General features: G+C 40.1%; 3 protein-coding genes, 1 non-coding gene and 1 pseudogene across 15 annotated transcripts; 2 read left to right on the top strand and 3 right to left on the bottom strand.

Moving 5' to 3' along the window:
* The first annotated feature begins 2770 nt into the window (after positions 1–2770).
* On the top strand, positions 2771–2898 carry LOC140521892 (U6atac minor spliceosomal RNA). Its single transcript, XR_011973169.1, has one exon. It is a non-coding gene; the product is annotated as a U6atac minor spliceosomal RNA (small nuclear RNA).
* A 10100-nt stretch (positions 2899–12998) lies between these two features.
* WDR5 (WD repeat domain 5) lies at positions 12999–35894 on the bottom strand. 2 transcript variants are annotated; one of them, XM_072632890.1, is made up of 14 exons: positions 35766–35894; positions 32605–32783; positions 32016–32124; positions 29951–30024; positions 29450–29539; positions 29006–29095; positions 28745–28828; positions 25287–25342; positions 23393–23439; positions 18183–18258; positions 17314–17347; positions 15908–15982; positions 15282–15369; positions 12999–13928 (listed from the first exon to the last, which is right to left on the bottom strand). In XM_072632890.1, exons 2-14 carry the CDS (start codon positions 32683–32685, stop codon positions 13828–13830), a joined length of 1005 nt encoding a protein of 334 aa, XP_072488991.1. In that variant the 5' UTR covers positions 32686–32783; positions 35766–35894; the 3' UTR covers positions 12999–13827. The 2 variants fall into 2 exon arrangements, with proteins under 2 accessions (XP_072488991.1, XP_072488992.1); XM_072632891.1 differs by having other exon boundaries at positions 35771–35872.
* A 7755-nt stretch (positions 35895–43649) lies between these two features.
* Positions 43650–132857, top strand: BRD3 (bromodomain containing 3). Of its 11 annotated transcripts, none has more exons than XM_072632896.1 (13): positions 43650–43810; positions 88156–88323; positions 103937–104251; positions 105473–105610; positions 106174–106321; positions 107851–108065; positions 112346–112717; positions 118999–119127; positions 121691–121882; positions 124928–125169; positions 128775–129067; positions 130608–130736; positions 131724–132857. In XM_072632896.1, exons 3-13 carry the CDS (start codon positions 104051–104053, stop codon positions 131837–131839), a joined length of 2175 nt encoding a protein of 724 aa, XP_072488997.1. In that variant the 5' UTR covers positions 43650–43810; positions 88156–88323; positions 103937–104050; the 3' UTR covers positions 131840–132857. The 11 variants fall into 11 exon arrangements, with proteins under 11 accessions (XP_072488997.1, XP_072488998.1, XP_072488996.1 ...); XM_072632897.1 differs by lacking the exon at positions 43650–43810 and adding an exon at positions 82604–82827 and having other exon boundaries at positions 88201–88323; XM_072632895.1 differs by lacking the exon at positions 43650–43810 and adding an exon at positions 82604–82827.
* A 3565-nt stretch (positions 132858–136422) lies between these two features.
* LOC140518521 (large ribosomal subunit protein eL43-like) lies at positions 136423–139835 on the bottom strand (annotated as a pseudogene).
* A 302-nt stretch (positions 139836–140137) lies between these two features.
* BRD3OS (BRD3 opposite strand) lies at positions 140138–140676 on the bottom strand. Its single transcript, XM_072632903.1, has one exon. The coding sequence runs from the start codon at positions 140538–140540 to the stop codon at positions 140286–140288; it is 255 nt and encodes an 84-aa protein (XP_072489004.1). The 5' UTR covers positions 140541–140676; the 3' UTR covers positions 140138–140285.
* Between the last annotated feature and the right edge of the window lie 3503 nt (positions 140677–144179).

Raw genomic sequence — 144179 nt, 5'->3', positions numbered from 1 at the left:
TGGTATAGCAGGCAAAGAGAGTCTGAATTAGCAAAGTAACCACAAAAGTGAATAGAAAAAGGGATAGAATTAACAAGATTTAACAACCAATGGAAGGTAGGAGAGAAAAAAATCAAGGATAGTCTGAGGGCATGGACTGAAAGGATGAATGTCCCCTCAACAGGAATAGGGAGATACAGAGGAAAGACATGTTTAAGAGGCATATAATGAGTTTGTTCCATTTGGGTCATGATGAGTTTGGGACGACAATAAGACATCCAGGTGGAAACGGTTAAAAGAGAGTTAGAGACATAGTACTGGGGAGATATCAGGACAACATAGACAATTTGTGTTGTAGTACTGTGTAGATATCTACAATATCTACACAGAAATAGTAATTGAACCCGTAGAAGATGATGAAATGACCAAAAAAGAGCATAGGGAGAAAACAATAAGGCCTAAGACTGAATCTCTGAGGACATCCATATTTAGGGGGCCAATTCATTGAAGTAAAAGTAACATTTTTAATCTGACTTTTTAAATTTAAAAATTTATTGGGGTCTTTTGTTTTTATATCATGGCAGCTAGGAAACATAGTGTATAGAGTCCTGGGCCTGAGTCAATAAGACATTTGGCCTCAAACACTTATTAGTTATGTGACCCTGAGCAAGACTTAACTCTGTTTGCCTCAGTTTCCTCATCTGTAAAATGAGCTGTAAAAAGAAGTGGCAAACAATATCTCTGCTAAGAAAACTCCAGATGAGATCATGAAGAGTCAGACGTGACTGAACAACAATAAATTTGTTTTTACATATTCCTCTTCTCTGCTCCGCACCAGCCATACCTTATAACAAAGAATTTTAAAAAGAAGAAAAAAAATTTAGCAAATCTAACCATCACATCAAATAAGATTAACATTTTATGTAGTTCTCCACATCCATAGGCTTCTACCTCTGTAAAGTGGAAAGGAAAGTATCTTGTGGTGATTAGAATTTAGCGGCATTTGGTTTGGGTTGTTTTGTTCTGATACTTTCCATTTACAATGTTGCAGTATTTTGTATATTGTTTTCCTGGTTCTGTTTAGTTAACTTTACCAGTCAATATGTTTTTCCATGTTATTCTGACTTTTTGTAAACATGTTTTTAAAGCTAGAAAATTTCTCTTTATAGAATAGGAAATATTTCTTTAATTAACAAATTGAAACAACTACTGTATATTATAGTGAAGGATGAAAGCCCTCAGGCGGATGCTAATAGCTAATTACAAAGGGGACCCAGGCTGATTCCAAGTCTTGCCCTGACACCTGGCCTGTGGCACCTGAGCAGCTTTCTTTCACCCTTATGTCAGTTTCCGTTGCTTTGATTCTTGGGTTGAGCTGACAGTTACAATCTCATCTTGGGATCTGTCAACTTTGGGGGTTCTGGTAAGCCCCTGGAAATCACTAGGTCAGGTGGTGAATGGAGGAGGGGATTAAAACACAAGGCCTACTAATTAAGGTATTGAATCCAGGCTCAAGGAGCCTGTCATTCAAAACTGCCTCCAACACGTGTTGGCTGTGGGCAAGTTTATTTAATGTCTCCGTGCCTCAGTTTCTTCATCTGTAAAACGAGAGGGGTTGGACTCCATGACCTTAGGATCCTTCCAGCTGTAAATCTGCTTTACAATGAACTCCACATGTGCCACCCAGAAACAGAAGGATGTCCTTTTTGAGATCTTTTCCCAACCCCAGTGTTCTAAGAAGTCAGAGGATGAAGCTGTAAAATAACATAACATCAATAAAAATACTAATAATTAATTAAAAATAGATAGCTAATTAATCATTAACTAATGATTAATTAATAATAAAGTGACAAATCTTTAATACCTAACCCTTAATGTGGAAAGATGTTCCAATACTTCCAAATAAATTAAATGTCTGTCAATTAAATTAAAACTTTTTTTCTATTCTTTATTTTTCTAAAAAAATAAACATCAGTAACCCGCAGAAATGCTTTCAGAGCAGCTTGGTGACGTGGGAAGACAAGGGCTTAAATGCCCCCCTGATCCTTGTTACATGGGAGGCTTATAGCAAGTGGCTCAGTATCTCCGAGCCTCAGTTTCCCTATCTGTAAAGTGGGAATAACAATGTTACTATCTACCACACGGAGTGGTTGCTCAAAGGAGACATTATATACGTGCAAGCTCTTAGCGAGCCTAACAGCGCTTTGTAAGTGACAATGACAGTGATACTTTTTAGCACGGACTCTTTCAAAGCTTTTCTCCAAGCAGTGACCTCGAGCGCCCCCAGGCGTCCAGCCTCGGGAACGCAGGCTATATTCGTCCTGCGCTAGCTCCCCGATGTTAACTTCCTAGTTCGTATCCGCAGATTCGTCCCTATGCGTTTTCCATTTCGACACAAAACCATCAAATATTTAAGCAATCAAATATTATGTCTTCATGTCTTCATTGACATGAATTAATTTAACAATTGTGGATTTTTTTAACTATTCTTTTTTTAAAAATCCTATTCACTGTGATTCTTACTGTAGTTTCGGCATTTCCTGTGACGTTTTATTAGCTTGTCTGTGATTGGGTAGTTATATGAATAAATTATAGACCCAAATTAAAAGTTTTATTTCATAATAACGTCGTTCACAGAAGTCTGTTTTAATTTTATTTATGGGGTGTTGCGTCAAAAAATTTTCAGTTATTTCTCTAGCTATATTTTTAAGACAAACAAAAATTTTCACCCTAATGAAAAAGTTACCTCTGTTTTGAGGCTCTATATAACCAAGTTTGGGAGGGTCTTGCCGTGTTGTATGAAAGGAGAGAAGGTTAGCACTCCCCTTGATAAGGATGGAAGAGGTCCTAGCGGCCTTTACAACACATATACGGTTAAGGCATTGCCACCTACTCTGTGGCATCTAACCATGTTTTTCGAGAGGGGCTCCTAATTCTGTCGATTTCAATTTGCATAAATTAGCTTAATTCACGGAATTTCAGAATTAGAAAGGGCTGCCAGGATCATGTAGGGGCCACGGGTACTTGAACGGAAGTCTTCTACTTAACATTCTCTGCCCTAAGTAACCAGGGCTGTAGCACCCAAGGCAGCCCAACGTCTTTACCAGGGACAATTTTAATTGTTAGAAATCACAAAACAAAAAATTCTTCCTCCAGTTGGGCTCATAGAGCCAGAGGGCTTCCCCTAGTGTCAAGGAGAGCCAGTTCAAATCTAGCCTCAGACGCTTACTGTGTCTGGACAAGCCACTTTCCCTACCCTGGGTTTTCTGGCCTATGAAATGGGGACAATAAAACCGGCTAAAGAGATGGTGGTGGGGAACAAATGGAGAGGTCTTTTCCAGTCTTAGAGTGCTATGTAAATGCTAGTCATTATTATGCTGGGATCCAGATTCTAGCGTCTTTGGGCTCAAAACCATCTGACTGTGTACATGCTGACACAACAGAGGCGGTAAGGGTGGTGGGATGGAGAAACCTCTATGGATTTTACCTCTGCCACTGCCCCCAACTTTAGGGTCACTTGAAGGTGACCTAGAGAAAGGCATCTGATAAACATTAACTGAGCATTTGGCAAGTTCTTTATCTTGGCATTCATTCTCTCCATAATCTGGCTGCTACTACTTTATGCACATAGAGAATACTCAGAAGTGGAAAGACCTCCCAGCTCATGCCCAGCAGGAAGGCCCAGCAAAGTCATCCAGCCTTCCTGGGAAGACCTGAATAACTGAGAACCTCTCACCTTCTGAGGCAGCCTGGCCTCCAGGCACCACTCCGGTTAGCAGAAGTTTCCAGTGACAGGCAGCAAAAAAAAAATCTAACTTTCTGCAGCAAACTAATCACATCCTCTGGGCCAGAGTCTAACTACCATGAAAACCTTGGAGAATACTTGATGACAGCTAGAATATGCCTCCCACTCTTTTCTTCGCCTAGTTAACCATCCCCAGGGCCTCTGCGATCCTGCTGCCCTTTCTCCTAGCAGTTAGCATCCATCCCACTTCACTCTATACCCACTGGAAATTATTTTGTATGTTCTTTTGCATCTATATTTATTTATATGTATTTTCTCTAAAAAAAGAAAGACTTGTTATTTTATGGTGCAAACACTCGAGTTTTTCTGTATGACTGAAACTATTCGCAGTGGACTTGGGGTACACACGGACAATCATGACAGAGGGGGATGATGCAAAGTGCTCCTCTTGCCAACACAGTGCATTGCTTGTTAACGCCCCACTTATTCCATTTCTTGCAGGGACTTCAGTCTTCCTGGATGCTGAAGAGTCTGTCTGCTTCAAGGAGATCTTCATGCTCCTCTCTGTCCTTAATGTTCTTCCTTACTAGAGGCATCTGGTTAAAGTTGCTCCACAGCAAAATCCCCACCACAACTTTATCCCTAAGATAAAAGATGACCCCTTTGCCAAGTCTCCCCCCCTTAGGGGGCTCGGTGGGTCTTGGCATTGCTGGCAGGGATGTTGATGGGCTTCAGACTCTGGGAGCCTCCAGGAGCTCCCCTGGAATCTTCCCACTTAATCTGGCCTTTCTTACTCTAATCTTCCAATTTGTTCCAGCAGTCTCAGGAAGCCCAAGGGCTTTTCATTATCATTCTACTCAGGTCTCTGTTGCACGCTACACCCTTGATCCCATCAAAACCCCATTTCCCCAGGCTGACGACCACTCCCATCACAATCTGTATCCATTCCCATACTGCCCCTATCAAGATCTCTGGATTGCCCCACCTGCTTCCCACCCAAACCCTCCATTGTCTGATATCTCCTGATAGCCTCCAGCTGTTTCCAGCCTTTGACCCTCCTTGGATTTCCTCCTAGGACTTCTCCTCAAGACCCTTCCTAAACCCCTCCTCCCGTCACCCTGGACTACTGGACCACCCCCCAGATTCCTCCTATACTCTTTTCTGTATTTAAGTTCCATCTTGCATCCATGAAGGTGCTCAGATTCAATCCAGCTCAGACTCTGTCTAGCTGAGATTCTATCTGGCCCGCTTGTGAATACAAGCATCACAAATGCTTAGGCTCCTTAAGAGGCAACCCAATTTGGCGAATCTTTAATAAACTTTGTTTTCTTTGGCTTTAAGAAGGCTTGAGTCAAATTCATTCGAGCACGACCCGGACTGTCGGTATTTAGGGGTCCCCCTTCACCCCGTAACCTCGTCAATGTCACTGTCAGGCACCTCCACTCTGTAGCACTCTCTGGACTGCAGTCCCCCAATTGTTCACTTGCAGATTTAAGGGTGTCTTTTGCAGTAGCTTTTTACAGTCAATGCAACATTTGGAAGGTGATTACCTCCAATAAAATGGAAGTTTCTTGAGCAAGGTGTTTCAGTTTTGTCTTTGTATTCCTAATGCCAAGCACAGAGACCCAAGGATATTCCTAATGCTACATCACATCCCTGCTCAATAAACTCCAGTGGTTCCCTACTGAGAGAAATGATTATTTTTCTAGGATTAATAACTGATTATTAGGTTAGTTATTAGTAGGGCTTTTTCTCCTTTTACCCACTCAATTCAGGGACAAGCCCTTGAAGGTCAGACAGTGTCTGAAGGACAGGGCTGGTAAAGAAAGTGAGCTAACCCTCCAGGAACATACTCCTCAATCTTGAGCGGGACCGCACCCAACTGGGAGAGTTCATTTCTGTTTAAAGTGTAAAGAGAATCTAATCTGGGTGAATTTGAGTCCTAAAAAACATTAGGCTCACACCCTGGAACCCTCCCACCCTCAACCTCCATTATTCAACTTCAGTGAGTCTTTTGTCCTGATAGCTGGAGGCCTGTTGATTCTCAGTCTAACCACCTTCTCCTCAAGAGGAGATGAAAGTTGCCAGCTCCTTGTCCACCCCCTCATTGATTGTTCAGCCATCAGACTTGATCTCCACCTGTCAGAGATACCCACTTTTCCAAGGCACTTGGTTTGTCTTTGATTACCTAGAGTAACCGCTGACCATCAACTTATTATTTACTAATCTAATAAACTGATTAATTACCCAGAAAGTGTCTCTCAGATTTTTCCTTCATGTCACTATTATCTCTACAATCCAATACATACTTCTATTGGGCATTTAAAGCCTTTTACAAAGGGATCACAAACTTCTATTATAAATTGGTCTTCTGGATCTGCTTACTGTCTGTGAAATCAGTTCAGAATTCCTTCCATGTCTTTTTGAAATCATCTCTTTCATTTCTAACAGCACAACAGTACCCATCACATTCACATATTCCAATTTATTCAGGTATTCCTTGATTGATAGCCACCACCTTTTTATAGTTTTCATCACGACAAAAGGAGCGGCTGATGAATATTTTTGTACATAAAAGATCTTTTTATCTTTTGTGTATAGACCTAGCAATGGTATAGCTGAGAAAAAAAGAACATCCTGTTTAGTAAATTTTTGTGTATAATTCCAAATTGCTTTCTAGAATGGTTGTATCCATTTACAAATTCATCAACAATTGCATCCATGTGTCTCTGTTTTCTCACAGCAACTCTAATTTTTTTTTTATTTTTCCTTTTTGTCATCTTTGCCATTTTGATGGGGTGAGGTAGAATTTTAGAATTACTTCAACTTGCATTTCTTTAATTAATAATAATGATAGCTAGCTCTATATAGTACCCTAACAATGGCACAACTCTTTACAAATCTCATTTGACCCCACAACAGCCCTAAGAGGTGTACTATTACTATTCTAATTTAACAGATAAGGCACAGATCAAGTGACTTGCCCAAGGTCAATGTCTGAGGCTGAATTTGAAGTTATATCTGAGACTCCGGGCCCAGGGCACTATCCACTGCACCACCCAGTAACTAGTAGTGATTTGGACTATTTTTCTCATAAGGCTATAGATAATTTGGGATTTCTTCCCTTGAGAACGCCTTAGACCATTTATCAATTGGGAAATTGCTACCCCTCCCCAACCTCAAACATTTGAATCAGTTCTTTATCAATCTTGGAAATGAGACTTTCAACAGAAAAACTTACTGCAAAGATTTCCCCCCAGTTGTCTCTATTTTAATCTTAGTTTTATTGGATTATTTGTGCAAAACCTTCTGAATTTTATGTAATCAAATGACCTGTTTCTCTTGTTATGCTCTATACATTGTTCAGTTATGAACTTTTCCCATACCCATAGATCTGATTGCTCCCTCCCCACCCCTCAACCCATGTTTCTCTAGTTTATGATGTGATCTTTTATAGCGAAGTCATGTACATTTGGAGTTTATCATAGGTGGGAAGTTTTATTTATCTGGGAAGTACTGGTCTAAATTCAATTTCTTCTACACCACTGTCTAATATTTCCAGCAGTTTTTGTCAAATACTTTTATTGCAGTAGTTGGGAATCTTTGTGTTTATCAAATACTAAAGTATACTAGATATATCTGCCTTTGTAAGTCATGTACCTAATTCGTTCCACTGATCAAACTCTATTTTTTAACTAGCACCAAATTCTTTTGATAATTACTTCTCTGTTGTATAGTTTGATCTGGTAATATTAAGCCCCTTTTATTCCTATTTCTAGTCATTATTTTCTTGAGATTTCTGATGCCCCCCATTTAAATTTCATTACTATTTTTTCTTGTCCAAGAAAGTAATCTTTTGGTAATTTTGATTGCTATGACATTGAATAAACTAATTTAGGTAGTATTGTTATTTTATTACATTGGCTCACCCAACGATGAGCAATTAATGTTTTTCTAGTATTCTAATCTGTATTTCTGTAAACAGTTATTTGTAGTAGTATTTATATAGTGCACGTGTGTATCCTGGAAGGGAAATGCTCATGTATTTAATACATTCTGTAGAATTTTAAATGGAATTTCTCTAACTCTACCTCCTTGACAATACTGTTAATATAAAGACATGCTAATGATGTGCGTGGGTTTATTTTATGTATTGGATGTTTACTGAAGTTATTTCAATTAATTTTTTAGTTGACTCTTTAGGGGTAAGTACACCATAAAATCTGCGATAAAAAAGGTAATTTTACTTAGTTACAATTACTCTCTAAATTTCTTTTTCATGTCTTTGCATTCCTAGTATTATCAAGTAAAAGTGGTAACAATGGACATTTTTGTTTCTCCTGTGAATTTATTGAAAAGGATTCTATTTTATCTCCATTACATAAAATGATAGCTCTCAATTTTAGATACAGCCTGTTTATCATTTTAAGGAAAAGATTCATTTATTCCTGTTTTGTTTTTTAAAGTAGAAATGGTTGTATTTTGTCAGTTTTTTCTGCCATCTTTTTCTTTGGAAGTTCATTTACAGCCTGCTCAATTTTTTCCTTAGATTGTGTAAATTCTCTATTTCTCATTCTGTTAATTTGAGTATTTCATATTTTTGTAAACATTTTGTGTGTGGCATGTAGTTGGGCAAAATAGATCTAACATTCTTTTTTTCTTCATTTGTTTTGAATTTTTTTTGATACTGGTAACTTGGTTTTTCTCTTTCTGCTTTTTAATCCAATTAACTAATGGTTTATCCATTTTATTGTTGTCCCCTCTCCAAGAAGCTACTACTTTTATTAACTCAATGAGATTTTTTTTTCCAGTTTTGTTAATTTCTACTTTAATTTTCAGGATTTCTAATTTTGGTGCTTAACTGGGATTTAAAATTTTTTTTGGTTTTTTTGGTATTTTAGTTGTATTCTCAATTTATTACATTTTTTAAAAATTATTATTAATAAAAGTGTTTAGAGATGTTTTCCTATCAATCAAAACGCCCCCTAGGAATTGCTTTAGGTATGTGGAATTGCTTTAGTTTTGTTGTTGTCAGTATGTCAGTATCTTTAAAGAAATTATCAATTCTATGATGTGCTCTTTGTTAGTTTCTGGTTGATTTTTAGGACTTTTTTCAGTAAGCATTTGATATAATTTCTATCACACTGTAATCAATAAAAGATTTGTACGATACTTCTGCTTTTCTGGATTTGTGAGGATTTTGTCTTTTGTACACACTTTTCTTATTTCCATTCAATGATTGTTAGAAGTCTGTTCTAATTTTTCTAAATGTCTCTTCAGTTCCTTAACTTGCTTATTTTTTGGCTTATAGGGATAAACTGAGGTCTTCCCACTATTAGTTTATTTCTTGTAACTAATTCAGGTTTGCTCTTTAAAAACATACAAGCTACGTAACTGAGTGTATATGTTAAGTACTGATAACAAATCACTGTTACCTTTCAGCAAAACGTAATTTATCTCTTTTAACTAAGTCAATTTTTGCTGTCTCATCTGAAATCATGACTACCCGTTTTTTTACATTCATCTGAGGCAAAATATTGTTTGTTTGTCTTACTCAGGTGAACTCTAGGCTTAACGTTTCAAGTGTGTTTGTTGTAAACACCATATTGTTGGGGATTTTGTAATGGATTCTATTAGTAGCCTCTTCTCTTTGATGAATAAATTAATCCCATTCAGTTAGTATCATTATTTCTTTCCATTCTATTCTCTTAGACTTTTTCTTTTCCATACTCCATTTACTTCAAGTTATTTACTCTTTTCTTCACTATCTCCTTTCCAAGTTTAGGGTTTGTTTTGCTTATGACTAATCTCTCCCTGAATGCAGTCTCCTTTATATTCCCTTTTCCCCTCTTCCTGTTCCTATCTGTATCCTGGATGAACTGAATATATTTCTACACCAAACTGTGCATTCAGCTTTCCTGATACCCACCGCTTCGTCCTTCCATGACTCTATTAATGAAGCCTACCTAAGTTACATTACGCTCCTTCGTTACTTGCCACTCACCCACTGATTTTGCAGACTCTATGTCATAGTCAAACTGTGTGTTCATTACTTCTGGCCCCCTTGCCTGCATCTCCTTCACCTAAGCATCCAGGCTCTTCCAATGCCTAACACTTAAATAAAATTAAACATCTTCTGAGAAGTCTTTGTCAATCCTCCCAGAGTAGAAATGATCACCACTTGATGAACCATAAAGGCACTGTCTGAAAGTTCACATTCACCTAAATTCAAACCATGTGTATTATTCCCCAATGCCCATCCCAAGTACTGCCAATTCCTTAAGAACAGGGATTATCATATTCTAGCTTTGTAACTTCCCCAGAACCTAGCAAACAGTAAGCAAAGTCCGTTGTTCAGTCATTTCAGTTGTCTGACTTTTTATGACCCCATCTGGGGTTTTCTTGACAAAGACACAGAAGTAGTTTGCCATTTCCTTCTCCAGCTCATTTTACAGATGAGGAAACGGAGGTAAACAGGGTTAAATAATGTGCCTGGGTCACAAAGTTAGTAAGTGTCTGAAGTGTCTGAGGCCAGATTTGAACTCAAGAAGAACTTCCTCACTTAATCTTCATTAAATTCAAATTCAATTGACTATTACCTAGCATAATACAAGGAGCTCAGTCGGCTTAAGAAAAATGAGCCACTGACACAAACTAATACGAAGCTAAATATAAGATATGGCAAAAGATATCTGAGGAAGTTGACAGGAGGGACCTATTACTTATCAGCCAGGAGTGGGAAGGAAAGGAGAGAGAGTAGAAGAAAATAAGGAAATGGTTACTGGAAGTGGCATTTGACCTGGGCTTTAAAGAGTCAAGGTTAGAACAAAATAAACGCAATCTAAGAAAGGATTACAAATGTTACTTGTAAATGCATTTCATTTTGAAGGTAAGACACTCTATGAAACCCGTCAAGTTTTTCTAAACCCAAATAGATTTTCCTATTGAAGCATCTCTATATGCTATTTGATTATACTGAGCAAAAAAAGATAGGTTGTCCCATACCACTTTCTCTCAAGAGTAAAACAGTAAAATGAGCTTTTTTAAAAGCAGTGGAAGTGCAAGTCACTTTAGCCCCATAGTAGAGGGGTAAATGGAGGTTCAGAAGTTGTAACTAATACCAGATCCAGTAATCAAATTCAGGCCTTTGACTTAATTCCCATCTCCAACAAGCTGTAAAGCAAAGCTGTCTTAATGGTGCAAAGAGTTCTACATACGTTCCTTAAGATAAGGATTGTCTTTTGTCCTTCTTTGTATTCTTAATGCTTAGCACAGTGCCTGGTACACAGTAAGTACTTAATAAATGCTGACTGACTTCCATTTAATTCCTCTCAAAAGTTCTTTCACCTCTGGTGAGTTTTGAATTGCAGAAGGTTTCAGCCAGGACACAAGTAGAAAACAGGAGAAATGCACTGTTACAAATATAAACAGACCAAGTACAACTGGGAATGTCAAATACGATAAGAAATGGATCAATTTGTGACACATTGTAGACATGGAAATCTTTATTCTTTAAAAAAAAAAAGGCATGTGCTTTTACATAAATCTACAAAGAATAATCCAAATGTAGAAAAAATAAACTATACGCAATGGCAGGAGCTTTGTAAACAGCTCACCTCATTCCTGCAAGGAGTAACTTATGGCAGGAGAGCACACTTGAAAAAAATATCCAGATACACCTATGAAAACCAAACCTGACATAGTTTTGGTTCAAGTTAAAGGTGACTCACAAACATTGAGACTTTTTTTTTGCATTTCAATTATCTGTATTAAATTTATATACAATTTTTTTTCTAACTCTCAAGCTGGAGAAGTCTTTATGAATAAGCCAACCTAATACACGTGTGCTGTTAGCAGTACCCATAGAACATGGACACACGAGTCAGAAATGGAAAGAAAACTGTCAGAAGCTTATTTCCAAGTGCCTTACATGACTGTTCTACTCTGTAACTGCAGCCAACTATTGGAAGATGTTTTAGAAAACTGTTGTAGTTTACAGTCGATCCTGTTGCTCAGTTATCAGCGAGCACTACATTCAGAAAGCCTCCACAGGAGAGGCTACAACTGCTTCATCCAATCAAGTCACAGCTTGTAGTCTTAGCACCAATTCCAAACGAGCTTACGGTGTCGTTCTGGCAGTTTTAACAGAAACAGAACGTTGACTTTTCCCAAAGGAGACAAGGATCAGTCTCTTCAGCAGCATGCAATCACACTAACACTGTCTACAGAGGTGCATATCAATAAAATGGCTTGTGGCATTCCATGGGAGTAATACATCTCATTCAGGTTTCAAACAAGGTGGAAAGCAAGACACTGACTAAAAAACCTCATCTACTCATCTAGTTCTAAAAGGTTCTCACTCCCTGCCCATCCCACCCTCCCCTTAGGATTCAAAAAAAATTTGAATGAACAACAGGAAGATTGTCAGTAGTTTGTTACAAGTGCTACAAAATCCAATTCTTAAAATGTGTTCCCTCTACCTTAGTTTCTCCTAAGTAACCACTTCAGATTCTCTCCCCCACAGGAATCATTAACTAGTTCTGAAGTTCAACAGATAATGACTTAGAAAGATTTCCAGACTCACAAAGGTAAAAGAAGTTAAAATCCAACTTGGGCTATAAAAGCTCATTAAATAGCCACATTATTCAGAGTTCCAACTGCATGTTCCTATCACAGAAATGAGAAGTCTAGGTCTGATACTTTGCACCTTCCTGAAAGTTTGTCTCATCACTGAACAAAGTGAATGCTAGAGAAGTGCCCAAACAAGGAAAACTGGGCACTTCAGATTGAAAAGTATATTATCTCTTCAAGATAAATTAGTGGACCTACCAAGACCTTCATTTAAGCTTTTTTTTAAATTAGGAAAGGTATACTGATAGGTTAATTGAGTGTGACAGGACAGGCAATGCATTTAATTGTAGCTGTGCCTGTCACCCTCAACTCCACATCTGACCACTAATTTGACCTTCAGTGGGAGCCATTTCAGCAATTAATATGCTGTTGCTTCTCACATTTGAGGTGTGGCTTCTTTTCCTGTCTATTCCACTGAGATGTAGTATGGTGTTTATTATTTTACAAGTACAAAATATAGCTTGAAACATACCCTTTGGAGACAAGTTTATGGCTACGTGTCACTTAAATGCAAAGTGATAAGGAAGACTGAATAAACCACTAGGGAAATTAGGTTTTGTCAAGAGTTTTTTTCTGCCACCTGTGAATGTAAGGAACTAAATAGACACAAACACTGCATATCAGAAGACAGCTGCCACGCATGTACACAAAATCCCACCTTTTTATTACAGCACATGGTACTGTCAGATGTGTAAACAAGAGTGTGACAAACGGGAAAATATTGAGGCTGAAGTATACAGTCATGCCATTAACAGTTTTGTATTATGAACTTTAAAGATACAAAATTGTCTTTACATCGAAAAACTTTACAATGTTGTGAATTTTGTTTTGTTTTCCCCAGAAAGACTTCAAAATGTGCTGTGAACTTCTATACAAGCAGGAATTAATGGTTTGGGAGGAAAAAGTAGACAACTTGTGATATAATAATATCTATTAAACATACATAGCAAGAGGTAAAACTATACAGAAGATTAAAAGATATTTCACTACAAGATCAGTGAAACTGGGGAAGAAAGCCAAAAACTTACATGGTTGTATTTGGTCACAGAGTTAGAAGTGGGTGATATCTTTTAAAAAATTACAGAACATTGAGGGGAGGAAAAACTCATAATGAAATGAAATCTATCCCCCTGTAATAAAAAATTAAAAATTCAGGTTTTTGCTCGATTTATACACAATATAGATTGAAACTCTTCCTTTGACAGCATCAGGAGAGTTGGCAAGAAGCATCACCAAAATCTTTTGGGACCTTCTAATAATATAAGCAAATTTTTTCCCCTTAAAACAAAAAAATAAGAAAAGGATCCATTTGTCAAATAAGGCAGATGCTGCCTCTTCTCACCAGGCTATCCATTCCAGGGAAGAAAAAAGGGGATTTCCCTTTAGGCAAAGAAACCATTTTCAAATATCTTAGTTTCTTGCCTCACAGGATCTACTTCTTGATATAGTCTCTAACATGATATTAAAAGGCCTTAACAGTCACTCTTCCAGAGTTTAATTGTTTTGTCATTTTCTAATGCAGCTGATGCAATGATGTTTTCTGTAGGGTGACAAGCTGTTGAAATCACAACATCTGGAAAAAAAAAAAAAAGACAACCCCATTGTGTGCAAGCTATTCATATACGGTCCTCAACTGGCAGATGTCTCTAAGTTGTCCCCTAGCAATTGATGGGGGCCTGTACCCTTTAGTCTACACTCTTGTTCCATTCTCCCTCAGAACCAAAGGATACACTTTTTAAAAGCTGGCACTCAGATCTTTGGTACTTTGGCCCTAATGAAATTATCTGATTTTTGAGAGAAGACTGGAGGGGGTGGAGAGAGCAGAAGAGAAAGGGAAGACATAAGCAGTCACTTGAACCAAATACTATCCTCATTTCAAGAGCATTATATTCTAAGTAAAGTTAAAAGTGGACAATGACATATTCATTTTGATCTTATAAGTCAGCAATTTTTTCAGTCAAATCAAAGAGTTTAAAAAAATTTTTTTAGAAGGGGTTTAGCTATTATTTCCCTATGCTTAAAAGAAATCAAGACCTATTTCAAAGTAAATCTTTTTGTTCCAGTCTCTCCATAAATACAAGAAATGAACACATCATGTGAGTTGTCAGGACATGAGGAAAGCAATCAGTTACATGGCCTCTGTAAATAAAGGCCATGAAGGATGAAGGATGAAGGAATAAAATATCAAAAACTTAAATATAATGGTCAGATGAGTAATTACCAACTGAATATCAAAGATAAAAGCAGTAAGCTTTCTAAGTCCTGAACCTGAATCCCAACTTGTTTTGTGAACTTAAACTTGCCTGTCAATTAATTGAGTAAACTGAGTAAACTATGCTATCGGTAGTGGAATACAAAGAAGACATGATTCCTTACAGAGTAAACAGTTTCAACAGAGACAAAAACATATACCAGAAAGAATCAGGTGTGTGATACAACTGTGTGATAATAACAGGGTATAGAAGGAACTGAGAGAAGAAATTGGCATGGGCTAGAGTGGTCAGAGAATGTTATTTGCGGGAGTGGAATTCGACTTTACAGAAAGATGAAAGAGAAAGATATCTGACGGAGAAGGGAATATTATAACTGAGACAAAGAACAAAGTCTATGAAAGGATTGACTCAAGAGATAGAGATATTGTGAGATGAAGCATTAAGCTAATTTTAGTCCAGAATAGATTTTTATACACACACACAAACTTGAGAACACTGAAAATGGCCTGGCCAAAGCCAGAGGGCGGAAAATGCTTGTTTGATGCCTTGAAGGGTGCAGAAAGAGCAAAAAGGGAAACGATGGACAAGAAAGCATCAGTTGTTTAACAAGGTGGGTGCACAGCTGTCACACAGTTTGAAACAAGTAAACAAAATGCAGATTAGATAGTTTAGGAAACTTTCATTGGCTTAAAAAAAAAGAGCTTTGTTCTCACCTGTATGGCCTTGTAATTTCTGTACGATCTCTTTTGTCTGAAGGTTCCAAATGTAAACCAGGTTATCTTCTGACCCAGACACTATCCACTGTGTTAGGATGTAGGGGTAGAAAGATTAAGGTGGAGAGAAGTTACATTTCCCCAAATTTAAGTAGTAAATTATTAAGCCCATCTGTGAAGACTCATTTCATGTTATTTGCAATATATCAAGTCCGAAAATTGGATTCTTCTATCAGACTTACGGTGTATAATTAACTGACAGTTACTGCTAAATTCAAAACTCTCTGGGCAGACTTTAGATATATATGCCTTCTTCTACATTATTCAGTTCTTATACAGGAGAAAATAGTTTCCCCTTTCATTTTCATATGCTTATATGTGTACATATCTCCTACTAGAGTAAGCTCCTTGAAAGCAAGGATTTTTTTGTTTGTTTTTGTCTGTCTGGGGCCAGGTCCGCAGCACTTCATCTGCTACAGAACAGGTATCTTGCATAAACGGAGTTGTACGTCTTACCAAGAAAGGTATCCACTGTCATCTAAACTTTATACCATCACTTACATTTTTTTATCTCTCAATCACCTTTCAAACACCCAAGATCATAAAAATAGCCACATAAAACATACCTTTCCACCAGTGACTGAAAAATTAGCAAAAATGCAGTATTTTTCATTCTTGTGACCAGTGTATGTCTTCAGGCACTGAAATAAAAGCAAGTTATTCTAAGGTTTACCTTAGACTTAAGGAAAAAGTAGTAATTTGCCCCAGAAACTACTTAAGTCTATCATTTTATTCTAAATTTCATTTGGATTGGTCAATCCCGGACACAGAGTACAAAGGCAATGATCATTAATCATCACCATAGTTTCATCTGTCTAAAAGAATCAGGCCGTCTGGTTTATCTTAGCGATTTCTTGATGTTCCAGTTAATTCCGCAGGATCCAAGCTATGTCAGACAGTCTATCCATGTTAATGGACTTCTCTTCTTTCCTATGTGAATCACCTATTAAAGTCAACAAACATTTATCAAGTGCCTACTACATGGCAGGAATTGGGCTAAGTGCTGGAGACAGACACCTGAGGAGTCTGTCTTCATGTGATGAACTGACAGGAGGACATCTGCTATCCCTAACCTTCAGAAAGGCTTCTTAAAAATAACAGCAGCTGAGGGAGGGGGGAGGGGAGGGGGGAAAAGAGAGAAAGAGAAAGGGAGAGGGAGAGGGATGAGGGGTGGGGAAGTGAGAAAACTACAGGCAGAAAAACAGAGCTGGGTAATTCTTCATCTTTGTGGGCATTTAAACTTTGGTCAGTATTGCACTGATGTGACTGGAACCAATTCAAGTCATTTTGCATCTCCTGGTGCATTCTTCATGCCTAGTTTTATCCTGCTCTAATGGACCACTCAATTAGCCTAGTCCTAGTAAAGTTTCAACAGCCAAGCCTTCTGTAAGCATAGATATGCATCAACTTTTTTACTACTTACTCCTAACCCTGAGACTTTTTATTGAATTACCATGTAAATGTATACTCCACCAAAATCCTCAGATGTAAGAGATGACCTTTAGTTCTTAAAAGTTATGCCAGATAGTGCACAAATTAACAAGACTTTGAACACTGGAAAGATGACAGATTATCTTATTTAAGATAAGTCCTAAAATCAGAAAAGCTCATCACCAGGTTATCCACAAGATGGCAAATTTTTTAGCCAGAGCAACTATCAAAAATCATCTAAGTCAGAAGGGTTCCAATAAACAATTGTGGAGAATACTCACACAAACGAAACTACAGATCCTTGAAATATTTTATTGTGTAGATATGTTTGTTATCTCTCACAACTTTTATATTTAAGTGTCAATCTGTGAAATTAAAATTTGTGGCAATGTCACTAACTCTACGAGGTACCTAGCTCTCCCTAAGATTTCTCCTTCTAACCTTGTGGCAATTACTACCATATAACACCCAAAGTAGGAAACCTGATGGAATGATAGTTTATTATGTCTTTATAATTCATCCAGTTTAAACAACTGCTTACCTTCCCTTTGCTGTAGTCCCATAGTTTAAGAGTGCTAGAGATTAAGAGAAAGTAATAAATCAATTTTGATTTGTTTCTCCATTAAATTGGCTTCTTGTGCAGGCCTATTCAAAAGAAGACTTTCCACTAAAATAATAGTACTTACATATGAGTTTTACATTTTGCTTTATAATTGGAACTCTACAATTACAAACAAGGGTGGAGAACCTGTTTTGATCATATAACCCATTTTTGTCAAAATGAGTAACTCAAACCTGCCCCCAAACTTAAAAATAAACACTTATGCTAAAGGGCTTAGATAGTGAATTAGCTATCTCAGAGGAGTTTCCTGATATTATGAAGAAAGTAACTTCCCATAATCATGATTACCATTCTGCACACAGCCTCAGTGATTCTAGAAACGTGGGGAAAAAAATTCAAGTTGCCAGAGAACACATTTCATAGCAAACTTATTACAGACCCTAATCAAGCCTGCCCTGTAGCAGGACACAGAACAAAATAAAATTCCTACCTTAGAAGTACTGGCCAACTTTCAACTCCCAGTCAATGTGATTCTGCTATACTCTTTACCTTATCCTACTCATTCAAGTGTAATTGAGAAATTACAAATGCTAAAAGCTATTTCAAAGATTAAAGTGACTTTTTACAGTCAGTCTTCCCAATCTGTAAAATGAAGGTGCTGAACTAGTGCTAAGGTTTCTCCTAACTCTGATATCCTAGATTGTAAGTGCTTACACTCATTTTGAAATAATTTATTCTCATCTATATGTCTGATTAATATGTCTACTGTAAGAATCTTAATACTGGTGGAAAGGAAGTTCTTTTTGTAAATTTTTCTTATAAACAAAAAAAATGCATAAGATACTCACTTGTCCAAAGTTGCAGCAAGAATATATTTACCATTTGGAGAGAATTTCACAAAAGACACAGGAGGATTATCATCATCTGTATTAAAAATGAAAATCTTAAGATACAGTTCAAATGTTTGGTCCAATTTCTATTAAATTATGCCACTATCTAAATAAAACAAGAAATTTTGTACAAGATGTCACTACTAGTATTGAACCTTATGGTTTTGTGGCTCTTTTCAAAAAGAGAGTTTGAACTTACTTTGCCTAGGAATACAAAAAAATGGGGAAAGGTTATATTTATTTCAGTTATTTCCTCAATCCATTAGATAAGCCATTTATCATGAGCAGAAAAAATAGTCCTCAAGTTTCCTACTTATATATTCCTTTAGAAACTAATCCTATTTGTCTTAGAACAAATTATTATTTATAGATTCTTCTGGAAACATTTTAATTTCAAAAGTGCAAAAGCTTAAGATACTGATCAGAAGCCTATTTCAAATATTCACCTCCTCCTCCCTGCATTCTGCTTTACTGCAGCCTGTAAGATGATGGACCAAACTCAAGCTGAATACTTTTTATAGCTAAGTAAGAAGGAGCTGATGCTTGGGGGAAAATAGTAACTTTTCACTCAAGTTCTGTAGATCATTTTCCTATTGGGTATTAAATCCAAATTACCCCATCTTTGTCTCAAATATTCTGGGTGTACTGAACACTTTACCACCAAATGACTGAAGCAGTATGGGGACAATGGATAGGTTAGGAAGACCTCAGTAAATTCAACCTCTGACTCTTATTATGTGACCCTGGCACCCTTAATTCCAGTCTCCAAAACTGGGGGGAGGGAGGCAAGGAAGGAGGGAGTGAAGAGGGAGAGGGAGGGACGGACGGATGGACAGACAAACAAACAGACAGACAGACACAGACACACACACCACACACAACACACACACACACACACACACACACACACACACACACACACACACACACACACACACACACACACTCTCTCTCTCTCTCTCTCTCTCTCTCTCTCTCTCTCTCTCTCTCTCTCTCTCTCTCTCTCTCACTCAATATCCTCTTAAGGTCCACCTCTAAAATGATCCTGAGGGAAGGATACAAGTATTGCCTTATATGCTCAAATAGCAAAAAACTGTTAATTAAGAAATGGTTGATCTTTAAATATTAGAGTTTTTTTGTTTTTGTTTTGGTGGGAATGAAAGAGCGATGGTTAAGACCTGTGATTCTACTGTTGAGGCAAACTTCCAAGGCGAATTCCCTCTATAAGAGATTAACAACTTCAGTCACATTTGCCTTTCAGAGTTTCAACGATTTGCCCACCACCACACAGCTAATACATGTCAGAGGTAGGATTTGAAAAATGTTTCTGACTTCCAAGTGACCTTCTTGCTGCTTCATCATCCTGATTTTCTGTATGATCCAAATGTCACAATATTATTTAATCCTCTAATTCTCTGAACTGAAACATTCAAGTTTTTTCCTCATGAAAACTGGGATCTAGACCCTACTGTATTCAATATTCGATCATCAGACCCCTAACTCTCATAGTTGATGACTAATTTTACCCTTTCACTTACAATCTAATTTGAAAGTGAGAAAGTTTTCCCAGACTGCTCACGTACCATAAATGCTCACCCTCAAAAAACAGTGAAACATTTTTTTTTACCCAATTTTCTGGTAGGTTTAACATGCTAATCAATCTTCAGAACTGAGGGATACACTGTAAAAGGTGTGAAGAATTCAAATACGTGCCCTATGAAAGATGTTCATTTAATCCTTTTTATTCTATTTCATATTGCTCAGCACAAATGTCAATTATAGTAAATTAGTAAAATTACAGTAAAATTTCTACAACTGGAGCTAAGAACAAGAACAAAATATATCTAATTCTTCAGAAACTTTCAAATCCAACAACAAAATACATAAGAAAGATTAAAGGCTAGACTTGGTTTTAATGATTTTTCAAATCCATGTTCAACTGTCAATAGGGCCTATCTATTTCACCTATGAAAATCAGTACTATAAAAAGATTTTCTTTTACAGGCACTTCTCAAAGGAAGAAACTCAAGCTATCTATAGCCATGTGGAAAAATGTTCCAAATCACAAATAATTAGAGAAATGCAAATTAAAGCAATTATAAGGTTTTATCTCATACCTGGATTTGCAAAGTTAACTTAAAAAACCAAAAATATAACAGGAACTAATATTTACGCAGTACTCAAAGGTTTGCAAAGCATTTTATTTAGCTAACTGGAACCTCCCAACCATCCTATGAGGGAGGTGCTGTCATCCCCATTTTACAGACAGCAAAGAGAGGTTAAATGACTTGCCTAAGGTCACATAGCTATGTGAATGAAGCTGGATTTGAACTCAAATTTTCCTGACACCAAATCCAATAATCTATTCACAACTAGGTGGCTCACAAGCCACTAGGAGCCTAAAATGACCAATACTGGAGGGACTGTAGTAAAACCAGCACAATGGTAGAGATATAAATTAGCATGGCCATCACAGAAAGTAATCTGGACCTGAGTCCAAAAAGTTACTACATGATCCAGCAATATTTCTACTAGGTCTATATCCCAAAGAAATCAAAGAAAGAGGAAAAGGTCAAATATGTAGAAAAACATTTATAGCAATTCTTTTTGTAATGGCAAAGGGCTAGAAACTGAAGGAGTTTTCATTCATTCATCAACTGATGAATGACCGAAGAAATTATGGTAGATAAGTGTAATGGAATAGTATTGTGTTGTAAGAAATGAAGAGAAAGTTTCAGAAGAAACTTGGGAAGACTTAGATGAACTGATGCAGAATGAAATGAGACCCAGGAGAACAATTTAAAAATCATAATATCAGCACTGTACAAACAATTTAGAAAGACTTAGAAAGTGATCAACACAATGATTAATCATAATTTCAGAAGAATGATGAGGAATGTTATCGACTTCCTGGTAAAGAAATGATGGACTAATATATGGAAAAAGATATATTCTGGGATGTGACCAACATGGGGATTTGTTTGCTTAAATATAGTTATTTGGTGCAAAGTTTTGTATTTCGAGGGGAAGGAAGATAAATGAGACAGAAGGGAAGAAAAAAACGCTTGATAATTTTTAAAAAATGAAATTTAAATCTTTGACTATAAAAATGTTAAAACAGATCTTTACTGAAACCTGAACAAATCAAAACACCAGGACTAAGCTGAGGAAGCCAGATTCGCCAAAGAGTCTGAGATAGTAAAAAGCATTTTAACTGTTATGTTAATGATATCATCTGGGATTCACATAAGAGAATATCTACCAAAACATCCTTTGAGACCCACCTGCCCAACAGCAACAGTTCACAAAACAATAATGCAAGTTTCTCTTCTTCCCCACCCCAAATGTCCAAATTCTCCAGTCAAGATTTATGAGGTTTCCATATGGCACAGCACTTGATGTTTCAATTCAAGTTAGTTAACTTTATAAAAGTTAACAGTTAAAAAATTAACAAAGATAAAGGTGAATTAATTTAATAAAAGAATAATGACTAGCACGTAGAACTGCATCAGGAGCTAAGTAAGGTAGAACCTGGCTCCCATTTTCTACCTAGGAACGAGACACAGGACTTAGAATGACTACATTTACTCAATCATCAAGTTTATTCACAGAAAGACTGCATTCCAGACCTCTGAACCCTAGTTCAGTAGGGCTTTTCAGAATCCTTTTGTTTTTGTAATCCCCTGAAACCAAGCTCATGTGAAATTATTGCAGTAGGCAGTTTCTTTCAGCTCTCCCTTATCCCAACTCTTAACATCCTACCAAAGGTATTAGCTGACAAAGACTTTAATAGAGTTGGGATAGGGAGAGGGAGAAAGAAACAGAATGAATACTACAGAAGCCTTGAAAGGGATTTTAGGCAATAGGTAATATAGTGCATCAATGTATGTTTTGTTATTCTTTTTTCATAAAGGAACTACATGAAACTATTAATGATCATTATTATAATAAGTATGGAGGAGAGAAGAGTGGGAAAATAGAGATTAAGGGACTGACATAGAGCACTGAGTGGGTGCTCATCCAAGAATGGACCAAAATATTTAATAAAGAATTCAATATGGAAAAAGGATAAACAACGTTTTGTTAAGGCTGGCTAAGTGGAAAGAGAGAGGAGACTTCAAAAGGATATGGTCTGCTCAATTTCAAATGTGTATTTTCATTTTTCAAGATCAGTTTTTACACAAATGTAAAGGCAAAGAAAAGGAAAGATTAAGTCAGGACTGAGACTTAGGAAGATATACAGATGATACCAGAAAACAAGCAATGTTAGAATAGCCCCAGGAACTACTAACAATTAATGGTATGGGAAGAGGAAAAGAGAAGAACAAAGGCAACAAGAACAGTGTTATCACGGCATCACAGGTAAGCAGGATTAAGGAGTAACAAAGGGTAAGGGGGAGAAGAGACCATTAAGTTCAGAAAAGAGGTAAGAGCTAGTGATCTCAGAAAACATACTAATCTATTAGGAAAAATAAGTGAAGAATAAAAACTGCCTTTCAAAAGGTAAGCGAGATGTCAGTGGCACAGTCAGAATTGTTAATGCAACACATCAAGGTCAGAGATGTACAGGGACTCAAGAGAAGAGGGAAGAAGCTCAAGGACAGATTCTATGGCCCTGCCAGGTCTCAGAGGGTCTCTCACCTTTGTATCCCTTGACCCTAGCAGAGCATTTGCACATAAATGTCATTTGATGAACTATAAGCTATGTTCAAGATACGGTGGTCAGAAGGATGGCTGCTAGAGAGAGAAACTAATGAGAACTTTCTCAGGTAACACAGTAAGAAATTGGGATAATTTGAAATAAAAATTAATTTTCTTTTCTTTAACCTAAAGATCCAATTAATCCCTAGGGAAAGGAATGGGAAAGTAGAGTGAAGATACCAAAAAAAAAAACAACACCAATTTTAAATCTGACTTGATTTAGAAGAGAGATCCATCAAAATCAAGATCCAAGAAACATCAGTGAAGGAAGAGTTAGGAAGAGTTGAGAAGTCAAAATCAAGTTCTCTATTCGCATTCAAGCCGCTATGCCAAGAATAGTTATTACCTTAAGATTTCTTTAACTAACTTAATCCTTTAGAAGAGAAGTGTAATGAAGAGGTAGACTAGGACAAGAAAAAATTTCACAGAGAATCACGAATCATCAAAAGTAAACTTTGTTTACTTACCAATAAGTGTTTTTAAACATTGACCTGATGCTGTATCCCAGATTCGGCTTTTTAGAAAAAAATGAACAACCAGTGTGTTAATATAAGTTAAAAAACTGATATGTTTTTTAATTTTAAGGATTAAAATACAAGCCAAAAAAACCCACAAACCCTAAATTATTTGTTTTTAGTGCATTAAATGAATAACTATTAAAAAACAAGTAATCAAATATAAAATTTGCTCTGTTCCTTTTTCGTTATGAAGTCCTGCCATGTTTGGCTTTGACAATTATTTAATAAGTATGCATACATGCGGTTCTGGCTGATCTCTTTACAAAAATCTTTTTTTTTCAAATGCTTTATTTTTAAAATTGCTCTAACCTGTTTTGTGATACAATCTAACGTAATCAGCCATTCTTGATTTTTATTGAACAGTCTGATTCTATTTTTCTGCCGTTACAAATACTGCAGCTGTCAACATTTTCATAAAAATCCTTTTCCCCTTGCTTGTTGCCTTGTTTTATACACTTGTCAATTCTTAACTCCCCACCCTCCTGCAATCGAATTTTATTAGAACAATAATAGCTAGCATTTATAAAGCAATTTAAGATTTGCAAAGAGCTTTACAAATAACTCACTTTATTCTCACAACCACCCCTGGTGGTAGATGCTACTCTTACCCCCATTTTACAGATGAGAAAAGTGAGGCTGATGTTAACTGACTTGCTCCAGATCACATTTACACTGCTTGTGACTCAAGCTGCATCTGAACTCAGATCTGCCTGACTACATGCAGGTCCAGCACTCTAACCAGTACACCAACCGAGCTGCCCCCAGCAAAAGAAAAAACACTTGGTCAAAGTCAATTAACACAGAAATCCTATCTAGCAATGGATTCTCCACAGTGCCCCTCAGTGGAAAGAATGCTCTCCTCACCTATTCTGCTTGGATTCATTAATTTGTTTCAGTATCGTAGCAATTTTGTAAATTCTCTTCTTAGTTTTTTTTCTTTACTCTCTATCACTTTGTACAAGTGTTCCAAAGTTTCCCTGAATTCATTTATCATTGTTTATAGTATTATATTCACATATTACTATGTGTTCAGTCAACCCTGGCTATTTTCTTGCTATCATAGAGAATGCGACAAATACTTTATTAAATCCAGGATCTATCATTTGCCTTCATGGAGTACATGCTCAATAGTGAGTCTGCTGGAATAAAAGATAGGACCCATTTAGTTTCTTTTTCTCATTTGACTCCAAATTATTTCTCAGAGTGTTTAGAACAATGCACAGCTCCCCAATCAGAGTGACTCCTCACATGGATTGTTGCTCTGTTTATTGTCATTGTCAATTTTATAAGATTTTAAGGAAGAAGTGCTACATGACAGAATTCATGGTGTTGAAATGTATTCATTATGACTTGTCCCATTTAATGTTAGCATTAATCAAAAAATCCCACAAATGTAGAGCACTTGTCATAAAACTGGTTTCACTTTGGGGTCATTTTTTGTGGTGGTTGTTAGGGGATATCTTAAGGTTGTCTTGATTTGCTTTCCACTGGTTACTAAGGAATTTGAGTAATTATTTGTTAACAGCTTACATTTCCACCTTTAAATACTTTTATCCTCTTATAATTGGTCACTGGGGGAATTTTTTTATTCTCATATTTAACAGTCTATTGTATTCTCAATCGTGGATTTAAGACTTTGAAGGGATCTCAGAAGTATAATGCAACTTTCTCTCATAGATGAGGAAATCAAGAGTCAGGGAGGTGAATGACTTGCCCAAGGTCATACAAGAAGTAGGATGTCACTTGTCAAACCTGTATTTTTCAATGCCATTTTAAGTACCACCTATTGATTTGTGCAAAGAAACTGTGTTAAGGCGGAGGCTAATAAAAAGTGTACACTCACCAGAGACCATCATAACTACTTGACACTATCAAGGATCCATCACGATTAAAATGAACCTATCATTGAGGAAGAGAAACAACAAACACTTAAAAACAAATCCATCCATTTATGGACAATTGAATAACAAAAGAGTTCTTAAGGGTTATAATTCTCAGATACCTGAACAACACTTATGTGCAAAGTGAGATTAGAACCCTAATTCAGGTAATAGTTTTAAAAATAGAAATCATGGCCTCATGATTTATTTTACTGTATAGTTCTCCAGATCAACTGCTAAATCCAATGAATATTACTCATTGCCTAACCTTTCCAATTTTTCCACAGTTCTGGATACTGCTGAAGAACATGCTGTCAAAAAACCAGCCCTGGGTCCCTTCCAGATGCTTTTTCCTCCCTTAGCTTTCAAGACAGTTGTCTCTCTTAACTTCTGGTTCTTTTTTAGACTAGTCCTCTTTGGTCTCCTCTGCTAAATCATCCTTCTCCTCAGGCCTTCTCAAGATGTCCCACAAGGTTCTTTCGCTTCACTTTCTTGTTAAACCTTATCAGCTACCATGAATTCAACTATCATCTTTAGGCAGATGACTCCTACATTTATACATCCAGTCTCCATCTCTTGAACTCTACTATCACATAACTCCTTAAAGGATATTTTCACCTAGAGAACCAACAGGAAACTCAAACTCATGGCCAAAACTTAACCCGTTCTCCCCAGTCCCAACCCAAAGTCTTCCATTCTTCTACTTTTGTTCTAACACCACCATCTTTCTAGTCACCAAGATTTACAGCCTTGGTCATCTTCAAGTCTATACTCTTCTTCAATCTTCATATTTATTTAGTTGCCAAGTCATTTGACCCTAACTCTACATGGAGTGTCTATCATCCCCTCTTGTGGACTGGGAGCCTTCACCCTAGTTCAGGGCATCAAAGCTCTTACCTGAACTACTTAACAACCTAATTCATCTTCCTGTATCTAGTCTCTTCATCTACCCTCCACATAGCTACAAGTTAATACTGCTAAGAGATCTAGCCCTACCTTCCCCTATTCCAAAAGCCTCCAACAGCCCTCTACTTCCTCTAAAATAAAATACAAGTCCATAGACTAGTATTCAAAGCTCTCTATAACCTAGCTCTCACCTACCTTTCCAGATTTATTTCATATTACTCCCCTTCCCACATATTCCATCTCCCTTCTCTGTGATTTTGCGTAAGTAGGTTCCCCATGCATGAAATGCACTTTCCTCTTCTCCAAGTCAAAGAATCCCAAGATTCCTTCAATGCACAGTTCAGGTGCCACCTCTTACATGAAGCATTTCCTAATAATAATAATAGTAGCAGTGCTAGATACTAGCTAAGCACTTTTAAAATATTATTTTGATCCTTAACAACAACCTTAGAAGGTTGGTGCTTTTATGATCCCCATTTCGAGGCAAACAGAGGTTAAGTGACTTGCCCATAATCACACAGCTAGTAAATGTCTGAGGCTGGATTTGAATTCAGGACTTCATGCCCAGCATTCTATCCACTGTACCACCTAGCTGCCTCAATTATAATCCTGCCCTCCTCTTTCCCCTCACCAGTTATTAATGCTCTTGTCCCCTTGATATCATTTTTGTATTAATTTACTTTGAAACATGCTGCCTTTAGTAGAATTTAAGCTTCTTCCTTATAAATAGAGACTGTTAACTTTGTCTTTGTATTGTCAGTGTCTTTACACACAGTTGTTAGTGTTTGTTAACTGAATTTAACTTCATGCATAAACAGATAGTATGCCTGTTATGTTTCAGGATGGATAGCACACATTGATAAACAAATATAACAGAATCATTTATTGATATACCTAATTCAGTCTAGGATTTAGTAAATATTTACTGAGGAAATCTAAAGGCAGTCCCAACTCTTATCATCTACCAGGGAAGACAGATATGTATACAAATAACTCTATTACATCACCCTCCCATTTGATATTTTCCCAGTGGGGTGCTAGTCACATCAGAGTAAGACTATTCAGGGGTGTTCTGAAGGACTAGACCAAACCATCTGATTACCCATTCAATTTGGAATTTAAAGAAAAAAAAGAATGCTTGTTTTTGCTTTAGTCTCTCCATTTTAAGGCACTGAAATTGATTTGTACTTCTCTTTGGAAATTAAAAACCTAGTACTTTGTCAAAGATAACTAGGTCTCATGTCACAGATATCAAGAGCGTATATCCCTGAGGTCCAAGAGCATTGCTAAGGCTCCTTAGGCAAAATTTTTTGGCACTCACCTAGGTTTATGTATCCCACCCAAAGTGGACATTATTCCCAACACCATGCTGTGCTCATGTCCTTCTCTCTACGAAGCTTACACTTGTCAGATCTAGATAAAATTCCATTATGTTCTGAAGTCCTTCCTACATCACCCTAGCGTACTGACTAGCTAATAACACAACCTACTCTCTTATATTTCAAAGCACTTTGAAAATTTACTAATTACCTAGGCCAGGGGTTCTTAATCTAGTTTGGAAATTTTTTTTTTTTTAACATTTTGATAATTGTATTTCAATGTAATTGAGTATAATAGGTTTCCTTAGTAACCCTATGGGTTTTATGTTTAAAAAACTCTGAAAAAAGATCTGTAAGTTTCATCAGACTGTTAAAAAGGGTCCATGACACAAGCAAAGTTAAGAACCCCTTGTGGTCTAGATGCTTTCCTGCCCATGCTGATATTTCACTTTCTCCAAATGCTGTAAATGGAGTTCTGGTTGTTCCTATTTTGTAGACAGGCAAACCAAGGCATAAAAGAACTGGTCAATGCTCACATAAATAAATTTGAATTACACAGTTTAATGTTCAGTTCTTAGTTTTGTGGGTTTCGTCTTTATTATTATAGCTGTTTAGCTGTTTTTCAGCTGCATCCAGCTCTTCATGACCCCACTTGAGGTTTTCTTAGCAAAGACCCTGCAGTGGTTTGCATGTTCTTCCTCCAGCTTATTTTACAGGTGAGGGAACTGAGGCAAACAGAGTTAAGTGACTTGCCCAGGATTACAATGCTAATAAGTATCTGAGACTGCATTTGAATTTCTGAAGATGAGTTTTCCTATGCTCTACCCACTATACTACTTAGCTGATCCTGATTTTATCTTCAAGTAAATAAAAATTATTTGCCTATTGAGTTCATAAATTACCTTTCTTCTCATTTTAAAAAAAAAACAAACCTATGATTTCATCCACATAAGGAACTCTCAATGAGGAAACTCCCTATTGCCAATGAAGATGAGTAGCTTATAACTACAGTTTTAGAAAGTTCTTAGGAAACTGAGAGGCGAATTGTTTTGTCCAGGTTCACAAAGGCAATATGATATAAAAAAGATAGTATCTGAATCCAGGTCTTCCTGCTTTTAGGGTCAACTTTCTATCCATTATGCCATATGTAATGTGGTGTAATAACTTAAACTTGAAATGCATGTAAGGGAACTTACAGCTGAAACTGGGTCAGAATGAGCAGGTAAAGTCTTGAGGCACTTTCCTGTTTTCACATCCCATATCCTTACACTTTCATCAAACTGTAGAAGAAAAACAAACATTAAACAGTCAAGATGGAGATTTCTGCAATATTGGCAACCTCTTGAATGCCTTAGACAGCAAAAGGCAACACTAATTCCCTGAAGATACCCTGTTTCTCCCTATTATCTTTAACACACGTTCAATATACAAGTTAGCTGCCACAATTAAAAACTTACAGATCCTGAAACGATGAGGTTGGACTGGGGATTGAAGTTGCAGCAAAAGACATAATTACTGTGACCCTTCAGTGTTTTAAGACACTTCCCCTAAAAAAATAAAAGTATCAAGGTTATTTTTTTCCCCAAAATAGTACCATTTACCTAAAAAAAAATTACTATTCAAACTAAACTTATCAGAAGGTCAAAAAAACACCATATTCTAGAATCTCTTGAAATTCACACTTCATCCTACATGCAGGTTATATAAAATATTCACACAGCATCACAGAACTGAACTAATTGACCTAAGGTCCCTTTGGAAATTTCTCATTTAATTTAGCCAAAAAGAGAGAAGGAATGTGCCCTAAAGCATGCTGTTTACAAATATTAAATCCTTTGTCCATCTCTCAATTATACATAGTCAATAAATGTCTGGGGTGAAGGGGGAATCTGACTACTTACAGAGCTAACATCCCATATCTTAAGCGTTTTATCGTCAGAAGCTGATACAAGAAGATTGGAATCTGAGGACCAGGCAACATCTGAGATTCCCTTTAAAAAAAGAAAAGGAAGGAAAAAAGTAGATTAATTCCCAGGTGAAACAGGCAAGAGATATTAAAAAAAAAAAAAAAAAGCACTAGCCACTTAATTGCCAGAAAAAGGCTTAGCTAATGCATTAATAATACATAAGAAGTTATATTCTTAGAAATATGAAGCACTGCCAAGACACCCAATTTAGCTGCTTTGTTGAAAGTTAGCAACTACTGATGAAACAGGCATGAAATGACCTGCCATTTGCAAGAAATGACAAACAAAAAGTACAGCAATGCCTTAGTTTATTCCCAAATCTGAAGCCAATGAGCCACACCTTTAAAATGCTCTTATCCCCTCAGCTTCCACTATACAACATTAATTTATATTTTATAATAAACTCCAAAGAGGTATTTTTTTTAAAAGGCCTACCAGTTTGTGCCCAGATATTGTTTTCTCAAATTTTCCATCATATGCTCCCCAAATTTTAATGAGTTTATCTGCAGCTAAAAGACAAAAATTCATTGTTAGTCTATTAGAGATGGGTAATAACTTCGGCTTTCACATGGTCTCTATTTGATGCTAAGAACTACCTTGTGAGGTAAGCAATTGGTTATTCTCCCCACCTCCAACTTCTGGTGAAAAGTCCATACTCAAGTAGGATAAAAGATCTGACTACAGCAAAAAGTTTGCTTTGTCATTACATTTATCCCTTTATTAGACTGAGGAGACCTTTTCTAACTGCACCTGAAGTACCAAGGTTAAGAACAAAACTGTGGCATTTCTCAGTGTGAATACATAATACCACGTCATGAGGTAGGTGTGTCCCTGGGAGTTTTCTGACTACAGACTGTGGGGAAAACTGATGGATACAATGCTCTGATTTAGTTCTTCATTTCACACAATGTGAAGAAAGCTTTTGCTTTACACCTCCAGTATGAAATGAATCAAAAAGGACTTAAATGCCTATCTGTCTCCATTGCCTTATGTAACTAAGACTTAATTTGATGATTTTTTTTAGGGGTAACTTTAAAAACACCCTTGTTAACCAGAGTGATCTAGTTAACAAGAGGAGTCAAGAACAACCAAACTTAAAAGAGTTGCTCTTACTAGGTTAAAGTAAACCTGGAGGGAGATCTCTAAATGGAATTCCCCAGTGCACTGTTCAACATTTTTATCAATGAATGAGGATGACATGCCTGTCAAGGGTTTGAGGCTGGGAGTGATAGTTAATATACTGAACGACAGATTCAGGCTGCAAAAAGATCTGACAAAATAGAACTGTCTAAATCTATTAAAGTTAAATTTAATTGTAATTAGTTGTATACTTGAGTGAAAAAAAAAACAGAACTACAAAACTAAAGGATGAAGATATGGCTATGCAAAAATTCATTTCAGAGATAGGGGAATTTTGGGGGGACTAAGTTTTACTTACATGAGCCAGTAAAATATAGCAATTGAAAAAGGTTAATTCAATCTTACTTTGGGGAGCTAAAATTTCGTTGATCTGGGCACTGATCCAAGGCAAACAGAAATCATTCTTTGCTTTACTGGATGGTACTCATGAGTTGCTATGGCTAAATCACCTAGTGGTCAGCCTTCTGGCCTTAGCTAAGTTGATTCTCAGATAGGCCTTAAGGACTATATTTAAAATTTTCCCAACTAACTGGGTCAGGCCTGCCAAAGTGTAAGCTCTTCTGATAGTTTCAAGAAGACAGTTACTTTCACATACTGAAGCATTACCTGGGTCTAAATTTAGAATGCCATCTTAGCCTGGACACTACGCTGCTTTAATGCATAAAACAAAGGAAGAAACCAGAAGTAAAACATAAGAAGACTCTATATGAAGCTCTGTATCCACATCTGTATACATTTTTTCTTAAATGCACCTTAAATTATGTCACTGGAGTAACTGAATTCAACTTAAGATGCTCAACTTAAGACCTGGAGGGTGATGTATAACTTTGACATTACTTATGACCTTGTACAAGTCTCTGTCCCATAAGGACTTGGATTATATGGCCTACAAGATCCCTGGAAAGCTCCAGATATAGTATCCTAAGATGATTTAAGAATTATCATATGAAAGAGATCAAAACTTGTTCTCTTTGGTTCCATAGGGTAGAACTAGAGACAAGAGTTCAGAGTTTCAGAAAAACAAACTTACTCTCTATATAAAGAACAAATTTCCTAACAACTGGAGCTAGCCAAAAGAGGAGAGAATTTTCTCAGAACAAAGTGGATTCTCCCTCACAAAGGTTATTTTAAATGGGAGCTAGATGAACAATAACTATAGCTATTTTATAGAGTTCCTATTCAGATATGAGTAGGTCAAATTAACCTGAGGTTCCTTCAACTCAACTGTCAGCAATACTGACAAGAACAATTTAATATGGAAGGGTTGCTAAATCAGCAGTATCTCAAGGACTGAAACCCCAGCCTCAATTTTCTCAACAACCAAATTAGGTAGTGACATTACATATTTGAGATTACTTACAAGAACTTGCTAACCATTCTCCATTTGGACTAAATTTTACCGAAGATACAGCTTTAGTGTGTCCTGCTAGTGTGAACTTTAATGCGTAGTTTGGCTTTACAGGTGCGGGCTAGAAAGAATAAAATTAAATATCAGAAAGTGATCACAGTCATCCTACTCAGATCTTTACAAAGTTAGAATGGGTGAAAAAGTATTATTGATAGCATTTTACTTAGGTGGAAAAAGAGAAACAACAATTTTCAACAATATAGTAAGGGGCCAAGAGATCAACCCCACTGTGCTGGTAAATGTTTAATAACCTGCTCTCTGAGAAAAAAATGTGTACATGACACACTTTTAAGTTTAGTCTCTATTATTAACATTTTCCCTATCACTTTGTCTATATAATCAACAAAACAATTACAGTAAGCCCAGATTTATAGCATTAACCAGATTTCCAAGGTATAAACGCTCACATGAAAATGTAGCAGTTGGCTCAGCTGCTCAGAGTTTAGCTCTAACACACCCACCTTTGGATTAACCTTACTTCAATATAAGTCTTTACATGCTTAATTTCACCTAAAAGGACATCAGATCTTTTAGAACACACCTTGCTCTGATTGGTTGATGAGGAAGGTGTAGATTGTGTTTTGGTGGCTTCTGCCTCTGGTTTCTTTTCTTCAGTTGCCATGGTTCTGAAACTAGCAAGTCAGATTGAGGGTGCTTGAAGGGATGATCAACCAGAATGCTTCAATAATGAAAAGAAAACCTGTGTTCAGTAATTTGAACCTGTAAGGGGAACAGGAAGTAGAGGGACAACCATTATTAAAAGGATATCTCATTTAACATAGCAATATCCAGAAAAAGTTAATAATAAACATTTAGCCATAATACTGAAGCCTATCACACAAAAACTTCTCAGGTTGAGGATAAATTTATAACTGAAATAAATTTAGAGAAAGAATATAGTAATCCTAAACTTCCGGTTCCTACCTTTTAGTTTATTGTTCATAACCAAGCTACCTTTGAACTATCTTTGCATTCCATATACAGTAATATTCCAAATTATGGAGGCATTTTCCATTGTTATTCAAAATCCTAAAAATGCTGTTGGGAATAGCCAAGATCTAGTTATTTCTTTAAAGATTATTTTTAAAGAATTTTTTGTTTTGTTTTTAAATTCATAAGACTGACAGGAAAACTAAATCCCAGCAGGATACAGCAGTTTCAGAAGTTACCCAGATTCCAAGACACAAATCATGTGGAACACATTAAGCAGATACACTAAAATACAAGCCCAGGGTACTTTTGAAGCCTTATGGTTGTTATGGACTGCTACAGTTTCCATACTATAGGCATAAGGATGTTTTCTGTTTCCCTAGTGAGCTGAGAAGCTCATTTGCTTATGAGACAACCAGGAAACAGAGCCGAAAAGTGCAAGCCAAAGTCAGCTTTGTGTTGGAATTTCAACTGCCTTGCCTTCTGTAGCAAAGCTTGAAATGCTGCACTGATACTCTGCAACCAAGACTCATACTGCAGATGAAAAAAAATCTCTACTGCAGCTCAATTAGATTTCAGCTTGACAATGGGAAGTATTGAAAATCTGTACTGTAAGTAATTATTTCACCTGCCTCTTAGATCAGTAGTTCTGGATGTAGCCTCAACACTAACTTCCATTACTTGCCTTACATCAAGCACGTACCAGTTGAATGAGAAGAGGTAAATGTCTATTTTTGAAACTTCCTATTTTTTCCATCAGAAAACCTTAAAAATCACTAGACTAGACATTGTAATTTCTTCATTTAATTTAGGGAGAATTCTAATTTAATTTAAAATGTCTTACCAGAACTTCTGGTTGCTCTAAGGGGAAACAAGTCATTATAAATAATACTAACATTGGCCAAAGAATCATTGAAAAGAGAAGGATGGAGGTGGGAGAGAGGGATTACATCATAAGCACTCACTTTACAAGTCTTCTGGCAGACCAAAAAACACACAGGTATCAGGCCTGTTTTTTTTCCCTCATACAAATCCCAGGTTTTAATTAGCAACCCTAACCCCTAGTATATATCTAGGAAAGGTTTAGGGGATCTGGTGGTCAGGACCCGGCAAAGTTTAAGTCTTTTGAAATCAGAAGGAAAGGAAAAGAGAATGGCATCAAAGAAATGAAAAGCAAGAAAATAACATTTAGTAGATGGCCTAACCACTTCAAAAAAATAGTGAAATATTTGAGTAGGGAGAAGACCAAGCCAGGAACTCTGACCAGGAACACACCAGAGGACTACTGGCTGAAGAAATGAGAAGAGCTCTCCCTCTGCCCCCAAATGCATGAGCTAAGCTCAGGTGAAAGGCTCTGGGTAAAGACAAAAACCTACCTCCTTCAGTGAAAGATATAGCCCCAGCCCCAGGGAGAGAAGGGGTCATTCCGAGGATGTGGCTAAGAGAAAAGTGTGATTGGCTGGACAAGGAAAATGTGCAATTAGAAAGGCGGAGATCCCTGAAAATAGGAGAAGCCCATCCTACAGTCTGACTCAAAATTAAGGGTTTTGAGTCAGGGGATGAGGGGCAGGGAAGTGGGCCATGGCTGATACCATGAGGGGATCACTGAAGAAAAGGAAATCCTGTTCTCTATTCACAACTAATGGTTCAGAGTTTTTAGGGGAGAGGAAGCAGAATGAGTTAGGCTAAGGCCAGGCTGTGTGAGTAAAAGAGTGGAATGGGGGAAAAGGAACAACTGAAAGGGTAGTTATTGAAAAAAAAGGGAATGCCACCCTCTTAAGCGTCACCTGGTCGTTTCAGGATCCATTTTTCTTATATGTGATAAGGGGATATGAGGGAAAACACTTGGGGTTTGGCTGCTTAGAGGTTAGGGTGCACTAGAGATAAAACAGGTAACAGAGCTAGTGCATTCCTTCTGAGTCCAAGCCCAGATGTTTCTAGATGGGGTAAAGAAAGGGTAAAAACGGGGATTTCACTGTATAATGAAGCATCCTGAATCCAAATCCAGGTGTTTCAAAGGGGAGTTTTTTGGGCTTTTTAGAGGAGTAGGGGACAGTGTGACTGTATTATTAGGTGAAAGTGATCTGTCCCTACTGACCTGGAAAAAGGGGTGCAGGTGGATGCTGAGTGCAGTCCCGAGGAGCTAGTGCAGCTATGAGAAATGGGGAAGGAGGTAACTGGAGGTACACTCCCAATTCATGGAAAGCTATTCCTAAAGGTGTTGGAGGAGTAGGGGAGGAAGAGCAGAGGCAACTACTGCAGCTTTGGGGCTTGGCCAGCCTGAAGAAGGCACGGGGAAGGAGTCTGAGGAATGGGGGGCACCGCCTTGGTCGCTGCCAAGGTATTTTTGGGAAGACTGGGGGACAGCTGAAGAAGGGCAGGGTAGAACTGGGGCCTGTCCTTCTGGGGAGGAGGAATGGGGAACAAACGAGGTCCACGCTTAGGAATGATGGGGTGGGGGAAACGGAGAGAGCGTCGGTGGTTAGCCGGAGGGGGGGAGGTGAGGAGAACGCGGACACCAGGGCGAGGGGGCCCCGCAGGCTGCATGCGGGTGAGGGGCACTGGGGGCCCGGAGGGGGCCAGATTCTCCTCGGAGAAAGGGGGCGCACCCCGGGCTGGCGAGCAGGCGGCCCTGGCGGCGCAGGCCCGTCCCCCGCGCTCTGGCAAGCGACCGGGGTCCGGGGTCCGGGCGCGGCCGTTCCTCCCGGCTCGCAGGCCCAGCTCCAGGCCGGGGTCGGACACGCAGACGGACGCCGCCCTCCGCCCGCTTACCTCACCTCCGCTCGGGGCGAAGCCTCAACAGCCGCCACCGCTCATGAGGAGCGCAGCGCGGCCCGACCCGGGCGAGGACGGACGACCAGGCGCCCGCCGGGACCAAGTGGAGGTGGCAGCGGCAGCGCAGGCTCCTCCTCCCGGCGCCAGGCGGGTAATGTGGAGTGGCAGCTCCCCGGGCGCATGCGCGGCGACAGGGCGGGGGCGAGCGCAGGGGCGGAGCGAAGGACCGAGAGAGGGAGGAGGAGGGGGTAAGGACACAATACCAGGCTGTTTCCGAGATGGGCTACGGCAAGCCGCGAAGGCCGAAATTGTCAGTAACTCAAACTCCTTAAAGGATTTACTGGCGTTTCTCGCTGCCCCTTTATGGCAGAGTGGGGAAGACGTCCCCTAATCCAAACCCCTCCTTTTACAGATGAGCAAAACGAAGTTCGGAGAGAAGGGACTTGTTGGGACCTTAGAGATCCTCTGGGCAGGAGGGGTACGCGACTGATGAGACAGACAGACAGAGAGGGAGAACAGAGGGACCCACGAGAGACGGAGACACCGAGACACAGACGAGAGAGGGGGAAGGGCGAAAAGAGAGACCGAGAAAAAGACAGACGGACGGACGGCCTGGGGAGCGGGGGGAGGGGGCCAGGAGGCAGAGGGCGGGAGGAGCGAGAGTTGGGTCCTTCCAGAGTGTTTACATAGCTAAACCTTCTCTTTCCTTTCCCTCAGACGCCCATAGATCGCACCCAGCAGGCCCCGGCCCAGGCTCCCCATAAGGGCTGTTTTCCAGACCCTCCCGCCTTAAGAGTGATTATCAGTGGTAACTGTTGCCGTTTCCCTCCCAGCTGATGTACTTCTTTTTCTTTGCCTCATTAAAGGGGCCGTGCCCTGATTCCTTCTTAAAGAGGCCTGTTCACTGAATGGGCATTCCTTCACTCTAAGTGAGTGCCTGCATAGGCCCAGGTCTCCCAGGGCATCCCGGGCCATCTCCAGTCCTCCTGAGGAATATCTGTCACTGGATCCACATGGCTCTGGAGGAGAGGTGAGGCTGGTGACCTCACAGCCCTCCCTCCCTCACTCAACACAAGTCAAGGGCAAGTCATGTCATCATGTCTCTGGTGGCATGGTCTTCTCCAGCAAGGAAGGACGAACACACACAACATTCTGAAACCTTAAAACTTCACTAAGACTTTTAGGAGACCCAACAAACACACACAGCATGGGAAATTGTATTTGTGTGTGTGTGTGTGTATACACATATGAGTGTGTATATTGATAATGTTTAATATAAAATTTTGGAATAATCTCTTTGTTCTCTCTGAAGCAAACTCAGAGGGTGCCTCTTCCTATGTCAACAAAGCCAGCCAAGGCTGACTCTACATTCCTTAGGAGACCTTTAACCTAAGACACTATCTTGAATAATGGGACTTTCCTTTATATCTTATTATCTATAGACATACACTATGTTATGGCATATTAATGGTAAAGAAAATATAGACATCTTAGGTCGTAATTTCTATTAAACTTTGTTTACCCTTTCCTATGTCAGTTATCTGTTTAGGGCAGGAAGCCTGCCACTCACTAGTGGTAGGATTTCCTTCCTTGTCACCGGGACATATGTTTACCCAGCCTGGAATCACAAGGCCTGACCAACATTACTTTGTTAATTGTCTTGTCTTACTAAATTTATAATTTGTTCAACTAGGAGAGTTCCTTTCTCACAGCAAAATGTATATAAGCCAGAAGATTTCTGCACTAGGTAGCCAGAACATTTCTGGCTCCATAATGCATTATGTTACTGTTGTCTTTAATAGGGAATTGATTAATTAATTAATTAAATCATAAAATGTATGCATTTAGCCTGTTGCCTTTTCTTTAACCAAGTTTTCAGGTCAACAATATCTAGGTGTAGAATTATATACATACACATACATGTTTAATTTTCTGTGCCTATTTCCTATACATTTTCACAATGCACAGCTACGTCTGTAATTTCCTATACATTAGATACATAATGGCACGTATATACAGGTATGTTATGTGTGATTTCATATACTTGTGCATTTTTTCAGAATATCCCAAGAGTCTTAGTGCAGTTTTAAATGTTAATAATGTAAAAAATTTAGAACATATATACACATACACATATGCACGCATATATACATACACATTTGTTTGTATAAGTACGTCTATATATGTATCTTCTGAAAAATAGAAATAAGGGACGGGTGAACTTCATAATATAGTGGAGAAAACATTGTACTAGGAATGAGGTGATAATTTAAGTTTCCAGCTCTGAAACCCTGGGCAAGACAATTCCTGTGCCTCAGTTTCCTCATCTGTAAAATTAGGGTAATAATGCTTCCTACTTATAGGGTTGATGTGAAGAAATTGCTTTGGAAAAATTAATGGATTTATATACATATGTATATATACTATCATTATAACTATTATTGCAACTGTGAGGTGTGGGAAGGGAGAAGAAAAGAACTGGCCTGTCAGAAGGCATTGAGGTCAGAAATAAAATGCCAAGTTCAGAGATTAGGTAGTTTGACTAGAACATAGAGTTTATTACGGAATAAGAAATAAAGCAGGACAAGTAGATGGGAGCCAGATTGTAGAAGGCATTGATTACCAGTCTGAGCAGTTCATATCTTATCCTGGGGTGGTTATTATGTTTGTCTTTCATTTTCAAAGAGGACCATGGCATCAAGGGAATGATGACATGACTTGCACTTGACTTTGATTTGAGGGAGGGAGGGCTGTGCAGGTCACCAGCCTCACTTCTCCTCCATAGCCATCTGAATCCAGTGACCAGATATTCATCAGGATGACTGGAGACCACCCAGGATGCAATGGGAGACCTTGGCCTCTTTAGGCTAAGGCTTTTTCAGGTACTCACTTAGAATAAGGTAACACTCATTTAGTGAATAGTCCTCTTTAAAAAATGGGGAGCCACTAAAAGTTTTTGAGTGGAGAAATGACATCATCATACCTGTATCTTAGCAAGTTTAGATTGGTAGGTATGTGGTCAATAGATTAGAAAAGACCATAGGTTTATAGCTAGGAGAAACCTCAGAGATCATCTAATCTACCTGTTCATTTTTCAGATAAAGAAACTGAGGTCCAGAGAAGTAAAATGACTTGGCTAAGGTGGAACAAGTTAAATATATGGCTGATTTCCCAAAAAAGTTATTTCTACTGTACCATGAGAGACTGGATATAGTGAGATCAATTAGGCTATTATAATACTCTAATCAAGAGGCCTGAATTAAGGTGCGGTGCCAGATTGAAGAGGATGCATATGAGAGACATTAATGGATGTAGAATCTACAAGTCTTGGGAACTGGTTGTATATTAAAGGGTTGGGAATGAAAGAGAAGGAAGAGTCAGTTATTGCTTCAAATTACAAATCTGGGTGACTGGAAAGATGGTGGAACCCTCAGAAGAAGATGGAAATTTGGAGGAGGGGCAAAATTTAGCGATAGGGGAAAAGATAATCAGTTTTATTTTGGATACGTTGAATTTGACTTTAGGTAACCACACAACCCTTCTGATCACAGCATCAAATGAGTATTCCTGAGCATTTCTGGAAATTTATATTCTCCCAAGTTATTATTTGAAATTTAAATTAGGAAAGGCAGTATGGCAGAGTGGAAAAAACACAGCTGGGAATGTGGATTTTGATCCTGGCTTTGTCGCTTAATTTATATCATCACTTTATGTATGCCCCAGTTTATATATTTATTCTGTACAATAAGGGGATTGGACTAGATGGAATTCAAGGCCCCTCCCAGCTCTTACTTCCTCTGTAGTATTTCTACAGATTTTAGCCCTCTCACAACATCCTTAGGCTGTTAGTTGGAACATACCCCATGTTGAGAAATACCCTTTCTCAATATGGGGTATATTACTAAGCAAGCATGGACTCCTTTGGGATTCCCACTTAATAACATATCTTCAGTCCTCCACATCTATTTTTACTCAATCCATAGGGAGAATTTGTGACACTTTCCTATGTAGTTGGAATGTGAGATTCAGTTGACAACTTGATAAGCAAGAGCAGCACAGCCACATATTACTTGAATAATCTCATTCAGGTTCAAAGCATATGAAATTAGTTAGACTGGAGACCTTAAAATAATGTCTTATATTTAAATAATGCTCCACCATTTCAAAGTACTTTCACATTTCTTTTACAACCTTGTGAAATAAGTAGTTTAATGAAAGAGTTAAAAAGCATTTATTAAATGTTCATGATTTCCCTGTGCTGGGCTAAACACTGGGAACACAAATACAAGAATTCCTGCGTTCAAGGAGTTTACATTCTAATAGGAGACAACACATGAAGGGGGGTAGAGGCCAGAAAGGGATTTTTATGGTTGAAAAATTGTGGGGATGATGAATAGCATCATTGGGGGTTAGAATGATGAACCCTTTCCAGTAGCATTGGCAGTATTCATTTTGATTCAGAACTAGAATGGAGAAGGAGGGGAGGGGAGGGAGGACAAGGTGTTAGAGGCAAGAGATGGTGAGAAGATGACCTGGGTATAAAGAATGTGAGGTGGGGGTGAGAAGTTGTCTACAAAGTGGGGGATATGATCTGCCCCCAAAGAGTATGTGATCAATCTGAAAGGTGGTTGGGAAGATGGGTTGCATCCCACCCTCCTGAATTGTCCCCAACACAACCATACTTATCCTTGTCCTCAATACTTTCCCACTCTAACTCTTCCCTCCTGCATGAGCTCCCAGTTTCCCTCCTTGGGGGCAGAGCATTAGCCCCACAAGCCAATTTTAACCTAATTGTTACCCAGGCACCCACTGCACCCACAGCTGTGCAGATGCCAGTAGAAAAATCTAGCCCTTCCCCCAATCATACCAACCCCTTGTCTCCCAGAGCACACGAAGTAACTTTGGCAAGCATCCTGAGAGAGTTGGTTCTGTGCTCCAGGACAGTGATTCATGAGTGGGGCAGTGTCTGGTGAATGAGAGACCCGATTCCTTGATTTTCATTTTGGTGAGAGAGAGTGAGTTGTGCAGGATGCACAGGAATGGATAGCTTGTGACAGAATGAGGATACCATTACACTGTCTTTTCACCCCAACTCATACCTCTTCCAAACTTCCCTATTACTCTGAAGGACATCATTATCCTTCAAGTTATCCGTGTTCAAGATCTAGGAGCTGTCTTCACCCTCCTTACTATCACTCACCCTAAATATCCAATCAATTGCCAAACTTTGTCCATTCTGTCTCCAGCAAATATGTCACCTACGTCTTGTCTTCAACGCTCATGTATAATTTAAGCCTAGTTTAAGCTTCCTTCTCCTCTCACCTACAGCAGCCTCTCATTCTGTCTCCTTTCCTAAGGTCTCTCCCTATTCCACTCCATACAGCTCCCTTTCATAAAAGGCAGGCCTGATCACATCACTCCCTTACTCAGCAAAAATCTAGTGACTCCCTCTTACCTGAAGGATCAAATATAAACTGTCCTATTTAACTTTTAAAGCTCTTCATAACCTGGGCCCTTCCTATCTCCTCTCCCTCTTCTTGTATGCTAAAAGTCACTTATATTAGTCTACTTAGCCTGTGGTAGCACATTTAGAAAGCACTGGCGCTAGAGCCAGGAATACCTGAGTTCAAACGCGGCTATTATTTACTCTCCGTCTCAGTTTCTTCATCTGCAAAATGGGAATCCTAACAGCTTGTGAGGATCAAATGATACATTATTTGTAAAGCCCTTAGCACAATGCCTGGCACATAGTAAGCCATATGTGTGTGTACATGTGTATGTATCTGTGTGTATATATAATATATATATATTCATACACACATATGCATACATATTCCCTTCCCTACTTTCTTCCATACACATGACACTCAGTCTGCTGTTTCTATGCCTTTGCACCCATGCCTGGAATGCCCACCCTCCTCACTGCTGCCTGTTAGCTTCCTTCAGGACTCACGAGCCACTTTCTCTATAGGCCTTTCCTGGTCCTCCAGGTGCTGATGCACACCCTCCAAAAGCTACTTTGTGTTCATCTTGTACGTATCCAGTAAAGCCTGTATGTGTATACATTGTTTTCTCTTATTAGTATGCAAGCTACTTGCGGGGAGGGTCCCCAGCACGTAGAGCTACAACATCTAGTGCTTAGTAACGCTTGTTGATCCATCAGTTGTGAAAAGAAAAAAACTATTAAACATAAAGATATCTGATCTAGTGAGCACATCTCACAGTGTATACTGTCCTGGCAGCACCTTCCCCGCCACCCCTCAGCCCCTAATCACTCTGTGATGAGAAGCCAGATCTATTTCATAATCTATTCTCTGGGACCTTCCTGTAATTAATAAGTGAAAAATTTTCTGTTTTGAAAGTGGTAATTAAATAATACAGTGGATAAAGTGCTGGGCCTGGAGTCAGGAAAATCTGAGTTTGTATCCAGCCTCTCATACTTACTAGCTGGTGACCTTGGATAAGTCACTTAACTGGTACCTGCTTCAGTTTCCCCAACTGTAAAATAGGGATAAAAATAGCACACAAATAATAACAGTAGTAGTATATAAATCCCAGACTTGTTGTGAGGATCAAATGGGATGATACTTGTAAAGTACTTAGCACACTGTGAGAGTTTAATATCTGCTTGTTTCCTTCTTTACTTTTGAACCTTATGAGTGAATATGTGTAAGGGGTAGATGGTGGATATGTCACAGCAGTGAAGGATACTGCTATTTCTTGGTTCCACCTGAGCAGGGTCAGCAGCTACAAAGGAAGTGGTTTCTCAAATGTCCCCTGACCCTTTGTGACACATGGTCTCTTCTGACATAAGTGTATTAATTATAAATTCCTACATGAGTTAAGAGATGGGATAGCATGGACTCGTCAAGAACAGTTTCACAGAAGTAGACTTGGAAGACAACAGCATCTTACATTTCCATAACACTTTTGCCTTTTCTTTAAGTACATTTGTATATTGTGCTTTGGCAGTAAATATTCCACCGAAGGGTAGAATATCAAACTTGTTAAATGCTTTGAATTCCCCTTGGGGGAGGAGGCAATGGGAAGAGGGATCTATAACGTTGTTAAGTTATTATACTATTGTTATGATTGTTGTTTAGTCACGTCCGATTCTTCATGACCCTGGGGATCATTCTGTCCATTTCTTGGCAGAGATACTGGAGTGGTTTGCTGTTTCCCTTTTCAATGGATTAAGGCAAAGAGAGGTTAAGTGATTTGCTCAGTGTCACATAGCAAGTAAATATCTTAGGGACACATTTGAACTTAGGTCGTTCTGATTCCAGGTCAAGCACTCTATCTACTGAGTCACCTAGTTCTCCCCATTCAAGTTCTCCTCTAGATAGAGGAGATAGAGATGGATAGAGATGACACTGGGTTCTCAAAGACTCAAGAACTCTGCTACGTCCAACCAAATTAGACATGCTTTGGATTTGTTTGCTAAGGATTGGCTCAACTAAGAGCAAAGAGCATGGTACATCTGGAAGAGTCCTCCCTGCCTCTAGTTAGAAGACCCATCTCTGACACTACCTTTCTGACCTTGGGAAGTTACTTAACTTCCCTGTGCCTCTATTTCCTCATCTGTAAAACTGGGAGGTTGAACTGGAAGACCTCTGAGGACTTCCATCTCTAAATTTGTGATTGTATTATCAACTTGGCTGCAGCATAACAATCTTCCTGCCTTAAGACCTTTTACTACATTGTGAAGGGGTTACAATATACATTGGTGGAGGGAGTCACCACACCGATCCTTTGAAGTATCAAACAAAGCATTTCTCCCTATGGTAGTTTTAGGTCAGACACCCCAAAGGCACCCTGCCAGGAGCACTATCCCTTTAACAATCAGGTCCAGAGCTTTGGAGGATAGCAGATTCTAATGGCAGTTAGGGAGGACTGTGTATCTATGGCTGCTTAGTGTAGCCCCAGGAACAGAGGATTTGCCAGGAGCTCTCTCCTTACTGTTAGGGGAATTGGAGCTCTACTCCATGGGCATTGGTTCTGGGATAGCTGTTAAAGACATCCAGAGACTCACAAAGTTCCAGGTCAGTCTGCTTTTGTGTCAAGCCTCCATAATTAGGAAATAGTACCCTGCCAGATAAGATTTCTGCCCTGCTCTTCATTTCAGTAACTCCTCTCTTTTCTTTCCCCAAAGCCAGTCACCGATTATGTCGAAACAACAAATTTCCCCCCCACCAACAATGACCCACAGTGGGCAATGTGTGCTAAACTCATTGTAGTTCACTTAAATTCACTTCAGTTGCATGCTTGCAACATGCTGGACACTCACTGAATAGGTTATCTACTCTTTAGTACCTGGATTATTGCTTTTCTCTCTAAAACCACAGATTTCTGCCTCCCTAACTTAAAGCCAAATTGGATTCTCTTCCCTCTCTTTTAAACTCTTTTCTTAAAATGTTTCTTTTTTTCCCCTTCTTTTTGGTCCCCATTCTTACTTTCTGGCTATTTTTTCATCTCAGATACACTTTCCTTTACTGTTCCTGTCTCCCATACCTTTATCTCCCTTTCTCACACACCAGTCTGAACTCCTCTGCCCTGTGGTCTCTCCATGGAAAAACATTTTTCTTTTGGTCTTCCTTTTTCCTGTTTTTTCCCCTGGGTCCCCCAAGTCTTGCTCTTACTGCAGAGACCAATTAAGTCCCTAATCTTGTGTATTTTACAGTTTTACTCCTAGGTGGTGCTGTGAGTGCATGATCACTTAAAAATTTGGAAGGTACAGTAGTTGGGCAAGAAGTCTTTTTCTGAATTGTGGCCACTAGCAGCGAAGAAAGCAGCAGCTTGAAGTGCCAAACACTGGGTAGAATTTCTGAGCCAGTAATCTCAGATATGTTGATTCACTCTTAGTGATAAATTAGATTCCTGCACTGTCAATGTGCTCTGCAGATGACAGTTCAGTCCATTGGGGGTGACCAGCTTCGGATCTCCATTTAAAATAGAAAGTGGTTCTGACATCTATAATAACTCTTTACTCTTGTTACATCATCTTGGTTTCATCAGGTCTGACTGGAAAATGGTGACCCAAAAAAGCTAAGGAGGTATTGAATAGATTTTGCAGTTTTTATGCTACACAAAGGGGCTGCAGAGGGGCTATATTTCATGAGAAAAAAAAGGAGCCCTCCTTTTTAATTAAAGGAACTGGACAGAATCACAAGTCTAGAGGTGGAAGGGATGTTAGAGGTCCACTAGTAGAGTCCTGTCATTTTACGGATAAGAAAACTGAGTCCCAGGGACAATAATCACTTGCCTAAAGTCACATAGGTAATAAGTATTAGCAGCAGGATTTGAACTCTGGTTCTTTAACTGCAGTACTAATGGTTTTCCCATGATATGGCTGGATTTGTCAGTGTCATTCTTAGTAATCCTGATCATGCCCTATGTATTTAACTTCTTATTTAAACATCGAACATCAAACATCTGTCCTGGTAGGCCAGACTCCTTATGTACTATTCTCTTTTCTAGCTCATGACTTTCATTCATGTCATCATACCTCTCTCCCTCAAATACCTTCCTCTTCCTCTATTTAATCAAATCCTATTCATCCTTCAAGGGCACCTCCTCCATGAAGTCTTCTTTGACCAGTCCAATCCTCATTTATCTCTTTTGTGAATCCCTGTGGTACTATGTGTGACATATAAAAAGTTCAAGAGACATATTTTTGGGTAATTAATCATTTTATTAATTATTACCAGTGGGCATTTAATAAAAGGGGTCAGTCTCAAATGCCAAAGACTGATCATGGTGGCTTATTGATGCTTATATGCCCTTGGAAGAATGAGTATTAGAGACAGGCTGCAATTAATTGTTTGGTTAACAGTTAATGAGAAGAATGAATATTATAATTAGAGGTGGACTCACTTTTAATGAGTCTAATCAGGGCTGCCAGACACGACTTTGATTATGCCACTTTTATTACCAGACCACCCCCAGCCCAAGAACTCTACCCACCCACCCAAACCTGAGTGGAACAGAATGAGCTTCCCCACTTGGGTAAGATCTGAACAAGATTGAGGAGAAAATGAATTTAATCTCATTACCAGCAAGGTCCTTCAGATGTTGATTTAACCTAGTGGAGAATGAGGAAGTGAGGAGGAAAAAACCCTAGATCTTCTCAATAATTAGCAATTTAATAATCATTTCTCTCATTTGCAATTTAACACTCATATTCTTCATAGCTGTCTATTGTTCACTATTTAATGTGTTCTGGTCCTGTTTTCACAACTGTTTTGTCATGTCGTTGAGAGCAGCATAAGAACATATCACCATCACTGTGAACAGGCCACTGTTCCCTGTGTTGGGCATATGCATGCATCTAAAACATGGAGCCTTCCCATATCTTACCCCAGTGCCCCCAGCTGGAAACAATTCCCTACTCCTTGGAGTGTTCATAGGACTTTATACTTCTTTTTCTTGTTGTTTAGTCTTTAGCTTTTCAGTTGCGTCCAGTTCTTCATGACCCTGTTTAGGGCTTTCTTGGCAGAGATACTGGAGTAGTTTGTCCTTTCCTTCTCCAGCTCATTTTACAGATGAGGAAACTGAGGCAAACAGGTTTAAGTGATTTGCCCAGGGTCACACAGCTAGTAAGTGTCTGAGACTGGAGCTGAACTCAGGAAGAGGAATTGTCTTGACTTTATGCCTGGCATGCTATGCAATGTGTCACCTACCTGCCCAATTTATACTTCTTAGGTACACTTATAGTCTATCTTGAACTGTACAGGACAAGGCTTCTAAAATTTTTTCCACCTGAAACCGCTTTTCACCCAAGAAATTTCTGTGTGACCATGGGTATATAGGTATATAAAATAGATATACAAATCAAACATTTACTGATAACAAATCATAAAGAAATTTATTTTAAAATAATTCTTTGGTATACATATAAATTTACCATTTATTAAAGACAAAAGCAAATTTGCATACTAATGAGATGAATGTGCTTATTTAGTTTTACAAAAAGAATTAAATCTTGGCAGAATATTTGATACTGCAAGATACAGAGCATCTTCAACATTTTTTCAGAGTTGATTGACATTTTGATTTTATCATTGTCAATGGTAAGAACACTATAGTACAAAATGGCAGACATATATTTAGGGCCATTTCAGAAATTGTTGAAAATTCTGTCCTAATCCCAAGCCATAATTCATTTAACATTTTTGTGCGTACAGTAAAAACACTGCAATTCATAACATACAATAGTCTCAGATCTGAGATGAGGTGTCTCTGGAAGCATTTGTTGGTGTTGCATGGCATGACAGCATGTGCAGTACAAAGTGCACATGTTGTGCGTTCAGAACCAAGACTGCAATGAAGTTGTGTAATGCAACATGGCCAAGAACTGCCAGAAACACCTTAGATTCATTACGTGTTTGATTTTGAATTAATTTTTGGTCTTTGTGCATTCAGAAACCTTTTACTGTTCCCAAATTTTTCATGACCCTCACATTCAATTCCATGACCCCATATGGGGTTGTGACCCATAGTTTAAGAAGCACTGGGATAGGATTTAAAGACTTTTGAGCTCACAGAATCCAACATTTTACAGATAAAAGACAAAGTTGAAGCCTTGTGTGAGGTTAAGTGAATATTCTAAGGTTACCCAGGCAGTAAGTGACAGAATTTTTGAACCCAGATCTTCTGACTCTAAATCCAAAACTCTCTCTACTGGGCACCAGTCTCCTTCAATATCTAAAAAAGGACCTCTTCAATATCTATGATGTCCTTTGTTTTTTTACTTTAACATAGCAACACACAGGGAGAGTCACACCCATGATCTTGCCATCGTTTACAACCATACCATGGAATGATCATTCTGAAATACCTTTATCTGACCAAAATCTCCTTTTAGTCCCTCTTCTCCTCTGCCTTACACTCCTCCTAAATCTATTCTTTGTCCTTAGCATGACCCCCAGTTCCTCCACTAGTGCTCTCTCAGACCATCACCTCTGCTTTGGTATCACTTTCCTCCCTTCCAAGTCTCAACCTTTTAGTACCGAATCACTTCCACATTATTCTCTACTCTCAAATCCCTTGTTCTTTTGTCCTATCACTACTCCTGCCTTGTCAAACCCCAACCCTAGACTGTTCCCAGTGCCTTACCTTTTTCTCCTATTCACATACTGCTAAATGGTGTTGGAATGAGTCATGTAAACTTGCTGACTGAGTCTGCTACAAATTTATATGTTTAATCTCAACTAGGTACCCATATCAAGACGTTCTTTTACTTTTCTGATTCTCTGTCAAGTTCTTTCTTCATGACACTTGGCCCAACACAACCACTCTTCTGTGTAACTATTTTTGTTTGTTTTGTGGATGGAAGTAATCAGGGTTAAGTGATTTGCTGGGAGTCACAAACTAAAATGTGGGCCAGATTTGAATTAAGGTCTTCCTGACTTGAGGGCCAAGGGCCAGTGCTCTATCCCCTGTGCCACCTACCTTCTCCTGTGTGTAACTCTTGACCCCATTCCCTCCTATCTCCTCTATCAGATTGTCCCTACCAATATTTATTCTCTGTCTCTCTGTCTCTGTCTGACTCTCTCTCTCTCTCTCTCTCTCTCTCTCTCTCTCTCTCTCTCTCTCTCTCTGTCTCTCTGTCTCTCTCCCTTCCTTGCTACTTGCCTATAAATAGGCAGACTGCAGAGTTGAGGATGACTGTAAGATTGCAAGCCTGGGTGAATTAAAGGAATGATTGTGCCTTAAAAGTAAAAGAGAAGTTTGGAAGAGGAATTGTTTGGGGAGAAATATGAGTTTGAAATGTTATAGGAGACTCAGTCTCCTCCATTCTTATATAGCAAGGAGAATTTGGTTTTCTTCCCTTCTCTCAGATTAGTTGTTATAATCATAGAAAATGGGGGGGGGGAGCCGGAGCCAAGATGGCGGAGTAGAAAGACACACACACGCTAGCTCCGAACCCACAGCCCATAAAATATCTGTAAAAAAGAACTACCAACAAATTCTGGAGAAGCAGAAGCCACAGAACAACGGAGCAGACAAGATTTCTGTTCCAGAGAGCCTGAAAACCTCTCGCAAAAGGTCCGTCACGCTGCAGACCAGAGCCGAGCCTTGGCTGTGCGGCACCGAGAGGAGTGTATCCAAGCAGGCTTCAGGGACGGGATCGCTAGCAGTCGTGCGGGTCCCTACACCCACGGGCCCCAAAGGTTGGCGAGAGGGTCTCTCTGGCTTGCCAAGAGGGGAGTGGGGTACCCCTATAACTCAGGCCCCCTCAGTAGGCAGCAGTGGAGGCGGGAGCAGACCAGGGCTCCCCAAGCAGGCAGGAGCCTGGATCCATTGTTGAAGGTCTCTGCATAAACCCCCTGAGGGAACTGAGCCCTGTGTGGTGGCCCTGCCCCTACCTGAGCACCTGAATTTAATCTCACACTGAATAGCAGCCCTGCCCCTGCCCAAAGCCCTAAGGCTGGAAAGCAGCATTTGAATCTCAGACCCCAAGTGCTGGTTGGGCGGATCTGGAGGCGAAGTGGGTGTGAAGAGAATACTCAGAAGTCAAGTCACTGGCTGGGAAAATACCCAGAAAAGGGAAAAAAAATAAGACTATAGAAGGCTACTTTCTTGGTGAACAGGTATTTCCTCCCTTCCTTTCTGATGAGGAAGAACAATGCTTACCATCAGGGAAAGACACAGAAGTCAAGGCTTCTGTATCCCAGCCCACCCAATGGGCTCAGGCCATGGAAGAACTCAAAAAGGATTTTGAAAATCAAGTTAGAGAGGTGGAGGAAAAACTGAGAAGAGCAATGAGAGACATGCAAGCAAAGCATGAAAAACAATTAAACACCCTGCTAAAGGAGACCCAAAAAAATGCTGAAGAAAATAACACCCTGAAAAATAGGCTAACTCAATTGGCAAAAGAGGTTCAAAAAGCCAATGAGGAGAAGAATACTTTAAAAAGCAGAATTAGCCAAATGGAAAAGGAGGTTTAAAAGCTCACTGAAGAAAATAGTTCTTTCAAAATTAGAATGGAACAGATGGAGGCTAATGACTTTATGAGAAACCAAGAAATCACAAAACAAAACCAAAACAATGAAAAAATGGAAGATAATGTGAAATATCTCATTGGAAAAACAACTGACCTGGAAAATAGATCCAGGAGAGACAATTGAAAAATTATAGGACTACTATAAAAAAAGCCATGATCAAAAAAAGAGCCTAGATATCATCTTTCATGAAATTATTAAGGAAAACTGCCCTGAGATTCTAGAACCAGAGGGCAAAATAAGTATTCAAGGAATCCACAGATCACCGCCTGAAAGAGATCCAAAAAGAGAAACTCCTAGGAACATTGTGGCCAAACTCCAGAGTTCCCAGATCAAGGAGAAAATATTGCAAGCAGCTAGAAAGAAACAATTTAAGTATTGTGGAAATACAATCAGGATAACACAAGATCTAGCAGCTTCTACATTAAGGGATCGAAGGGCGTGGAATAGGATATTCCAGAAGTCAAAGGAACTAGGACTAAAACCAAGAATCACCTACCCAGCAAAACTGAGTATAATACTTCGGGGGAAAAATTGGTATTTCAATGAAATAGAGGACTTTCAAGCATTCTTGATGAAAAGACCAGAGCTGAAAAGAAAATTTGACTTTCAAACACAAGAATGAAGAGAAGCATGAAAAGGTAAACAGCAAAGAGAAGTCATAAGGGACTTACTAAAGTTGAACTGTTTACATTCCTACATGGAAAGACAATATTTGTAACTCTTGAAACTATTCAGTATCTGGTTACTGGGTGGGATTACATACACACACATGCACATGGACACGCACACACACATAGAGACAGAGTGCACAGAGTGAATTGAAGAGGATGGGATTATATCTTAAAAAAATGAAATCAAGCAGTGAGAGAGAAATATATTGGGAGGAGAAAGGGAGAAATGGAATGGGGCAAATTATCTCTCATAAAAGAGGCAAGCAAAAGACTTATTAATGGAGGGATAAAGAGGGGAGGGGAGAGAAAAACATGAAGTTTACTCTCATCACATTCCACTACAGGAAGGAATAAAATGCACACTCATTTTGGTATGAAAACTTATCTTACAATACAGGAAAGTGGGGGATAAGGGGATAAGCAGGGGGGGGGGGATGATAGAAGGGAGAGCATGGGGAGGAGGGAGCAATTTGAGGTCAACACTCATGGGGAGGGACAGGATCAAAAGAAAGAACAGAAGTAATGGGGGGCAGGATAGGATGGAGGGAAATATAGTTAGTCTTATACAACACGACCATTATGGAAGTCATTTGCAAAACTACACAGATTTGGCCTATATTGAATTGCTTGCCTTCCAGAGGGAAGGAGTGGGGAGGGAGGGAGGAAAAGAAGTTGGAACTCAAAGTGTTAGGAACAACTGTTGAGTACTGTTCTCGCCACTAGGAAATAAGAAATACAGGTAAAGGGGTATAGAAAGTTATCTGGCCCTACAGGACAAAAGAGAAGATGGGGACAAGGGCAGAGAGGGATGATAGAAGAGAGAGCAGATTGGTGATAGGGGCAATTAGAATGCTAGGTGTTTTGGGGTGGGGGGAGGGGACAAAAAGGGAGAAAATTTGGAACCCAAAATTTTGTTAAAATGAATGTTAAAAGTTAAATAAATTAATTAATTTTTCAAAAAAAAGAATCCTTAGTTGTTTTCAAAGTTCCGTTTAAGTAGTGTCTTCTACATGAGGCCTGTCCTAATACCCCCAGAGGCTAATGTCTTATGGCCCCCTCCCACCCAAAATATTACATTGATTCATTTTGAATATACTTACACGTGCACATGTTGTGAAGGCAAGGATTATTTCAGCTTAGTCTTTGTAACCTCATAGCTTGGCATATGGTATATATCTAATAAGTGCTTATTGATTAATTGACCTGACACATAATAATGATAATAATAATAACTGATATTTATAGGATACTTTGAGGTTCGAAAAGCACTTTATGTACATTATCTCATTTGATCTTCACAACAGTCTTGTGAGAGGAGTGCTGTGGCATATACCTACCAGGCATTCAGTAAATATCTTTTAAACTGAAGGACATTGAAATGTAAATACTAATTATTTCCCCACACACCTTGAAAATTCTCAGTTTTTGTTGAGGCCACCACTATTCTCCCATCCAGTTTCCTAGATTCACAATTTCTATCTCCTCTCTCTCTCTCATCCTGATACTTAGTTAGTTGCTAAGACACATCAGTTACATCTCCACATTTCCTGTACCTATCTCATTTTCTCCACTTAAAAGGTCTCCACCCTAGTTTTTGCCCTGTGTATAAAAGAAAAGCCCTTGAAATTGCAAACTATTGGTCAAATGAAAGCTCTAAATTATGCATAATAAAAGAAATGCAAGTCCAAACAACATTGACATTTTACCTTATACCCAAATTGACTAAGAGGACAAAAGATAAGTAAAGCCAATTTTGGAGGGATTGTGGAAAGAGGGGGACAGCTAAAGCATTTTTGGTAGTCCTGTGGATTGGTCCAACTACTCTTGGAAAGAAATTGAGAATTATACCAAAGTGACTAAAATGTTCTTGCCCTTTGACCCAGAGATTCCACTGCTAGGCATATATCCCAAGGATATTAATGACAAAAAAGAAAGGTTCCATCCACACTAAAATATTTTTTCGTTATAACAAAAAAATGGAAACAAAGTAGATGCCCATCAATTAAACATATTATAGTATGTAAATGTAGCTGTGCTACAAAACACAACGAATATAGAGAAAATGGAAGGACATGAAGTGATGCACGGTGAAGTAAACAGAACCAGGAAAACAATATTCTCAATGCTTTCTGTGATGCAATGGAAGGATCAACAACAAAGTCATTAAAAGTAAATACACAATGTTTACAATAATTAAGATTTGATCTAAAGAAAAGATATAAGAAGACATCTCCCCTGTTGCTCTCTTCTTTGAAGAAGTGGGAGACTATAGATGTAGAATATTGAATATAACATCAAACTTTTTTGATAAGTTATCTAGTTTTGCTGTACTTTTTTCCCCTTATAAGGGATAGCTCTTTGAGAGAGGGTGGGGGGAGGAATAAAGTGAGAGTTTAAGGTGATACAAAAAAAAATCAATATAGATTTATTTTTTAAATTAAATTTTTAAAAAACTTTTACAGTTTTGCTCCAGCAACGTTTTCAGATTTCCTTCGCATTATTGCCCTTCATACATACTATATTCCAGTAAAACTGTTTCATGAACTTGTTGTTTCATCTTCTGCTTTCTACAGACTGTCCTCTAGACTTCAAATGCATTCCTTCCTCAGAGGCATTAGTGTCCATTAAGGCTTACCTCCTATGAGATGCCCTTTCAAACCCACGTAGTTGTCATTGCTCTCCCATTCCTCAGATTATTTTGCATTTATCTATCCTCCATCCTTCCTCCCCCCTCATAGGTAATGAACTCCTCTATGGCACAGACTTCCTTTTCCTTTCCCCCTACCCTATTTTGTCTTTGTATCCCCTACCTAACATAACATCTAACATATCTAAAAATGTCTTGCAAATAGTAAGTGTTTACTAAATGCTTGTGGAGTTGTTGAGAGTTTATAATCCGGTTGGGGAGACAGGACCTACACATGAAGAAATGAACAGAGCCAGTATATTAGATTAAGTGCCAAACAGTACTTTAATGAATCACACAGTGGGAAGAGGCCACATAGCCCAAATGGTATTTGACTCAGAGTTGGTCCTACTATATAGCCTCCAAAATGATGTCAAAAGGAAAAGGATGCCTGGGACAGTGCCAAATATGGAATTGCTAATTGACTAAATCTTTAGTAACTTCAATTCAACAAACATTTAGGAAATGCCTAATACGCACGAAGCAGTAAGGGAGGTACAGGGGATGCCGAGGCACCAGTTCCTGCCTTCGAGGAGCTTATACTCTGCTCTTTCCAGATGATTATATAGAAGATAATTTGAAAAGACAGAGAGAACACCAACAGCTGTGGGGATCAGAGAAGGATTTTAGGGGGGACATAGCACTTGAACTGAGCCTTGAAAGAAGATAAGGCTTTTTGAGAAGCAGAGAAGAGAAAGTAAATATCATGGAAGAGGGTAGAGCACCAAACTCAGAGTCAGGGGAAGAGTTTCATTCCTTGTTCTGGCACTTATTAGCTGTATAACTCTGGGCAAGTAAGTTAACCTCTTTGTGTCTCAGTTTCCTCACAAGTATAATGGCAGTAAATAATTTCCACTAACTGCCTCACACATTGTTGTGAAGAAAGTGCTTTGTAAACCCAAGCTCTCTCTCTCTCTCCCTCCCTTCCCCTCCTCTCTCTCTGTCTCTCTGATCATATATAATATATATCACCTCATCACATATATGTTGCTGTTATTACCATTATTATTCCAGATATGAGAGATGGCCTAGAAAACACACTAAGGTGGGAGATTGAATGTCAAGTGTGGGAAACAATTAGTAGTCCAGAAGGACCAGAACATAAAGTGTGTGTGGAGGGGAGTAATATGAAGGACTAGTCAGGTAGGAACCAAACTGTAACAGGCCTTGAATGCTTGGAAAAGGAGTTTGTATTTTATCCTAGGAGGGACAGAGGAAGGAAGGGGAGAAGCATTTATGGAATGCATACTCTGTACCAGGCACTGTGGTAAGCACTTTACAGATATTATCTCATTTGATCCTCACGACAGTCTCTTATAAGATAGGTGCTGTTATTATGCTCATTTTACAGTGGAGGAAACTGAGGCAAACGGAAGTTAACTGACTTGCCTAGGGTCACACAGTATCTGAGGTCAAAGGTGAACTCAGGTCTTCCTGATGCCAGGCCCAGCTGCATCACCTAGTTGCCTGGGCAAGAGGGAGCCACTAGAATTTTTGAGTGGGGAAGTCACAAAGTTAGACTTGTGGCTTATAGGAAAATTGTATTGCTATATAATTCATATATGTATACATATATATATAGAGAGAGAGAGGCTTATTTGGATGCGAGGAGAGAGTAGAAGCAGGGAGATCAATTAGGAGGCTATTACAGTTCTCCTTAAATGAGTGATAACGGCCTGCAGTTGCATGGAGGCCATGAGAAAGGAGGAAAGTGAATGGATAGTAGAGTTTTTATGAAAATCCAAGATCCAAGATTTGACACCTGACTGAGGCTTATGGAGAAGGAAAAGGCCAGGATGATCCTGAGATTATGAACCTGGGTGACTGGCTTCCTGACACTAACAGGGAAGTTTGGAGGGGGAGTGGGTTTAGGAGGGGAAAGTAATCAGTTTCATTTTTTTATTTCACTGAATTTGAAATGGCCACCAGGTATACATGGGCAGCAGGAAACTTATGATGAAGAACTTGATTTTAGGAGAGATATTAGGGTTGGGTATATAAATCTGGTAGATATTCATATACAGTTGAAGCTTGAAGCCATGGAAGCAGATGAAGTTATCTAGGGAGAGTTGAGAGAAAAGAAAATGAGGATGAGCCATATGTAATGATCCAATAGAGCCTTTGCTACCTTATTTCATATGTTTTTCCTAGAACCATGATTTTTTTCAGTCCATTCCCTTTGCACAGGGGAAGCCAACCAAAGCAACAGCAGTCTGGTTCTTTAAGCATTCTCTTTGGCATATATGAGCACTGGGAAAAAGATGGCTTACTTTCTACCCTATGCCTTGATCTCCTCTAGATTATCTTTGTTGTAATTATTCTTCCTCTCCTTCTCTGCCTCTGTGCAAGACCCAAGATTAATTTCTGTCCTGAATTGATTGACTTTGAAATATCCTAGTTCTGTCACTGAATTTCTCTATGATCTCAGGCAATTTGCTTCATCTCTCTGGGCCACTGTTTCTTCATCCAGTGAGGGCATTGTATTGGATAATTGCTAAGGTCCCTTCCAACTCTATGTTACTTTGGCTGCTCAAAGCAGCAGGTGGTATCTCCTTATATCACATGAAATGCATTACTGACAGGTACTAACTAGCAAGCAGTTTTATCTAGGAAATGAGACTGGCCTGTGATATGGTGAAAAGAGAAGTGAACTGCAGTCAGAATAAATACTTGAGTTACAGATCCTGACCTGCCTCCGAGACTACTATGTAAACTTAGGTCAATCCTTTCCTTGTGCTGGATCTCAGTTTCCTTTTTTGTTGTTGTTCAGTCATTTTCAATCATGGCCAACTCTCCAAGTCAAACAATGTGAAGGGACTCTTAGTCCTGAAGTCTCTAAAACCATGGTGGAAGGGATCATAGAGGAAGAAGAGGAGGATGAAGAAGGAAGTGAATCTGTTAATAAAAGAAAGAAGGAGGATGATACTGAGACCAAGAAGGACCATCCATACACCTGGAGAATTGAACTGGCAAAAACAGAAAAGTATTGGGATGGTTGGTTCAGAGGCTTATCCAATCTCTTCCTTAGCTGCCCTATCCCTAAGCTACTGCTTCTGGCAGGTGTTGACAGGCTAGATAAAGATCTCACAATTGGCCAGATGCAAGGAAAGTTTCAGATGCAGGTACTTCCTCAGTGTGGCCATACAGTTCATGAAGATGCTCCTGACAAGGTAGCTGAAGCTGTTGTAACTTTCTTGATTCGTCACAGGTTTACAGAGCCCATCAGTGGATTTCAGTGTGTCTTCCCTGGCTGTTAGCGTCCTGACATCCTTCAGCACCAAGATCCATTGTAAATATACCACACCAGAGGCCACTGTGATGTAGCTGTATCTTCCTCACTTTGTCCCCAGTACAGCCATGAGACATCAGCTCATTGATAGAACTAGTGTCCCCAACACATGTAAAACGTCTACATATATTCTTGACAAAACATTTTGTTCAAGATCTTTGATGTGCATCCATCTCCCCAATTCCAAACTTCTTCTGAGCCCTAAAACTTTCTTGTCTCCTTCCCATCCCATCCTAACCCATTCCAACCCACCCCACAAACCCCCTCCCAAAAGGGGCCATATTCTCAAAACCAAAATGACCAGTTGTAGGGTGGTGGTGCCACATTTTTAGCACTTTGTCTGAAGCCCCTAAGTGAGCTCCTTGCTTTCAGTCTTGGGGAGACTAACTGGGCCCTGCCAGTTTTCTCTTGGGGGGACAGGGTTGTGGCCTAATTCAGTGCTGGGAACTCTCTTTGCCACTCTTGGGGTGGCAATGGGAAGGACAAGGGTAATGGAAAGGAATTTTTCTTTGGCATAGTCCTAGACATCCAAAATATACATGAAAATTACTTCATAGCCATGTTTAGGGATGAAGAACCTTTTTTCCTTCAAATAAAATGACCAATCAGGTTATTATTTTCTCCATGGTTTGATCCTTTCAGCACACTCTAGAGGCTGTTATGTGCTTCTGCCCCAGGGGTGACAGCAACTCAGACTTAGGCACAATTCCCAATGTGGTTCAGGCACATGGGATCAGGGAGAGAGGATGTTGCATGTACCAGAGCCTTCCAGGGAAACCAGAAAGAGCCCAATCGAAGCACATTATACCACCCCCCTTCTACATAACCCATACCATGGGTACTGTACTATCCTATCTCTTGGATAGATTCAGAGCAGGCAAGACTGTATTGTCCTCTCAACAAACTGCCCATACCACACACTGAGCTCTGGCTATCTTACATTACTCCCTCCTTGGAGGGGGCTATAAATCACCCACCAGCTTCCCTTGGCTGGCTTTCCTGCCTCCCCAGAGCTACCCTATCTGCCACTGACTGGCCTTGCTTGAATGAGTGCATCCTCTCCAGGGAGTTGCCAGGATTCAGCCCATTTGTTGTTAGCACTGAGCTGCGGTGTGGTGCACAGTGGGTGTTGGTCTTTCCCAGATCCGCCTCTTCATAGCCTGAGTAGCTTCCATGGGTTTCCTTTCACAGAAGCAGCACAGCTGACCCCTCCACACTCCCTCCACCACAAGGGGAGCTGTCATGTTACCCTAGTGCTGGGGGGAGGTCCCCAAAGCCATGCCTACTCTGTATCTCAGGTGCTGCTCCTCACCCCACACCACTCTGTCCTACTGCACAGTCAGGCATCTGGGGCCCTCCGTTCCTTTGGCATTTATGATCTTGTTTCAAGAAAATAAATATTCCCAGCCTATCTGGCGTAAAAAAAAAAAAAAATCATGGCCAACTCTTCATGACCCCAATTGCGGTTTTCTTGGCAAAGATACTAAAGTGACTTGCCATTTCCTTCTCCAGCCCATTTGACAGATGAGGAAACTAAGACAAACAGAATCAAGTGACTTGCCCAGAGTCATATAACTAGTAAATATCTGAAGCCAGATCTGAACTCAAAAAGATAAGTTTTCCTGACTCCAGGACTAGCCCCCTATCTACTGAGTCACCTAGCTACCCATCAGTTTCCATACCTACAAAATAAAGTACTTGACCTAGGTTTTCTACAAGGCCTTTCGCATCTCTGAAATCCTATGTCTCCATTGTCAGGCACATAGATCTCATTTCAGAGGCCGGTTCACTGTCTAACTCATACCCGGATTACTTACTGTGGTTGGGCTGGAGAAAATCTCAACCCTGGTTGTAACATCCAGACAGTTCAGAATGAGGGGAGGCAGACTGGGAAGGAACTTGGAGTGGGTCTACTACTGCGGTATCAGGGGTGTGGGTGTAAGTGCTTCTCCCGGCTCCTTATTGAGGATGAGCTTAAAAAGGCAATATCTAGACTAGACCCGGGGCCTGCCTTTACCTGGGCCCCCACAGATCCACTGGATGTTTCCTGTATGAGAAGCACAATATTTAAAACATAAAAGCCCAGAGGGACCTCTTCTGTATGGATTTTTCTTTGGACTTGTAGTACAAAGACCGAAAGTCCAGAAAGATTTCTGTGGTTAGCTCTAAAGTGTTGCTTCTCATCTTCCCTAAGAAACCACTAAGGCCCCTTCTTATTTTCCTCATCTCATCTTTTCCGTGCAGTGTATATTTTGTCTCTCTTCCATCCTCCACGTGGTCTGAGAACCATTTGAAATAGAGGTGGGAGAGATTTTCTAAAGCTGTCCTTCAGAATTATGGTAGGCTCTTTCCACAGCTGTCTGCTTTGTGACATGTCAGGCCCGGGAAGGACAAAATTGGAACAAGAGAAAGCCACAGTTGTCAGACTTCTGGTCGTGGAGTATGGCTTATTGCTTAGGAAAGCAAATTAGTAACAAAGGTGAAGTGAAGCTCATTTTCAAAATACTCTATTCAGAAACTCAAAGCAAAGATGTTGCCATTTTCTATCACTTAAACTTCGAAGTTAATGTAAACATGAGAAAAAGAATCTGTATGTATCAAGGCATACATTGCAGAGGAGCCAGTAGTGAAAAATGAAGATGTCCCTTCATGACTATCCTTTCCTCATGGAGGGGATTTTGAGGAGCTAGATGTGGTTTTTCCCCTGTAGTACATGTACTGCATGGTTCAAAGGATGTCAGTGATTCTGACCATAGGATATTTATGATCCCAGACACTGATTTTCCTACTGATGTTAGGGTTCTGGTGTCAGTGTTACCATAGCACCAGTGGGAATATGAGATTTCAGGGAAGGAGAAAGCCTTTAATTAACAGGTAACAGCAGCAGCTAAAATCAGGCTCTCTAAAATGGGCCTGATGCCAGTATTTGCCAGTTACTGGAATCATTTGAAAAAGATTTCATTCCCTTCTCCACCCCAAGTCACACACACAGACATTCCCCCTTTAAAAAAATGACATCCAACTTGCTAAACTTTCTTTCAATGTGTATGTCACATTCATAGTTCCCTACCCTGAACACCATTCTGTGTCCCCATGTTAGAATAGGACTTTAATTGTATATGGCATTAAGCAATAAATACAATTATAATAGACAATTAAGAATGTCAAAATGATACAATTATTGCCCTAGCAGGTCTCTGGAACTGTATAACAAGCAGAGGGCATCATCTTTTCTACCTTCCTTTGCTGCTGGCTTTTCCAAACGTATTTTAATAGGGTTACTATTTCAAATTACCATGATGAGTTGAGAAATCTCTGTTGGTTATGAATATTCATATGCTCCCCACCCACCCCTGCCTCATTTTGCTTTGCTCTCTTTTTCATCTTTATTTCCTTTTTGTATTGAAAACATTGAAAACAGAAATTCATGGGTAATTAATAGAACATACTGCAGAAATTACCTGCAGAATGTAACAATTATGTGACTGAGTATTGATTTACCTTCTTTGACTGAAGGTCTGTGGGTAGCTTAGTATCACTGGTCCCATGGTGGACTTTTGATTTCCCTTTTCCATCTGGAGAACCAGCAACTGGCAGGAACCTGGTGTCAGAACAAAGGCTGTGCAGCTATTGACAAACATTAGACACACAAAAGACTGTATCTGGAGACTGGCTTGGAGCCTTTACAAACAGTCTTAGCCTGGAAAACATCACCCCAGAGCCCTTCTGGACCTTGTCTATTCCCAGCCACTCCTCATTTCCTAATAACTATTTAACACATTAGTCCTTGCTAATTTTCTTTTCTACTTGAGTTGTCTTCCCACTTATTGATATAATGAAGTAGAGACTTGCCCTCACAGCTGCAGGTAATAGGATCTGCCATGCCACAGAGTGAGCATGGATCCCAGCAGGTTTAGTCTGCTGATGAGTGGCAGAATGGCAGACTCCACTGCCCACCTTCAGGCCCATGGAGGCCCCAGGTTTGCAGACTTGTGTGAACTCAGATGTGCAGCTGTTTAGAATTGCTCATGTGACATATTTCAGGGCAATTAACTATATATCAGATGGCTTTGTCCTAAGTCATGGTGCAATAGTACTAAAGGTTTTATACTTTGTGACGATATATAATAAAATTGCAGGTTTATCACACAGGCTTTATATAAATAGGAAAAAAAAAACTACCCTTCTGGTAAGCCAGGCTGTGGCTTGGCCTCATTTGCCAGTCATCTTCCCCAAGTTGGAGAAAATTTTACTACCATCATTCAACTCTGTCTGAGGAACCCAGGAGCTCACAACTTCCTGAAAACAAACTAGGTTGCCATCAAGACTGGAAATAATCATCTCAGGATCACTCATGTTAGAAAAGAAACTTAAAGCAGAAGAGATAGCAGGGACCCAAGGCCAAGGCTCAGGTTCACCTAGGCAGTACATATGCCTGCTGCCAGGTTTAAGAAATTGCCATTACTACAGGGGGAAGAGATCCTTTTCCTTCCTACGGGAGGTCCAAAAGAGAGCCTCTGCAAAGTTGTCACTACAGCAAAGGGATAGAAAAAGAGCACTAGAGGGTGGTCCTTTTAAGGTCTATTGAGTAGATTGCTTTTTCACCCTTGGTGCCAATTCTCTTTGATGCCCTTTGACCTCTCCCTGACTCTGTTTTGGGGATGCCCTATCATCCCCAAATTTTTCTGTATTGAGTACGTATCCCCAGAACTGAGGGCTGGAGTGGGAAAGTGCTTGTGGTAAGTGATAAGCTCACTTCTAGGAATGTTTCAATTGAGTGTACTCTGGCCAGAGCACATGGAGATGGCCCTGCTGCATATGAGTAATGAGAGGCATCATAGCATGGTCAATGGAAAGCTAGCTTCTGAGGAAGACCTGGGTTCAATCTCACCCCTGACACATACTGGCTGTGTGATCCTAGGCAAATTATCTAACTTCTCAGTATCCCCAGCAACTTTATAAGATACCTTATAAAGATACCTTTATAAGATACCTACAGGAAAGGTACTGATCCAGATTGACAGTGGAGTTCCTCACAGAGCTCCCTACATTAATGAAACTTGAGTCTGATTTTTTTTAAATGCTATATCTTTGTAAATTCTAAAGGATTATAAAATTTATGCTATTATTATCCCTATTTTATTGATGAAGGAACTAAGACTCAAAGAAATCAAGAGATTTAATCATAGACACATAGGAAATTTAAGAGCTTGCCTTGAATCCAGGTCTTCTGACGTAAGTGACACAATTCTCTTCCCCAACAGGATGAGGTAATTTTTTCACCTTTTTTTCACCTTTTAATATTTTCTATGACCTGGAAAAAAATATATATATATGTACACACACATAATTTTTGGTGGAGGCATGGACAAAAAGATGGAGGACACTGACAGCCTTGAGTCATCCCCGCTTATCCAAGATGAGAGAGACTAATTGGAAAGGTGACATATCTTCTACAAGGAAAGTGTGCGTAAAGACATGTCTCAGTTAAGTTTTCTCCTAGATGATTAGGGAGAGGGAACAGGAGTAGTGACAATCTAGAGCAGGACATCCTACAAATCCAGAGGGGCAGGGAGGGCCAGGGTTCTTTGGAATAGAGATTCTGAGCAGGGGTTAGCTGTTGGGGAATGAGAAGCAGCAAAATCATGGTATAGTGGAAAGGGTTATGGATTTGGAACCATAGGATCTGGGTTCAAAATTCAGGTTCAGCCACTTATTACTATGTGACTTCTAACAAGTCACTTCACGAGGTTCTTGCTGAGGTAGCTCTAGGATCCTGTGACTTCAAATCCGCCATACAACCCTAAACAATCTGAGATAGCGTGATCAGAGGAGAGAGCATTAGATTGCATGTCATAAGCTCAGGTTCACTCAGAACCCTTAAACACTGAATTTAACTTCTCCACTCTGAGTTTTCCCAACATCAGTAAATAAAATACCAATGTACTTTTCCCCCCTCTCACCCTCCTGGGGATGTTAAATAAAGATAAAGAAGATCATAGTTGGGAAGTGCACACCCAGGTCTGTGGATGAAGGAATCTTTTCTTTGTGATTATAAGGGATTCAGTATTTCATGCCTTGTAAAGGACAGACTTTCCCTATGCAAACCACATGCCAATTACGAGATGCTTGTTTAAGCAGCTGGAGAACAGCTATGAGCCTGTGTGTAGCTGCAGTTATACCTGCAGTGACTGAGATAACAATACAGCCTTCAGAGCAGCCTCGTGGATTTAGGCTTCCTAATGCAGTATGCAAACATTATAGTATGGGCACTGAAAAGAGTTTAAGGCTATGATGGGTTGGTTATCATAATTAAGATTCAGTTTTCCAGTATGCCCAGAAAAGATTGCCTCCCTAATCATTGCCTCTTGATAGCTTTCTCTTTGTTCTTGGTTTCTCATAGCATCAGAGATTTAGAGTAAAAAAGTACATTAGAAGTTATCTAGTTCAATTTCCTCATTTTATACATAAAGAGGTGAAATGATGGTCCAAAGTCACAAATGAATATCAGCAGACCTAGGATTTGAACCTTGGTTTTGTGATTCCTAAGTTAGCACTCTACTACTACACAGTATTCGTTTAATTGAACTGGGTTCCGTGGAACTATATGATCCCAACCTGGAGCCTTAGTCAGTCAACAAGCATTTATTGAGTGCCTATTTTGTGTCAGGCACCATGGATACAAAGAAAGGTAGAAGACAGTCCCTGCTTGGGCTGATTCAATATTAGGAAAACTTATCAGCATAACTGACCATATCAGTAACAAAACCAATAAAAATCATATGATTGTCTCAACAGGTGCAAAAAATATTTTTGATAGAATAGAGCACCCATTTCTATTTAAAATACTAGAGAGCATAGAAATAAATGGAACTTTACTTAAAATGATAAATAGTATCTATCTAAAACTATCAGCAATGGGCATAAACTAGAAGCCTTCCCAGTAAGATCAGAGGTGAAGCAAGGATGCCCATTATCACCACAATTATTCAATATTGTACTAGAAACCTTATCTATAGTGATGAGAAGAAAAAGGAAACTGAAGGAACTGGACTGGCAATGAGGAAACAAAGCTATCACTCTTCGCAGATGATATGATAGTATAATTAGAGAATACTAGAGAATTAACTTAAAAAACTAGTTGAAATAATTAGCAACTTTAGCAAAGTTGCAGGATATAAAATAAACCCACATAAATAATCAGCATTTCTGTATATAACCAACGCAGCCCAGCATGAAGGGACAGAAAGAGAAATTCCATTTAAAATAACTGGAAACAATATAAAATACTTGGGAGTCTACCTGCCAAGATAAATCCAGGAACTATATGAATACAATTACAAAGCACTTTTCACACAAATGAAATCAGATCTAAACAATTAGAAAAATATGGACTGCTCATGGATAGGCTGAGTCAATATAATAAAAATTTCAATTCTCCCTAAATTAATTTACTTATTCTATGCCATGAATCAAACTACCAAAAATTATTTTATAGAGCTACAAAAATGGTAACAAAGTTCATCTGGAAAAACAAAAGGTCAAGAATTTCAAGCAAACTAGTAAAAAAAAAAATGTGAAGGAAGACTAATCATACCAGATCTCAAACTATATTATAAAGTGGTAACCATCAAAACTATCTAATACTGTCTAAGAAACAGAATGGTGGAACAGTAGACTAGACTAGGTATACAAGACAGTAGTAAATAACCTAGTAATCTACTGTTTGATAAACCCAAAGATCCCAGCTTCAGGGATAAGAAGGCACTATTTAACAAAAACTGCTGGAAAAACTGGTATAGACCAATATCTATGCATTGTATACCAAAATAAGGTCAAAATGGGTACATGATTTAGACATAAAACTGACACCATAAGCAAATTAGAAAAGCAAGGTATAGTTTACCTGTTAGATCTATGGATAAAGGAAGAATTTATGACCAAGCAAGAGATAGAGAGAATTACAAAATGTAAAGTGGATAATTTTGATTTTATCAAATTTAAAAGTTTTTACACAAAACCAGTGCAAGCAAGATTAGAAGGAAAGAAGAAAGCTGGGAAACAGTTTTTATTGCAAATGTCTCTGGTAAAGGTTTCATTTCTCAAATATATAGAGAACTGAGTCAAATTTTTAAGAATACAAATCTTCCCCAGTTGATAAAAGATCAAAAGATATGAACAGGCAGTTTCCAGATGAAATCAAGGCTATCTATAGTTATTTGAAAAAATGCTCTAAATCACTATTGATTACAGAAATGTTAATCAAAACAATTTTGAGGGACCATCTCACACCTATCAGATTGGCTAATATAACAGAAAAGGAAAATGACAAATGTTGGAGGGGATGTGGGAAAATTGGGGCCCTCATGTATTATTGATGGAGTTGTGAACTGATCCAACCATTCTGGAGAACAATTTGAAATCATGCCCAAAAGGCAATCAAATTGTACATACCCTTTGATCCAGCAATACTACTTCTAGGTCTGTATGCCAAAAAGATCAAAGGAAAAGGGAAAAAGGACCTACTTGTACAAAAATATTTATAGCAGGAAATTGAGAGAACGTCCATCAATGGGGGAATGGCTGAACAAGTATATGAATGTAATAGAATATTATTGTGCTATAAGAAATTATGAGCAGGCAGATTTCAGAAAAAATAAACTGGAAAGATTTACATGACCCGATGCAAAGTGAAATGAGCAGAACCAGAACACTGTACATAGTAACAACAACATTGTACAATGGTCAGCTATGAATGACTTAGCTATTCCTAGCAAAACAATGATTCAAGACAATTCTTAAGATCTCATGAGAAAAATTGTTATTCACATCCAGAGAAAGAACTGACAAGAGTCTAAATGCAGGTTGAAGCAAATCATTTTCACTTTATTTTTTTCATGGATTTTTTTTCTTTTGGTCTGTTTCTTCTTTCACAATATGGCTAATAGGGAACTGTGTTTTATATGATCGCATATGTATATATATATATACATATATATATATATAACATCAAATTGCATCTTACAGAGTGGGGAAAAATTTGGAACTAAAAATTTTCAAATTAATGTTAAAATTTGTCTTTGTATACAATTAGAAAAAATACTATTTGGCAGCCCCTGCTCTCAAGACGCTCAGCCTAATAGGGCTGTGAACATTATATACAAAAAAACATACACAAGGTAAATTGGAAATAATCAACAGTGAAAAGGCTCTAATATTAAAGGGGATCAGGAAAGGCTTCTTCTAGAAAGAAGCCAGAGGATCCAGGATAATCAGGGAAAACATTCTAATCATGAGGGTCAGCCTGGTGAAAATACTTCTAGTCAGGAGATGGAGTGTCTTCTTCAAGGAAAAGCAAGGAGAGAGGGGTCACTGGAAGCAGGAGAGGGTCAGGTTGTAAAGGACTTTGAATGCTAGAGAATTTTATATTTAATCCTGGAAGTAATAGGGAACCACTGGAGTTTATTGAGTGTGTGTGTGTGGGGGGAGGGGTGGTTGACATGATCAGACATATGCTTTAGGAAGATCACTTTGATAGCTGCGTGGAGGATGATTAGGAGAAGGATAATTGTGGAAGGGAGATCAGAAAGCAGTCTATGGCAATAGTCCAGTCATGTGGTGAGGAGGGCCTGTACCAGGGTAGTGGTACAAAGAACAGAAGGCAGTATAAATGAAAAATGATATGAAGGGAAAATCGACAGGCCTTGGCAAAAGATTGAATATGAGAGTGAGAGAGAGATAGAGGGACAATTCATTATTATATTTTTTTATTATTTATTTTTAACACAGTTTATAACAGATAAAGCAATTCCAACTTTTGGTCAGGTAATACTTCTTTTTAAAGCATTTACAATATGGACCACAAAAGAAATTTTTTTTTTAAACATTAACCAACTGAGACACAAATAATATTTATGTTGCTAACTTCACAAGTTCTTGACCTAATTGTCTCCACAGTATTACTAAGAATTAAAGGACCCTAAATTATTGTTGTTGGTCTAAAGTCTTATGCCTAATAGCTTAATTTTAGATAACCTTGGATGTTCCCCTACCCATAATCTATAATTGAATAGATCTGGTATTAAGCTTACAAACCTTTTGACTATAGGAAATTGCCACCAATAGTAAAGACATTGCAGGGATACAATATCACCCAACTTCATATCAATTCCAGGCAGGATTAGATTATCCACTTGCATTCAGTCAGGCTTAAAGTCTGCCAGGTGTCAGTGGGGAAATTGAGTCAGGAGAATCCCACCTCATTGAATGCTGAACAGCTGCTCTCCCACCCTTCCCTTGAGATCACCTTATGCAGTTCACACCAGCATCTCATCAGCTTACTGGCATCATATATTGGAGGCTCAGATCACCTTTCCTGATACCCATACCTGGAGTTAGGCTCAAAAGAACAGTCGGTTAATAGTCCCATAGCATCTAAAAATGGTAAGTTCCAATAACCAGGTTTCAAACATGATTATAGTTTCACTTTGGCTAAGGAACATCTTTTGAGGCAGGTCTTAAGTGGGTTACATGCCTTTCTATACATGTTCTAGTTCCTAATTAAATGGCAATCATAAAATCAAATTTACCATTAAAACCTTGACTTTTCCATCAATGCCAAATTTTACCCAAGGTTACCTTCCTCTAGGAAATTTAGACTGAAATTCTTTTCTCCAAACTAAAGATGTCATTGATTTATTCTCAGTAATTAATTCAGTCAAGAGAATTCATAATACAGATGCATACATTTATATAAAAAGGTAGCATGTTACAATGCCCAGAGAACTGGAGATAGGGCCAGGAGACCCTCTAACTGTGTGACCCTGGAGAGTCACTTCTGTCTCAAAATATTAAACTCCTTATCTGTAAAATGGAAATAATAACAATAATAACAATCCTGGGGTTACTGACCTCACAGAGCTGTGATGAAAGGAGTTTAAGGACTGCCAAGGGCAATCTATAAAGGTGAGTTAATATTCACTGCCCTTGGCATTTAAAACCAATAATGCAGGTAAAATACTTCCAAAATTTAAAAATGTAGGCAGAAAGACTAATGTAAAACCAATTGTGTCTCAGATTTAAGATTTTTTTTCCCCAATGCCCAAGTCATGAGAGAAATCTGAGATATGATGATCCGTCTAGAGTGGGAGAATCCGTGATGACTTGTCTTCCACCCACTTTCCTTCACTTTCCTCCTAAGTCTTTTCTACAATGGCAGAGGCATAGAATTGAGGAACAGTCTACTGAATTCAGTGGCTCCACAAATAATCCAGGAGTATCTAGTATGGGCAGGAAGGAAAGAAGCATTGATTTATTAAGTACTTGGTATGTGTTAGGCATTGCTCTAATCACTTGACAAATATCTCATTTGATCCTCACAACAACCTTGGGAGGTAGGTGCTCTTATTATCCCAATTTTACAATTGAGGAAACCAAAGCCAACAGAGATGAAGTGCGTAGGCTCATATAGCTAGTAAACTTCTGAGACAGGATTTGAACTCAGGTCTTCCTGAATTCAGGCACAAGGATCTATCCACCATACCATCTAGTTTCCTAGACTGCGTGGTGAGCCAGGCTGCAAACCAGTGCTAAATGAGCTAGTAATGGTTTGTTATTTTTTAAAAATGTTTTGGACTGGACCTTCATTTTCACTGGCATAGGGAAGAAACTTGCACAGTTACATGATTACCCAAGGTCATATAACCAATATATGTCAGAGGTGGGATTGAATTCAAGTAATTCTGACCTAGATGTGGGATCTCTTTCTCCCATGTGAGGCTGCCATGGTAAGATATTAATTAATTAATAAGATATTATTATTAATAAGATATTAATTGGATAAATGGGCACCTCTAATTAATGAGATATTAATTGGATAAATGGGCACCTGGTTAAAAGGAATCATATAGATTTAGAGTAGTTTTTTGAATGTAAGACAAATGGGTATAAGTGTGGGATTTAGTAGGGAGAATAAAGGGGTACTAGAACATTTGAGCCAAAAGCACATGAGAATTTCAGTTACACTGAAAGGTCATGTTTCTTACCTCTTCTTACTTCTTTCTTACCTCTTATGCTGGGAATATCTGTTTATATTATTCCTTTCTCTGGGGAATAAGCCAGATTCATCAGTCATGAAGGGAACTGATACTAGATAAAGGCACCTGGGACATAGGCTTTCAGCTTCCTGGTTCAGGAAAAAATTATGCCTGCAGGCAAAGCCTGTTGTCGTATGATGAAGGGTGAAGTCAGTTGGGGCATTTGGGACCTTGTCAGATGGTTTTTAGACCTCAAGCCATCACTCTAGGCTACAGAGGTCTTTGGTGGCTGATTGGGCAAATGGCTTGTAGATAATGGTATAGCTTTATTTTTGGCCCTCAAAACTAGAGCTTGCTAAAAACATACTCATGCTTTTGACTCTCTATTTCTGGGCAAGAAGTATTCTTTATTTTGTTTCAGAAGATGCAATCTGACACTTAGTACCTTTCAGTGTCCATCTTTTCCTTTGCTTGGGGAGGGAATAGATGAAAGGAATTCACCTTTGTTTGTTCACCTTTGTAAGGCTCACAGTCCATTTGTGCTGGTGATGGATCCTCTCTCCCTTTTTCTAAGGGGTTGGCTCAGTGAGTGGAACTGAAGGAAGGTTTTTGGAAGTACACTGATGTTCTACTTGGCGCAGCCTACTGCTTTTCAGCAGTCTAGGGGAAAGGTCACTGGATGGGGGGAAAGAGGATCCTTGGGGTGGGCTCTGTACTGACTAGTTGGATAACGTGAAAAAGGCCTTAACGCTCCTCTCAGTTTCCTCATGTGTATCAAGTAGACAGGAAGATGGTCTGTAGTGCAGTTCTGTCTGGAGAGGAATAATAGTGATATTATGGAAAAAAGGCAAGACACGGAGTCAAGAGATGCCAGAGTTCATAGTTGTACTTTTTTACTCATTAGCTATGAAACCATGGGAAACCCATTTAAGCTCTTTGAGATACAGTTTCCACAGTAAAATGAGGATAATGACGCCTGTCTACAACTACCACATCATCATCATCATCATCATCATCATCATCATCATCATCATCATCATCATCACTACCATTTATATAGCACCTCCTACATGCCAGGCACTCTGCTAAGCACTTTACAATTATTACTTCATCTGACCATCACAAAAACAGTTTCTGGAATTCACTAGCTTCCAATTAATTTCCACAAATAATCCTGGAGGACCGAATACAGGCAGGAAGGGAAGGAAACAAGCATTTATTTATTAGTGCCTACCAGATGCCAGCTATTATACTAATTGCTATACAAATATTATCTCATTTGATCCTCACAACAACCTTGGGAGGTGGGTGTTACTGTCTTCCCTTTTCAGTTGAGGAAACTGAGGCAAACAGGAGTTAAGCAACTTGCCCAGGGACACATAGCTAGTAAGTGTCTGAAGTTGGTTTTGAATTCAAATCTTCCTGACTCCAGACCCAGTTCTCTAACTACTGTGCCACTTAGGTGTCAAGGACAATACCTCACAGGATGAAGTTAAAATGCTATGGAATGGGAGTTATGATAATAATAGCTAGCATTTACTTTAAGGTTTGCAAAGCACTTTACATATGTTATCTCATCTGATCTTCACAACAATCCTAGGAGGTGGATGCTCTTATTATGCCCTTTTAACAGATGAGGGAACTGAGACTGAGAATGCTGAAGTGGCTTGCCCAAGTCACACAGTTAATCAATGTCTGTGGCAGGATTAGAACCCCAATCTTTCAGATTCTAAGTCCAACACTCTGTTCATTGCACCACCAATGTTCATGTTACTAGTTACTTATCTTTGAGGTTCTTTATAACTCTAAAGTTCAATAATATTGAAGACTACTTGCCTTAATTTTAGGTTCCCTCTGATTTCCATGTGGCTGTATGATCTAAGTTCCTGCTGTAGGTTTTTGACGTGTTCTACTTTGAAGTCTAGTTATAGTAAGTGGTTTTTAGCCAGTTGTTGAGTCTGTTTTTTCCACATACACTGCAGACTCCTTGGCCAAAGGTGCTTGGCATATGTCTTCTCTTCCTAGCATAAGGCTAAACCCTGAGTCCCCTTATTTTGGAATTCACAGAATCTACTTGCTTGGGATTTTTGCACATTTTAAAACTAACAGTTTTGTTTAATGTTTAGCAAAGCAGCCCTATTGGTGCGTGTAATGAATGGAATTATTCATTCATTAGCTGTGATCTTGCTGCCAAGGATATAAATGGTAGGTTTACTTTATTCCATGATCCAAAGTGAGAAGGGCCTGGTAGGCACGAAGGAAAGCCATCCACTGGGGAATGGTTGAACAAATTACATGTGGTAAATGACCATAAACAAAAGGGATAGCGAGGTGGTGCACTAAGTAGAGCACCGGGCCTAATATCAGGAAGACCTGAGTTCAAATGTGGCCTCGAACACTAACTAGCTGTGTGACCCTGGACAAGTCACCTAACCCTACCTATTGGCCTCATTTTCTCATCTGTAAAATGAGCTGGAGAAGGAAATGGCAAACCACTCCAAAATCTTTGACAAGAAAACACCAAATAGGGTCACAAAGAGTCAGACATCACTCACTGGCACGACTGAACAACAACAAACTGTGTTGTAGGAAAGGATGGATTTGGGGAGTTCAGAAAAATAAGGGAAGATTTGTATGAATTGATGCAGAGTAAGCAGAACCAGAAAAATCATTCAAAGATAAAAAAGCACTTTTCCCCTTTCTTTGGAGAGGTAGGATAATGCATTATGAAAAGAGAATATTGTATACACAATCAGATATGGTTTTGCTTAATTTATTTTTCTTTTTAGCTATACTGTGCATTTAGAAATGTATTTTTTGTTAAAAATGTATCTCTTTAAGAGAAATCAAGTGAACCAAGTTGTTCCTACCTACTTTGGCACTTTCAAATATCTTTCTAAAAATTGTAGGGTTGAAAAGGACCTCAGGGATGATACAGTCCAACTGATACTTTAAAAGTACCCCCTCTACCCTCACCTAACAAGTAGTCTTCCAACCTTTGCTTAAAGACTTCCCACAGGGGGAATACACCCTGTCCCAAGACAGTTCACTCTACTTTGAGAGCACTGGTTGTCCAGAAGTTTCTAAATCTCAATTAGTCTCTTTGCAATGTCTACACAATGTTCCTACGTTTGTCCTTTGAGACCAAGCAGAACAAATTAATTTCTCTTCTACAAAACAGCCCTTCGCATATTTTAAAAAATAATGATCATGTTCCTTTTAGTTTCCTCTTCTCCAGGCTAACCATCTATAATTCTTCCAGTTGATCTTCATACGCATAAACTTGAGGCCCTTCACCATCCTGGTTGGCCTCTTCCAGAAACTCTCCTACATCTCAACATCCTTCCTAAAATGCAGCACTCAGAAGTGGACCCAGTGTTGTAGATGACGTCTGCCTAGGGCAGAGGGTAGCATTGCTATCTCCCTTTTCTTCTTGGAAGCTGGGCTTCTCTTAGTGTAGTAGCCTAAGACCCCATCAGGGTGTTTGTTTTTTTTTTAATGCTCTCCTAGCACGCTATTAACTCATTATTAAGCTTGCAACCCATAGAAATACTCCCATCTTTTTCAAGCAAATTAGTCTAACCATGCCACCCCATCTTTTACTTGTGAATAGTACATTTTGAAACCAAGTGTCAGATTTATTAGTTATTTTTAAAAAGAACTCATTTAACCATTTCTCTTTTTCTTCTTCCTGCCCTTTGCCCCTACCAAAGTCTTACACAATGTGAAAATGACCACATCCACACCTGGTACTTGATGGATCTAGCATCCCATCACTTTTTTTCTTGGAAATGAGAAATTTCATTTCCCTGGAGTAAGGAATGTCAAAAATGCCAAAAAGGCTCATGTTTGATTTGAAGCTCTGAATACATTTGGCATAGTTTCTATACTTGGTAAAAATACTCCCTCTCCTTTTGTCATAAACACTCTTTAATCTTCTCATCTCCAAAGGGAAAGGATTCTGACTCTGGGGAGTATTTCAAATTCCTAATCAATTTCATTCTTGAATCTACTTCCTGGCCTACTTCCCTTAGCCTTCAACTACACATGCTCCCCTCCCCCCCAACTCCCCTTAGGTTGCCATGGTCTCTAAAACTCCTTTCATCCCATGTGTTCTCACAGGTCTTTGTAGAAGTGGATCCACTCATGACAACAACTGAGATATGCTTACTTGGTGTTGAACAGGATGTCCTTAGTCAACAGGCAGCAGTGTGCTATGATGGGAAGAACATTGGTTCTGAGCTTTGAGAATCTGGGTTCAAATCCTACCTCTGGCACTTATTTCCTGTGTGGCCTTGGACAAGTTACTTAGATGCCTAAAGTTTCAGTTCTTCATCTTGAAAATGAGGGGGCTGATCTACATCTATGATTATAAGATCTGAAGGTCCTTTTTCTAACTCTACATTGGGCAAGAGTAGAAAAAAACAAGACTTAAAATTTTTAAATCTAGATTTTTCTCTCAATTAAAGATCTCTGAGTACCCTACATTAACCCAAGTATCCTGGAAAAATATCAAAGTGGAGAAATGACTAATGTCTCCAGTGGAATACCACTGATGGAGCTGCCACTGAAATTGCCCCTTCAGATTTTGGTGACATAGAGGCTGAAGAGAACCAGGAAGGCTTAAAACAGAAATTATCACAGGAGAACGTCATTTCCCACTTAATATAAGCAATGCAAACTCAAGAAGGGACAAATTAAAACATGATGAGGCATCTGAAAGGAAAAAAAGGTATCCTATTTGGAATGACTGAAGGACAACTAGAGATATTTCCCATGGAGAAGAGAAAGGGGGGAGGGAGAAAGGAGAAAAGGGAACACAAAATAGTTGTCATGCGGACAATTTGTTAATTAGACAAATTTGTATTAAATATCTACAATTAAATGTGTGCAATGTATTGAGATGGATTCAAGGACAAATAAAATGTGGTCCCTGCCTCCAAGGGGCTTACAGTCTAGTAGGAGACAAAAGAGATATGTATAAATAAATAGAATAGAAAATAAAATATTAGTTCATTGGAGATACACAAAGTCTTATGACAGTTTAGAGAAGGGGAGAATGGAAGCATGATGGGTGGGAAGCAGGAGTCAGGAAAGGTTTCATAAAAGAATTGGTACTGGAGCTGGGCTTTGAAGCATGAGAGGGACAGCAACATTTAGACGTGAGGGAAGACTATTCCTACCAAGGGCTTTTGAAATGTTTTTCACTTGTGACCACTTCTGTGTTTCTTGAACTGTGGATCATGACCAGTCTTGACAAGGTAGGGAGGTGGTAAAAGCAAGTAATCTGATTTGGTTGAAGCCTCATAAGTTCCTTGGGAAGAAGGAACAGGCCTTTGTGGGCCAAGAGGGTATCACTAGGACCAGTGGGACAGAATTTCCAGAGCAGCAGATTCTAGCTCAATATAAGGAGGAAATTCCCAACAAGTGAGAGCTGTCCAACAATGAAATGAGCTGCCTCAGGAGTGTTGTCCCTATCACTCACCAAAAATTTTCCAGAAATTGCTATCTGTCAGGGAGGCTACTGAAGTATTCCTGCATCTGAAGGGAGATTTATAAGAAGATTTCTAAGGTACCATCTAGGTCTAAAAATAAACAATTTTACAATTAATCACTCTTATTTTTTCCATTCTAGAAATGGTACATTGTCATAAATTAGGCTGTTTGGAATGAACATACATGTCAAAAAATAAATAATACATGCATGTATATTGCAAATGCACTACAAACATACACATAGATGATATATGTGCATATATAGACACATACATATACATAATACATGTGTACACACACACACACACACACACACACACACACACACACACACACACACACACACACACACACACACACCAATGCTGAGGATAAAAATACAGAAGGAAAACAAAAGGCATATCAAGACCAAACTTAACAGCTAAGTGTTCACTGTGTATTTGTACATGATCTATTCCTACTTTTTTTTTGTCTACTGGTATACCAATACTTTGAATGATTTAAGGCAACGTGAAGAATTGCCCTTCTCTCTAACAAAAATTATGTAGCAGAGTGAGAAATTCTGGGACCCTAGACAATAATTTCCAGGAAGAGGCCCCTTCTCCTTCTCTGACTGGAAAATAAATGGCTACCAAGCCCCCTACAATACAGGCTATTTTTGGCCTATTTTACCATGAGGGTAGAAAAAGGAGGCAGTGGGCAGATGCTAGATCTCTGACCCTAGTACTTGCTTACATGTTCTTGCCTTTGATCCCTAAATCATTCACACTAGAACCAAATGTGTAATAAAGTTTCAGCAATCTACATAATCTGTTTTCATCACGAAGTTCCCTTCTATAAGCGCATCAAAACTAGTAATGAATCCTGTAGGTTAATTGTAGTATTTTCTGGAAACCTGCAATGCTCTTGGAACCATTGGGAAGGAAGGAAAGATAGAAAGATAGATAGATAGACAGACAGACAGATATCTTTATACACGTGTATATGTATGTGTGTGTACACATATACATATATGCACACATATATATACATATATATTCATAAGTATGGATATTGGACCTGTAATTTTATTGGGTTAGAGAACTTTCAGATGAGGACATTCCTTCTACCAATGCAAGTCAACACCTTCTGTGCTATTTAAGTAGTCTAGGAGAGTTGCTAAGGGCACTGAGTGGTGACTTGCCCAGGGTCACATAGCCAGTATGTGTCAGAGGTGGGAGGAAGCCCAGGCTTCCTGACTCTGAACCTAGCTTTGTCTCTCTCTGCTCTACCATACTGTCTCATAGAATCATAGGCTACAGGGAAATCTGGAATACATAGGAGAGACATATTACGAGGTGATTAGTAATAGAATACACAAAAGGTTAGAGCTAGAAGGGAGCTTAGAAATCATCACAACCTCCCTGATTTTATAGATGAGGAAACTCAAGTACAGAAAAGTTGAGTGACTTCCCTAAGGTCACACAGCTACTCCCGTTACAAAAGATTTGCCACATATTTCCTCTCTTCTTTGAGCTCCCTTAGTGCATTTAAAATGTGATTTGATTTGCAAAAACTCATTTGCATTGATTCCTTCTCATTATGCCAATTAGGAAAAGGAGCATTCTGCTTGCTACTATACCCAATATGCCCACACACTTTTAATTCCAAGTCAAATACCATTAAAAAGAAAATCATTGTAGCAAAGAGATTTTCCAAGTTCTACTCAACGATTTCTTTATTTCAAATGATAATCAATGTAACAAAATTCTAATTTAACAAAAGAACTTGAAACATTATCTTGGAATTATAGAATGTCAGAGATGGAATGAACTCAGGGAGTCTAACTGCCCCCTCCCCCCCTTATTTTTTCACAGTAAAAGCCTGACAAGGTAAGTGACTTACCAAAGTAATGCAGTTAGGATTTTGGTAGGACCAGAATTCAAACATGAATATTCTGACACTGAGTTCATTTTTCTTCCATTAGGTCATGCTTGTCTGGCCAAGGATGCTCAAAACATGATAGAAAACAGCATAGATGTGTAAGGAAGTTCAGTGTATTCCCATACATGTTTATTTAAAGGTGGACATAAAGGAACATCATGAATGATTCACTGCAATGGATTTAGCCTTTTTATACTTAAATAAATTTTATACATATACACACATATATATGTATATACACACACACACACACAGTGTTCTTTTAAGATTTTGGCCCATCTGAGCACTGGCTTCTCACATAGTAGTAAGTAGGACAGAAAAGCTGAAGCTTTCCCCCAGAGTTCAGACACCTGTGGAAGGTGTTTTCTGCCTTGAGATTGGAATGCTTCCTCCTTGCAGTGGTCACCATGCCTCATGGTTGTCTTCTGAATTGTGCCAACTGGCATGAGCCAGGCCACTACCACTCAAGACTCACTGCCATGTTGTCCATCTCCCAGGACCCTCCTTTTTCTCCAGTCCCTGTGGCGACATGGGTTAGACTTTTGGGGAGACAGGCTGCCCAATCTCCTGATACTATGGAACACTCCCCAGATCCCCTTGACCTTTGTAAATATGTCCTTCATAATTCTATCATTTATCTCTCCGTACCACAAACTCTTTTTATACCAGATGAAAGAATTCCTACTTATACCTCTAGCCCAACATAATTAAGGGTAATAGTTTATGCTAAGGTTTGATGTTTGGAACTACTAGAATCCTTGTCTGTTACTCAGCTGATTCATTTATCTTTGGCCCATTAGTTTGTCATATTTTCCATCTGCAAAATCACAAAAATGCTCGCTCCCCAAGAGTCTCCAATATTCATTCAGTTAATTGTCTAGTCAATCAATAAACACTTATTTGCAAAGATGACTTTTGTATTACTACATCATAAAAATGGCTTCTTCAAATGAAATTCTAAATAGTATGCTAGCAATATTGCTTTAATACTATTTCTCATAAAAATTCCTTTTGGTACTATAATCAAACCTTAACAATATGGAAAAAGTAGAGTTTAAATGAGCAATATATGACTTAGAGAATTAAAATAAATCATTTTATTGCTTTCAAGATTAATTCCATTTGGTTCCAATTGTACCCATCCTTTGACACTATTCAAGTTGTACACTTCAACTGACACAGAATCAGAAAATCTCAACATTATGAAGGCCCACAGGGTTCATTTAATCTTATCCATCATTGGAGAGGAATATCTGCTTCATAATCCATAACATATGATCATCTACCTCCAGAGGTGGAGAATTCATTGCCTATTGAGCCAACTCTAACTGTTAGGAAGTTTATATCATATTGGAGTTCTGTTACTCTGTGACCTTGGGCAAGTCAATCTGCCAGTCTGGGGCTCCTTTTCCTCACATGTAAAATGAGACTGTTGATTATCTCTAAGTGATCACTAGGATTCTTTCCAATCACAACAAATTATGAATTTAAGTAGGTTCAAAGTCAGCATTAATTTTGGAAGAGAATTAACAAATGGCAAAGTATTAACTAATAAGTGTTCTGCTGGACCTTCTAGTTGACAAAGATGATTTGTAATTAATACAATAGTTACTGGCTCCTTGCAAAGGGGCCACCCATAGCAAGAACAACCTAAATTATGTTGGGAGGGAAGAATTTCCCACTTCATTTGGCTGCAGCTTCCACCTGGGGTTATCTCTCTGTTGGATATCCCAGAAGAGTGACATCTGACATTAGTTTCCCAACTGGAAGGATGATAATCCCACTGTCTCAAAGGAAAAGAGGAAAAAAATCCACAAATAACTTACAGAACATCCCCTCCCCCCACAAGATTCAAAAGATCCTAGGATGATATTTTTCTTCAAGGCCAATTACAGTCCTTCATATAGGAGATCTTTTGTGCTAGTCTCCACTGACATTTCCTGCTGATCTCATTCCTATACTGTCCTCTATGGCAGCTCAAGTGGCATTGGTTTCTCCAATGTCCTCTAGGCATCTTTCTCAACTGATTCTCTGATCTCCTTATACAAAATATCACAGAGAATAGTGATGTTATTTTTTAAAATTAACAAACATTTATTTTTCTCTCCCTCCCACCTCCCTGCAATGGAAAAAAAGGAAAAGAAAAAAACTCTTGAAACCTATATGCATGGTCAAGGAAAACAAATTCCCACACCAGCTATGTCTAAAGATGTATGTCTCATTCTGCATGTCGAGCATATCACCCAACATCTCTGTCAGGAGCTGGGCAGTGTGCTTCTTCAGTCCTCTTGGAATGATGATTATTTACTGCAGCGATCAGAGTTCCTAAGTCTTTCAAAATTCTTTATCTTTACAATGCTGTTCTAATAAAGATTGTGTTCCTGGTTCTATATCCCTTCTACATGTCTTCTCAGGTTTCTCTGAAACCGTACTTTTCATCATTTATTATGTCATAATAGTATTCCATTTGGATAGTATTCAAATACCATAACTTTTTAAGCCATTACCCAACTGATAGGCATTCTTTGTTTCCTGCTACAAAATGAGCTGTTATAAATATTTTTGTACAGATGGACCTTTTTCCTTTCTTTGATCTCTTTGGGGTATAGGCTGAATAGTTCTATTGACAGGTTAAAAAGGTATACAGTTTCTTAACTTTTTGGCTGTGGTTCCAAATACTTTCCAGAATGACTGAATTGATTTATATCTCCACCAATACTGCATTAATGCACAGCCCCTCCAACATTTGTCATTATTCTTTTTTTATCAACTTTACCAACATGATGGGACAGTATGTCTGTCTTAAAGAACTCTTTCTGCATTCCTCTAGGTGGAACGGCAAGGATTCTAGAATTTCTGAGTTGGATAGGACTGCAGAGACCATCTAGTCCAACCCGTATTTGTAAGAGAAAGACCAGTGCAATATTCCTCACAAATAACTATATAGTATTTGCTTGAAGGCCTCTATTTTGGCCTTTATAGGAGGCCAACCACTTGTTGAGCTTTTTTTATTACTTACATAGAATGACACGTTCACTTTCTTTGGGGTTCTCCTTTCTTCTCTAGTGCAATGTTCCTTCCATGAAACAGGAACATGGGCTTCAGTGACTTATAGCTCATCCCCTCCCCCCCACCCCCGGCACTCCTTCCAGTTCTGCTAGGAAAGAAATAGCATGCCCTTCCCCAGAAGACAACACCCCAGCTCAACTTGGGCCATTTTCCTGGGGCTTTAGTTTAGGTCCATTAAGCACATTATACAAATATAATATAGGGAAACTAAGTTACAACATCCAGCACAAGTTAGATTGTATGTTTCCACCTAAAAGGGTTTCAACAATTTAGTCACTTAGGTTAAACAAGCCCCCTTAGCACTTTATTAATATTTATTAATTAGCTAAAGGGGCCTCCTTTTTGATTGATAGGTAAATTTCATTCCTGGACCACACTGCAATGATGACAAATTCCAAATTAGTGCCTCTAATTACTGGACAGAGAATGCCTTTGTAAAAATCCATGTTTCCTTCACACACAGACTACTTCATGCTTTCGATTTTCAGAAGTGACTTCCTGCTAAGGTGGAATAAAGCTGCCTTCTGCTTTATGGAGCTGATCAGTTTCAGGAAGTCCAGGCTTGTGGGTAAGAGAGTGGAGACAGCCAATTGTTTAGGAGGGAGACGGGCAGTTACGAATTGCCAAAACAGGGGTTGTCTGGGTTTTTCTTTTCTTTTTTTTTTTTTTTTGGATTCTGAATCTGGAGGAATGTTTAAGTAGTAAATTCTCTAGAATTCAATCTTTGATATTTTTGGGGGGGACACAAAGGAGAAAGAGGAAGATAGAATAGGAAATCGTCTCTTCATCAAAGGTATGGGAAAGAAAGATCTGATAGCTTTATCTTTAAAAACCAATCAAGCTCCAAGAACACCATGGGTCACTTGGAGTTTGAGTAAGGAGCATTAGGCAGAAGAGAAATTATTAAATTACGACATGCATTTTATTTTGTGGTTCTTTACTTTCTTTCCTTCTCTTTCCTCTCTCCTCCTCCTCTCTGAATTTATTTGGTCAGATCTTTGTCTCCCAAACTTTTTCAAGTTAACCAATATAAAGGAAAATGCACAGGAATGATTGGGGGTGATTAGTCAGGTAGAGTTAGGAAGGTTTCATGGAGGTGAGTCTTAAACTGAGTTTTGGAGAGAGGGACTGAAGATAATATGACAGAGAAATAGGAGAATTGTCTAGAGTCTCTAGACTGAATATGGAAGTGGGATACAGCAGTAGTTATGTGTGTGATGTTAAGTTGATTTCTTGATTGGAGCAGAATATGTATGGTGAGATTGTGAAAGACAAAAGAGGCCAATCAGCTAAGAGTCGGTTGATTAGCAACTGGTAGAAAGTTTGGATGGACATGATTGAATTGATTTCAGAGGGATAATTTTAGGTTGTCTTAATAAGCATTTACACAGAGGTTATTGTACTATAGAATAAAATGGAAATGAAAGAACATTGACCCTACTTTCAACTATCTTATGATCTAAACTGCTGAGAAGTAGTGACATTTCAGAAAAATGATAGAATGTTACCTACATGAGCTGGAGGAGACCTGAAAGATCATCCAGTCCAATTCCCTCATTTTATATGAGGAAACAGACTTAGAAAAATGAAGTTATCATCCTTGGACCACAGATCTAAAAATGGAAGGAACCTGTGAGGCCTTCTAGTCTGATATCCACATTTTATAAATGAAGAAACTGAGGCCCAGAGAGGTCAGTAATTCATGGTGAACCCAGGTGCTCTCACTCCAAAGTCAGTGCTATTTATACTGTTAACCACACCACCTTCCCAAGTTCATTCAGAGAATAAGTGACTACACCTGGAATCTGAACCTAGCTCTGACCCCAACCTCTGGGCTCTCTCCACTCTTTCAGTGCATTTTAATGATCTTTGTGAATGATGATTTGGGCAATGTTAGGACAGTCCTATTTTCTATTTTTTGGGACTTTTCAAAGAGAAATCAAGAAATATTGCCTGAAAAAAATGTTCCATTGCATTAATTATATAGATATGTTCTCTAGAGACTCCCCCAGGCATGAAGAATTGAAAGATTAGAACTGAGATCTAACCTTAAGAATGGTGGTCAGTTGGGCACTTTTGGAGTGAATAGAACAGGAAGGTTGCAAGAGAAGACTTATGTTCCTTATTTTAAAGCACCCTCTTTCTGTGGGTTGGTCCAGCTTTTGTATAGGACTGAGGTCACCAGAGCTGAGACAAGGAACTTGTATGTTGTAGGCAAGGTTTGAGAAGTACCTCTCGTTGTGTTGCTGTTTGTGTTAGCTTTTACTGTATCACGTGAAATGACTTCTCAAAATGCCTATCAGGGAGAGGAGGCTTTTTTTTAAATTAAAAAAATGTACATTAAAAGCCAAATTTAAGAGCATCCCTTATTTTGCTCCTTTGTGCACAGTACCTTCATTAGGTGCCTACCTTGCCTGTTACTGATTTTGGCTCTGGAAGCCATAGTTACCCTCAGATAATTTATTAGAAAGTGTCATGTTTTGTGTATTGTATGGCAAGAACCTCTATGGGAAATGCTACTTCTGTTTGGGATCTATTGACCATGCAGCAGTGTTTGAATTTCAAGGAATGAGTTTTACAATGGCAAATGATTTGTCAGCAGTGTGGACTAGCTATACTGCTAGTAACTGACTGTCTCCACATTATTTTGCTACAGTCAAGTCAGACAAAAGTAGTCAGGAAAGGGATCATGACATGCACAGAGTGATGGATATGGAATTTAGTGGACCTGGGTTCAAATCCTAGCTCTAGTGTCTTCTTCCTACCTATGTAACAATATGCATTATTTCATCTCATTGCAGAAAGACCTTTATGGATTACTCATATGAAAGGGTTTCCATTTTCAAGGAACTCTTGAAGACTAGTAGTCACTGATAGGATGGTTAAAAATAGTCCAAAAGAACACAGAATATTATAGCGGGAAAGGACCTTAGAGACTTTCTAATCCAACCCTGTCACTCTCTAGAGCAGGAGTGGGGAACCTTCCACCTTAAGGCCACCCCTGCTCTAGTGGAAGAAACTGAGGTCCAAGGATGTTTGGTGGTCACACTGCTGCTTTGTGGCAGAGCAGGGACACCTGACTTCCAGCTCTTTTACAGTATGTAATTTCCCTAAGCATAGAAAGGTGGACAAACCTTCCTCCTCCCTCATCAATCAAACCAGGGCACTGAGTCCTGACTAATATAAGTTTATATGAAAAAATTCATTTTAGTTAAAAAGCTACCTCTTAAAATCAGAGATAATGTAGAATTCTAGATTATTAGAACTGAAAGGGGCTTTATAACATGGAAAATCAGAACACAGAATATCAGATCTGGAATATGGAATGCTAGAACATACACTGTCAGAGCCAGTCCAACCCCTTCATTAGACAGATAAAGTGCATCCTCTGTTAAACATTATCTAGTGTTAACTCCCCATCCCCCAGTGCCAAGGATGGAGGATGGAGTAGGATACATTTCAGATACATTTCCAGGGGTAGGAGGACTCACAGGTGAGTGGTGGATTCTTTGGTTTGGGAAGCCTCTTCTCTCCTACGAGGTTACCAAATTAATATGTTAATGAACACATGTTTGTTTATAAACACTGGCGGCCTCTACAGGTATGTGCATCCCTCAATGATTCACCCAGCTGTTTTATGCTGAAGTTCAAGGGTTATTTGGGCTTCACCTGCGGGGCAATAGTTACTGGCTCCAGTCCTGGGGGATCTTACGCTAGCTGCCCCAGCCGCCCAGTTTTCTCCCCTCCTCTCCTCCCGCGCTTCCTCTCAGTCCTCACCGCGGTGGCAGGAAATTCACAAACAACGCCAACTTTCCCAGCCAGCTCACCGCAGCTGCCCACAGCCCAGGGGGCGTGTTGTCTCGGCGACTTAGGGGAGAAAAAATGTGAGTCTTTGGGTATGTGGTTTCCAGTTTGTAGATTCGACTCTGAATCCAAGAGAGAGGGGGCCTGAAAGTGGAATGGAAATGCCTGGAACCAACACACACACACACACGCACACACGCTCTCTCTCTCTCCCCTCTCACGTACACGCACAGACACTCTCTCTCCCTCTCTCCCTCACTCACTCACTCACGCAACAAAAAAGGGCCGCTGGGCGCCTCTCTCTCCACCCTAGCCCCTCCGAGCAGCGTCTGTAGGAACAAGAACAGGGCTCCAGGTTGGGGGGTTTAGGGGCTGGGCGGGATGGGGACGAGTTCCCCAGCTCGAGATTTCTACTAACACTTTGAGAGGGGTCCCAGGCTCATTTTACCTTAGGAGAAGGAGGGAAGAGAGAACACCAAGGGGAAGCCGGGATTTTCTCAAGGCGCGATCCTCTCCTTTAGTGGGTTCCCCCAGGGCCCACCGCCACGGCTGCCTCCAGCACCCCACCCTCGAGTCCCCGAGCCCTAGCCCACTTGCCATGAGCCTAGGGCCAGGGGCCAGGTTAAATGCCCGACTCACACTCTGACCTGGGGGTAACCCCCCTACCGTTCCCCTATTCCCCCCTGGTCGGAGGAAGGGGGGGCGGGGTGGGGGTTGGTGGGGGGAGGGCGGGGGAGAGAAAAAGGCGGCGCCGGCTCAGCTGGGACATGTAGTTTGACGGGTCTCGGCCTCCCTTTAGCTGCCCCGGCGCGGGGTCCGGCTCCAAACTACGACTCCCGCCAGGCCATGCGCGGCAGCGCATGAGCCCTACATAGCTCTAGCGCATCTATTATGCTGCCTTGCCGAGGATAAAAAGAAGAGCAACCGGAGGGACTATAAGGCAAACGTTGCTGAAGCTGCCGGGGCAAAGTAATCTATTTAATCTTACCCTTATATTCGTTTGGTGCTGCGGTTGCGTTGCTATCTCCAATCCGTCTTTTCTGGCGGGGTGTGTGTTGGGGGGCTAAAGGGGGGGGCGAGGTGGGGGCGAAGGAGAAGCCTGTTCAGAAAGGCCAGTGCCTGGTGGAAAGAGTAAAACGCTCCCTGGGTTCTGCAGCCTTTGTGCATTGCAACAATGTAACAAAGCCAGCTTGGGGAACCGAGGACCCTGCGTCTGGCTGGGGTTGTGTATCTGTGTGTGTCTTTGTGTGTATGTGTATGTTGTGTGTGTGTGTGTGTGTTTTCCACCTCCCCTCCTCTCCTCCTCCGGATCGGGGCGCCCAAGGAGGAGCCCCGGAGGACGGCTGCATCGCGATCGCTCGCCTCCTTGGTCGCCCCCTCCCCTTCCCCCGCCGCCTCCCGGGGCGCCTTCTTACCCCCTCCTCGATCTGCCCCCCCCCCCCCCGCCCAGCCAGTCGCCCTCTCTGTACCCCAGGCTCCCCCACTCCCGACCTGGGAGCTGGCGGGACTTGAGCGCGGGGATCCCCAGCCGGCCGCACAGAGCCAGCCTCGTCCATCGCTTGCTCACGGAAGGGAATTTTTTTTTCCTCCCTGTGCCCGCCATCTTTTGAAGGGGGAAAATAAGGGGGAGAAGGGAAAGGTGAGCCGAGGCGCCCTCCCCAGCTGCCCCAGAGGCGAGGTCGCTCCAGCCGGACACTGCCTTGGCGGCTCTCCCGAGGCTCCTGCAAGCAAATGGCTCTTCAGTTTCGATCCGCGGCGAGTTTCCCGGCTGGAGAAAGCCGCCCCCACCCTCCGCCTTTCCCTCCTTCGCCTCCTCCCTCCCTCTCTCCTCGCTCTTCGGCCGGCCCTCCCGGCTCCGTCCAGTTTGAGTTGTGGCTGGGGGAAAGGGGGCTGGAACCGGGGCACTGGGGAAGTGTGGTAAACGCCCGGGAACTAAGGCCCGGGGAGGGGGCCCCGGGGCGGGGGCAAGCCAGGCGGGCGGGAGGGTGGCTCGTCCTGGCCTGGGTTCCCCGCTCCTCGAGGCGCTCCCAAGGCGGGCTCCAGGTGGGCTTCCTTCTGATCGGTTTCTTTGGCCTTTTCTCCCAAAGTTCTGTAGTCAGGAGCGGGAGAAGGAGATACAGAGAGAGAGAGAAGTGAATTTTTGGGCCCCAGAAAGGGGCTGAAGCTCAAATTTAAACCCAGACTGAAGAGTGTGTTTGAACAAATATAAGTCTCGGGCAGTCGGGTCTTGTGGGCTGTTGTGGGTTTCTCTTTTCTTTCTCACCCCACTTTGGCTCACGATGGCATCTTCCAGGATTGTGCCAAAGTGAGGATATAAGGGTGATTCTCCCAACTCACATGGGAATGAATATTCATTTCAAAATCCCCTCTTGCTCCCACTTGGCAAAGGAGACTGTTCTTTTTCCCCCTACTTGTGTTCACGAGAAATTGAAATGAGACTCCAGCAGCAGGCATGATTTCCTTTCTCTTTGTAAAGTTTTCAAGGAGATGACTCCCAGCCTGGGATTTGCCTCTTTCTCCTAGGTACCATTGATTTGGAAGGCTGAAGGCATTGAAAGTGAATGGGATGCTCATAATCTATGGATCATTGATTTGATGGGCCATAGCTACTCTAGAGCAGCTATAATAGTCTATCTTGTTAACTCACACTTTTAGGGACCTTTAAATAATGGGTTACACAGGCTTCTTTTGTAGTTTATCATTTCAATGGGACGCTAAATTTTTGGCTAAAAGCCTTCTGTTTCACAGTGCCCTAACCTGTCATCACCACCACCTGCATTTGAAATGCAAGTCCCCCTAGCATGCTGGCAAAGTTAGAATGGGGAGGGGGGGTGACTCATGTGTGAATGAGCCAGGTGATGAATAGGCCAGATATCCAAAATGAATGACGGATTTCCATAGGATAAATTTAAACAGAGAAGAGCAATCTCCCCATCCTCTTAAGAATACTCCAAGAAAAATGCCTGTCTGGGACTGTTGTCTTTGAATACTTCTCTCCCCCAACCCCCCTGTGTTTTCCTTTTAATGTAGGTCCCACCCATTCAATCAATCAACAATTATATATTCAAAATCTGCCTAGTACTTAACACCATTACATCTTGAGCTCATAAGTATGACCTGTGGGACCTGGTTGATACTGGAGCAGCGAAGCATCATATTTGCAAATAAAGTGACTGATTAGCAAGGCTGCCTTCAGAACCTGAAGTGGCCCAATGATTCCAGATGGTGAAATAATTGGGTACATAGTGTCATAGGGACATCATGATCATTTTCTGACCTTATTGGTAATGTTGAAACCAAATTGCATTTGCATAGTTGGCTTTTTTTAATGTCTTTCTAGGTTGTAAGTAATTTTAAAAAATAAGTCTTGCTGAAGTTGTGATACTCAGTGTTAGATATGGAGTATAGATTTCAAGGTTTTCAGGTATTAAAAAGGAACCTTTGAAATGTGAATATTACTGTATTGAGTTCCTTTGAAATCAGTTTGCACATGCTTAGGAAGCAAACTTGTAAATAAGTTTCAGTATTAGTAAACATTCTGTTCTCTTCCTGAAACCCACTAAAGTCTGAATAACAGAAAGTGAAACTCCCAGAGGAAAAGAAAAAAGTGAAACTGACCATCCTAGACTCTTAGAATGCCCTCTAACTTTTCAGTAAATGGTTTCAGCCCTCTCACTTCAGCAGTGAGGAAAATTCTGTAGTAACCCAAGACACTGGATGCCTCCTCATAGTGCCAGTTAGTGGAGGAGTCCAGTGAAAATAAATAGTTGGCCCATAATAAGATGCATAACATTTTCAGTTTGTGATCTTAGGTGTTTCATTTACTTTGTTTATGGAAGCTAAGCTAAGTACTTATTGATTAAGTACAGGTTTAAAAATTAAGATAATGTGATGACTGGATTAATTCTAATGAAAACATCTGGCTTTATGTCACATCACTTGTATGCCAAGGTTCATATTGGAAAGAGTTGCGCTACTTCAAAGATCTGTTCCCAGTTAATTTACATTTATTTAAATTTATATAAAATGTACATATGTATATGTTTGTGTATGTGTCTATATATGTGTGTGTATATGAATACTGACTCTAACTTCACAGATGTAGCTGTTACAATCAGTGAACTAAATTATAGTCACTATCTATTTGATCCTTTCCAGAGTGTGTAAAATGATTGAATCTTACATATTGATTAGTTAGTGGGTACCAGACCTTTCTGCCCCTTTGACTTATAAACGTGCAATCTTTATTCATTCTTAAATATATATTATAATGAAGTCAGAAACCTTGACCCTGATATAGATTCCAGACCATGAAAAACCATGGTACATTAGGTGAAATATTTTTTTTTAGGAGAGAGCAGGGAAAAGAAGGAGGAATATGCCTTCTATGGGTATGTCAGGTGGGAATCACAAAGGGGAGAGGGTGATCTCCTTTAAACCATCCTCACTAAAACCATTCTTTAAAAAAAATACTTAGTTTTAAAACTACCACTAGTAATCTCCCGCCCAAATCACCTTATATTTAACTACTTTGTATTTATTTGTGTTCACTTTATATTTATGTTGTATATACTAACATATTTGCTTGTTCCCCAAAGTAGATTGTGAGCTCTTTGTGAGTAGGAATTGTTTTAATCTTTGTCCTTACAGCCCCACCAGAACCTAGCACAGTGCCTGGTAGGCATTTAATAAATACTTGTTGATTGCTTGAAAATGAGTGGGATGAATGATAAACTTATTTTCTGGACCTTAAGAGGGTGAGTGCTCTAGAAATATGTGGGTTATTTTCATGGATGCTTTTCTCTACCCTATCTTTGGGAGGCTTGATATGACAGGCCTAAAGATCACTTGTATTGTTTCTTGACTGCCTCCCCTCCACAGCCAAGGCAGCATTGAGTACAGAAAGATAAAACGGGAATCCTAGCAACATTCCTGTGTTTCTTGCATTTGGGTCAAGTTTTACTAAGAAGAATTGATTTGGTTTGATGCCCTATTCTACAATGTGATCTTGCTTCTCCCTTGTACCCACAGTAGCTCTAGAATAAACACAGTGACCTAAACATCTCTTTCCATTTGATTTTTCTAAAATCCATCCCTGGATGCCAGGACATACCAGGGTAGAATGTATATTCCTGTTGTCTCCTTTCAGAAAGAATAAAGGATGGGATGGGGTGGAGAGAGTGGGAAAACCTCACTTACATGGTATAAACTCTTAAATTTTTTGTTCCTGTTGTTAATTCTGCCAGCCCCTCGAAGTTATAACCCTGAGAGGCAAAGGTTCTTTGGTGGGGAAAAGAGTAAGTGGGTGGAAATCATGTTGTCTATTGCTTCAGCTTGTGGTACTAGTCTCTAGTCTGTTGTATCATTGAAAAACCAACATTTTTTTTTTTTTTTTTTTTTTTTTTTAGCAACCAGCCCTCTAGATTTGGTTTTCTGCTTTACTTTGTTTTTAGTGCTCAACTATAACATGGGGTCAGACCCAGGAAAAAAGTGCACCTCAGAGAATGCCTTTTGCCCCCTTGAAGGCCACTGAAAATATTGGTGGACAGAAGTTGATGAAGTGTGTTGAAGATCCAGTAAGTGGCAGATTCCCTGAGTACTGGGTAAAACATAAAACTTGGAATGAAATTGAATGATGGGGGGAGGAGGGACTTTTTTCATAGCAGAGTTTATTTGGGGTTTTAATGTTGTCTTTTAATGCTAATCTGGGGTGAAACATTTGTAGGGTATTTAGAAACTGTTAAGTATAATCTGTAAATGTTAGAGGCATAGCTAACCGCAAATTGTAACTCTTTAAGAAAGCACAAAAATACATCAGAGCTTTACTACTTTGTAAACTCATCAAGAATTGAATAAATTAAAGAAAATTTACAGTTATTTTAAAATTAAATTAAAGAAAACTAAGAACAAATCTACAAAGAAAATGAATTTGAGTTCCTACTGGACATTCAGCCCTGTGCTTAGAATGCTGGGGGTGTCCTAAAACACAGCTACTGCCAGGAGCCCATAGTCCAGAGTGAAAAGTCATGGAAGTGGAAACATTATAATTTTTGGACTAATAATACAAAATTTAAATAAACCATGGAAGATATTTAGCCTGGTAGGTGCATCTCTTGTGTAATCAGGTGGCAGCAATATTCCATAGTTAGCAAGGCATACAGCCCTCTAGAAATCTTGAAATCTTCTAAGAAAGTGGCACAAAGCCCTGACTTCTCAACCATTATGACTATTTTGTTGTTTAGTTTCATGGTTCTAAATTATCTGTTGCATCAAAACCCAGTTTCTGTCTAGGAATCTCAGCTTTTCAGGTGGAGGGAGGCAAAGGAGACACTGTAACTATATGGGAAATGGACACATTTAAGTTTCCCAATAGAAAGAGTCTGTGGTTTAGTTGGGAGGAACTATGGTGGAATCTCTTAAGGGCCTCAATTGAGAGAGAAATTGAACCATCCAAATCGTCTGCTTCTAAACTTTTTGCAATTTGATGAGCACTCCCAAGTTATTACTTTAAAGAGTAGCTGTAATGTAAATTTCATGCAGTCATCCCATTAGGAGTTAGGGAAATATTTGCTGGAGCTGTTGTCTTCAGCTGTACTTGACATACACAAATGTTTCTATTCTGTGTGTTTCTGCTGGGATTTGGACTCTTTCCATGGCCATTTTAAAAAAATGCAAATATGTTTTTCCAGACTGAAATGTGTGGGGCTATTTCCTGGGGCTGGCTTGGATTAAAATGCAACATATTCTGCTGTTGCCTAGTGTTGTTGTTTTATCCTTTTTTGGTTGTTACCAGAGTCTTAAGGAGGACATGAATTAAAACTTGTCATTTGGGGTGGGAGGTTGTTTCAGAGAAACTAAGAGATAAAAAACAAAGTCGGGTGGCATTCTGGAGGAGAGATCCAAGCACAGGTTGTCTCTTTGGGGGAAGCTCTAGATTCGAGGTGCTTTGCCACTTACTACCCATCCCAAGCAGGGGAATGTTCCCATTTCACAATCATAGTGGTTGTGAATATGTGTGTGGCTCATGCTAGGTCTCTGTTGCTTTTGAGTTGACAATTTCATTCTAAATAGAATGGGTTGTCTGTATATAATTCCATTAGGGAATTTTTTTGTGTCTTTGAGCTTGGAACTGATTTTCCAACTCCACAATAAGCTGGATTAGTTAGTGCTTTGAAAGTCACTTTTACCACTTTTTGCAAGTTGCTTTTTCCACTCTTTCTTGCATTATTGGATCTGATGATAACGTACATTTTCATAGGCTCTAGAGCTGGAACGGACCTTAGAGGTCATCTAATCCAACTGACTCATTTTACAGATGAGGAAACTGAGGCCTAGAGAACTTAAGTGACTTGCCCAAGGTCACACAGGTAGTAAATAGAGCAGGAATTCAAACTCAAGTCCTTCCTTTGACTCCAAACCCAGTGCTCTTTACCCACTACTTCTAGCATGCACACTACTACATAGGGGAATGAGGCCTCATCAAGGTACTTAGAGGGGAGCCTTCCTTAGTATCTGAGCAGTGGGAGGGCTATAGGATAAGATTCCTTCATTATGTCCATTGTTAAATACCCTTGAATGAAACATAATGCCGATGAGATTTTTATAAAGCAAGTCTCTTACCCACTATGGGTCCTGTGTTCGTTGTCTGTAATCAATCAATCAGTCATTGAGCATTTGTTAAGCATCTCCTAGTTGCCAGGTACTGTGCTAAGTGTTGAGGATATGAAGACAAAAAGATGAAACACTCCCCATTCTCAAGGGTCTTACATTCTGTCACTGTCTGCAGAAAAAGGGTTAGACCAATCATCACCAAGGAACCTTGGATTCTGTGAGTCTGAAGTAAATTATGGCACAGGGAGCTTTTGGTTTGTAATCAGTCCATAAGCCACAATTTTCTCCCAAATTATTACTGCATTCATCAGTAAGGAGACATGTTAGGCATTCTCCAGGTCCTCTTTATATAATTCTACTTGAAGATTTTTATTTTCAGACCCCTAAATAAATTATTTGAGTTAGATCTCTTTGACAGTCACTTTTGCCACTGTCCTGGAATGGAGTTTGGCAGACTTTTAGAAATACTTGTTTGTTTTTTTTAAACCAAAGTAATTGTTCAGAGTGAGGCTTGCTGCTCCTGTGAAAGTCTTTAACAGAAGATAGCTAGGTCTTTTCCTCTTATAAAGTAGATGATTGTGGCTGAGGTGGAGAAGACTGCATGCAGGTGACTTGTTTGCCAATTAATTTTTTTGTGCATGATCACTTTAATAATCTCTGTGCTCTAATTTCCTTTATTTTCTAAAATCACATTTAGTTCTATCATTCTGTGTTCTAAGATGCCTTCCAACTATGAAATTTCTTTATTCAGGAACCTGGTGGATGGTGCATACTTGAAAAAAAAAATGGAAGTGCTTAGTTTAAAACCCTTCTCTCCATTTAGAAAAAAAAGTAAAATCCTTAAAGAAGAACACCCATGGTTAGCATACCTCTAACCTTGTTTTATCTTTGTGTAGATTGTTGGTCAGTAGAAGCCTGTCCTTCCCCCCATCTCTCCCTTCCTGCAAAGGGAAGAAATAGAAATGGAAGTAAATAAAATCTAATAATCTGGGTCTCTCTAAAAGGAAGAGGAAATGAGTTGAGAGGAATAAAGAAAAACCAGAAGTGTGACCATTATGTAGATCTGGACATGTAATGCTGTGACAAAACTCCTGTGATGCTAATGTTTTGAAAAAAACAAGGAATAGAAGGTGAAGGGTTTCTGAAGAAACATGAAACTTTTAGAAAAATCGGATTGAGAAAACATGAGGAAACTTCAAAGCAAGAGTCAGTGAGTAAGTGTTAACATTTGGCCATTAAGGGCTAAAATTAGCATCATCTCAGGATCTGGGTGCCCAGGATACTGGGAGTCTGGTTCAGTGAAATTCTGTGCACAATTCAAAGAAATTCCTGAATGAGTATGGAGGATGGGGGTGGGATGGTGTGACAAAAACAGCAAGGAGGGTGATTTTAACCTGGAGCTCAATCATAAACTTGGAGCTCAACCAAAAGAAAAAAAAAATCTTAGTTCTTGTAGCAGTAGTGTGGTATAGTGTAAAGATGACTGAATTTTTCATCTCGATACACTTGGGTTCAAATCTTGTTTCGGTTGAATGACCGTGGATGGCCCACTAAGGCATTTTACACTCTCTGAACCTCAGTTTCCTCATTTGTAGAATGAGGATAATAATCTCTCCACCGCTTACCTCTGAAGGGTTATTGTGAGGAGCAAATGAAATAATGTACCCAAATTATCTTGCATATAACATATATATATATAATAATAATATATATAACATGAAGTGTTATAGAAGCATCTGCCATGATGGCGTTACTGTTGCATGAACTGAAGAGCTATGAGAAGCTCTTTACTGAGACTGGGCTTAAAAGTAAAGGGGAATTTGGGAGCAGACCTCGAGATTTACTGTAAGGGCCCAATTTATGTGTTAACCTACCCCAAGTTGGAATAAAGAAAGGAGATTTCTTTGGCAAAAAATTTTTAACTGGATTTCTAATTCCCTTTGTCCAGACTTTATATGCCCCAAGATCTCTTTGTGTTGTGGTAAGTTAGTCTCTTCACTCCACTTAGCTAACTTTGTGTATGCTGAAGCTGCAAGGAAGGGGAACTGGGAAGAGCCAAGATTTTAGAGGCCTGAGCTCTGGCAGAGAAGTTCCCCAAGGGAGGGAAATGAGCAGGAGGGGAGGGGGGGGCTTGTGCTTGGGGCCTGCCTTGGGCCAGTGGCTTTTACTCCCAGATGCATCTCATTGCATGATGATTGCCTGCATTCCATTGGAATGCACTGGTTTATTTCATTCAGGAAACAGTTGTCTCAGTCCGTCAGTCACAGGGGCCAGGCACCAAGACTCTCCCAGGAACAAGGATTTGCCTTCTTTGGATCCAGTTTCACGTGACTTAGAATGGCAGCTCCTTAGCAGACAGGAACGTATTCTATGTATGCGCTGGGTTGCACCTAGCACACCATGGGCTTTCAGAAATTATTAAATAGCTGTTGAACTCATTGCCCCCTTGTAGATAATTTCAATTCAGTGTCCTTTAGTGCATGCCTGGGTCCTAGTTTCCCCACCTTTCAAATGGGAAGTAGCAATCTTAACCCCTGATTATACGAACAACTTAGAACAGTACAAAGAGCTACGTAGACCTGTAACGGTGGTGGTATCATACAGTAGGGTATCACATTGGGCAGAGCCCTGGCCTTGGAGTCAAAAGACCTGGCCCCAAGTTCTGGTTCTTCCACTTATAAGCTGTGTTGACCTTGGCTGAGTGAATCACTCCTTCTCGCTGAGCCTCAGTGTCCTTATCTGAAAAAAAAAGCATGATAATATCAGCTCTACTTCCTGAGTGGAGAGTGGTAGACATGAGTGAGGTAATATATTTAAAAGTCCTTTTGTAAACTCTGAAGTGCTACACGTGAGTTTGGTGTTGATCCTCGGTAGTAGGAAGAATCTGTCCATAAGCTATAGCAAGAGAGGGAACCCTTTAATCCCATGTTGCTTTGCTCCCTGGGAGAATTTATTGCATGAAGGGTTGTAGAGCTATTTAGTAGGATGTGGTATGGCACTAATTCTACAAATGGCAGAATCTGTCTCTAAAAATGAAGCTCTGATTTTCAGTGCGTCCCCTTGCAACCAAATGAGCTAAAGGGTGGGCTTTTGCCTCAATGTTTTTTGATGCTGGTAAAAATGCACAAGCCCTTAAGTTTCCATTTCTCATTTTCCCCAAGTCAGTCATCTTTCAACTGTTTTTCTGCTTTTAGAAGAGTTACACTTCATTTATGATGTTTGAGTCTGTCATGTGGTTAAATACCCAGGTTTGCAGGTTGAAAGACACTTTAATGAAATCCATTTCCTCCATCCCCATTCCCTTGTGCAGGGTACCTGTCATACTCCCAAAGAGTTATTGAGTGGTCAAGAAAAATTGCTCCTTGAATCATAGAATGTTAAAGTGAGAAAGGATCTTAGCATATATGTTTAATAGTGTAGTTTAAACTAGGAGGGTTGTAAAATGTAGAACATAATAAAAAACAGTAGAACATATAGTTGAAAGGGGCTGTATGTCAGTTGACTCTCATTTGACAGATGAGGAAACAGAGGCCTGGGGTCACTCATTTGGATATAGTGCCAGAAATGGAGCCCGGGTGTCCTAATACCCAGCACAGTGCTCTTACTACCACTGCACACTACCCTGTGTCAGATTCTCTGATGAAGTTCCACCTAAGGGAAGAAACTTGTCCTGTGGTTTCAGAAACTCTTCCATCTCCAGACTCCAGAGCTCAGCTGATAAAATCAACATTCGTCCAACAGGAAGGAGACCATTTTAGGTTGTCAGAGTTTGCTCAAGTTTACAGTGTAGGGGCATCTTCTTTATGTAGTTTGTGGATCAATGAACTTTTTAACTTCTCAATATATACTTATCTCAATGATTTGGTTCCTGGAACCCACCTTCACAACTTGCAAGTTTCTCAAGATCCTGTTACAAGTTAGCTAATTTGTGGATTTTCCTTCATACTTTGTGGCTTGTTTCAAAGTTTTTTCTCAGCTATCTTCAGATTGTCCTGTCCCAGATATGCATGGCCTGTTCATGTGGCCTCTTTTGCCTAAATTCATATTCGGTGTTTCATTGACTACTTCTATACTTTTTAAAAGGGAAAACAAAATCTGAGGAAGAGGAACCTGAGGCAGATTTGGAAAGGAGTACAGAGCAGATGTGCTCCTCACTTGTTTGTTTTCTACTAATTTGTTTGCTTCTGTTCTGTTAAAGTGTATGAATTTTCTATAAGGTTCTATTTTTTTCCCTTTTTTTGCATATTTGTTTTTGTTAGTGATCATTAAGGTTATATAGTCACACATTTTAAAATTAGGATTAATTTATTTATACAAATTTTTAAATATACCATGTTTAAGGGAAGTGGTAAAGTCCCAGGGATATCTGAATTGCTCTGAATGGGAAGAGACTTTAAAACCTGCTTTTGGGGTCAATTTAGATAGTTTTACAAACAGAACTAGAAAGGGCAGTATCTGCTGAGTAAGACTACTCTGCTGTTGTACAAACATTCAGAACACAAAGCCTCATGAGTGAATGGGAGGCTTGTCCTATTTTATTTCAATAAGATTTTTGTCTCTGCAATAAATAGCTTTTGGAATAAAGTGGTTGCTGGGGTGTGTTGTGTGGTGAATGCCATACAGCTGACAGCTTGGGCAACAGATTTTTAAACGCTTCTTTACTATGAGAGGTTTAAGTAGGAAAATTAATTGGTACTACATTATATATATAAAAAAAACCTTTAGACTCCCATCCTAGAAAATGGTTTCCAGCCCTAATGGGCTTAAAACTGCTGTGTTGACTATAATGAATGGGAAATGCCGAGCAACCAGTTCAAAACCTCTTTTTCCACACCTAGGCTTGCTCTAAATAGTGAAGCCTGAAAGGAAAGAGCAGAGATACCAAAAAGAGGCTGATTCCTTTGAGGGTAAAGGGAAAAGGTGACTGAGGGTGTTTTGTGACTGGAGGATAAGCTCTTGATTTGGGGGATTCCTTTTTTGTTGCTTTGTTACTAGTGGTTGTAGGGTGGGGGCCCTGGCAGCTCTAGGGACAGGCACTCTCCCCCGCCCCGCCCCCCCATCAGATTTCTTTAGATACTAGCTCTTAGCCTGGCTTCCTGCCCCTCCCCCAGTGCCACACAGCCACTCTTAGAGGAGAGCGTCTCTAGGAGACGGAGCTTCCTATAGTTGTGACTGGATACAGTAGAGGGGCTCCTCCTGCCTCCAGAGTCAGCCAAAAGAATTCTGCTGTTATGGAGCCCCCTTTGTTTCCCTCCTTATTTGAAAGAGAAGCAAAGAGAAGATCCTTCACTGGGAAAGGATCTTGAATCACAGGATTTAGAGCTAGAAAGACTTTAGATGTCATCTAGTCCAAATCCCTCATTTCAGACATTTATTCTTGAGAAAATGGAGTCCTCAAGTTGTTGAGAAACTTGTCTGTTGTCACATAGGTAATAAGTAGCATGTCTAGGAATCTCAGAGCCTAGTTGTATGTACTTTAAGTCTAGTGTTTTTCCCCAAAGTCATGCCAACTGAGAAACTGGCCCTGAAGTTTGGAATTCTGAGTCTATACCAGGAAGTTTGGAAGCATCCCACATCTATGCAATTTGTGTTTCTGGCTCTTATTTCTGGTTGAGGATGATATACAATCTGGAACAGTTTTCCTAACTTTCCCCATTCATTGACAAGTGTTGAATTTGAATTCAGGGGATGTAGTCTAGAATCCCAGCTCTGTGAAGCTGTGTGACTCTAGGCAAATTGCTTAACCTCTTGGATCCTCAGTTTCCTCATCTGTAAAATAGAAATAAATAGTGCTTGTATTATATTTCTGCCCCAAGGGAGGAGCAGTGGTCCAAGAGGAATGTTGGATTTGGAGTCAAAGCTATGAGTTCAAAACTATCTCTGTCACTTTGGACCAATGACTATTTCTTTAGGCCTCATTCTTTACCTGTAAAATAAATTAAATTAGAAAACCTTTCCATCTTTCAGTTTATGATCCTGTGAGGAAAGCACGTTATAAACCTTAAAGTACTAAAGGAATGTGGCTGGTTACCATCATCTCCCCCTTACAGTTTAGGAGAATGTTCTGCATATTAGGATGCTATTATGAGAGTGTTGGAATCACACCTACAGTGTGTGTGGGCTTTCTAAGTAATTGTGGGATGGGAATCTGCTCAGTAGTATAATCAAGCATTTATTAAGCACCTACTATGTGCCAGGCAACTATCCCAGGGATGCAAAGACAAAAATGAAACAGTCTCTGAGCTTATATACTGCAAGGGAGAAATAACATTTAGACATAGAATATGAACACAATATATAGAAGATATTTAGGTGGATGGGTGAGGCAGGGAGACACCAACAGCTGGTAGATGGGAATCAGAGGAGATCAGGAGAGGCCTCAAATAGAAGGTGGCTTTTGATCTGTGCTTGGAAAGAACCTAGGGATTTTAAGAGGTGGAGGTTAACAGGGATGCCTATGCAAAGGCATGAAGACAGGAAAATAGAATTTTGTATGTGAGGAACAGCCAGTAGGCCAGTTTGTGTGTATAGAGTACCTGAATGGAAGGAATATATAATAAGTCTGGAAAGGTAGGAAGTAGCCAAGTTGTGAAGGACTTTAAATGCAAAACAGAGGACGTTTTGTTTGATGCTAGATGTAAGAGGGAGCCATTGGAGTTTTTTGAGCAGGGTAGTGACATGGTCAGACCTGTGCTTTAGCAAATTGTTTTGGAAGTTGTGTGAGGGATAGATTAGAGAGAGGAGAGATTGGAGGCAAAGAAACCAATTAGGAGGCTATTGTAAGAGTCCAAACTCATAGTATAATAGAGCAAGGTACTCTAGAATAACTGGTGGTTTTCACCAGCTATGTTCCATACACAGGTGAGCGACTTTGTGTTGCCTACCAGAGTCACCTTTGGAAAAGACTGTAGCAACAGACACAGCTTGGTTGGTTCACAGAAACAGATGGGAAGCAAAGTAAAGCTGAGTGGCATTCTGGCAAAATAGCATTGAGTTTATGAGAAAACACAGCATAATCTTAATGACCACAAGTAGCCAAGGCTTGAATTTCATGTGTTCATTGCTTTTGCGGTCATGTTGCAAATCAACTCTAAGTGAGGTTTTTCCCCAGCTTCTAATTTGTATTGCTAAGAGGCGTCCCTGGATAGGTCACGAAATGATCAGAGTCACCCAGTAGGTGCTTGTTAAATGTGCCATGGTCCTTGAGGGAGGAAAGTGGGAAGTGGTTTGAAGTGACTAAGATCTTAATTTTGTTTGGAAGCACCCATACTATTTTCAGATTCCTTTCAGTTTGCCTCTTTCCTGCCTACTCAGGAGTCCATTCCCCTCTCCCACCCCATTTCACCAGTGGAAGATACGGATGACAAATGACTGGTGTTGTCCAACTGGGGGTTCTGTCCCATGGTAGATTACTTTTATTAGGCTGTAGGAATCTACAGCGGGTGACTCATTCAGTTTTTCTTTCCTGACCTGCTCAGCCACTGTATTGGGAGGCAATAACTTTCCTGGTGTCAATTTAACTCAACAGCACGTGGATTTATATGTTTTATTATTATTAATCTTTTTTCTCCTAAGAACTCTACTTGCAAAGGGATTACCAGCAAAGGAACCAACCTCTGGTGTAGAGTGAGCACAACTTAGATTTTTTTTTTTTTAAATGGCCAGTTCCTGACCTGGTCAGGATGTGCTGATTGGGTCAGTACTTGTCAGCATTAAACTAAGGGAAGGGGAAAGTGTGAATCTGCCCATTGATTGGAAAGACCCCCTCAGCCTGGATGGATCTATATCTTTTGAAAAGCTGACTCTGTTGTGTGCCAGGACAATGGTAACATCATTGTCCATAGCCCTTGCGTTTCTGGTTTTTAAATTGGCCCCACCCTCATTCACCAGTCTGGTATAAAAATGCCCAGTTTCTAAGACTATCACCATAACTAACCCTCTGATGAATGGGTTCACAGATCCAGCTGACTATTGATTCATTTTTTTTCAGCTAACTTTTGTGACGTGCCTACTACATGGAATACACTGTGCTGGTGGCTAGAGGAGATAGTACAGATAAAGTACCTGATCTTGAAGGGATTACAGTCTAGTGGGGGAGTTTAAGGCATGCACACAGATAAATATAATATAAATTGGAACATAGTTGGTTGTTATAACCCTTTACTCAGCTGGTAAGGATTGCAATTGATTTTTATTTCCCTGGAGAGGCTTAGTGGGTTTAAACACACCTCTGGATATGCCCCATGTTAATACTTTTATGATTTATTGGTATGAAGTCTTGTGAATATCCAAAAGATTCACATGCCCCAGGAAACCTTCTGGACTTTGTTGCAAGAGCACTTAATTTGGAGTCAAAAGTCCCGAGTTGGAATCCCAAGTCTGCCACTTAACTACCTGTGTTGCTTGACTGTGCACGTCACTGCCCCTTTCTGGGCCTCAGCAAAATGAAGGGTTTAAGTTATATGTCTTTTAAGGTTCCTTTCAACTCTAAAATCCTCTCCCTTTGTTCCTAGGCATTTTTTCTCTTGCTCCCAAAAGCCTGCTCTCATTTCCTCTCCTCCTCCAAATATTTCCCTCCATTTGGCTTGGTGAAACTGTTCAGTGTTTCCTTTGGTCATTTTGGCAATATAGGAGAAGCCAAAAGGATTTAAAAATATATTTTGGGTATTCAGTGCTTGGATACTTAAGAGAGCTGCTCTCTTCCATTAGATCTTACCAGGGAGGGGCTGGAAGGTGGTAGTGAGGGGATCTGGGCACTTGGGCATCTGTCCCTGGCAGTGCAGGTGTATGCCAGTGACAAAGATGGCTTTTGTGTCTGACTTGTGGATTTTGTTACAAGTCTCTCCTCACGAGCATATCCTGAACGTAGCATGTCCTGAACATGTAATAAGACCCTGGATAGTCCCAGAGGAGTTGATGTTGGGTTAATTCCATGATAAACATTATTTTTGAAACACACACTAACTTGTATTAGCTAGCGTTGCGTCCGTTTCTGGCAAATGTACAGTACAAAAATGAAATGCTTCAATGCATTCTGTCTGTCCTTGGCATTTTTTTTCTTAGAACAGTACTGATCTCCCAGGCTTCAAAGGCGGATTGAACTTCGGCAGCAAAATCAGCCAAGCAGCGTGGAGTGTGTCGGTAGTTGCATCTTCCTGTTGGGAGACTTGCACTCCCTCCCTGCCCCTCCCCCTCCTCTGGCCTCCCATTGAGCCCACAGCTCTGCTCTGGGGCCTGAATTTCTTGGATTAACAGGAAGTCAGACTTCAGTTACTTTGCACACATCTGTTCTTTTGTGTCATTGATAGAAAGTATGTTGTAGTTTTTGTTTGTTTGTGTTTGGCAAAGGTCAAAGAGGGCTTTTTTCTCCCCTTTGTCCTATTTGCAACACAGCTTTAATCAAACCCATATGAAGGGAAGCAGCTACTCTTTAATTTCTCTGCTCTTTGGTGGGAATCAAGGATACCTCTTAATTTTGGGGGCCAGGGTTTCCTCCTCAGGCTTCATTAATGAGTCATGAGTACTGGTGTCGATAATCATGACTGCCTGGTGTAGACTATGTAGCAGCCTCCCCTCCTCCCATCACTCTCCCAAAGTAACAAGTGTGTCCCTAGAGAATGAGGGGTGGACAAAATGGCTTACGACCCTGTCTTACCCAACAGTTCTATGATTCACATGCCCCAGTGAGGATAAGCACTTCACTTTTGGAGCCATTGTGAGGTGCGGGGAGAGGAGAAAGGAGAAGCTGATGTTAGAGGATGTTAAATGATTGACCCAAGGCAGCATCACGAATGGAGAATTAGGATGGGGACACCAAGTTAGACTGCTTCTAGTCATCTGTCTTCTCTTTCTAGATCAGACTCTGGAGGCCACATGGTAGCCTGAGCAGAATGCAGATCTGGGCTGTGTTGATCAGTAGGGCCAGAATTATTAATTTGGAGGTGGAAAGAGGTAGAACACCAGGAGAAAGGAAAAGAAAAAGCTGCAGGTCTGGGTCGTGGTAGTCCTTTGGTTTCCCAAGATCCAGAGTTGTCCTTTCTGGAAAGCTGTGGCCTCTCTCACTGAATAGGTTTCTACAACAAGATCCCAGTTCTTATTTAAGTCTCCCTTGCTTGAGGGGAGAGCCCCATGAATAATGATTGCAGATTGCAGAAAAAAACATCTTCGAGGACTTTCACTTTCTCTCTTCTCTTCCTTGCTCTTGTTCCTTTCTCCTTCCAGTTTGACACTCTTGCTTTAACCTCCAGACACCCCAGTCAGTGGGTTGTTTCCCTTGGGGTTGCTTACTCCTGGTTATCGCCCACAATCCATCTCTTCCCCCACCCTTGGCTGGCATTTAGTCAAGCTGCAAATCTCGATGCTGCTCCCTTTTCTCTTGATTTATCAGCCTACCTGGGGGTTGTACTTTCCAAGTCTTTTATCCTGAAGACTAGGGAAGAGACCACAGGTATTCACACCTCTCCTCCGACCAGCAAGTTGCCCAGGGAAGCTGACTCCCTGGAACAGCCAAGACTATAGGAGGAGACTCCGTATCCAACTGTCATCCTAAGCATCTGTCGAAATCCTTAGCTATTGTCAGCCTGGAGGAAAGACTGGAGTTAGTGATGGCAGACTCAGGGCTAGCCCTGGCAATAATTCCCTATCAGGTAAACCACTGGGAGGTGGACCAGTCTGTGTTCTCTTCAGTCTGAATTGACCCTATTTAAAAAAAATGTAGGAGACACTGGCCAGGAGGGTGTGGAGATAGAAGGTTTACAGGAGCTGAGGTGAGGCAGCGTATGTGCACATGGTAGACAGGGAAGAAATGTTGGGCTTGGAGTCAAGAGGCCTGGCTTTGGGTCCAAGCCCTGCTATTGTTACTAACAAATTGGGTGACACCGGGCAAAACAAAGCAAACCAAAAAATCCTTTCAGAGCCTCACTTTCCTCATTTGGGGATAAGAATATTTGTGATTGCTGTGAAGAAAATACTTTGTAAATGTGGTATTGGATTTGGGAGTCAAACCTGGGTTTCAGTCTTTACCCTGTTCCCTACTCCCCATGTGACTGTGGACGAGATGCCTCACCTTTCTGGATGTGTGTTTCCTCATCTGTAAGACTAGCGGTCAGGGGATGGGGTTTAGGCTACCACTTGATGACCTTTAAAAGTTCCTTCCAGTTCTAGACCCCAGGACCTAAACTGCTACGGATATGTGAGGAGTTGGTATTATTACAATGAATAATAAGGTGGTTTTCTTCTTCCCACTGGTGACTTTGTAATCAGGCGGAGAATTTAGTTCCCTTTTGTCTGCCTCCCAGTCCTTGAATTAGGGGATGTTTAGAGGTCCAGAGATTTGATACAAAGCTTAGAAGATCAGGGCCTGTGCAAAAGATGACAAAAATACTGAGTGAAGATTTACCTTTTCTTAATTTTAAAGAAGTAAACCAGGCAGAGGGCAGTAAGCTACATCAGCCCAGAAGTAGGAGTCCACTAGGGGGTGAATGAGCCAGGAAGACCCATTGGTTTCAGTTCATTTGGGAACAGAGGGACTTTCTAGCTGCCTTTTGTTTGAAATGAAGCAAGGGCCCAACATAGTCATGAAAACAATCTATGATCGCTGGAACCAACTCAGACACACTGGACATTGAACCAACAAAACATTTCTGTTGCTTAATATTTATCTAAACTCTATACATAGCAATCCAAAGCTTAGTCCTTGCTTATCTTAACATATTTACATGCACATATATCATTTTTCCTTATGTGTGCTTTTGGAGGTGGGGAGAGGGGAAGATTTATTTGATTAGAAGAAGTTGTGTAATGAATCTCAAGATTTAGAAAAATGAAGAGTGTGCCTCAGAGAAGATTTTATTCTAATTCTACTAAACTTTCTTGGAGTGATTGGAATTGAAAGTCCCTTGAAAAAGATGAAAGAGGTAAAAGGTTATTTTGGGTAGATTTTAACCTGGTTTACTGACTGTCCATGTAATAGAGCAGATTACTTATGAGTCTGCCTTTCGGCTTGGAAGTTGATGAATGGTGAATGAAACAGGTTCTCTTGATGGGAATTTCCCAGAAATGGAAGAAATGTGTCTTGTCCAGTATTTTTCCCATAAGATCTTTTGGATAGTGTGGGGAGAAGAAAGTGAACTTGCAGATAGGACAATGGCATATGACCCCCTTTTAAAATATGGTTATTCATTCAAAAAAGAGATGGGAAATCTTCAAGTTGAGACTCAGGGTAGGTGAACTTGCATGGGACCAGTGGAGAGACAGAGTCTAAGTTTAGAGTCATGTCCATTGGCCGCATGAGTGAAGACAGTCCAGAGGGACTCCTTGGAATAGCTGCCCTGATTTCTTTCCCAGCCCCCCATAGAGATGGCTCCAGGCTCTGGGCCAGAAGCAAGCTCTGAGATTCCTTGCCCTCCAGGGAGCCAGTTTCCCAACCCTGCAACTAACAATTGGGGTACTGGCTCTCTAGTTTTGTTTTTCTCTCAAATTCTACTTGAATTAATCAGCTTTGTCCTGTGGAAGAGCACCCTGGCCTTTATCAAGATTTTATCATATCCTACATTTTCAGGATATGATGGCGTTGTTCATAGAACTATAGACATTCAGGGGCTATGTAGATTCATGGGCTCATAGTTCCTTGATGTTCAAATTTCCATTTAAGAAATGAATTGTTGATTGTGCCAAAGATGTGGAACTGAAACGGACAGGATTACTAGGCATCAGGCATCTGTCTGCCTTCTCTAGGCCTCTCTCTGAGTGGATTCCCTTCCTAAAGTCTGATTGGCTGAGTGATCACTCATGTCACAATCTCTTTCTCATCACAAACCCCCCCTTCTCCTTGGTTCTCGTGGTTACATTAGAATCCCAGTATATAAGGGAGTTGAAGCTCAGCTAGTCAGTTGCCTGTGTAGTACTGTGAATGTTTATATTTCTACTATGGCTCTGCCTGTGACTATGTAGATCGATTTTTTTTTTTAATTTTCTACCTCTAAACATTTTTTAAAAATTGCTACAATCAAGAAAGGTTTAGATTTCAGTGGAAACCAATCCTCTTCCAACAAGTAGGTAGCTTGGTGTCTAAGTGAACATTAGTTAGAATGCACCAGGTAACAATATCTCCCAGAATGCTTTTCTACCACCTGCTGCCTAATCACCTTAATTCGGTTGCATTTTCAGTCTCTCTCTCAATATTAGTGAGACCACGTGACCCAGGAATGTTTTATCTTTCATAAACACTTGCATTTCTTTGTACTCCTAATTTTCTTTTTAAGCCATCTTTTGAGAGAGGTCACCACATGACAGATGAGGGTTGAAAAAAGAACACCAAAAAACTTTACAGGCAAATGGTGACGGGAATGTTCTCTAAGGTAACAAAGTTGCCAGGAGGCTGGGATTTTTTTGTGTGTGGTTCCCCCCCCCCAAACCTGTCATACGAGTGAATTGACAGAGCCAGGCCCATGAATGGATATGCTCACTGTCCACTCCCAGGTTACATGGAGAATAGTGGCAGAGCCTCCCAAAGTCTTTAGAGATGTTAGCACTCAGGGTCTTCAGTTCATTTCTTTGTCTTTCTTCCTGTTGATACAGGTTGCATGGTTGGGCCCTGGAAATGGGATGTCAATCCTATTCGGGGAGCATAAAGAAAGAAAGAGAATCTCCTAGCTGCTGCTGTGACAGTAAGTGAGATAGAGACTTCAGAAAATGTCGACGGTAACGTCAGCGATTCCGGCTCCTCAGGGCCCTGTGAATCCGCCCCCCCCAGAAGTCACCAACCCCAACAAACCTGGGAGGAAGACCAACCAGCTGCAGTACATGCAGAATGTTGTGGTGAAAACTTTGTGGAAGCACCAGTTCGCTTGGCCCTTCTATCAACCAGTAGATGCAATTAAATTGAATTTACCTGTGAGTATGCGCTTCTTTATGCTTTGAGCTTTGATATCGATACCTAGCCACTTACACCCTTCCAGAATTCTCCATTGCCAGCATAGCTATTCAGGGGTCACTAGATCTGGAATCAGGAAAAATGGATTCAAGGCCCAACTCTTAATAGCTATGTGTGATTCTAGGGGAAAGTCACCTCACTTACCCATTTCCTCACCTTTAAAATGGGGATGATAATCCCTGCTCTACCTGTCTCACAGGGTTATTGTGAGGATCAGATGAGATAAGGAAATGATATAAAACCTTGAATTTAAAGGCCAGTTAATATTCCCCCTCCCCTAAATCCTTCTATTGCCTCACTGTGGTGTGGAGGTGACCTTGGGTTTCCAAGGGCCATACTTGTGGCTGTGCAGGCTCTGGTATGTCCTGTAAGGTTAGAAAGGATTCTAGCAATGAAAACACCTGGCCTTAGAGTTTGCCTGTGCCCCTGAGAACTGTCCTAGAGAATTTTGTGGGCCATAGAAACTCTTAAGACCACATACTAAGTGTATAGAAGGTTTGCAATCTGTATCAGTGAAGGGAATATTCACACCAAAGAAAGTCCAGATGTTTGATATGTTGAAGTAATATGACTTCATCGTCTTATAGATGGTGCTTTGTTTTATATTCATTTTGATTAGCAAACTCTTCCTGAGGCTTTAACTCTTAGCATCTATGAAAAGCTATGCACTAAGACTCTCTTAGATAGGGACATCCCCAATTGTGGCATTTGCAAATCTTCACACTATTCCTGATTTTATCTGGTACCATGGTATGTTTCTTCTTTTGGCACTTGTATGAATTAAGGTTCATTTTGTGAAAAGGTACAACTGTCTCCCCAATCTTGATGTTTTTTTTTTAAATAGGTTCTCTGCCTTTGTCTCACCTGTGACCAAAGAAAGTTTCTTCTTTCTGTGTAGGGATTAAAAGAGCATGAAACCTTTTCCCTGAAGTCAGGATTTTTTAGGCCTCTTTAGCATAGTAGCTAGAGATAGAAGTGGACTGATGTTTCCACCTTCCATTAGTTTACTCAAAATTTCTGCCTTGATCTAGGCTTGATCTACCTAGTGATAAGAGTCACAAAAGTTCTTGGATGCCTTCTTGTGTTGGAGACCAGTAAACTGCCAAAAGAGAGAGCACAATGGATTTTATGTTGTTTAAAGGTTTTACGAAGGACTAACACCTTTAAAATCTCTCCCACAGGATTATCATAAAATAATTAAAAATCCAATGGACATGGGGACTATTAAGAAGAGACTGGAAAACAATTATTATTGGAGTGCGAGTGAATGTATGCAGGATTTCAACACAATGTTTACAAATTGCTATATTTATAACAAGGTAAAAGACTGGCTTTTTTTTTTAAGTGGCAGCACTGTGTGAGGAACACCAAGCCTTTGGTTTTTATCTATTGATGAGGGATAATTTATCCTTCCAAAGTATCCTCTTGAAATGACATGAAATACCACTTAGGAATAACCACATTGCTTTATTCTGCTCCAATTTCTTGGTCTGAAGCTTTTTTGGTGTGGAAAGAGCAAATGTTTGAGTAAAATGATATATCCCAGTGTTGCTAGTGAGTCAGATCCCAGGTCAGAGAATAACCCCTTTAATTCTAGCTCTTCAGGACTTGATCTGGTAATAGCCAATGTCATTACCTCCTTAGAGTCATCCTCTCAGAGTCGCTCTGGATGCACCATGGCTCTGTTTGCTGTAATTGGAGCATGCCTTCCCTTGGTCTGCTTGGGCTTTTGCTATTTTGTTTTTCCAGTGCCTCTCTAACACTATTACTCTAGTTTTTCCACTCATCTGAGCCCACCAAATTCTAGTTTTCAAAAATAGTTGTGTCTTAGCAGTGGTCCTTCTTCCAGCCACTGATGCCAGGCCTTGTTCTGTTTCTCCAGCCCACAGATGATATAGTCCTCATGGCCCAAGCCCTAGAGAAAATTTTTCTGCAGAAGGTAGCCCAGATGCCCCAAGAGGAAGTGGAATTATTACCACCAGCTCCTAAGGGCAAAGGTCGAAAACCAGCAGCGGGAGCACAGAGTGCAGGTAAACTATGGGATGTGGAGTTGATAACACTTGGATTTTTTTTTTAAGGTTGAGACAAATTAACATATCCTGCTGTTTCTGAAATAGCCTCACGATGACAGTGGTCCTAATTTTTTTAATATGTTCTTTTTGATCTCATGCTATCTATTTATGGAATAGATCATGGCTGCTGCAGAACAACAAAACACCCTATATACATACCCTCAGCGAAAACTCATGACATTCAGTACAGTGCCCTGTCTATACTTGGCAAATAGTGAATGAAAAGGAATTTTATTTCCATAAAATGTCTTAGTGATTCAGGCTTCCCTCTCATATAGGAATATGTTCCTTTTTTTACAGGTATTTTGATGAATGGAATACACCATCCCCCAGGGCCCTTGCGGGAGAAGAGAGAGGGAAATGTGAGCAGTAGCATGGCACAGTGTAGTGATTCTAAAACTTGTTAATTTTAGAATTCCTTTATATTTAAAAATTAAGTATCCCCCCAAGAATTTTTGCTTTTGTGGGTTGTATCTATCAGTATTTATTGTATTAGAAATTACAGTGTCTTAGTATTATCATGAAGATGGTTTTGACCTTGCAGACCTTCTGAAAGGGTCCCAGAGACTCCCCAGAACCCCAGGACCACACTTGGAGAACTGCTGATAGGGTTGAAAGAATACTGGCTTTGGAGTTAGAAAGAGTCCTGTGATATGATAGCTGTGTGTGTGGATCATGGGCGAGTTAGTTTCTCTAAGCCTCACTTTTTTCATCTGAAAAGAGGAATAATAAGAGAACCCACCTCACAGAGTTGTTGGAAGGATCAAATGACATATTTTATGCAAATGGTTTTGCTAACTTCAGAGCACTTAAAAAACCCCCAAAACCTATATCCCTAATTTGGTGTTAGAAGTGAAAGATACTGTCTCTCCTCAGTCTTCCTCCATTAACCAACAAGGTTGAAGGGAAGGGCAGAAGCTATGGTAACCAGATGAGCCTTGGGCAGTGTTGTGAGCCCTGGTGGCTCTGGGTGATTTATGAACCAAGATATCCACCAAGTGAATTGGCACTGAGAAGAGAGCTCTGTTTGGTAAGAGTTTGACTGTCCTCCAGGTAATGGCAGGGTTTACCAGCTTAAGATGAGCATAAACTAGTGATTTCATTGAAAGATACATAGAGAGTTCACTCCTTCCATGTTCATTCATTTGCTTGGCATGTCATTATTGAGCATCTTGTGCATGCAAAGAAAGGCACTGTGTTAGTTGGAGTATAAGACTCTTTCCTTTTCTCTATGAGCTGACAAGAGTTGGAAGAAACAAGAGCATTTCAATAGAAGGCAATGCCTAAAGGCCATGTAAGCAGTCCAGGCAAGAATGTTCTAAAAATTCAGAGGAGGGCACAGTTGGCTTCTGGCTAGGGTGATCCAGGAAACTTCATGGAGGACATCAGGTTCTGAATGAGCAAGTTCAGCTTGACCCTGATTTGATTTGGTTGTGGGAAGAGAGCAGGTATCAGGTGTATTGATCTTTCTTCATTTTACTTTGAAGGAGCACAGCAAGCGGCAGCCGTGTCCTCTGTTTCCCCACCGACTCCCTTTCAGAATGTCCCTCCTGCTGTCTCCCAGACGCCAGTGATTGCAGCAACTCCAGTGCCAACCATCACTGCAAATGTTCCATCTGTCACGGTCCCTCCCACTGTGGCCCCACCTCCTCCTGCCACTCCCATCATGCCCGTGGTTCCACCTACACCACCCGTAGTGAAGGTAAGCAAAAGCTACTCCTTCCCATGTCCCCAGGCAGTAGATTGTGAATAGACCTTGAGTAGATTCCATAGTGCTGTACCTTGTAGGCATCTGAGGGTGACCAGGCTCAGCAGGGAAGAATGACCACATTCAGTATCTGGCTACCAACTTGAATGCCTTGGGTGATCTCACATGAGTTGCTAATGTTGTCTGTTTTTTTCTCTCTGCCTGAAAAAATGTGCTATTGATATCAGTATCTCCTGCCAGGATAGGAGGATTGATTAATTCAGACTCCCAGATAAGATCAACTCAATAAAATTTCTTCTGGCACAGGACCTGTTTGCCAGCCATTCCCTCACACTTATTGAGTGTTATAGAATACCACATCAATGGTGATGAGGAGCAACAGTCTGAAGAATTATTTTGAACTGGACCTGTGATTTCATCTATTTAAGGAACTCCTAGTGAGGAAATTCCCTTCAGTGATGTATGTTTGGTATATTGGTACCTTTTTTACAACATAAAGAATTCTTATAGAATTGGCCAGAGTGTTAAATGCCTTTGTCAGGATTACAGAACCAGTATTGCTTGGAGTTGGGAGTGAAACTAGGTCTTTTTTTACTTCTTGGTTAACTCTCTAACCATACGATCATAGCTGCAAGCATTATTGTATCCCCTTTTACAGATGAGGAAACTGAGCCTCAGAAATGAAATGCCTTGGCTTAAAGCTACTCTGCTATGAAATATGAGCACCAGGACTCAAGCCCATGGCTACTGACTCCAAAGCCAACAGTCATTCTCTCCTGCACCATTTTGCTAACAACAATAATAATACTACTACATGCTCTACCTCCCTCCTGGGGTGGTTCTGACAGGATAATAACTTGTAAGCTGTAAGGCACTATGGAAGGGTAAACAGATCTCCTCAGCATCAGTATTATTTTTGTTTCTTGTACTGATAATGCAACTCAATTCAACACCTGTTTATTAACACCTAGTTGTACCTGGCTTACAACTTAATAAAACTATCTGATTCAGGCCAAAATGAATGTACTGGCATAGTGCCAAATGGTATAGGGACTCTAAAGAAGCCGAAGGAAATCATTGGCCTTGGGGAGCTTACTGAGGTAGTAGAGAGATGCTTACCATAGAACTTTTAGGCTACTTGGAGACATGGTTAGGCAACACTTGGTTATATGATGATCTTCCTTCCAACTGCCTCCTTTACCCACTAACACTCAGAACTCCAAAGTAAACACAAACCTATTAAGGGTCGAAGGAAATAATTGTCATGCTTTATCCTGTAGAAGGAGAAGGCAGCCACCCTTTAGCCAGTAACAATCAATATGCTAAAATTCACCTATTTCCTACATGTAGAGCAAATGTTGGGAATTTAGTAGGCTTGGTTATCTGCTTTCCCCTGGCAACCTTCAGTAAGAAGTTAGCAGACTTCAGCTCATAGTGTTCAGAGCACTTGAAATCTTAAGTACTGTTTTTTTTAGCGATTTACGACATTTGGTGAGTGTTGATCACTTTGGCAGAACAGCAGATCTCATAGGCTCTCAGTTTCACCTATTCATACTTTTTACTGCAAAAGCACCTCATCCAATTGAATAAGGACTTTTAATTTAACTTTTACAATTTGGGTTGAGAAACTAGCGAGAGAGATCAGAAGAAAATTATTAATGTACCATATACATGATTATATGAGAATCTGCATAGTACAAGAGACCAGCCTGGAAGCATCTTAAGGAGTCTAGAAGTCCTCAGCTCATCCAGAGACCATCCTTGGAGAACCACTGCATGGTGACTCTTGTCTAAGCTCCCAACCTGAGACAAGAGAACTGTCTTCCTTGTTCATTGCTGTCATTATCCAAGACTTCCCATGATCTGGTCCCTCCCACATTGTCCTTCCTTACCTTCTGCTCCCTCCCATAATTCCTGCGCTCCAAACAGTCCAGTCTGTTCATTTTATATACTCATCATGCATACCCCCACTGTCCCTGCCCCGGCCATTACCCATCCCATTCCATTTCCCTCAGTCCTCCCCATCTATCGAACTCTCAGTTCAAATCCTGCCTCCTCCCTGAAGCTTTCCACAGTTAGGCCAGTGCTTATGATAGTGTCCTTTGGAAGTGTCTGTATCACTCATTTGGTACTTAATATAGGCTACCTTGTATTTCTTATCCTTTTATAACAATAATAATATGAAAGAGTTGACATTCCTGTAGTGCCAAGTTTCACAAGATATTTTACCAACATTGTCTTGTCACAATAGCCCTGTGAGGTTGATACTGCAAGTGCTGTTATCTCCATTTTACAGATGAGGAAACTGAGGCTCCAAGGAGGGAAGTGAGTTTTTAAGGATGACATGCCTAGTACTTGTTAGAGGTGAGATTCCAACATAGTTCTCTCTGGACCTCAAGTTCTGGATCCATAGTATCATAGGTTTAGAGCTAGAGGGAACATTAGAGGTCATTTAGTCCAACTTCCCTCACTTGTATAGCCTCAGAGGCCCAGAGAGGTTAAATGACTGGCTGAAGTCACAGGTAAGTGGCAGAGTCAGGCATCCAAGTCCTTGGACCCCCAGTTCTTCTAAAACATACTACTTCACTTTTTACATAGGTATCTCATTTTCCCAACTAAGCAAAAAACTCTCTGAGGGCAGAAACTGTTTCTTTATATCTGTAACACAATATTCTGCATGTGGGAGGTGATCATTCATTCAAAAGATATGTAAGAAGCATGTCTTTATGAATCAGGACTCCAGGCTAAGTTATACAATAGCTTTTATATGGTGCTGTAAGGTTTACAGGGTATCTAGATGATTCAGTGGATAGAGCACTAAGCTTGAAATCAGGAAGATAAGTCTTCATGAGTTCAGATCTGGCCTTAAATGCTTACAAGATGTGTGACCCTGGGCAAGTCACTTACCCCTATTTGCTGCAGTTTGTAATTTGTAAATTGAGCTGAACAAGAAAATGGCAAACCACTTCAGTGTCTTTGCCAAGAAAATCTCCCATGGGGTATCAAAGAATCAAACAACTAAAAATGACTAAATGTTAAGCTTTACGCAGTACCTTAGATCCGTGATAGCTTTGTAGTCCTTATAACAATTAGGATGAACCCTGCCCTCATGTAGTTCATGGTGGAGCTGAGAACCCTGGTAAACCCCCAATAGTTGTTCAGACATGGGCCCTATTTCCTAGGAGAGTTTTAGGGATTCCAATGGGGGTTTTACAAAATAGGCTGTTTTCTTGTATTTTTTGTGATGCCACATCCTGCATTGCTTTTTACCTCGTGAGTGATCATGATCATTTCTGCTGAACTCAGTGGAAAAAAAAGAGTGGTACAGTAGAATAAGTGCTGGATTTGGAGTCAGGGGACCCATATTCCAGTCCCAGCTTTGCCTTTAGTACCTATGGGACCTTGGGTAAACCTCTTAATGAATAAAAAAGCATTTATCAAGCCCTTACTATGTGTATCAAATTCTTTGCTAAGCACTGAGGATGCTAACAGAAAAGCAGGACAGTCCCTGCTCTCAAGGAGCTCACATTGTAATTGAGAGAGACAAGACATATAAGAGGGTATAGATGGAAGATGGATGGAAAGACCCATCTTCTTAGAAAGCATCTCTTTGAGGATGCTATCATGTTATTTGATGGACTTGGAGAATTTGCCATTCTTCTCCATGTGCTGTTGGATCAGCCTCTGATCTCTCATCAGGCAACTAAGTTGGCCTGTTTAGGGTCTGACAGCCTGGTGGGAGAGCAGATCTCACAGGAAGCATTGTTGGCAAGTGACTGCCTGCTCCTCCAAGTGATTTAAGTAGGCATGTCAGACATGCAGACCAGTGGCAGTCAAATCCCCCAGCACTGGGAGGAAGAGACTATGTTTAAATTTTCACGTCTGTAATATAAGGAGTTTGGATTAGATAACCTAACAGCACCCTGCATCCATGAACCCTCAGTTTTGTATTATAATTTTTAACTCAGGTTTAATAACTACTGATAATCAGGGCAAGATACTGTTGAAATAGCTAATTCAGCTGAGGAAGAAATGGGATTTGACAGTTTTAAAGAACCCTGATGCTGGACGCTGTGTCTCAGTCTCCCCTACCTCATAACATGAGGATGAAGGAGAACAAAAAGCCCTTTGACACCCTAAACCTACAGGTACCACGCTAATGTGAATTGTTATTAGCAAGACATATTAGATAACCCCTGAGATCCCTTCCATCTGTGATCCTGTATTATTTGTTGTTGAATTCACAAGTCCTTCCCCTCTCTTATTTGTTTCAGAAAAAGGGAGTAAAGAGAAAAGCAGACACGACCACACCGACAACCTCAGCAATCACCGCCAGCCGGAGTGAATCACCCACCCCGCTGTCAGACCCTAAACAGGCCAAGGTGGTCGCCCGACGAGAGAGCGGAGGCCGACCCATTAAACCACCAAAGAAAGATCTAGAAGATGGGGAGGTCCCCCAGCATGCGGGAAAGAAGGGCAAACTCTCTGAGCACCTCAAGTACTGTGACAGCATCCTCAAAGAGATGCTGTCTAAGAAACATGCTGCCTACGCCTGGCCGTTTTACAAGCCTGTGGACGCAGAGGCTTTGGAACTCCATGATTATCACGATATTATCAAACACCCCATGGATCTCAGTACTGTTAAAGTATGTGCCACGTCTAACGTGTCTCTAGCCCATTGGAGCTTTCTCTGACCTTTTAGGCAGCTCCATGGGGTGGGTCAGTTTTAGGAAAGGGGATCTTGAACCTCCCAGAGATCTCTGCTGAAAGAATTGCCTTAGGCCTTCTGGGGCTGGAAGGGACCACCAACAGTCCATTCACCTGCACCCAAACTATGCCAAGGCAGTTGGTTGGTGGTCTTGTTCCCCAGCAACCCCATTCATTGAAACTGTCAAACCCCATTTCCTTCCTGAGACCTCAGCTGAATTAGCTGCTTTGACAGCTTCTGGCTCTGACCGTCAGCTGTTGTTATACTGCATGCCGGCAGGAAAGAATATGGCCTAAGAATTACAGTACAAGAGCTAGGGTTGAAGGCTACAGGGCACTAGTGTCACTGGTTGGCTGTGTGACACTGAACACTGTGTCTCAGTTTCCCCCCTTGTAACATGGGGATAATTGAAAACAAATAGTCTTTTGACATCCTGAGCCCACAGGTGCTAAATTAATGTGAGTTGTTATTAGCAATATGTATTAACCAAATATAGTTGCCACCTTCGCCTAACTTATTAGGGACTTACTTCCTCTTGTCAGAGGGCCAGCTTTCTTCTGGGTGGGGTCCTTGTCAGAAATGGTAAGGAATCCAGAGTTTCTTTGTTCTGGACACTCCTATTGTGTTTAATGTCACAGACCTCCCGCTTGTAGCCTCACAAACCTGCCTTTCAGGTCACTGTTGGTGTCCTGAATAAGCCAGTGGTGGTCAGACTGGGGCAGGGCCCTGTTGGGGTCTACCTTCCATTCTTACCAGGTGAAATGAGGGTCCTTTGTTTGTTTGTTGTTTTTTCCTTGAAATGAAGGTAGGAGCTATACTTCTTTAGGTGTTGAGTAGAATCTAGGTCTAACAGAGAACAGGAATGAGCCTATATTTTTGAAATAGGTAAACAAGAATAAAGAAGAAAACTGGGTAAAAACAGAGGCTAAGGCCTCTTGGATCAAACTGGAATTTGAATTTCTTACTTTACTCTTGGTTGGTTTTCATGGAGTTTGAGCCGTCTGTGACCTTGCTCGTTGACATAAATCTTGATTTTTTTTTCCCCCTTTGACCTGTGCATTGGCTAGAACAAGCGAGTTTCTCATTGAGAACTTTTGTTCCCTGCGGCATTTCAGTTCCAGTGGACATCTTTTAAAGGTCCAACCTCTATCCAACTCTGTTTTTGTTGCTCACGTTCTAAAGAAAGCCATTGCCCATTTCACATGACCTTTTGTGAGCAGCTCTGGAGTAGTTGCCTGAGCTCCGTCCTTTATAGAGGGGGGGTCATTGTCTTCTCTTTGCTGATCATAGGGCCTGAATCTTAAATCATAGGGCTTTGTGGGTCAGACTTATTTGACAGTAACTACAACTTGAACAGTGTTTTATCTTCCTGCTGTTGCCTCTCAGTTTCTCAGCACAGACTTTAATCTTGTAAGTTCTGACCATGGCTTCTCCAAAATAGAGAAAAACCATATTTAATGGTTTAATACACCATCGGTTGGGGTGGGGGGATGGAATAAAGAGCTGCAAACTAGGTTGCTTTGGAGTGAGGTTTTACCGTGGTAGGGGAATGGCTTTGTCTGTGGCGTATCGGATTTTTCATTTATACTGCTATATAATGGAGGTCTTCCATTTTTTAGGCTCTCTTGTAAGGTTGGTCTGGATTCCAAAATGTATTATAATTATGTGATACTTGTTCATTGTCTTCAGGTCTTGGTTTTGCTTTCCTATGGATGAAACCCAGGTTCCTCTCACTCATCTGAGAATGGCCAGCTCAGGTTTCAGTTAATATTAGAATTTGAACATTCCCAAATCTCTTCTCTGATACTGACTTTGTGTAGGCCATTCAGTTATCTGGGCCATGATTTTTTTCCATTTGTAAGATGAGGACATTTCCTGTCTTTTCCATACATCACAGGGATGTGGAAAGGGTGAATGAAATGATCACTGGATCAGAGATATTTGGAGAGTTCATATAGTCTAATCTCTTTATTTGATAAATGGTGAGACCAAGGTCCAGGTTTGAGAAGTGACTGGCTCCAGTTCATATACCTAGCTGGTTAGTGGTAGAGTGAGGACTGGAACCCCAAATTCCAACTGACTGAGTTTTCAGCTCATGTTACAGTTTTGAGGGCATCAGAAGAGACACACTGTGTAAATATAAGACAGCCTTAAGGAAGAACAGGTCTTTGGGGTTTGTTAGAAGCATGGAATAGCTCAGTCAGTGAACAAGCCATGTGTTCCAGGCACCGTGCAGCTTCCATGGATTTGAATATCAAGTGGGTGAAATAATTTCCTCCAAAACATAAGTGCAGGCGTGATAGATGCCTGAAGTAGTAACCTGTGAAGCAGGTGCTAATTCACAGAGTCAAGTGTTTGGGGCGGGGGGTGGTTTCTGCTCTTGCAGCTACAAAAGACAGTTCATACTGCTTTTCACTCTTGTCTTTGCTACCAGAAAACTTCAAAAACAGTGACAACCAAACTACTCTGTTGTAGGGTAGCTAGCCTCAATATCCTGAATTAACCTGACAGGACATTATGGGTTCTTACATTGGTATAAACATTTTTTGTGACTTTTGCAAGCCTCTGCCCAACATGCTTTTAAGAGGTAAGATCATCATGGGAAAATGAGATAGAATGAGTTTGAATTATTATTAGATTATTAGATATATTCAATACTCAGCTCTAATTGGGACAAAATCAACTCACATATAGCCCTTTGCTTGCATCTCACTGTGGAGGTGAGAAAAGGGCTTTGTACTTGCAATCAGAGGTCTTAGGCTGGAATCCCAGGTCTTCTGCTTACTAGCTGTTAAATTACATTAGGCGAGTCCCTTTCTGCAAAAGGAGGGAAGTTGGATTAGCTGGCGTTTCAGATCCCTTTTAGCCGTAAAACCATGATCCTCTGATCTCTCAGTCCCAGTTCTGTTGACTTAATGCCTGGTGTGGAAAGAAATATTACTAGATGGGTTAGCCTCCATCCTGCCTTGCCCTTGAAGCCTGTTACCTTTGGACATGTGTGCACATATATGTAGACAGTCCTTTCAGTTCTGTGGTCCTTGTGGGCAGAGCTGAAGTGCTTTGAAAGAGTTGAGGTGGTTTAATTTTACAATTTCATTTTGCATTATTTAGGCCAAAAAGATTGACATGCCAGCTAATCCTCATAATTCTTCATCACTCAACACATGTATTTAACGTTTAAGGGCTTTGTTCCTAAGCCACAAAAATGTGGAGGATGGTCAGATTGTGACAAGAACCTATGAATTCCAAGGATGCCATGAATGTTTTCAAATGCTGATAAGTATCATAGTAACCTTTGTTGTGACCATCCTTGCCCAGGTGGACAGTCATAGATGGGTACTAGAAAAATCACCAAATTAGCTTTAAGAAGCCGTTGATTTCTCTTCACCACTCTCAGCTCCCATCCTTCCTTTACACCCTTTTGTTGTATGAATTTTCCTGGGCATTTGTTATTGCATTGACTTCAGATTATCTGGGAGGTAATAAGTGGGTATTGAGTTTAAGCCAAAGCAAAATGTCATTTACTGTAACTTAGTCTAGGGATTTGATTTGCCCTGGAAACAAGGATAAGAAAATATTGGAAAGTAAATTTATTTTTCCATTTTAGTTGGTTTTTCAGAACTTTAGATTCTTAGTTATGATGGAAGATAATGGACTGGCACATATTCTCTGCCACCCCTCCCCTCCAACCAATGAAGTCAGATGAAATGATGCCTAAGTCACATTTAGTAACTATGACCTCAAAGCCACAAAGGCCCAGAGAAGAAAATCTTTTCTTTGTTTTGTGATTTGATGATTTAAAAAAATATTTGGGTTAATCACCGTTTCAAAACATAAATTTATCAGCTAAGAAGGAAAAAACTCAATATGTGACTTTTGTCTAGGTTTGAGTTTAAGCTCTAAAGGACTTTTTGTCTGGCATGTGAAATCCATGAAAACTATATAGGAAAGTGCTGCTCTGAGACTGTTGCAGGCATCATCTCTGAGGGAGCATATTTTCACATGGTACCTGAAATCATAGGTGCATTTTTCATAACCAAATTGTCACAAGTCCAGAATTTTTGTCCATATTAGAACAATATGTAAATATCCAGCTCAGCACATAATCCTCTTATATCTGCTATATTGCCTTTTAATATATATATAATCTTTATAAACCTAGATTTGGAAGGGATCTTAGAGATCATTTGGCAAATTCTCTCCTGAGCTTAGGAGTCTCTTCTAGTGGCCATTACAAGTGATCATCCAGCCCCTTCTTAAACACTTCTAGTGACTGAGAGTGTGAAGGCTCCCAAGGCAGCCTGTTCCATTGTTGGACAGCTCCATCATTGTCAGGAAGTTCTCCCTTATATTGATCCAAAATAGGCCTGTTTGCAACTTCTAGCAGGTTCTAGTTCTACCCTGAGAAGCCATAAAAATAAACCTAATCCCTTTTCCACATGACAACGCTTTAGTCATTTAAAGATAACAGTCATGCTCTACATAAGTCTGTCTAGCTCTCTACAAATTTTGTTTTACTTGAACTTTTGCCCTATCTTGTATTCAATCTGCTTTGTGGATTATTGGCAGCATCTTTTAAATCCCAGTCCAGTTTATCCCCTTACTATTGCATTTCCCATCATTGGGTGCTCAGAAAGTACAGATTCACTTTAATAGTCATCTAAACCAAATGTAAAGTTATTTTTACTAAAAAGTGATCGTTCCAACAAAACAAGCATGATTTTTTTGGGGGGGGGGGATGTGGGGTAAATGATCCACACTAACTGCCATTCCTCTAGTAGTACAGAGAGTCAAGAGGTGATGACTGTATTGACAGATTCTTTTGGAAGTCTTCAAAAATCTGTCTTTAGCCAATCAGAGAGTTCAGTTTTTCTATGAGTACTGTACAAATCAGTGTCATTTGGATTCTGTGTCCATTCCTATCGGTATCCCTCACTGACTAGGCGCATTCCCTAAAAGTTGACAGTAAGATGGATTTCCAAGAAACAAATTCTGTTTGCCTGTTGACTTTGTAACAACCAGAGGTTCGTTACTGCAGGCAAAATCACAATTTAGAGAGCTTAACACTTTGACTGAGGAAGGGATTCTGACAAAGGTCACACAAGCAGCTTGCTAGGAGTGCTTCTGCAGATGTTGGCAAGACTTGGCCCTGTCCACTCCCTTCATTCCACCTTCAGATTCAGAAATTCTTCCTAAATCTGGAATCCCAACCCCCCTCTTCATTTCCTAGGACTTAGATCCCCATTTCCTCTTTGTTTGGTGGGGGTGGAGTGGGGTGGCAGGTTGTATAGTTACAATGTCTAATAGAGCAATGCCACAACACCCTATTTTGGCAGTAGGTGCTGCCATCTAACATAATATAATGAGATTTTCTTAAGTTTGAAGATTCCAGTCCTGTAAAAAATGAATTAGTGCTTGACTTTATTAATCCTTCTGCAAAACTAGTTGATTCAAAGAAGATATATTTCTTAATTTGTTCGCTAATTCAGGCTAAAACAGATTTATCACATCATTGTGTCAATTAAAAATATGATCTTGTGATACAGAAATTCTGCCGAGAAAGTATAGAGAAAAATGCCTTTCTGAGTTCTTCCTCAGGATCACAACAGACCATATCAGGTAGCATCTCTGGCATGTTTGATATTTGTAAGTCTATAATCTTAGCAAAGTGAACTTAGCAAGAATTCATTTCTTGCTGTTTTACTTAGAATTAAATCTTTGTTTATTTTGAGACAATCTGGAAAGGATAGCCCATCAGTCTTCCTTTTGAAACACTAAAATAAATTGTCTGGGAGCAAGAAGTTCAAGTTTAAAATAAAATTCACCTTTTATTTCTTTGGGAAGCCATTTAATGTATTGATCAATGGCCTAGGTGGGGAATTAGGAGATGTGGGGTCTAGTCTTAGTTCTCTCCTTGAATAACGTTTATTTTATTGACTTTGAACAAGATCTTTAATCTATCCGTTTTCCTTACTCTAAAGTGAGTCCTTATGCCACTAGAATGTGACAAGTATGAACTGACTGATATGTAACTATTTCTTTGTATGTTAATTTGGATACATTATGCTTGGATACAGACGTGTAGCTACAGCTATACAGCAGTACATACACACATCTGATATTGCAATCTTGGAATATCTCAGAAGAGAGATTATAAAATCAATACACAGTCACTTGGTGGTTGCACACATTTACCCCATTTTGATTATGTATTTGCAGAAGAAAATGGACAGCCGAGAGTACCAGGATGCACAAGGCTTTGCGGCCGACATACGGTTAATGTTCTCGAATTGCTACAAGTACAATCCTCCAGACCATGAAGTGGTGGCCATGGCCAGGAAACTTCAGGTAAAGCCATTAATAAAGACATTTATTTCCCTGAGGTACTGAACAAAAGCACCCTTCTCCCTACTCTCCACCCTCTAGGCTGAGGAAGAATGTATGCATGATGCATCCATAGATCTAAACTTTGAGAGACATTTAATCTGCTGAATAGCTAAGCAAAACTGGCGCTTCAGAGATGGTAAAGTTCTGGAAAGGCTGAAGAAAAATGGTTTAGTTTTTGTTAAATATATCAGTAGGATTTTAAGCAACCTTGCTTTGCCCTGCACCTGATGTTAAGGGAGATACTTAAAAATTGCTATTTAAGGTAGGGCTCTTGACCACAGGAAGCTTACAGTCTAGTTGTGAAGAAGTAGAAGAGGAGACCGTATGATATGAAGGAGAGCCTTTGTTCACTACAGGGATAAATCTTTGGCTCTTGACAGGCTATTTGTCCTTTCTGATTCTCATTTTGCTTGTCTATAAAAGACTAATGGTGCTGGCCCTATCCATCTCACTGGGTTGTTCTGGGGCAAGTGCTTTGTAAACTTTAAAGTGCTGTATAAATGTGTTGTTATTTTGACTTATGGAAGGTTTCACTGGCATCTAAGACTAAAAGGGCAGCACCAGTATTTTAAGTGATACCTTATTAAAGGATACCTTTTTAAGTTTTAAAGGAATTTCAGTTTGGGAGTTGGGAGCAGAGGGAAACATTCTTAATTTTTCCTCCCTTGCCATCCTAAGTAGCAAAGTATTAAAATATTCACCCTTTAGGACCTTCTGGTAAGCCTCAAATGGAAACCAACTGAGAAATTGTTGAGAATCAATTAGACCTTTGGGAATTAAGATGCTATATTTCAGGCACCATCTCTTTACGGACAGAGGAAATTAAAAGACTTTGTTGGGCAAGGGATGTGTGATGCCTGGAGTACTTTGCATGTTTTCCATAAATTTGGCCATAACTTTGTTGCATTAGATACCCAGCTTCTATCTACTTAATTAGGTGGAAAAATTGGCAGCACAGCACAGAGAACACTATTACTTAAGACCTGGCACTGCCCAGAAAAACATAGCCAACACTACCTTTTTTCATAACTATACTCTCCCATTGGTAGATTTTGTCCTAAACACTTCATTAATGCAATAGTGTTTGGCTTTCAGGAAAGAAAACACATTTTTGGTAATTTATCACTATTATATACCATGTAGGGGCAAGAAGAGACTGATGTCCTGGGTGCATGGAAGGCTTTCAGCCAGTACTTGTGGATCAGTTGATTCACAAGTCCTGAAGAGAGACAGTACTTTGGTTGTATGAGTCATGTAGACCAAGTGACATTTTGGGGGAGGGTGGAAAGGTAGTTGAAATAATCAGGTCAAGTTTTTAATTCTATGAAAAGTTCTCATTAGTAATAGGCCTAAAGATGCAAATTAATTGTAGTTCCTAATGAATATAATTAGTTGTTACAATGGCTAGTTATAAAAATTGAATGATAAAAATCAGATTCCAGTGCTTTAGCAATCAACATGATTTAAGGGGTAGGAATAACAGTGTTTTCATTTAGAAATGACTGGGTATCTGCATAAGTCCCAAAGCCAGTACCTAAGTTAAAGAATGACTGGTAGTGATAGATGTTTGTATTGCAAATATAGGTTTTCCCATCCTCTTATTGAATTTTCTTGCATCATCATTTTCTCCTCAAATAGCCCCAGGGATCTCAGTGCTTCCCTAAAGGTATAGGCTATAAACACTTCTTCCACCTGGAAGGAGGAAAATTGAAATTTGAATATGATTAAAATATCTTAAATCATGAAGGGTGTGAAGAGGAGATGAATACACACATGTTCACCAAGCCCTGTTTTGTGGAATTCCATTCAAACTAAAAGGACAAAGGCCAGGCAGAAGTGTGTCCTCTTTGATGCATGAGAATAAGAAACTGTATAGCTCTTTACTCAAATAGAGTTTTCAAGCTAAAAAATGTAAATTAGTTTGAGAAGGCTTCAGTTGCTTTCATAAATGACCAATTTTTGTAGCAGATTATTGAGGGCAGATGGACTGTAAGCTCACTGAGGCTGAGGAGCATATCTGATTTCACAGAGCCCTGCTTATGATGGGTCCTAAGTATTCACTGAAGTCGTAAATAAATGGTTTTAGCACCCCTAACCCAGGGGTGTGGAACCTGTGGCCTTGAGGCCACGTGGCCTTCCAGGTCCTCAAGTGTGACCCCAAACTTCACAGAACAAATCCTTTTATTAAGGGGATTAGGGCTCAGGTTAGGACCTGACTCTTGAGGTGACGTCATATAAGGCAACTCTTGGATTCCCTATAACCATCGCCTGGTGTCCATCTCAGAGGCAGGATCCTGAGCTGGAGGGACCTTGTTTCTGACACAGAGAACACTTGTTAATTTTAAGAAATATCAAGATAAGTTATCTAGCTAACAACAGGGAGGAGGCCATCAGGTTGAGGTGTTCCGTGTGCTAGAGAGATGGTTCGGAGACAGCTGATGGGGGAGTAAGAACACCAGTTCCAAAGTAGGGTCACAGTAGGGCTTCAGTACCTTTGGAAACAAGCCTTTTTATAATCCTGCAGGATGTGTTTGAGATGAGGTTTGCAAAAATGCCTGATGAACCTGTGGAGGTCCCCCCTCCGGCACCTCCAGCTGCTCCTGTCGTCAGTAAAAGCACGGAGAGCAGCCATAGCAGCGAGGAGAGTTCGTCTGACTCGGACAGCTCAGATTCTGAAGAAGAACGAGCAACCAGACTGGCAGAGCTCCAGGAGCAGGTGGGATGCATGTCACTTCTTAGAAAGCTCGAGGAGGGGGATGTGTGTGTATATGTGTGGTCAGGAGATGTTCAACGTACAACTGGAAATAAGATTTGGGTTTTTTTTTGTTTTGTTTTGTTTTAAAAAACCAGTATACTCATTTGGTAACTTGACAGAGTATAAGTCCTTGGAGAGAAGGGATGCTTTCATTTTTTGGCTTCTTGTCCCTAGTACCTAGCACTGTGCCTGTCACACATTTAATAAATTCTTGTGAACTGATATCTTGTAGAATGCCTGAACATCTTCCTTATTTGGTATGGAACCTTTTCTAGGAAAACAGAAAAGCATCTCACTAAGATGATCTGATTACAGAATTTATTGAATAATTTACAATCTTACACGGATATACTAAGTCATGTGGTAAGGGAAGAGGTAAGAAAACATGCAAGTCCTGGAGTCTACTTCACTGCTACTCACTGGATCCCAAGTTTTATCTCCCTCAGGGAAATATCTGGAGAGGATGTGTTTTCAGAAATTGTTTAGAGAAATGTGGTCTGCATACCTTACCTAGTTGAAAGTATGGTATATTAAATAGAATGTAATTGGAATTAAGAAGATTTGGGTTCAAATTTTATCTCCAATATTTACTAGCTGTGTGACTATAAGCAAATTATTTAATCTCTCTGAGCCTTCCTTTCTTCATCCATAAAAAGAGAATGGTACTGTTTTGCATAAAAGGTTAGCTATCACACTTATTGTAGCCAAGGAAACTGAGGTTCCGGGTGCAGTATTCTCTGTTTAAGAAATAGGGAATGCATTGTGAAAAGATTTCCATAAAATGAATTTTTAAATTTTTAAAATGAATTTTTAAATTTTTAAAATGAGTAAAAAAAACGGGGGAGGGGAAGGAGAATAATAATAATACCCATAGTACCTATTTCATAGGATTGTTATGAAACAATGTATACAAAGGGCTTTGCAAATGCTAAACTGCTGTGTAATCTCAGTTGTGGGGCGCTATGAGGCAGAGTGGGTTCCTGGTCTGCAGTCAGGAAGACTTCTTCCTGAGTTCAGATTCAACCTTAGACACTTCCTAGCTGTGTGACCCTGGGCAAGTCACTTCACCCTTTTTGCCTCAGTTTCTTTAACCATAAAATGAGCTGGAGATGGAAATGGCAGACCACTCCAGTATCTTTGCCAAGGAAACCCCAAATGGGGGGCCATGAAGATTTGGACATAACTGAAATGACTAAACAACATCTGTTATTGTTTGTTATTTTTATTACAAAACAATTGAAACTAAAATTAATTTTCCATCAGCAATTTTTCCTCTGATAATTAACAGTATTAGTTAAGAAGGACCATGCAGACTCTAACCAGCCACTGTCAGTCTCTTTGGCTCTGCCAGTGGCCCTCAGCCATTTGCCAATTTGAATCAATTAAATAATCATTTATTAAGCACCAGCTATAAGCAAGGCACTGTTGCTATATGCTGGATATGCAGAGACATAAATGAAACAGTCTCTTCCCTCACAGAACTTAAAAGTTTACTGAAGGGATATAATGCAGAGATAAACAGATGAAAAGTGGTTTGGAGGGAGGGAAGACAGTGCTAATGACTTGGAGGTATCAGGGAAGGCCTTAGGTAGGAGGTAGAATTTAGAGACTCCCAACAGATGGAAATGAAGAGGGGGAATATTCTGGGCATAGGGGACACCTTGTATTGTTCCCCCCCCCCCCCCCCCCCCCCCCGCCCAAATTGAATTAGTGAAACTTCTATATTCTCCACTATTAGTCTATCCTCGAAAGCTTCTCATTGTTGACCAGGGACTATTCTCTAGGCTGCGGTTTCTCCGCTGGTGGGGTATGAATCAATAACCACAAGTTGCATCTTTGGAATACGTTTGGGAGGTGTTATCAGTAGCAGTCATTACATGGGTCCCCATAGGGGATGGGCCCAAAGAGTGCTTAATCAGCAGCCACAGATGCGTGCATGCCCACCCTCCTACAAACCACATTCAGAAGGGGCACAGGAAGCTGACTCAAGGCCCTGGTTATATTTAGTCACTGATGTTTCTGTCCAGGGATAGATGGTGTGCAGCCTTTTCCTTCTAACCTGACCAGTTGACTTTTGCAAGGTAACTTTCCTTACTGCGCTTCTGTAAACCATTCAGTGCTGTGTAAATGTGAACTATTAGTCTGATTATCTGGAGCAGTTACTGGACACACTTGTCTCCTATTTCATGGACTATTTAAAGCCCAGGACAGCAAGGTGGTGCAGAGGATAGGGCACCAGACCTGGAGGCAGGAAGACTCATTTTCCTGAGTTCACATCTGGCCTTAGACACTTACTAGCAAGTCACTTAACCTGGTTGCCTCAGTTTCTTCATCTGTAAAATGAACTGGAGAAAGAAATGGCAAACCACTCCAGTATCTTTGCCAAGAAAATCCTCAAATGGGAGTCATAGAGAGTTAGATGCAACTGAAAAATTACTGAACACACATCCATTTAAAGCAAGCTGTGGAGAGGTCATTGCTTTTAGTTATGACCAGAAGGGAAATAGGTTATGTCTCAGGCAGGCCTTCATGTCGGGAAGGGCATTAGGTGACCAGATTCCTAAAAGCAGTATTTGAACCAGCTTCCTTTGCACATGTGTAAGGCTAAGGGAGAGTCTTATCTGTCTAGGCTGGTTTAAATGCATATCTGCCTAAGACTGGGGAACCCCAACAATAATAAAAGAAACCCAAAAGGTTTAGAAAACATTTTTCTTACAAGAGCTCTTTGTTAGTTAACTAGTACAGTCTTATCATCCTCTTTTTACAGATGTGGAAACTGAGGTTTCAAAAATAATAGGCAGGGAACCAGGATTTGAACCTAGGTCTCCTGGGCCCTAAGTCTCCCACTCTTTCCACTGGATGAAGGGGCCTTTGAAAAGGATTTCTGGCCTGAGAATTCTCGAAAGTTCCAATGCAAGCTCTCATTTGACTTCCTCTTCCCTGATAGGGCTTGTGCTAGGAGTTCTCCTACCAGTGCCTTCACTTCTCCTGGGTGTTGTCTTTCAGCTGAAGGCGGTGCATGAGCAGCTAGCTGCTCTGTCACAGGCGCCCGTGAATAAACCAAAGAAAAAAAAAGAGAAAAAAGAGAAAGAGAAGAAAAAGAAGGACAAAGAGAAAGAGAAGGAGAAAGAGAAGCACAAGGTGAAGGCCGAGGAGGAGAAAAAAGCAAAGGTGGCTCAGCCAACCAAACAAACCCAGCAGAAGAAAGCACCAGCTAAAAAGGCCAACAGTACAACGACAGCAAGCAGGTATGCTCCAGGACAGTCAGGTTCTCAAATGTGGGGCTGGAGTCTGGGCCACTGGCTTTTGTGTCTGCCCCAGCCATCTTGAGGGGCTCAGCCTTTGGAGATGGAAGAAGCTGCGAAGCTTCCTTGTGACTACTTATCCCTTGGAAGTTGTCTTTAACAGTTCAGCTGAGCAGGCATTTCTTAAGTGCCTGCTGTATATAAAGAATCATGTTAAAAATGATATAGAGACACAAAACAGTTGCCATTCTCGAGCTTATCTTCTAATGAAGATGGTGGGATTTAATTTTTAAACAGATAAGTAAATACTAGACAATTTGAGGAGAGAGAGAATGCCATCAGCTAGAGGGAGTCAGGAAAGGCTTGCCATGTGAGTTGGCACCTGAGTTGAACCTTGAGGGTAGCAGAGGATTCTGAGAGACAGAGAAGAGGAGGCAGTTCATTCTAGGCAAGACTTAGCGGTCCAGGAGAAGAGGCTGCAGGTTAAATTTAACGACCAGCTTAGTCCAGTTTCATTCTAACATGGTGTGTGTGAAGGAGAATAATATTTTTGAGCAGGTTTATGACAAAGTCAGATCTATGCCTTCAGAAGATTATTTTGGAAGTGTGTGAAGGGTGGAGAGGTGTAAGAGAGACTAGGAAAAGAGATTGAGAGGTCTAGTTGAGATGATGAGACCCTGAACTAGAGTGGTTGCTATGTGGGAGGTCAGAAGGGAATGCTTGTGAGTTTGTAGAAGAAGAATCAACAGGACTTAGCAACCAATTGGATATGGGGAGTGAGGGAGAGAGAAGAGTCAAAGACAACTCCACGGTGTTTTGAATCTAGGTAATCAGGAGGATGGTGACAGAGAAAGGGGAAGTTTGGAAGAAGAGAACATTTAGGGAGGAAGATGATGAGAGTTTCCTTTTTGGACGTGTTGAGTTTAAGATGCCCTTGGGCTAGGCTGAAATGACTAGTAGGCATTTGGAGGTCTGAAATTGAGGTGTGAGGTTATAGCTGGATTTGGAAGTTATCCAAAGGAAAATGATAAACAGAAGGGCAGAGATGAGGTTACCAAAGAAGAGAATATAGAGAAAGATAGAAGAGGGTCTGGGAGAGATGCTTGGGGGAAAGCTGCGCTTACGGAGCAGGACAAGGAGGATGATCCATCAGACAACTGGGAAATGGGCAAGGGAAAGAACCAAGAGAGATCTTGTGCCAGGGAGGCCAAGGGAGGAGAGAAAGCCCAGGAGGAGCCAGCTTAATTGTATCAAAAGCTGAAAAAAAGTGGAGGAGGAGAAAGATTAATAAACTCATCAGATCATTTGACCCAGCAATTTCAGTTGAGTGATAGCCACATAGCAAGGAGTAGAGAAATTAGTGGGTGGTAAGGAAGTAGAAATAGCAAATGAATTTCTAGGAAGTTAATAATGAAAATGGAGAGAGATATAGAATGATAGGTTGTTGAGGGGATAAGAGTCAGATGAAGGGGCCTTTTATTATGGGAGTGATGAACACATTTATAAGCAGCAGAGAAGATTGAGAGAGATTGAGTAGGGGAGGAAGGGGGGCGGGGAGAGAAGGGATGAGTTCAGTAACTCAAGTGGAGGGACTTGGCCTTGGCGAGGAGAAAGGTCACTTCCTTCTCTGAGTCTGAAGGAGAGGATGGGTGAGGAAGTTGGGTTTTGAGGTGCAGAGTAAATAAGTCAAAGGAATTCATGATGCTGGCCTTGTAGGAAGGGAAGTTCATCTGATTAAAGAGATGGCAGTGAGGGAGTTGGAGACTGGAGTAAAGAGTAAAGGTTTCCAAACGTTCATTTTGGGGAATGTTATAGGAAATGTCAGAAAAGAATGAATGGGTTACTGTGTGGTAGTGAGAGCCCAGAGTAATATGACCAGAGAAATACTATGACTTTTTATTGGACCCAGTTGGCATGGTTGCAGACTTTACTTTCCTCAAGCGACATTCAGCAACTCAAGAGTAGTTAGTTGCAGGGAAAGTGGGTGGTGGGGTGACTCTCAGATTTGAAGATTAGCAGGGCTTGAATAGTGGTAGTTCAAGAGGTCAGAGAATTCAAGGATGGAGGATAGTGCGTAGTTGAACTGGTTAACTGGTCACAACCATGAAAGGAAGAAAAAGAGATCTGGAAAGAGGCAAGATAGACTGAAAGAACAGAGAGGGTCTAAGGGACTAGAGATTGGGGTGAGGAGAGACTGAGGCTCAGAGGAGAGAAAATAATTGCCCAGCGTCACACAAGTCAGTAAGTGACAGAGCCAGATTGAAAATGGGAATTTGGTTGTTTTGAAATCCAGTGTTTTTTTTTCATTGTACAACAGATGCCTCCCTGAAACCTGACTGTTTATTGTTACAACTGTGATTGTGGGAACTGAGAGAGACCTAGGTAGTTTAGAAGTTTCAGGGAAAAGTGTTTTGTTTTGGTTTTTTTGGTTATTTATTTTAATGTTTCAGGCTCTTTTCTAGAATTGGGTCAAGGATTAGGCTAAAGAAGGAAGAGCAGTGGTCCTTTTCTTTTGATTCAGGCAACATTATGGCATGGTACATTTTCATCCAAGTAGCTGGGTCTTATAAATATCTCTATGTAGGGAGGCAGTTTGGTGTGATGGATGAAAAGCTATGCTTGAAGCTAGAAAGCCCTGGGTTCAAGACCTTCCTCCAGCATGTACTGGTCATATTACTCACTTAAGTGAGCCACTCACTTAACCTCTCAGTATGCTTAAGCTGCTCTCTTAAAACGATAAATTAAAGAGAAGGCATCAGTAGGAAATTAGAGACTTTCTTCACATGGGAATTTCATGTCCTAGAGAAATCACAGGAGAGAATAATCTCTCTGTGAAATAATTAGAAATACTTGTACAGGCGCACGTATGTGTATATGTGCTGCGCTGCACACACACACACACACACACACACACACACACACACACACACACACACCTACACGCATACATAATATATATGTGTGTGTATTCCCATATAGGGAAACCCCTTCTCTTCCTGGCCATCTGCCCCCAAGGTTTTAGCTGGGATTTGAAGGAGAACAGGAGGTAAGAGATGAGAGGAAAATAACTTGACTAAGACCAAATAGGTTTAAAAAAAAAAAAAAGCACAGCAAAGATTCTAACTCAAGAATTTTGATTCCAAAACCAGTGCTCCCCATTGCACTACACTGTCAACCATTAGTAGGAGGGTATGTTCCGGCCAGAGGTGTACTACATCAGGATCTTGGGAAAGGCAGACCAGAATCATCATGAGACATCCAAAAGACATGGCAAAGATTAAACCACATCTAGTTAACAACAGGGATGGAAAGATTAGAGAAGTCTTTCAAAGAGACCAACAATCAGAACACTGTGAAGGTGAGCTTGATACTCAGACAAGGCTTAGTCCTAGCCAGAGATTCATCTATTCTTATATGTTTTGTGTGGGGGGGTAGAAGTACTACCTGGGCTCATATCTGGCTAAAGGTGTTAGAAGGTAGGTGCTGATGACCCCTGACTATTGGACGTTGTACATTCTCAAGATAACATGATAAAACAAGGAACTCTGGGGGAGCATTGGATCCTAGCCATGCAAATCTGTGAAAGCAGTATTGTGTTCTATCTCCAGGCAACCTAAGAAAGGTGGAAAGCAGGCATCTGCCTCTTACGACTCAGATGAGGAGGAAGAGGGTTTGCCAATGACCTATGATGAGAAGCGGCAGCTCAGCCTAGACATCAACCGGCTGCCCGGGGAGAAACTGGGCCGGGTGGTCCATATCATTCAGTCCCGGGAGCCTTCCCTCAGGGACTCCAATCCTGATGAGATAGAAATTGATTTTGAAACTCTGAAACCCACCACTTTGCGAGAACTGGAGAGATATGTCAAGTCATGTTTACAGAAAAAGCAAAGAAAACCATTTTGTAAGTGATTGAATCCCTACTAATCTTCTTTCCCTCTCTCTTACCCATCATCAGCCCAGATACTCCCCATGGCCCTAGGGTGACAAACCTTACTGTGTTTCGTTTCAAGAGAAAATGGTTATGTGCCCTGTTCCTTCCTCCCACAACCTACCCTAATCCTGCCTAGAAATCCCATCTCCTTCATTTTATTCTTCTCTTTGCCTTTTCATTTATACCCCCAGCCCCAGGTGCTGGCAGGAACCATTCCTGATGGGCCATTGGGGTTAATATAGAATGTTAGTCAAATGTTTCATATTCATACTGATCCCCAAAGCCTGTCTGGCTATTGGAGCTGAGAGGAGTTTCAGCCCCTGTCAGGCTGCTCTGCTACTAGCCAGCCAGTGAGCCAGTGCTTTTGAATAAAAGGCATACTTTTGGGTGCCAGAACTCAGACCTTTCTTGATATGTGGCAAGAAGCAGGGCTTCTGTTTAGGTGGGTAGCTCCTCTTTGACCTTAGCAGGTGAAGATTCCCTCCCTTTTCCCTCATTTAGGACTTAAAGTTTGTCTGCCTACATCTGGGCACCTTGAAGAATCCTTACACTGTACCTCCCTTCCCAGCTCCATGACTGTTGACCATGCTGGACTTGCAGAAGCAGTGGCACAATCTGGGTTTTGGCTTTTTGTTGTATTGAATATTTCATAACTACTTCCTCGTGGAGGCCAGACCAGTTTTCCGTCTGGTTCAAGATCCTGCTTTTGACTGGGGCCCCAACCAGATGTTTCAAAGGAAGGTCCCCCATGCTACACAATGTCGTTCTTCTCCCCTGCTCCCTTTTTCCCTTCCTCTCATGGGAGTCATTGCTTCTTGATCTTTGCTGATGACCAGTGAATGAACGGTCTGGATCACAAGGACTGATGGAGCCTTAGTGGTCCTGGGGAGTGTGAGTACATATTCAACCCGTACTGTGTATGTCTGCTAAGACAAAAGGTGAACCCATAGAGAGCCTGGGTTATAGTTCCATTCCGGAGGTGGGGAGAAAAAGTGTTCTCATGTGTGTAGGCATAGTTGTGTGTCTTCACAAATAAATTCACGAAGTGTATGAAATAACTTAAGGCTTGGGGGCAAAAGGCAGTTTTCTGAACATGAAGTGGGATAGCTTATTTTGACCAGAGCAGAAAAGCTGAGTCACAGTGCTGAAACCACAATACAACTGTTGACCATTTAACTGTATGGTAAGTTACCTTTTTAACTATGTGGTTAATTACGTGGATGTTTTTATTTTTTAAGACTCTGAACACTGATGTTAGAACAAAAGCTACAGAGGAAAGTGAGTTTATCCCAAAGCCCAAACTATTCTGGGAGTCAGTTTAAGGACTCTGGTTATCCAAGCATCCAGAGCCCTGTAGTGACCATGCAGTAAGTAACACAGTCATGATCAAGTATCTGCAGCAGAGTTGCATGGTTCTGGGGCCTGTAAAACCAAGACTATCCTTGCCAGGCTTCTGCTTTGCATCACCCCCTCTGTTGTACAGTCTCAGACATTGTATATTCCTTCACAGCTGCAACTGGGAAAAAACAAGCAGCAAAATCTAAAGAAGAGTTAGCTCAGGAAAAGAAGAAAGAGTTAGAAAAGAGACTACAGGATGTGAGTGGGCAGCTAAATAACAACAAGAAACCTGCTAAAAAAGGTATTTGGGCATTTTCTTTTCTTCAGTGGAGAACTTCATCCCTCCTGGAGAGGGCTCTTCTGGGGGTGGGCAGGGTGGAGAGAATGATGGTTGGTTGGACCCTGGGGGATCAGATGTCAAGGCTCAAATCCTCTCCTCTCCATTAGTCTTCAGAATTTAAACTGGTGATGAGTCAGAGCAGAAATGGGGAGGAGGGCTTTACAAGCCTGGAGTTCTCATAAGCTTAGTTTTATCATTCACCCACTGCTGATTACCAAGAAGACCAAATTTTATTCTGTTACGATTTGGGAAGGTTAAGTATAAAGATCCATTAGGGTGATTCTGCTTGAGACTCATGTCATGAAGACACAAGAAAAATGCTCTTATTTTTAAGTCTCCAGAGGAGACTCCTCACTTAGTGCCAGCCAATGGCTCTTTTTATTTAATTCCTAAAGGGTGTGGCTTGTTCCCATACCCTTCTTACCTTCATCTTCACGGTAAGTAGATGTGCTCCTCAACCGTTCGTTATTTCTTTTTTTCAACTTTTTAGTGATTTTTTTTATATTAGTGATATGGCTTACTAAATAAATCCTCCCCCAACCCAGGTTTTTATATCCTTCAGATTATGGAAAATAATTTTGGACAGTGTCCTAGAAGGGGCCTGACAAGGACTGTTGACCATTCCTACCAACTCTATTCTTGTGTAAACTTTTTCTTTAAGTTCTATTCCTCTTGTTTTCTCCAAAAAATTTAGATTGCCAGAATGGAGTTTATTGTCCACTATGTCCCAGTGGTTCTTCTATCTTACATCCTGTGTACAGGTTTTTGTGTGTATGTGTATATTTTTAAACTAATTCTTATTAACCATGAGGTCAATAAATTTGAGAACCCAAACATATAATAATGGTGCTCTGGATCCAAAAGGCACTTGAATAAATGAATGGATAGGTAAATGAATAAATGACTGAAAGAATGAATGAATTCTAACCCACTGCATGTTCCCATCAGAAAAATCTGGTTCTGCCCCCTCTGGAGGTCCATCTCGTCTTAGCAGCAGCAGCTCCTCAGAATCTGGGAGCAGCAGCTCAAGTGGCTCCAGCTCGGACAGCAGTGACTCAGAATAAACTCTGGACTTTGAAAAAGAAAAAATGGACATCGCACACAACAATAACTCTGCAGTGTTCCCTTCTATGGTTAATATACTACTTTTGTTCCATGGTGTGCAGGTTTTCTTTTTTAATTCAGTGTTATAAATGATATCTTCCAATTTTTGCTTTAATATAGGTCAAAGATCTTTTTTTGTGTGTGTGTATTAGACTTTATGAAAAAGAAGTTAACTGCATAAAGTCTTTTTAATCTTGTCTGATGCTGATTGCTTGGAGATAGCAAGAACTTCATACTAATGATATATACCCATAGAGTAATCTTCAAGATGTGGTCTAAAAGTTCTTGCAAAAATCCCGTTTCTTACACCCAACCTGGTCTTCAACCCCAGAAGGAATTTTTAAGGAAACTTCTGTAAAGTGGTACTGTATCCAAAAGGTGTTAGCTTTGGAAATAGTTGTTGTATTTGTTATTAGCACTAGTATTCTTAACCTCAAGTCTACAGTGTAATGAAAATATCCAATGCTATCATCTTTTTTTTCCCCATAAGCACGCTCATGCGGTTGATGATGATAATGTACCTGTTTTGTGAGAACCAGGGCTGGGTTTAAGCAAAGGGGGAGAGAGCTACAGCTCCAAACCTGAGAATTGAGTGGGTGTGGGGGTGGGAGGATGGGGAATGGGTTGTGGATATTGAATTTTTCAATCCTTGTGACTACGGGAGCTCCTAGGAGGGAACGCCACTGCTGTGTCATGCAGAGTGCAGGTTTCCAAACACTGAAACTTTTACCTCAACACAGAAAAAAAAAAAAAAAAAGAAAAAAAGGAGACTTTTTTTGTAAGGCTCAGCAATTTTCTATGACAGTCAGTCCAGCCTAATGCATAACCTGCACTGCTGCAGCGCACTCCATAACCATTCTCCCTGATTTCATGTATATATAAATACTTTATTTATTAACATCATTGGTCATTTTTAAAAAAATAACAACAAAGAAACTGCATAAAAATAACAGCAGAAATGCAGATCTTTTTAAATGATTTAAACAAAAGAGAAGACTCTGAGACCCTATTTAAGTACGTTGGACTTTTAACCTACAGGTGCTACAGTTTCCTGTTGCCTGTGTCGGTGCTCAATCATGTTTATGTACTCTTCATCATCTTCTTCCTCTTCTTCTATTTCCTCTTCTCCCTACTACTACTTTTTTTTGGGTTCTTTTTGTACAGAGTTTAAAGACTTACAGGTATAGATAACTTCCAGCTGCAGCACATTTTTTAAAAAAATTTTTTTTGTTATTTTGTTTTGTTTTTCCTTTTTTCCTTTTTTTTCCTTTTTTTTTTTTTTTTTTGGTATTTGCCACAGGTCTCTTTAGGGCAGTTTTAAAAAAATCAATTTAGGGAACCCCCAGTTATATAATATAAACTTTGTAATCTGAGAAAAAATGTATAGTAAATCGAAGTCTTGATTTTTAACTTTTTATTGTAAAAAATAATAATAATAATAATATACAGAGTTTAACAGAAGGTTATGTTTTGTTTTTGTCTTTCCAGCAGGCTGCCACACAGCCTTTAGCACAGGGATGCCCCAAATTGCCCAGATGAGGGTTGGGCATTGGCAGTGGGCTAAGAATGAAAGGCCCATGCCCAGCTTGTATAAAAGTTGTAGTCCCTGCCCTGCCCTACCCTGGCCTTTGGCATGATGGTATGGCCCCCAGAGGCTACAAGGTCCAGGCTTCTAGCAACAAAGGCAGGAAAGTCCTGGGCCCCTTCACATGCCTCTTTAGGCCCCACTTTGGCTCCCTGCTCCAGTGTTTTTGCTTTAGCGCAAAAGTTACTGTATCAAAGTCTAATTTTCACTTAGCTTCATGTAATAAAATCAGTGAATTGAGTATTGGATGGGAACTGACATATGCCATTCAGTGGTTGGACTATTTTTTCATGGATCTCTAGGTGATATCCACCAGCATTTCAGTGGAATCTTCATATGATACACTAATTTAGTAAGGAAACCTTTTTTAAAAATCTCCTGACTCTACCATCTACCCTGATGTTTTGTCATACTGTGATGAGGAAATGGATAAAGGAATATCGGTTGCTAACTACTGGGTTTTTGGTTTGTTTTGATATTTTAAAAATTAACACGCAAAAGGGAGTACTGAGCCAGTTTACTAAAACTTTTATTCACCTTTGTTCTACTAGAAATAATTTTTTAGTTTACCATTTTACAATTTTGCCCTGATTTTGAAAGATATCTTATAAAAAGATTTAAAATATATATTTAAACTATTACTTTGAGGGAATGAATAGACAACTAAATAAGTCTTAAATATGGTATGATTTGTAACATCTATTAAATACAGAACAAATCGTACATTCTAGTGTGAAATATACACTGCAAAGATACCAAGAGATGTTGAGAGTAGTGGCTTCTTAGGAGCCCTCCTTTTGTGGCTATGGTCACTAAAGAACAAAGAATGAAAAAAAGTTTCATTTGTGTGAAAAATTGAGAGGGTGGGAAAATCTACATAATCCTGAAGATTAGTACAAGTGAAAAGTTGAAATTTACTCCTTTTTCCAGAAAGAATCTATTGATTTTGTATCATGGCATAGTCAACACAAACAATTGAAATTTCATGGTGCTGTAGTTTTAAAACTTTATGTCTTCACTATTTCAAATTTCAAAACTGATTTCACTTTTTTTTTCTTGGTGAGGAGAGGAGGGAATCTCCCAACAAACCCAGTATCAGGTTGTGGGTTATTTACCATTTCCTCTGTGGTAAGGAAGACTGCAGTTATCGAATTAGAATCATTGTAGTACTGAAAACTATAGACCAATTTTAAATTTTCACTTTTGGGGAAAGAATATTTTTAAAAGCAGTATGGGGTCAGGGAGGCACTACAAAAAAAGATTTTTAATAAGGGGTCGAAAAAGGACATAAAAGCTATTCTAAAATATAAAACCATAGAGGCTGTGGGGCAGGCCTTATATAGAATTCATAATTGACTTAGAGAAAATTTCTCACACTGGGCAGCATTATCTTACTTTTAAACTGTAAAGATACATTTTTACAGCATTTACATCTTTTACAATTGTTTGAAGAAAAAAGACACAAAACCAACAACGTAGGATTTGACACGTACAGTTTTAGCGCTATTCCGTGATACTGGCATAACACTTCCAGAAAGTTTTTCTTTTTTATATTTAAAATGTTACTTTTCTGTATGATGTGCATGCAAGTTTACCGTAACTCTTTTCTTAAACTTTTTAGTGCCGTTTCTAGTATATTCCTGTAAATGTCAGTTACTGAAAATGAGTCAATGTAAAGTAGTTTTAGCTTGTTTATTGCAATGCTGGCCTCAACACAACTGAATAAAAAAGGTAGCAAGTACTCTTTGATGTTACTGGTAATCATGGACCCTTCTCCTGGGGCATTTGTTTTGTTTTCATAATAAACAGCAACAAAAAAAAGTGTTCTCGTGTGCTTCTTCCTTATTCTGTCTCCCTCAGCTTCATATGCTCTGGACTTCAGTACTTCCAGGATCTGTAACACAATGTGGATACTCCCTCCATCAGTGCAGATCACCACTCCTCTGTGCCTTCTCAGATAGTCATAGTGAATTGCTGTGGTTGGAAAATTCACCAATCTGTGGTCAACCTGGTGAACTATTTTTAGCCTCTTTGAACTTCACTAGGATGGTCCTTGGACAATAGGCAGAAAGTCTGTTTGCCAGGCCCCTAAGGTTTTGTTTTTCTTACTTGGATTTGTCCCTGTCAAACCATGGTCACTTCCCCACCATACGGAGACACCAAAAGAAAAGGACATGTAACAGCACATCTTATCCATTTCACTCAGTGCTAGAAACAGGGTTGATAATTATATGTGTAGACAGGTTCTTCATTAATGTTCATATGATCTTTCTACTTAAGACCAAATTCTACTATTCCATATGAAATTAATGAAAGATTTTTTTTTTCCCTCTTAAAAAATATACATTTTGTTTTGGCACAAGAGACAAAAATCTAAACTTCTTTTTACAAGGAACGTTCCCTCAGAATGGAATTTTTATTGTTAACAAAAGGAGAGAAATCTCTTTTGTTTTTTATAGTATGGAATAGTATTACATTTGACAAAATTTTTGTTGTTTCTCAGTGTTAATTTAAAAATATATATTTCAGTTAACATGCATTTTTCTCCCACCTCCCCCTTCCATTGGGGGGGAAAAACACCTTTTTGATAAACATGTGTAATGAAAAAGCAAAACAAATTGCCCATATTGACCAAAATGTCTCATTCTGCATGTTGAATTTGTCAGGTGGATAGCATGCTTCAAGTCCTCTGGAATTACTGCTGGTCGTTACATCAAATCTTTCAGTGTTATGATGTTACAGGTGTTGTTCATTTCACTGCATCAGTTCATATGTCTTCCCAGCTTTCTCTGAATGTTGCCTTTTTTGACATTGCATTTTTGTATAATGCTCTCTGAGTTGTGCTGTCTTTTCTCTCTATCACTTCATACTAATATTTTCATTTTTTTCTGTTCCTTCTAACAGTGATATTTTCATTACACTTATGTCCCTATGCTTATCTTTTTTACAGTGGAGGATTTTAAAATAAGCTTTTCTCAAACTTTTTTTTTATTCCATTAATTAACCATAAATTAACTGTTGGATTGTGGACTACAGATATTTGATAAGAAGGTTTTACTGTTCTTTCAATTCCTTCAGTCTTCTGAGGGCAGATTAGACTGCGACTACAGAGGTGGTATTGTAGGTCCATGCACCACCAGCTACTGTTTTCATACAGGATCCACAATACCTTCAGCCCATCTTCATTTTGGTCTTGCTACAAAAGGAGCAGGTATATTTGGCATGCTGGCTAATTTCAGTTTTCTTCACCTTTTTTCTGAGGGATGCACCATCACGTGTTCCATATTTACCAACAATTCCGACCTTCTTGGTGCATTTAGCTGATTTGCTAGTTGTGGGGCTGGAGGTTGGAGAGGGCACGCAAACCCTTTTTTAATAGAATGTTTACCTTTGATGTTAAAAAGGAAATGTGTGTTTGTGTGTGTGTACATATACATATATATTCAGTACTTCCTATCAGTCACAGTGAGATAGCAAGCAAAATTGTTTAAACATTGCAGCCTTTAATTTACTTCACAAAGCAGAAGAAAAAATTCCCATTTATCTTCAGAATTAACATTTGGTTTTCTAGAAAACTTACTGTATTATCACGTGTGTAATAAAAGGCATATATATGTAAGATTAGACCTAGAAAACGTCTTGGACAGATGCAATTGAAGTTCAAACTCTGACATAAACTAGCTATATGATTATTAGTAAGTTAACTTGATCCCTCTAGGCCATTTTTTTTTCTGTAACATGAGTGGGTTTTGACCAAATGATCTCTAAGGTCCCTTTTCAACTTGGTGAAATGGTGCCTGGTCCTAATATTTGTTTTTAAAGTCAAGTCTCTACTTGAGAACTTTGATCACTGCAACGATCAACCACGATTCCAGAGGATGAGGACGCCTGCTGTAGAATGATGTATATTTTTTGTTGTTCATTCATTTCAGTCGTGTCTGACTCTGATTCCATTTGGGGTTTTCTTGATAAAGGTACTAGAGTAGTTGTCCATTTCCTTTGACACCTCATTTCGCAGATGAGGAAACGGGCCAACAGGGTTAAATGACTTACCCAGGGTCACACAGCTAGTGTATGAGACTGCATTTGAACTCTAGAAAATGACTTTCCGACTCCAGGTCTGGCACTCTACCCACTGTGCCACCTAGCTGCCCTACAAAAACGTGTATTGTTCAGTCATGCCTGTTTCGGTGTTCTTGGCCAAGATACTAGAGTAGTTTGCCAGTTCTTCCACCAGCTCATTGTGTTGATGAGGAAACTGAAGCAAACAGGGTTCAGTGACTTGCCCCCAGGACCATATAACTAGTAAGTGTCTGAGGCTGGATTTGAACCCACAAAGATAAGGCTTCCTGTTTGTAAACAGGATTGTAAACTCAGTGCTCTATCCATTGGCACTACAGAGCTTCCCCCTCCCCTGCCCCTGAAGAGAGGAGATATTCTGAGATGTTTGTTCAGTCATGTTTGACTCTGCATGACCCTGGGGATCACAGCACACCATTACTGTCTGTGAGGTTTTGTGGTTTGCCATTTCCTCCTCACTCAAAACAAAGTCAAGTGCAAGTCATGTCATCATTTCTCTGGTGGCATGGTCTTTGGAGACAAAGGATGAACACAACAAGGCAAACAGGTTAAGTGACTTGCTCAGGGTCAACACAGTAAGTGTCTGAGGCTGGATTTGAACCCGGGTCTTTTTGACTCCAGACCCAGCACCCTACCCACCTAACTGCCTCATATTTTTAGATAAGGCCAATGAGGAAATTAGCTTTACTTGATTACGCTGGTATAAAGGGTTTCTTTCCCCTCAGTAGAGGGAGGGGAAGAGAACAAAATTTTATTCAAAAATTTAAATTTAAAAAATTAAGTTAGGTCTTGAGACAGATTTATGATTTAAAATTAATGTAACCTGAAAATAAGGGGGTAAGACTGTCATATCAAAACTGACAAAGCTCTGGAATTCTCTTTGTTTTGCCAGGAACCAAAAGGAAGCAAATTATAGATAGCCTTAACATTCATGTTTCACTTAAGATTGAATTCTGGGGACTGGAAGTTGCAATACTGTGGTTGACTTTGACCATCTTGAAGAGTTTGTCAGCGCCATATAAGTCACTGTCAGGCAGCTATCTGGAGCAGAGAATTAAAGTGCTGTGCTGCAATCAGGAAGACCCATCTGGCCTCAGACACTTACTTTGTGACTCTGGGCAAGTCACTTTACTCTTGTTTCCCTCAGTTTCCTCATCTGTAAAATGAGTTAGAGAAGGAAATGGCAAAACCATCCCAGTATCTTTGCTAAGAACACCCCAAATGGGGTCATGCAGAGTAGGACATGGCTGAAAATAACTGAATAACAAATAAGTCACTGTCACTGCCCATCAATGTCCTATGGGACATATTGACTGTGTTCTGCAGGCAATCTGGATTTCAATGAGCTAAACAAGCAGTGCTGTACTACCATAGAGTGGCATCACTGAGCTACAGTCATGGAAAAACCAATGACAAAGCCTATAAACTGGCTTTGCCATAGTCTGGAGAAAGGTAGGGTTTGTAAATCAGGACAGGCCTTAATGGCAGCATCTGTCAATCTATTGGATGTTTGAGATGAACCCAGTTTTTTTCTTGTAAATTAACCTATATGTGTCTCAGGAAAACTACAAATTTATTCCTGCGAGTAAACAATAAGGAATATAAGTAACAATCACTTATTATAGCCACCCTTAGAATCAAGGCCTATGAACTTCACATGACAGAATCCCTGTTGGCCCTTTGAGTTCTTTGCCAGACATCTAAAAGGAAGATTTATTTAGAAAAGAAACATCAGCTGTGACAGAAAACATTTCCACATTTATGTAGCCAAGTAGACTTTAATTATAGCAGACAGCAAATCCATATAAAATGACTGATTACAGAAACTACCAATTTAGACCACCCATATCAGTATGTGTGCAAAACACAAAACCAAAAATACATTAAATACTGTAAATGATGGCGGAATGTAACAGTATGCAAGGAGATATATTGAAACACTGTCAAAGAAGATGTAAACCTACCTTCTTTAGCTATTCACATGATTAAATTTAATTATAAATTTAGAGTCTGTCATAGTGTTTGAAAATGTTTCCTTAATGCTATTGTGAATGGTCCCGTGGATGAGCCCTAAGTGTATGACATACCACAACGTAATACACATAATCATCACTTCGTTAAACGAAACACAAGCAGTCTCAACCACAAGTTAGAAATGGTCAGGGTAACCAAATTCCTAATGGAATTATCGTGACATGCGCTGAAATTCAACTATGAAGCATAAACTTCCGCTCTTATCTAGCTACTGACAGCACTGCATGTGAGGTGAAGTCCTCTGCTGTTTTCGACATCAGTGCCCTCATTTACTAGGTGACACCACAAAGTCCCAGACATGTCCTTGCAATGTTTTCTTTGTTGTAAATGGGCAGTTGGCACTGATCTGTTCAGAAGCAGAACATAAGCTACTGTACAGAGCTGCCATAACAGCAAGACCATGGAGTGACCAGATCTTGTCAAGCAGCAGTACCTCCCAGATTCTGACTTACATGGGCTAGTCCAAAAGTAGCCAATGGTCACCAGTTACTGTTTTATTTACAAATGGAGCTAAATTGTCTTAAGTGTCGAAGTCCACTTCTTGCTTCTTCTCTTCTTCCGGATAACACTTGATGTTAGCAAATTTGACCCTTGTTCAAAAAAATCACCTCAGGAATGATAAGAAATAGGTAACATGACAGTTAAATGCAACCTTGGTTAATTCTTTCTTGATGCTTGGACTCAAGAATGAAGTATTCACATCAAAATTACATAATGGTACAAAATTTTGACTGTCCAGTATCCCGAGAAACTTCAAGTTTGTTTTTGTCTCTTACTAATATGGCCTCATTTCCATATTGTGAGTACCACATGCTCCGGCTCCTACTCAAGTAAGTCCCAGGGGGTACAGATTCCAACTTTTGCTGCTGTTGCTGCCAGATAAGCAAGGAGGTGTCCCTGTAACGGAGCCGGGCATAGCCCTCAGATAAAGCTTTCTCAGCTAGAGGTACTCGCCCATTCATTCCTCCTCCCTCTGTAAGAGAATCTGTTTACTTCCCTTGGGTTCTTCTGTACCTTGGTTACTTCACAGCAGACCACAAGTACCAAAGACCATTCACTTAATTTATGAAACCAGGTACTCAGGACCCTGGATTCTTGGGCTTTAAGGTTCCTTGTTCATATGTGATTAAAAGTCACTTGCAAGTATGATTGCATCTTACTTGTAGACAAATATCCTCATGACAAGGGCTGGATCATAAAAGTGTGAAAAATGGAATGGAGTTTGTTCTTTGTAAGAAAAAGCAGCTACAGATTGTTGTTAACATCACAGACCTAACTACATGCAAGAAATACAATGTATCAAAATAACTGAGCCCAGGCCATTTCTATAACGGCATATAGTGTATTATGAACATTGTTAAATATATATCAGGTGATGAGTCTCACCCGCAGATTGGTCAGTACCTTAAGTAATGTTGAAACTCATCCTAAGTTATCTTATTTCCAAGAATATATCTGGTCTCAATAAAAACAAGTACATTTTACAACCTGAAACTAAATAAGTTCCTGAAACAACTCAACCCAAGTTTATCTCCAAAGATGTGCTGCTACTGTCACACATCAATGTTTCATTACATAAGGTGGGTTTGGCTTTTCCTTTTTGATAAAAACACCATCAGAGGCTAATGGCTTTTTTTTTTTCAAGATGATTCTTCACCTAAAAGAAAATAAAAATTCCCATCATGTAGGTGAAGGAAAATTGGTACATATTTGCAATCATATTTACATGGAGTTGTTTGCAGTGTCCTATCTCCTCCCCATCTGGTATCCCCTCCCCTCACTTTCGCCATTTTCCTATTCCTCATCTTCTTAAATTCCTTAAGACCCCCACTTGCACACTACTTGTACACATAACTTATTGTTTCCCTAACTTCTATATCCCATTTCCCCATTCCCTGTGTTCATCTTCCCATTCTCCACCTCCCTTCATCACTCAGCATTCTCAGTCTGCCACCCCATGTTACCATCCCCTCATCCCCTGTCTCTTTCCTGTATTCCCAACTCTATATCTTCATTCTCTACCCACTTGTTACATAGAATCACAGACTTATAGCTGCAAAGAACCTTAGAGGACATCTAGTCTCACTCCCTCATTTTTTTCAGAGAAGGCACTGGAGACTCAGGGAGGACGGACATATGCTAGTGGTATAGTCAGTGATGATAACTGAAATGCTGTCCTCTTAACTCCAGATCCTGTGCTCTTTCTACTCTATCACACTATTTCCCAATGTTTCCATACATTGTATGCCCAAACTCCATATGTCACTATCTTTCTAATCAATTCAACAAATATTTATTAAGTTCCTACTATGTTGAATACACTTTGTTCAGGCACTCAGAACATAATGACAAAAACTAGTGTCTTTTCTCAAAGAGCTGACATTCTACTGAGGGAACAAAGCATGCATCTAAATACAAAGTAAATACAAAGTACTTTCAAGTGAGAGACTGTGTTAACAACAGGAGGGATCAGGATAGACCATTAAGACATGCTTTGAAGGATGCTAGAGATTTGGCAATGTGGAAGTGAGGAAGAAAATGTAGGGGATCCAGAGATAGCGGACCCCCTGTGCAAAGAAAAGTGCTAAATGTCCTGTATGAAGAACAAGGAGTTGGTTAGGCTAGAATAGAGAACTGAAGAAGAGTAATATGAAATAAAAGCAGAAAAATAGGTAAGAGTCATATGGGAGTGGGGGTGGAGGGAGTAGGAGAGACTTTAAAACATCAGGCCTGAAGATTGTGCATTTTATCCTGGAGTCACTAAGAAGCTCTTGTGGATTTTTACAATAAGTTAGTGACAAGGTCAGAGCTGTGGTTTAGGATTTTAGGTTTTGGCTAAAGGGCAGAAGACTGAAAGGAAAGAGCCTGGAAGTACTGAGGCCAATTAGGAGGTGGTTATCCTAGTCCAAAGGAGAGGTGTGAAGGGCCTGAGACCGGGTGGGAGAGAAAGGAATGAGAGAGATGCTGGGGAGGAGGGACAAGAATTGGAAACTGATTGGATGGAGGGTAATGAGGATGAGGTGATGACTGGTGACTCTGAGGTGGCAGATATGTTTTTCGGAAGGATGGTGGTGCCCTCAGTGGAAGCAGAGAAACTAGAAAAGAGGCAAGTTTAGATAAAAGACAATGAGTCCTGTTTAGGATGTGTCTAAGTGCCAGACGTGTCTAAGTGGATAAAGCTGGGGAAGTGATGCTGGACTGGCAATCAGGAGAGAGATCAGGGCTGGGTATGCAGATGCCGGGGGCAGCCGCACAGAGATTTAACCAAACCCATGGGAGCTAAGGAAGTGAGAAGAAGAGAAAAGATGGGAAAAGAGGAGGGGAGCGGAGGAGAGGAAAGGAGACTAGAAGACAAGAGAAGAGAAGGGAGGGGAGGGGAGGAGATGGGATGAGAAGGGAGGGCAGGGCAGGGAAAGGGGAGCGGAGGGAAGATGGAGAGGAGAGGTAGAGAGGAGAATCCAGATGGGGTGGGGAGGGAGGGGGAGGGGAAGATGGGCGAAGCGTGGGGGAGATAGAAAGGAAAGGGAACAGAAGAGGAGGGGGAAGGAGGAAGATCGAGGGGACGAGAAGGAGACAGAAAGGAGGGGAGGGGTGAGGAGAGGAGAGGGGGAGGGAAGGGAGAGAGGAGGGGGATGGGGAGAGGAAGAGGAAAACGGGAAGGGAGAAGATGGGAGAAAGGAAGGGGAGGGGAGAGAAGGGATGAGGGGAAAGGGGGGGCTCAGGCCCAGGCCTGAGGCGGAGAGCTGCCCCCAACGCCCCCATCCCCCACAAGGACCCCCCCAACCCTAGGAACCTTCCCATCTCTAGAGGGCCCCCCAAGTCCCGCCTCCGAAGACCCCTCACTCACACTGGCCGCACCGGGTCGCGCCCCCGCGGGGCCCTCCCAGGGCCGGGCCGGGGCCAGGATCAGGCGGCCGTCGCTCGCCACTCCGTCCCCATAGCAACGCGGCAGCGTCGGCGGGCGCAGGCATCGGAGGAGAGCGCCGAGCACAGAGCTGAGGAGAGTGAGGAGCTTAGAGCTATCGATCGATAATTACCTATTTTTACATATTTTCATATTACCTATTTTCCAGATTTACAAATTTTCCAAATCTCTTTACTGTCTGACCTGATGGCAGAGAACTGGATTTCCTCTTTGTGCTTCTGTATTCAGTCTATTGTGATATGTTGTTTTGGTTGAAATATAAGAAGAAAGTCCAGCCTCACAAAGATATGTAACCAAATAGATGAAGCATGTCTCAGTATTATTATGAACACAGCTGTGACCTCTTGGACCCTTTGAATGGGTCTCAGGGGTCCTTTGAGAACAGCTGATTCAGGTACAACCCACTGAGTACATAGAAGTAGAAACTGGATCCCAGAGAGGGAACAGGACATTCCCTTCCAGAGAGATACTAACTAGATAACAGGACAGTTAAGTGGGTTTGAAATTAACTGAGTGACTGGACCCAAAGATTAATCATTAATGGTTCCAAGTCAACTTGGAATACAGCGTCTGTGAGAATGCCCCAACGATATGTATGACCCTGTGCTTTGAAAAACAAACTATTTTTAATCAATGATTTGGATTAAAAAATACGGATAGCATGCTCATCCAATTT

Source organism: Notamacropus eugenii, chromosome 1 (assembly GCF_028372415.1).
Source record: "Notamacropus eugenii isolate mMacEug1 chromosome 1, mMacEug1.pri_v2, whole genome shotgun sequence".
NCBI lineage: Eukaryota > Metazoa > Chordata > Mammalia > Diprotodontia > Macropodidae > Notamacropus > Notamacropus eugenii.
The sequence above is the reverse complement of the archived record's forward strand: the minus strand, read 5'-3'. Positions and strand labels throughout refer to the sequence as shown.

Excerpts from the sequence above, each read along its gene's own strand:
- WDR5 (XM_072632890.1), bottom strand. The coding sequence starts at position 32,685 with ATGGCAACTGAAGAAAAGAAACCAGAGGCAGAAGCCACCAAAACACAA. Across the intron at positions 29,540-29,950 it reads CAATATCTGGGCACAAACTG|GGAATCTCAGATGTTGCCTG; the intron begins GTAGGCCTTTTA and ends CTTTTTTTAAAG. Across the intron at positions 18,259-23,392 it reads ATGTTTAAAAACACTTATTG|ATGATGATAATCCTCCTGTG; the intron begins GTAAGTAAACAA and ends TTTTTAATACAG.
- BRD3 (XM_072632896.1), top strand. The coding sequence starts at position 104,051 with ATGTCGACGGTAACGTCAGCGATTCCGGCTCCTCAGGGCCCTGTGAAT. Across the intron at positions 104,252-105,472 it reads CAATTAAATTGAATTTACCT|GATTATCATAAAATAATTAA; the intron begins GTGAGTATGCGC and ends TCTCTCCCACAG. Across the intron at positions 106,322-107,850 it reads AGCGGGAGCACAGAGTGCAG|GAGCACAGCAAGCGGCAGCC; the intron begins GTAAACTATGGG and ends TTTACTTTGAAG.
- BRD3OS (XM_072632903.1), bottom strand. The coding sequence starts at position 140,540 with ATGAATGGGCGAGTACCTCTAGCTGAGAAAGCTTTATCTGAGGGCTAT.